The sequence below is a fragment of the Leopardus geoffroyi genome, chromosome D3 (assembly GCF_018350155.1).
Source record: "Leopardus geoffroyi isolate Oge1 chromosome D3, O.geoffroyi_Oge1_pat1.0, whole genome shotgun sequence".
Taxonomy (NCBI): Eukaryota; Metazoa; Chordata; class Mammalia; order Carnivora; family Felidae; genus Leopardus; species Leopardus geoffroyi.
The window spans coordinates 26,073,841-26,195,736 of NC_059339.1; the positions used below are offsets into that span (position 1 = coordinate 26,073,841).

Below are 121,896 nucleotides of genomic sequence, written 5' to 3' on the forward strand. Positions count from 1 at the left end.
GTCTGGAACCAGGGGCCATGCCAGAGGAGTGGGGAAGGCTGGGAAGGACCTGGGTTCCAGTTCGGACACAGTTACCATCTGTGTGACCTTGGGCTAGGCACCTCACCTCTCTGAGCCTCACCTTACCCCCCTCTATAAAACGGGGCTGGTAACAGCGTCTATCCCCACGGTTGTTGGTCAGGCAGAGTGTCCAGGAAAGCTCCAGACACACACAAAAGCTTCTCCCCCTGAGTCTTTATTTACTTGGCGACAGACCAGATGCCAGAGGATTCTGTGCACGTGCTTCATTTTTTTTTTAATGGACTATTTGCTCCCCTGAATTTTACGTTTTCCTCTCACCCACCAAAGGCTGGCCACCTGAGGCCTCCCCCGAAGGGGGGAGCCCAGGACCAGAATATACACCAGCTCCCGCTGGGGCTCACTGCATTCGCGTGTCCTGGGCTCGTCCAAGCCCTGCTGGGCGTGTGTGCTGCCTGTACCGTAACCTTGCCGTGTAGACCAGGGGGTTGGCACACTGTGGCCCGCGGGACAAATCTAGCTCAGTGCCTGGTTTTGTCCCTCAGAGCACAGCCACACGCCTTCCTTGCTGTGTTGTCTGGAGTTGCTCTCGCGAATGGCGTAGCTGCGTCTGAGACCGTCTGACCCACGTGGCCAAGGTCGTTGGCTTCCCGGCCCTTCACAGAGGTGATTTGCCGATCCCACCTCGCTGGGCCACTCGTTTTTTCAGATCTTTGTCCACGTGCCGTGAGGACAGTACTCATAATATTAAACGCGCCTAGTTTTGCATATTGACTCTGTGCCTGGCTTGGTAGGAGTTACGTCCAGTTCCTCAAGACTCTCTTTGGTCTGGGTGTTATTCCCATTTGTCAGGTGGGAACACCGAGGCTCAGAGAGCCACACCGGAGTGACCCAGGACACCCAGCCGCTGAGCGGGGGAGCCAGGATGTGACCCGCGGCCTCCCCAGTTCCCATCCCCATCTTGTGCCTTAACAGAGGGCTGAACTGGGCCTCTGAGGGGGAGGCCAGACCGCACGTGGGAGCCCCGCTTTGGTCACTTTGGGTAAAAACATCCAAAGATTTGTGTTTTCCTCCTGGCTCCCCTGCTTAGCAGCTGTGTGGCCTTGGGCAGGTGACACCGCCTCTCTGATCTCCAGTAAACAGGTGGTTAATAAGGGAGGGTCAAAAGAAATAATGGGGGTGGCCAGATAGTGAGGACAAAATTCAGTAATGTGTGTAAAACCCTTAGCTTAGTACCTGGCATACAGTAAGTGCTTAATAAGTAAGAGCTAATACTTTTATTTTTTAATTTTTTTCTTTTTTTTTTAATGTTTATTTATTTTTTAGACAGAGAGAGAGAGAGAGCACGAGTAGGGGAGAGGCAGAGAGAGGGGGAGACACAGAATCCAAAGCAGGCTCCAGGCTCCAAGCTATCCACACAGAGCCCGACGCGGGGCTCGAACTCATGAACCATAAGATCATAACCTGAGCCAAAGTCAGACACTCAACTGACTGAACCACCCAGGCACCCCAAGACCTAATGCTTTTAAAGCAGCACGCCAGCCTACCGTCTCTTCTTCCCTTTTTAAGCCCTGAGAATGCTTTCTATGCTCAAGCCTGGTCCAGAGCCCCAGAATTAATTCTGTTTCCTCTTCCTCTTGCCCCATTGGACTCTGGCCGGCTTGTCTCGGGAGTGGGTCTCCAGAGGTCTCTGATCGCCAGGGGCCCTACCCCAGAGATCACCTGTCTCCTGTCTCCCCAGCTTTGCCAGGGAAGGGTTGGGGCTTGGGGTGGTGAGATCAGCGGGGTAGGTAGTAGCCATGGTAATGGAATGTTTGGAAGCTGGTTCCCACTGGGAAAGTTTGCAGGGCCGGTGGCTGAGCCCGGGCACAGGGGTGCCAGGCACCCCTCCAAGGCCACTCTGTAAGTCCGGCGACCTGCCTCCCCGGCCTGGGGAACCTGTTGATCTGCTGAGCTTGGAGGAACCCTGCTGAGTTAGAAAGTTCAAATGAGTTCGACCCCAGATTGGTGTGGTCTCCGTGTAAATGTCCCCTCCCTCTGTGACACCATATGGCGTATCTCCCGGTCCCTGCTGTGGGCATTTCCTTCCGAGCATGTGTCACAGGCGTCATGATCCCACACACTGGTTTCCTTGCTCCCCGCCAGGATGTGAGCTCTATGCGGGCAGGGGTCTCTGTCTGCTGCCCTTGATGTGTCCCAGCATCTGATCAGTGCCTGGCGATAGTAGGCGCTCAATAAACATTTGTGGAATGAATGAATGTGGGTCTAAAGGGGTCTGGAAGACCGCACAGCCCTCTCCCTGCCCCTCCCTTCCAGCGGTCATTCAGGGAAACCCTTGGGCCAGTGCAGAGAGAGAGCAGAGTCCCTTCTGCCCTCCCCTGCTGCCACGGACCATGTGACATTGATGCCAGGGATCTGGGGACATAACCAGATTTGGAAACTGACTTTTCTTCTTACTAAACTGTGTGGTTTCTGCAAACCACTTCAACTCTCCCGAGTTTCAATCTCCTCAGCCTATCAAATGGGGATAAAAGGCCCCATCTTAGAAGGTTCTCCTGCAGCTGAAATGAGAAAGCGAAAGCCAGCCTGTGAACAGCTCCACGTTCTAACTGATTTACAGCTCCCCGCACCCCTACGAGGCGAGATCCTCGTTCACACTGGCTACATTTCAAGTGTCCAGGTGCCCCCCCCCCCCAGGAGCCTCCTTTCAGGTATTGCTGTCATCCCCATTTTAAAGATGCAGAAACAGGTTCAGAGAGGGTGAGTGACTTGGCAAGGCCACACAGCCAGTAGCTGGTGGAGCCGGGATCTGATCCCAAGCAGCCTGGCCCCCTACTATACCTGGCATATGATTAAAAACACACTAGTCGCTTTATTATTTTATTACAGAGAAAGAAAGACTGTGACAGTGTGTCTTGAGGAGAAAACTTATCACCAAGCACCACTCCTGTTGGCATTTTGAGTCGACGTATTTCCTTCTTGTCTTTTTTCTTCTTCTAGGGTTTGCGTTTGCCGTTCGGTTCGGCCGATTTGGCGGTTTTGCTTTTTGGCATAATTATGCACACGCCACACCCACGTGGGACTCTGTCATCCCTAAGCTGCAGAACCGGGGTGCCCCCTTGCCACCCCACCCTGCCATTGGGCTGTTGTAAGGATGAATTGAGGTGAAGCATGGAATGCCCTCGGTTTGGTGCCTGGCGCACAGTGGTGCTTAATAAATGCTGATGTTCCTCCCAGAAGGAAAGGAGGCTTCATGTCCACACTCTCCACAACCCCCTCCCGTGTACCTCATTTTTCTTCCAAGTCAGCGCTGTCCGGTAGAACCTTCTGCAAATAAGGGGAATGTTCCCGAGCAAGGGTCCATGAACTTGTTCTATAAGTATCCAAATGTTAACCATTTCAGGTTTTGCTGAGTGCGTAAGGTGGGTTTTGCTGCCTCTCCTTTTCCCCGCGGCCCCTCCCCCTCCTCTTTCCCTTAAAAAAAAAAAAAGTGCAAGCTATTCTTAAGTCAAGGGCTGAAGGTTGGATTTGGTCCGTGGTTCACTGACCCCATCCTAGATCTGCACTGTCCAGCACGGTAGCCACTGGCCACCACACGGCTGCTGGGCACTTGAAATACGGCCGGTGCACACAAGGAGCTGCATTTCACGTTTTCTTTCGTTTTCCTGAATTTCCTTTTCTGAAATTTATTTATTGTATTCTTTTAATGCTTATTTTTATTTTTGAGAGAGAGAGAGACAGACAGAGCAGGAGCAGGGTTAAGGGGGGGAGAGAGAGAATGAATAAGTGAATCCAAGCAGGCTCCAGGCTCCGATCCATCAGCACAGAGCCCGACGCGGGGCCCGAACTCACGAACCGCGAGACCATGACCTGAGCCGAAGTCGGACGCTTAACCGACTGAGCCACTGAGGTGCTCCCACCACTTTTTTTTGGTTTTATAGTTTTTTTTCATTTTACTTAATTTAAATTTAAATGCCTTCCAAGGGGTCCGTGCCCCACACTGGACTGCAGCTGTAAATAATGGGAGTCTGGGGCAGCTCTCATCCCCGGCAGGCCTCTGTGAGCACTGTGGCATTTCAAGGGCCACCCGAGGGCACCTGGGCCCCAGCCATCTCGACTCTGGAAGAGCTTCAAGTGCCCTGTCCCTAATTGTTTTTATTTGTTCCAAGAGGCAGGTCTCTGTTGTTGGCCGCCCATCCCCCAGGAGGCTCAGAGGCAGGGTGTGTGTGTGTGTGTGTGTGTGTGTGGCTGGTTGCTGTGGTTACATCTGGATACCCTTCTCCAGCTGTGTTTACGAGTCCTCATCAGCCTCCTTTTTTCCAGGACAGGCACAAACTACAGAGGCGAGGAGTAAGCGAGGAGAAAGGGAGAGAGGACAGAGAGACGCGGTAACAGTCTACACCCAGATAATTTACAACACGACACAGATACAGTAATAGCTAAAGGTTTCTGAGCGCTCACCGTAAATAGGCCATCGTGAGCTTTCAGCAGACAACAACCCATTTTACAGAACAGGAAAACTGAGGCTCCGAGGAACGGTGATTTATGGAGTCAGGGAGCCGTCCGGCTTCAGGGCTATGTTCGTAACCACTCCCACCTCCTGGAAAGAGACCAGGAGCTCCCCGGACTCCGTGTGTAAGTCTGTGGAATAATTTCCCTCGCGAGCCTCAGTCATCCCACCAGTAACATGGGGGAAGGTGAGAATCAGACTAAAACTCCTCACCCTGCCCCCAAATGGTAAGGACACAGCATGACAAGTACACCAGGAGCCCCTTGGTTCCACATTAGCCCGGCTTCCTGCCAGACCCCATCCTATCCATGGCCCCGTTCCTTTACCGCCGTGGTTAAGAGCTGGGCACCCAAGGCTCATGGATCTGGATGGGATCCTGGTTCCCGTGGTCCCCTGGGTGAGTTGCTCTTCCTCTTGAGGCCTTTTTCCTTTCTCGAAAATTGGGATTGGGGTGCCAGGGCGGCTCAGTCAGTTAAGCGTCTGACTCTTGATTTCAGCTCAGGGCATGATCTCAAGGTTTGTGAGATCAAGCCCTGTGTTGGGCTCAGTGCTGATGTCGCAGAGCCTGCTTGGGATGCTCTCTCTGTGTCTCTCTCTGCCCCTCCTCCCCCACACACTTGCATTCTCTCTCTCTCCAAGGAAGTAAATTAAGCATTTAGAAAAATAATAAAAATTAAGAGAAAATTGGGATCATCACACACTCCTCGTAGGGGGACTAAATGATACAAGGTCCTCACATAGTAGGCATTGGGTCAGTATTAGGTGGCAGTGGCAGGATGCTGTCCTACTCTGAGGGCGCCTTATTTATCATAGGCTAGGTATGCGGTGCCCTTTTGGAGTTGGGCAGTGCACAGCCTGTTCAACCGTACCCAGCAGCCCCAGATGGTGATTAGTGATGTAATGGTGGTAGTTGTTGCTTATCCTTATGTTTACTTTTCCTGATGTCCAACGTCCTTGGGCCAAGAGGAAGGGAGAACCCTGGTTCGCAGACACCCGACAGCTCCCTAAGGTGGCAGCACCTGAACCCAGATTCTCAGCTCATACCTCTCTGCCTGACCAGTAAGCCAGTTCGTTCCCTGTAGGACCAGGCGAGTTCAGACCCCAGCTGTTACATCTTGGGCTCAGATGGCCTCCCCCTGCACTCCAACTTGCCCCCCTAGAAAACTTCCCCCCAAATCACCACCGGATGCCCCTGGGGAGCCTGACACCCTCCTCTGCCCCTCTGAGGGGGCCGGGCCCCCTCCACAGCACCCACCCCTAACGCGGCATCTCCTTTGCCTCTGCAGGGGACAGCTGGCGAGCAGTCTCCGTGAGCGGCCACAAGGGCTAGAGCCCAGAGATGACAGTGCCCGGGGGAGGTAAGTGCCTCCAGAAGTCCCCCCGCCCCCGCCCCGCCCGAGCCCTTGAGCTACTCCACTCCCCCGACTTCCATTATGGGGCAGCCAGACTCCCCTGGCCAGTGTTCTCTCTGTTAGAAATGCAGCACTGGGTCCCAGCAGCATGTCGGGGACAGTCCTCTGCTATTTTTCATGTCTTAGAAAGACGATTCTCCTATAACAGGAGAAGGCCGGATCCCACAGCGGGCAGGGGATTTGGCCGGCATCGCTGAGCAGATTCGAGGCACGGCCAGAATCCAAAGCTCTCTGTGTCCCATCTGACTAGCGTTTCTGGTGTGCTCGCTCATCTCAGCACCTCGCACAGAGTCTCCCCGAATCTCAGAATAGCTCCCTGAGGAAGGGTTATTATTACCCTTCCCTTTCTTTGAGGGGAAAACAGAGGCTCAGAGAGGTGAAGTCCCTTGTCTCGGTCACCAGCTGGCAAGCAGCAGAGGCAGGATTTGAACCCAGGGCTTTAAGAAGCCACATCTGAGTCTCGTACCCGCTGTCCTCACTGCCAGGACGCTGGGACACTGCCCTTGGCGGGGTCCAGCAGGATAGTGGGGGGTAGAAGACTGGCCCGAATCCCCGGGCTGGGCGCTCTGGCCCCTGCAGAGTGGGGTCCTTGACCGCAGATGGCCAGGAAGTTGCCTTTGGTTTTGTGGGTCCCTGGCTGTCCTTTTTACCACATTGCCCTATTTTTCTTTTCAAGGCACCCCTTAGGCTTTGCTGTCTCCTGCTTAGGCCTGACCTGTCTGCTTTGAGCTGTTTTCTTCTGGCGACATAGAGGGGCCTGTCACTGTGTCCTGTCTGAGGACAGTGAACAGCTTGCCTCAGCCTGGTCAGATGCAGGCCTGTCTCTGGCCACACGACCCTAGGCCAGTGGCTTCTTCTCTCTGAGCTGCTGAGGGCGAGGCGTCCCTCCCCCAGGGGTGATAGAGGTGATCCCATTAAATGCTGCTAATGCATAGTAAAAGTTTTAGCTGAGCATGTGCGTCATAAATGTAAGAACCCAAAATTCGTGTGCTTTGGTTTAAACTGGACAGGAATGATCAATAGTAACCAAAACTGGTGTGTTGGTAACATTTTTCTTATTCTGTCCATTCTTCTAGTCCTTTCCCCCTGATATTTAGTATCCAAGTCACTTTCTGACCCCAAATATACACTAGAGAATACACACGGGCACAGACTTACCCTTTCTGGAAACAGCTTTCCTAAAGCTTACCCCTTTTCTTCCTTTCTGTGCATCTCCCATCACCTTCTGGTCCATTCTCTCGTTGCCCACCAAGTGTCAGGAGGAAAGGGTGATTGCTCTAATTTAAACTAAAGTGTTGGGGCGCCTGGGTGGCACAGTCGGTTAAGCGTCCGACTTCAGCCAGGTCACGATCTCGCGGTCCGTGAGTTCGAGCCCCGCGTCGGGCTCTGGGCTGATGGCTCAGAGCCTGGAGCCTGCTTCCGATTCTGTGTCTCCCTCTCTCTCTGACCCTCCCCCATTCATGCTCTGTCTCTCTCTGTCTCAAAAATAAATAAAAACATTAAAAAAAAATTTTTTTATAAAAAAAAAAAAAAAACAAAAAAAAACTAAAGTGTTATGGACTGGTCCCCAGGAGCACAGACACTGACATAATAACAGAATTCTAGTGTCAAGTCGAAGAGGAGAATTTCAGTGAGCACTTGAACAAGTTGGTAGGTCCTGGGAGGGATTTCCAAGTGGCTTTCTGTCCTGCCCAGCCTGCCTTCTCCCTGAAAGGAGCCCTGGCATTAGATTTCCCCATCCCCGACCCTGAATTCAGGGCACCAGTGAACCCCCGCCATTGTCAGCAGCATATGATAAGCACAGTTTCCTGGGGAGAGGGTCCTCAGCTATTTTCTGATGTCCACGGTGGCCAGTGACCCCAGGCTGAGATTCATCTTTGCTTTCTTAGTTGCTTCTAGAATGCTCTCAGCGTTTGAGGTCAGTGCACCCCACCCCTCTTTGCAGCTGAGGAAACTGTGGTTTAGATGGGGGAAGTGACTCTCCCAAAGCCACACAGCCAGGAAATGCCGAAGCTCTCGACAGCTTGGACCCTGGGGCCGAGATTGTGCATTCCCTCCGTTCTGATATTTACGTCCCGCTTGCTACAGCCCGTGGTGGGGATGCAGGCTGGGTCAGTCCTTCGGTGGTTCCGGCTGAAGCTCACATCCATCAAGGAACCTGCCTGTGGCCTTTGCACTGGGCATTCCCTTTGCCAGAACACCCTCCTCTCTCTTTCCTACCTGGCTGTTTGAAAACCACCTGTGCACTGTTCAGAACTTGGCTCTGGGGCTGCCTCCTACAGGAAGTCTTCCCTCACCTCCTCAGGTAGAAGCTGTCACCCCCTCCTCCCAGGTGTGGGGCCACCCTCTCCCATCTGGGGATCTTTGCATTCTCTGTTCCCTCTGCCTGGATCAGTCCTCCATGCATCTTCACATGGCCAGCTTCATCCAGGACTCCGCTTGGATGCCAACTTCCCCGAGGGGCCCCCCCTGCCCTCCCTCTTCCTTCCCCTCCAAGATCCCTCTCACAGCGGAAGCCCTTTTCACTGGGTGCCTATAGCTTCTGTGGTATCGCTCCCCCGCCCAGCTGTCTTACCCACTTTCCTGTCCCCAGCACTGAGCACGGTGCCCGGCACCTTTTTTGTACTTAATACCCATTCACCGAATGAAGACTGAGGGAGTGAGTAGTGATTCCAGAAGAAGCCCAGAACAGGACAACATATTCCACACCGTCTCCTGAAAAGCATCTCTCACCGAGGCGGTGTGGTCCTTCAGAGCAGGCATTGGAGCTGGCTGGCCCGGGCTAGAATGTTCTACCCCAGCCTGGCTGCTCCCCAGCTGGGCACCTGGGATCAGCCTCTCCATTTCTTGGTTTCCTTCTGTTTTTTCCTATCTTAGGGGGGGGTGGGGAGCACAAGGGAGAAAGGGGCAGAGAGAGAGAAGGGCGGGGGGGGGGGTTGGAGAGAGAATCCCCTGAGGGGCAGAGAGAAGGAGAGAGAGAGAGAGAGAAGCGGGGCTCACCCAAAGTGGGGCTCAAGCTTACCCAAAGCGGGGCGTCTGTTCACCTGAAGCAGGGCTCAAGCTTACCTGATGTGGGACTCGAACTCACGAACTGTGAGGTCATGAACTGAGCCGAGGTCCGATGCTAAGGCACTCAGGCGCCCTCGGTTTCCTTCTGTTTCTACGGCCGTCATGTCACAGCACTTGGAACCTTGTCCTGCTCATTCAACCAGGGCACATCCCCCAAATACTTACGAAGCACCTGCTAGGCACCAGGCTCTGTGCTAGACTCTGGAGAGCCCTCCGTGAACAGGACACACAGAAACCTTGTCCTTGCAAAGTGGGCGTGCTGCTGAATTCGGACATCCCAGGGCATTATTATTTTCCATACTTTAATAGTCAATTGAAAAATCATTCTTACGGGGCACCTGGGCAGCTCAGTCGGTTAAGCATCGAGCTTCCGCTCAGGTCACGATCTCGCCGGTCCGTGAGCTCGAGCCCCGTGTGGGGCTCTGTGCTGACAGCTCAGAGCCCGGAGCCTGCTTCAGATTATGTGTTTCCCTCTCTCTCCGCCCCTCCCCTACCCACCCTCTGTCTCTGTCTCTCTCTCTCTCAAAAATAAATAAACATTAAAAAAATTTTTTTTTTAATAATCATTATTCTCCCTCTGTCGGATGAGGAATACGATCGCAGCGTGTTTGGCTAGGGCCGGCAGCCCCCCCAGGCCTGCCTGACTCCTGACTCTCTCTCCCCAGATGCGAGTCCCGCCCGCCCTCCGCTGACCTGGCGCTAAGGCCCACCCGCCACTCCGGGCCCAGCATGCGCCTGTCGGTGCGGAGGGCGCTGCTGGCGGCCAGCTGCGCCCTGGCCCTGGTGCTGGCGGTCCAGGTGGGGCAGCAGGTGCTGGAGTGCCGCGCGGTGCTGGGGGGCCCGCGGGGGCCCCGGCGGGCCATGCGGCCGGAGCAGGAGGACCTGGTGATGGTGGGTGCAGACCGCGTGGAGTACCGCTACGGCAAGGCCATGCCGCTCATCTTCGTGGGCGGCGTGCCCCGCAGCGGCACCACGCTGATGCGCGCCATGCTGGACGCCCACCCCGAGGTGCGCTGCGGCGAGGAGACGCGCATCATCCCCCGCGTGCTGGCCATGCGCCAGGCCTGGTCCAAGTCGGGCCGCGAGAAGCTGCGGCTGGACGAGGCGGGCGTGACGGACGAGGTGCTGGACGCCGCCATGCAGGCCTTCATCCTGGAGGTGATCGCCAAGCACGGGGAGCCGGCGCGCGTGCTGTGCAACAAGGACCCTTTCACGCTCAAGTCCTCCGTCTACCTGTCGCGCCTGTTCCCCAACTCCAAGTTCCTGCTGATGGTGCGCGACGGCCGCGCGTCGGTGCACTCCATGATCACGCGCAAGGTCACGATCGCCGGCTTCGACCTCAGCAGCTACCGCGACTGCCTCACCAAGTGGAACAAGGCCATCGAGGTGATGTACGCCCAGTGCATGGAGGTGGGCAAGGACAAGTGCCTGCCCGTGTACTACGAGCAGCTGGTGCTGCACCCCAGGCGCTCCCTCAAGCTCATCCTGGACTTCCTGGGCATTGCCTGGAGCGACGCTGTTTTGCACCACGAGGACCTCATTGGCAAGCCGGGCGGCGTGTCCCTGTCCAAGTGAGTGGAGCCCTCGCCCTGCGCCCACGGCCCCCTGGCCCGAGTCAGAGGCAGTGGGTGGGCAGAGTGCCGCTGTCTCTCTGAGCCACAGCTTCAGCACCCGCAGAAGCAGGGCACTCACTCTTGCCCTGTTTCTGAGCCAACCAGCAGATGCGAATGTGCTTTGCAGTAAGTCGTAGTGGGCGAAGGTTACATTCAGAACACGGATCTGGAACCAGGTTGTCTGGGTTCCGATCCCGGCTCAGCCACCGCCTGACTGTGTGCCTCTGAATGAGTGACTCAGCCTCTCTGTGCCCCCCATTTCCTTACCTGTAGCGCAGGGATCTAATCGAGCAGCCTTCTAGCTACCTGTGAGCATCAAATAGGTCAAGACACGTTAGGTGCGATTATTCCTATTATTATTGTCACCATGGTAGCATAGAGACCGCTTTTATCGGCCCGCTCATTATCCTCACCCTCATGACCACGTAATGCGTGCCTGAGGTGTAGTAAGCACTGAGTTAAGCCCCCAACACACGTTATTCCTTTAATTCCCAACCTGAGGACAGGAGAACAGCTCTTATACCCATTTGACAGGCGGAGAAACTGAGTCGCAGCGAGACGTTACCTGAGGCCACACAGCTGGCAAAGGGTAGTGCCAGGATTTGAACCCAGGTCTGCTGGACTCCAGGGTGTGTGCTCGCAAGCTCTCCACACCCCTCCTCCTTCTCCCCTTCTGTCCCTTCCTCTCCGCCTTCCTCCTTTGGGGAGGCCGTCCCTCTCCTGAGACCCAGAGCGCTTGAACAACGCAGGATCGGAGGGTGCCGTCTGTCTGTCTCCATCCCGATCTGGCCCAAGCATCCCTGAGAGGCCAGTGAGAGAGCAGTCCTTCCCTCCTTTCCCTCATGGCTGGGCACATGTCAGACCCCATCCCCAAGAGCTCTTGAGCCCCGAGCAGAGCTGGGGACGTACAGCAACTCTCCCGGCAGTGACGTGCCCACGTGCCCGGTACCCCAGCCAGTCAGTGCTGGGGCTGGGATCTTTGTAAATTAGCCAAAAAAATCAGATAACTTAAGGAATATATCTTTACTGTCAGAGATTGAGACGATTCCCCCGGGGTAAGGAACAAGAACCTAAAATCCCACCTTCCAGATTTTGATCTGTGACCTACTGGTCCTTTGTCAGGGGCTGTTGATAAAACCGGAGTCCTCCTGAAACATGAACATGTTTCCCTGTAACCTTTCTTCGCTTTGTGTATGGGACCACCTGCCCGCCGGGCCCCAGCATGCCACCGTGACGTCATTTTGGACGGCTGTGTAATATTCCACCCCGCGGAGCACAGCATTCTGTCTCACGCCTCATATTTTGGAACATATTGGTTCTTTTTTTTTTTTTTTTTTAATGTTTATTTTTTTTTTTGAGAGAAAGAGAGCACAAGCAGGGGAGGAGGGGCAGATGGAGACAGGATTTCAAGCAGGCTCCGTGCCGACAGCAGCGACCCCGATGCAGGGGCTCCCACGAACCGTGAGATCGTGACCTGAGCCGAAGTCGGATGCTTAACCGACCGAACCACTCAGGCGCCCCAGGACACATTGGTTCTTTACTCAGATCAAGCATGTGTCCCATTCATGTTCTGGGATGCACCTGTGTCACTTTTGTCTCATAAAATCCTGGAGGTCCAAGGGCGTGGCAGAGGCCATGCATGTAGTTGAGACCTTAGACACAGGGGGCCGAGTTGAGATTTCCCTCCTGGTCTGCACACTCCAAACCCTTGCTCTTACCACCCGTCCCCACCCCCCCCAGCCTCCCCGCTCTCCTCACTCCTGGTCCCACCTTCCTTTTGCCACATCTTTTTGGGTTTTGGTCTTCTTCCCAATTTCTCTCTTCGTTGGGATGGAAGCATCTGGAGACAGGGCCTGGATCCTGGGAGTGCCCCACCCTCCGCCGTACAAGGCCCTCGGACAGCGACCGGTAGGGTCCTTGTGATTCAGACAGTGCGAGAAGCCCGTCCTAGGGGCGAGCGAGGACGCACGTCCCAGGTGGTGGTGGTTCCACGGTGACCGCAGAAGTGATAGCAACCTAAGTGGCCACCTTTAGGGGCTGGAAAAATACGCTCTGGAGGGATGCTACACAGCTGGAGAAATGGAGGAGGTATCGGGTGCGGAACGAAGTTATCAGCTGATACAGACAGCATATTATTGCTGTTTTAAAACTGCAGACCAACCATAGGTTTTCTGTGTGTGTGTGTGTGTGTGTGTGTGTGTGTGTGTGTGAAAGAGAGAGAGAGAGAGCGAGCGAGAGAGAGAAAGCTAGTGCTTACTGAGACCCTACAGCGTGCCATAGCCTCGTCTGTCTTTAACTCATTTACTCCCCAGGACAGCCCAGTGAGGTGGGCACGATCATTATTCCCATTGATAGATGAGGAAACGGAGGCTCAGAGAGGTGAAGTAACCCCCCCAAAGCCACGCAGCCAGTGTCGGTACAGCTGGCGTTTGAACCCAGGCGGCCTGGCCCCCGAGTCTGCCCTTGGCCACTCTCCCATTGAAAGCACAGAAGACAGTATTGAGCGGGTGGACCCCCAAATGCTAAGATTAGGTTTCGGTAGGGAGCTGATAGGCTGGGAGGGGGCGGTCCGTGTTTTATAATTATTTCTCCAGAACGAAATACCCATCTTAGTCACAGAAATAAAACGTTATTTTTAAAAAGTTGGAGACGTCAAGGGAGCAGGATTTTAAGTGCTCACCGCCTTCCACTGTCTTCCAGTTTCCAGTTTCTGGCCACAGAGGCTCTTATCGTACAGAGGAGGGCTGAGGAGGGCAAGTGACTTGCCCGCAGCCTCACAGCCGAGGCGGGCACAGGTCACCCGGGTGCCATCTGGGTCTCTCTGTGCCCCCTGCGGCCTGTTTTTTCTCCCCAGGATCGAGCGATCCACAGACCAGGTCATCAAGCCCGTGAACCTTGAAGCACTCTCCAAGTGGACCGGCCACATCCCTGGGGACGTGGTGAGGGACATGGCCCAGATCGCCCCCATGCTGGCGCGGCTCGGCTATGACCCCTACGCAAACCCACCCAACTACGGCAACCCCGACCCCATCGTGGTCAACAACACCCACCGGGTGAGTGCGTGTGCTCGCGTGGAGATGTGCTCCCGGCCTGGAGCGGGGGTGGTTTTATCTGTAGGACGGCCGTTTTTGCTTGGGCCACAGGGAAGCTCAAATCCAACTGCTGGCCTTTCTACCAGCAGGTCCATATGTCCTAATTTCATCCTATTTCTCTGTTCTCTTTTACCCTCTCTCCCCCCATTTCCCTGGCTATTTGTCTGTTTAGAAAGTACTTCAAGTCTTTGTTGAGGCTGAATAGAAATAAACTCTTGGTCACTTTATTGCCCCCTTAAATTTTTTTTTTTAATGTTTTTATTTATTTTTGAGACAGAGAGAGAGCATGAGCAGGGGAGGGACAGAGAGAGAGGGAGACACAGAATCCGAAGCAGGCTCCAGCCTCTGAGCCGTTAGCACAGAGCCCGACGCGGGGCTCGAACCCACGAACCGAGAGTTCATGACCCGAGCCGAGGTCAGACGCTCAAGTGACTGAGCCACCCAGGCGCCCCAAGAGTCTTAATTCCAGCTACGCTCAGCATTTCCAAACACGTGCTGAATAGAAAACAAAACAAAAAATATCTTTAAGTTTATTTCTTTATTTTGAGAGAGAGAGAACCAGAGAGGGGGACAGAGGATCTGAGGCGGGGCTCTGTGCTGAGAGCAGCGAGCCCGACGCAGGGCTCGAACTCTCAAACTGCAAGGTCATGACCTGAGCCATAGGCAGACGCTTAACCGACTGAGTCACCCAGGGCCCCTCACATGCTGATTTTAGGAAGTGAACAGTTCTTGTGTTGAACGGCAAAGGGAGAAAGTCCCATTTCTCCCTCTTCCCCTTTAATTGGTCAGTGACCGGAGGAGAAAGACCCCATTTGGTGCTAACAAGGCTTTCACACCTCTCTGACACATGCAGGCTCTGCCCTCGGGGAAGCGGGAAGGGTAGCGGGAAGGGTAGCGGGTCTCAGCACTTCCTCTCCCCCTTGACACCTATTGATTTTGCAAACATCTCTTTGTGGAAATACCCAGAGGTCCACTTCCATGATGCTCAGACTGCATCTGACAGTGTGACTATTCACAACCTCCATGTGGTCCATTTTATTTTTCCATTATTTTTATTCTAAGCCTTTGCTATTTATTATTCTTATGCTTTCATAAAGTACTCTTTAAGCTGTACTTAATGTGTTTCATACACTTTTCTGTACCTAGGCTATCTTATTGTATAATGTATTGCATATATTTTCATATGATGAGAAAACAATTAGATTAAAAAGAAGAAACGGCAGCTGGGAGCATGAACTTGAACTCCAGCACCCAGGATGCTTCTCAGGGGCAGTGGCTGGACCAGGATGAGGACCACATTGACAGAGGGCTCTCCTGACTCTGTGTTCTTAGCCAGGGGCCCCATGGAAACTTCTCTGAAGCCTCTTTAAAGGGTGAAGGCCCCTGGGGCGCCTGGGTGGCTCAGTCAGTTAAGCATCTGACTTCGACTGGCGGTCATGATCTCGCGGTTTGTGGGTTCAGGCCCGGAGTCAGGCTCTGTTCTGACAGCTCGGAGCCTGGAGCCTGCTTCAGATTTTGTGTCTCCCTCTCTCTCTGCCCCTCCCCCACCTCTCTCTCTCTTAAAAGTAAGCAAACATCAAAAAAAAAAAAAAAAAAAAAAATTAAAAGGCGAAGGCCCCTGATTTGTTCCAGAATGCAGGTCGGAAGCTCCCAGAATAAGGCCTGACCTTGTGTATCTTCTAAAAAATTCTGATGAGGAAGACCAACTCTTTGAAGCTCTGTAGTTTGTTTGTTTAAAACGGAAGCTGCTCCTGGTTTTCTTCCAAAGAGGTTTCTTCCCAGGGGTTGCCAGACGCTTGTTGAGTCTTCCTGGTAGTTTTGCTGTCACTGCAAAGATACGTTCCCTCACTGAAAACTGTGTGTGTGTGTTTCTATGCGGACACTGTGTGTTCCTGTAACAAATCCTGGGGTGCAGGACACTTGGGCACTGGAAGGACCCCAGTGCTAATGAAATTGTCTCTGCCTCCACTGTCCATTACAGCCTCTAGCCGTTAACCTTGTGTGGCCACTGAAATGTGCCTAGTGAAATCTGGTCCAAATTGAGGGTTGCTGTTAAGTGTTAAAGACGTATCTGATTTTGAAGTCCAGGTACGGGGAACAGTATGTGAAGTTTGTCATTAATCATTTTTATATTAATTACTTGTCGAAGAGTGAATATTTTAGATATATCAGGTTAAATAAAAGATCTAACGAAAATTAGTTCACTTGATTTACTTTTTTTTTTTGGTCACTTTGTTTTTTTAATGTATATTTTTTTAAGGTTTACTTATTTTTGAGAGAGAGAGACAGAGTGCGAGTATGGGAGGGGCCGAGAGAGAGGGAGACACAGAATCTGAAGCAGGCTCCAGGCTGTGAGCTGTTGGCACAGAGCCCTATGTGGGGCTCGAACTCATAGGCCACAAGATCATGACCTGAGCCTAAGTTGGCTGCTAACTGACGGAGCCACCCAGGCACCCCTTGGTCACTTTGTTTTTAATGTGACTACTAAAAAATTAGAAGTACATAGTTGGTTCATCCTATATTCTATTGGTCGATACTGGTCTATATGATGGCTTATATATGGAGAAGTTATGGAAAGGCCTAGAATTTTCTTTGCCCTGTGTGCTGTGCCTGGAACACTCTTCCTTCAGAGCTCGGCTTGGCTGGTTTTCTTTGTCATTGAAGGCTCAGCTTAAAGGTCACTTGTTCTGAGAACCATCTGCGCAAAAGAAGCCCCTTGGTCACTCCTGATCACATCCCTTTGTCTTATTTTTTTTTACTGTACTTCTCATGGTTTGATATGTTCTTGTTTATTTGTGTTTATTACTTATGGATCATCTAGCTCCTCCTCTAGAATGGTGGCTGCAGGAGAAAAGGAATTTTAATTGTCTGGTTAATTTTGTACCTCCAGAGCTTAGAATGATGCTTAGAAATAAGAGGAGCTCAATAAATGTTTGTTGGATGGATGGATGGATGGGATGGGTGGGTGGGTGGGTGGGTGGCTGGCTGGCTGGCTGGCTGGCTGGCTGGCTGGCTGGGAAGGAGAATGGATAGGTGGATGGGTGGATGGGTGGGTGGATGGATGGATGGATGGATGGATGATGAATGGGTAGATGAGTGGCTTGATGGGTGGATGGATAGGAGAGTGGGTGGATGGGTAGATGGGTGGGTGCAAGGGTAGGTGGATGGGAGGGTGGATGGGTGGATGGATGGATGGATGGATGAAAAGATAGGTGGATGGATGGGAGAATGGATGGATGGGTGGATGGGTAGGTGAATGGGTGGATGGGTGGGTGGATAGGTAGATGGATGAGTGGATAGATGGGTGGGTAGGAGGATGAATGTATATGGATGGACGTGTAGATGGATAAATAGGTGGGTGGATAAATGAGTAGATGGGAAGGTGGTGGTAACAGACTGAATTTTATTTTTGATAATTTCTATGATAGTGATACTTTGTTTCTCTCTTTCCTAGGTCTTGAAAGGGGACTATAAAACACCAGCCAATCTGAAAGGATATTTTCAGGTTAGAAACCCCAAGGGGAATTCTGAAATCGGTTTATTGGGCTGTCCCACCAGCTTGCGGACGCCCTCGGACACTTTGCTTCTCTAATCTGCTGATCATTTCCTCATCAGAAAATTTGGGGTGGGGAGCCGGGCCAGGGGCCCTCCAAGTATCTGCTCCAGCTAGGGTCAAATCTCAACAGCCCTTCTGCGTGAGCCCCTGGTGGGGACTTTCTGTCCAGCCCTCTGTCTCTAGCCTTAAATTCAGTTTTATTTAAAGTGGCAGTTCCCACATGTGACCCAGCCCAGAATTTTCATCAGTCAGCCAAAAAATGAGACCCGTAAGGCTTACATGGTGTGGGCGTCCCTGCGAATGTAGACGTACAGACATCCCTGCATCCTCACGCACATCTCCATGGCCCTGCCTCCCACACATCCTGGGCATGTCCGAGGGGCACAGTCCATGGATCATGTCGGGAAGGACCGCCCCCTTCACGGATGCGATAGCTCCCATTTAAATGAAGTGGTGATACCAAGCTTAGTACTCTTAGTCTGTGTGTGTTTAATTTGGGAGAGAGCGGGCCACCCTATGCCGATCCCCAGTTTGATAATCAAAATCACAGATGCTCGTTGTCCGGGGTCCCCGGCTTTTGCACACATCTCAGTTCTTCAGGGAGGGCTCCACGCTCCCTTTCTGGGAGTCAGAGACCCCATCGTCTTGCCGCCGTGAACAAATATTGCCAAGATTAGTCAGCGGTGATTTAGCGCCTGTTTTAACCCAAAAGATGATGTAACGAGCAGCAAACACAAGCCGGGGTGAGGGGAATTAGTCACCGTCCGGAACGCCCTTCAGTTTTGCGGATTATCCTTTCTCGGCCCACCTGACTACTTATCTTCTATTCCGTGCAATTCCATTGCATGGGCTGCTTGGTTTCGCGTTCTTCGTGTTTTCCCATCTTTTGGATTTTCCGTCTACTGCCCTTCCCGATGGTTTCATAGTATTCTCTGGAACGCATTATGGGCCACCAATTAACTGTTGCCCTAAGGTCCTGTCCAGTTTTCGCAGAAATGGTGGCACATGCCCATCATCCTGATTTTGCCTCCCTCCTGCTGGAGGGGGGGGCTCTCTTGGGCCATTCCCTTAGAATCCATTGTCACGGAATGTCATAGGTGGGTGCAAGGGTCCAGTTCTTTGGAAGACTCTTGAAGCATCAGACTAAATTGTTTCACAAAAACGTTGGACCGTACCCGAACGTGTTGGCCACACTCAAGATGTCTAGCTGGCTGGCCTGGGACTGTTTTCGTGCTCGCTTAGGAGCAAAATGTGAAAGCATGGCATGTGCCCTGTCATCGTGAACCTTGCCACCCAGGAGAGCTGCCCTGCAGACCGCATCCGACCCCTGCTTCCCTCCCCCCATCTCCCTCCTTGGCCTCTAGAGTGCACATGACTTCATTCAGGGCATCGCATAAATTGGATTCAGTCTTAACCGTTAGGTAAATGGTGGCTCAACCGTTAGGTAAATGGTGGCACAAAAAAAAGTCTTCCGGGTCCTCTACAGCCCTCTAAAATGATGATCCTGAACCCCAAAAAATGGAAGAATAGTAAGCAAGCAAACCAAAGCAGCTCGCACATTGCCATTGCTGCGAATACAAAAAGGGATATTCACTCGCTAGGCACCCAACACCCTCCCTGTTTGTTCCTGGCTGTTCCCTCTGCCAGGGATTGCTGTTCCAGCCAGATCTTTGTGTGCCTGGCCTCACTTACATCTTTTAGATCTCGGCTTAGGGGGCGTTTTCCAACCCCAACAACCGGTTTCTGATTCTCCAGACAGGCACCAAAGTGGGTGTTAAATTCAGTTCGGTTTGCACAGTGACACCCCCACAGTTAGTGGCAGACCCCGCAGGGTCAGGGCTCGGTCCCAGGAGACCGCGCCCACTTCAGACGCCAGCCACGGCGGGGTTCCCAGGCTACCCACATTTCTGCGCAGCCACCTACCATTTGGGGGTCCCTATGACCCCCTCCTCAGATTTGGGAATTTGCTAGAACAACTCACAGGGCTGAGGAAGGCACTTTACTTCCTAGATTACTGGTTTATTATAAAGGATGCGACTCAGGAACAGCCACGGAAGAGCTACCCCGGGCAGGGTGCGGGGTAAGAGATATAGCACTCCCACGCCCTCTTTGGGCTGTGTTCAGCAATCTGGAAGCTTCCTGAAGCTGTTATTTAGGGGTTTTATGGAGCTTTCATGAAGCAGGGATGATTGATTAAATCACTGGTTATTAACTCACCCTCCAGCCCCTCTCCCCTCCCCGGAGTCATGCCTCCGTCCTTCTAGCCACCAGCCTGCATCCTGAGGCCAGAGGCCAGTCACCTCATTAGCATACAAGACAGGCTTGTTCTCACTAGGGAGAGTCTAGGGTTTTCCGAGCTTTGTGCCAGGAGCCCAGGACACAGAGCACATATTTGTTTTTCAAACAGCTTTGTAGTGGCCTTTCCTGACACCCTTTGGGAAGTAGCTCCAAAGTCACTCGTATAGGCCCACGAGTGGGTGGATGCGATGTTATCTTGCAGATGTATTTGTTAAGGCTCTCCCTGTAGAAGAGTGGGACCAGGTCGGTCATGTTCACGGCATCCCCAGCACCTGGCCCGTCTGTAGTAGTGTGCAATAAATCCCCGATGAGGGAGAGTGTGCCTGCCTCAGTGAGGCTGAGGGCTGAACCTCAGGGCAGTGAGACCCTGGCCCCCCAGCCTGGCCGTGACCCCTTCCTCTGTGTGTTGTCTTCCTCCAGGTGAACCAGAACAGCACCTCCTCCCACTTAGGAAGTTCATGATTTCCAGGTAGGCCTGCAGACTTCCCGGGGGAGGGGGCTGGGGAGGAGGGGCTGCCCTTCCCAGCTCGAGAGCCCCTCCCTGAAAAGCTTGTCCTTCCAGAGCCTCCCTTGGGGGGGGGGGGAGTGTCCATCCAGGTGGACTGACCAGGGCCCTTGTGGGGGTTTCCATGGCGACGGGCCGTGGGAGCTATTTATAGAATCACAGACTAGTCACCCAGCTCTGGATCCCGTGGGGGCAGGGACCAGTGCCCAGTGCCGAACCAACTAGGAAAAGGTTTGTCTGCCTTTGGGGAGGGGGGGTGCCGGGGACCAATGTGATGGGGGGTGGGGTGGGGATTCCAGAACATTTTTGCACAGAACGCTGCCTGCTGATCCTGCTTCTATAAACAGTATCAGGTTGGCCCAGAGCAATTAATGTTCTAATAAAAGCTCCAAGCAAGTCTGGTCCAAGAATAACCCCCAGGGCATTGGACAGAGTGCTACTCCTGTGGGACTCATTTAACCCTCAGTATCCCTGGGAAGTCAGCGGACACAGCGGAGGAAACCAGAGAGGGCTTTGACTTGCCCAAGGTCACAGAGTCACCAAACGGCAGAATCCCTCCCGAGGTCACCTTCTTCCAGAGTTCGCTTTGGGGGACCGATTTGAAGGGCATATCCATCCACCCGTATTTTGCGAAGGGGGGAGAGGCGCAGGTTCTGACCTTGGGAAGTCAAAGACTCGGGCACTCACTTCACATTGGACTTCTCACGGCCTCCGCTTCTGACGTCTGGAGAACGGGGGTTCACGCGGGTCCGCACCGCGAGGGTGGCCGAGAGGTGAAGTGAGCTGGCCCAGGTGGGCGCGTGGGGAACCCAGGAAGCCTTGCCCCTCGCTGTGCTTGTGGGCACTGGCGTTAAGCCAGGAAGTTCACTTCCTCTGCCTCTCGGGTGACCCCACAGAGAGGTCACAACCCACTTGTTCTCCGTTGCTCTAGACTATGAAGACGCTCCCTGCCTGGCGTCTGTGTTTTGGTCTCCCGATCTTATTTTTAATTTTTTAAAGTTTTTAAAATGTATTTATTTATTTTGAGAGAGAGAGAGAGAATGGGGAGGAGCAGGCAGAGAGAGAGGGAGAGAGAGAGAGAGTCCCAAGCAGGCTCCACGCTGTCAGCACAGAGCCCGACCCGGGGTTCCAGCCTACGAACCGTGAGATCATGACCTGAGCCCAAATCAAGAGTCGGACCACGAGGACTCCTTCTCCACGTTTCTTCCCAACCCCTTCCCCTCGTGCTCCTTCCACAAAATTCATTCGTAGAATTTTGAACCTTCCTGTTGACAGAAGCCAGATATATTCCTCCCTTTGCTGTTTCAATGAGATACCATGTACAGGGTGGTTTTTTTTTTTTTTAGCTCATCCCTGGTGAACAGTTGGCGTTAAATGCTGATCCTTCCCTCACCTCCAAAAATCCCACTGGTGTCTTATCACGTCATTGCCACTGGTCTCTTCATAAGTAAAAAGAGATCTTTGAGGTCGGGTGGACCCAGGCTGAGATGTGGGTAAGAACCCAAGGAAAGCTTTTATTTATTTATTTATTTATTTATTTATTTTTATTTTTGTTTGTTTTTGAGAGAGAGAGAGAGAACAAGCAGGTAAGGGGCAGAGGGAGAAGGGGACTTCTAGAAATCCAAAGTAGGCTCCACGCCGACCGCAGCGAGCCCGAGGTGGGGCTCGAACCGGCACACTGTGAGATCGTGACCTCAACCGTTCAACCAGGTGCCCCCCGCCCCCGCCACCGGAGGGACGCTTTTCGATTTAAATTCTCTCTGGCCGTGGGGGGCGCGTAGAGGAAACTGCACCTGTTCGTGTGTGTGTGTGAACGTGGCGAGACCATCCCCTCCCCGATCACACGTACAAATACAAAAGGTCTGTCTCCGAATTCTTACTCCGCACCTAATGCCATTGTATCCTCTGTCCAGATCTCTGCAGATTGTTGCCCAGAGGAGAAGACACCTTGCATTTGAGTGGAAATCGGACCTCTAATCCAAGCATATTGCTTGCTCTTAATCGCCAAAACAGGACTGCTAACGAGGAATGTATTTGCATATGTTTGCAAAAAAGCTGAATCACCGAAAACTTAACCTGGAGACTCTCTACCTGTGGACACCCCCCCTCTCCCCCCAGGGTGGAGAAGAACGAAGAAGAGTGTGGGAAGTAGGCTGGCTTTTGAAACTTTGGTATTTTTTATCTTGCCCCTCAAGAACTTTTTTTTAAAGAAATGGATTTGCCATTTTTCTTAATTTGCAGGACTGCCTTGGCGGCTTTGTTGGCGGGGACAAGGCCCACACCTGTGCCTCTCTCCTATTGACTTACTTTTGAATTCAAAGAATCTATTTAAGAATTTAATATATGAGGTTTTCTTTGATTCCTCCTCAGTTCTTCTCAGATTTCAGAGGAAAAAAAAAATTATTTGAATAAAGTGACCAGGGACTCATTTGTCTGTGCCTTACTTTACAGAGCGAACAGATGTTTTTGTTTTTTGGGTGGGTTTTTTTTTTTCCCCATTTCAGATTTTGGCAGGTGGATTGATGACCGGCGAACAAGGCTCCCATCTTGGGGGCTCAGCAAGGCACAGCGGAGCTCCTGGGTTGGGTCCCCCGAGGCCACTCAGGATCGGTGATTTGCTAGAGGGACTCCCAGATTAGCTGGGAGACCCACAGTCACAGGGTTTTGTTTTTTTTAACTTTTTTTTCCCCTTAATGTTTATTTTTGAGAGAGACAGAGACAGAGTGCAAGCAGGGGGAGGGGCAGAGAGAGAGGGAGACACCGAACCCGAAGCAGGCTCCAGGCTCTGAGCTGTCGGCACGGAGCCCGACACGGGGCTCGAACTCACGAACGGTGAGATCGTGACCTGAGCCGAAGTCAGACGCTTAACCGACTGAGCCACCCAGGCGCCCCAGTCACAGCTGATTATGGCGAAAAGATGCGGATTAAAATCTGCAAAGGAAAAAAGTAGGCAGGACAGGCACAGAGAGACCAGGAGTGAGCTTCTAGTTACACTCACCCGGTGGAGGCTTACGGACGGGGCTCAAATCTACCAGCCACGGTGTGCACACGGTGTATTAAGTATGGCCGGCCAGGAAAGCTCGCCTGAGCATGGTGCGCAGCATTTTTATTGGGCATCAGCCGTAGGCATGGGGCACCCATCTGACTGACCTTAGTGACCCCGTCTCCAGCCCCTGCAGTCGTCAAATGATACAGCGTGCTCCCAGGCTCCCCCACAGATCCCATTGGGTCGTACCTGCTGTGGCCCAGAGTCTCTGCTAGGGAAAGACAACTTTTATTAGGATATTCCAAGGGCTGAGAGATAACCTCTCAAAAGCTGCTCAAGGGCCAGTCTTTTCTTCGGCACGTACAAGCCCGCTGAGTTAGGCCTTTGCTGCACGGCCCGCAGATGCTGAGGGACCGGCTGGGCCCAGAGCAGTTTCATACCTTATTAAGGGTGAAGGTATTCTATCCACACTCCCTTGCCTTCCAGGCTTTGGGCAGGCAATGGCTCACAGTGGTTTGGAGCGCAGATTTTGGGGAGTCAGGCCCCCTTACTGGCCTGATGAGGTTTTGGGGGTGATAGTGGGGTTTGTGGGGTCCGGAGCCGACGGCCAAGAAAGAATTCTTGGAGACGTCTTTGGTGCAAGAAGGTGATTTTTATCGAAGCAGGGGGACAGGACCCTTGGGCAGGAAGAGCTGCCCCAGGACCCTGAGGAGAGACTGCTTATATACCATGGAGTTGGGGGAAACTTTCAGGGGAAGTTTCCAGAGAGATTTTCATGTGCACAGGATGCCGGAGGCCTAGCTATTGTCAAACTCGGGTGGTTTTCCCTCTAGCGAAGCTTTAGCAGTAAGACAGTAGGGAGCCTCAAATATGTGTCAGTGGGCTGCAGGTTGTAAGGAAATTTAGTTCTATCTGCTGTTGCCTTCTGCCTGTGTCCCCCACATCACTGGCTGTGTGGCTTCGGCCTTCCTTTCTTCATCTACAAAATGGGGAAGTCAAAACTTCATGGGTTTCTCGGGAGAGGCCGGTGGTGGTTGTAGGCAGCGGTGGGGGGAGGGGGGCCGGGTGGTGAGCCCGTAGCGCGAGGCAACTCTTACCTCTCCCGGTCTTGGAACCGTGGTAGAGGGACAGCCGATGGTGCTTTGAACCGGGGAAGCTCCCGGTCGCCGCTCCCCGGGTCGCGGGACACACCCAGCCTCGTTCATTGGCCCCGGGCACCTGTCGGCTGCAAAACCAGCCGGCCCCACGCTCCGTGACTTACAGCGGCTTATTGTGAAATCTGACGGTCCCGGAAGTGGAAGTCAGCTGCAGTAGAGCTGGCTGCTTCCCGCAGTCGGGGGGCGGAGGGTACCGCTGTCGGCCGAAGGCTTCTTCGTTCACGTGTCTGGTGCGTGGGCCCGGGGCGGGGGCTGGAGCGTGGAGAGGCTTTTAGGGGCTTCTCTATCGTGTAGCCTGTCCACATGGCTGGCCTGGGCTTCCTCGCGACACAGTGATCTCAGGACAGCCAGATCTCTCTCTCTTTCTTTCTCTCCCTCTCTCTCCTTCCTTCCTTTCTTTCTCTCTCTCTCCCCTTCTTTCCTTCCTTCTTTTCTTTCTTTCCTTTCTTTCTCTCTCTCTCTTTCCTTTCTTTATCTCTTTCTTTTCTTTCTTTCTTCCTTCCTTTCTTTCTTTCTTTCTTTCTTCTCTCTCTTTCCTTCTTTCTTTATCTCTTTCTTTCCTTCCTTCCTTTCTTTTCTTTCTTTCTCTTTCTTTTTTCTTTCTTTCCTTTCTTCCTTTCTTTCTCTCCTTCCTTTCTTTTCTTTCTCTATTTCTCTTTCCTTTCTTTTTTCTTTCTTTCCTTGTTTCCTTCCTTCCTTTCTTTCCTTTCTTTCTTTCTCTCTCCCCTTCTTTCCTTCCTTCCTTCCTTTCTTTCCTTTCTCTCTCTCTCTTATTTCCTTTCTTTATCTCTCTTTCCTTCCTTCCTTCCTTCCTTTCTTTCTTTCCTTTCTTTTCTTTCTTTCTTTCTCTCTCTTTCCTTCTTTCCTTTCTTTATCTCTTTTTTCTTTCCTTCCTTCCTTTCTTTCTTTTCTTTCTTTCTCTCTTTCTCTTTCCTTTCTTTTCTTTCTTTCTCTCTTCCTTTCTTTCTCTCTCTCTCTTTCCTTCCTTCCTTTCTTTCTCTCTCTCTCTTTCCTTCCTTCCTTCCTTTCTTTCCTTTCTCTCTCTCTTTCCTTCTTTCCTTTCTGTATCTCTCTTTCTTTCCTTCCTTCCTTTCTTTCTTTTCTTTCTTTCTCTCTCTTTCTCTTTCCTTTCTTTTCTTTCTTTCTTTCTTTCTCTCTTCTTTCTTTCTTTCTTTCTTTCTTTCTTTCTTTCTTTCTTTCTAGAAACAGCATGATAGGGGGAGGGGCAGAGGGAGAGAGAGAATCCCAAGCAGGCTCTTGCACCGTCAGCGCAGAGCCCCATGCGGGGCTCCAACTCACAAAACCGTGAGATCATGACCTGAGCTGAAACCAAGAGTCAGACGCTTCACCAACTGAGCCACCCAGGCGCCCCAGGACACCCAGGCTTCTTACGTGGTGGCTGGCTTCCCCGATGTAGGTGTTGCAGAAAGAACAGCCAATCACTGCAGGGATGTGCCGCCCCAGGGTCACTTCCGCTCCGTTTGTCATAGTTGGAGGGTTGTCCCCCATTCAAAGGAATAGAGAAATCCCTCCTCTTGGTGCTGGAGTGGCAAGGTCACCACGCGGCGAGAGATACAATTGTGGCCTCTTGGGAAAATACAGCTGGCCACCGTCCTCATCAAAACTAATGTATCAGCCTCACCTGCAGGGGCGTCAAAGAACATACGACCTCATCAGATGGTGAAATTTCTCTTTGGTAAAATGTGATGTGGACAGAATGTTCCCCTTCTTCCATTAGGCTGCAGAAGAATGACATATCTTTCCTTTACTGTTTAAATCCCAGTGATTCTGCCCCCCGCAAAAGGCCTCGTCATTAAGAAACCCAGGCTTTTTGGTTTGCCCAGCTTCTGCCTTGGGAGCCTGGACAATTCTTCCCACTGATGGAGCTTCTCCACGCCTCCCCGAAACCCAAAGCTGGGCCTGGAACCAGGAAGACATCTCTCGCCCCCCGCCTGCATTCTCTCTTCTAAAGGAGCACTTTTCAGGACAGTTAACAAAGAAAGCCCATTCCTTTGGGTGAAAGCCCTCTCAGGCCACCCCCCCCTCCCCCCCGGGGCTGGCTCTTGACCAAGCGCCCTACACCAACTTAAATCCGTCCACAAGTCCTCATTGTTCTGACGTGACCTCATTTCCATTGTAACAGCTGGTGTTTTCCACGGGTTGCTGATGGACTGTTTTCTTTTGAAAGAACGATAAACTCTCATGAAGTTGCGAAGGTACCGACTACCAAGGGTCCTTCGGTGGCTTCTTGGCAGGGTCCCCCCCCACCTCCTGATGTTGACATCTTGTACCGGTGGGAGGGTACTATCAAAACCAAGAAACGAACAGTCCTATGCAGTGCTGTGAACTAGATTGCAGACCACAGACCTTGTTCCACTTCCACCATTGTGTGTGTGTGTATGTGTGTGTGTGTGTATTTTCAGAGTTTCGTTTCCTTTCAGTGGCAGAACCTTCCATATGCTCCCCCCGCTCCACACACACACACACACGCACGCACAAAATCATATGCAAAAGCTTAATCTAAGAAATGTAAAAATGGGGGCGCCTGGGTGGCTCAGTCGGTTGAGCGTCCAACCTCGGCTCAGGTCATGATCTCGCGGTTCGTGAGTTCGAGCCCCACGTCGGGCTCTGTGCTGGCATCCTGTCAGCGCAGAGCCCACTTTGGATCCTCTGTCTCCCTCTCCCTGCCCCTCCCTCACTTGCGCTCTCCCCAAAAACTAATAAGTATTTTTAAAATATATATATTTTTAATGTTTATTTATTTTTGAGAGAGACAGAGACGGAATGCGAGTGGGTTGGGACAGAGAGAGAGGGAGACGAATCTGAAAGAGGCTCCAGGCTCCGAGCTGTCAGCACAGAGCCCGACGCGGGGCTCGAACTCACAAGCTGCGAGATCATGACCTGAGCTGAAGTTGGACGCTCAACCGACTGAGCCACCCAGGTGCCCCAATATTTTTAAGTTTTTTTATGTTTAGTTTTTGGGAGAGACAGACATCATGAGTGGTGGAGGGGCAGAGAGAGAGGGAGACACAGAATCTGAAGCAGGCTCCAGGCTCTGAAGCAGGCTCCAGGCTCTGAGCGGTCAGCACGGAGCCTGACGCGGGGCTCGAACTCACAAGCTGTGAGATCATGACCTGAGCTGAAGTCGGACGCTCAACCGACTGAGCCACCCAGGCGCCCCTAAATAAATATTTTTTAAAAAAGAAACATAAAAGTGGCTCTTCTAGTGAGAACATCAGCCCCGTCCCAAGCTCCAACCCTTCCCTCTGAAGAGCTTGCTCATAGCGAAGAGGTTTGCATTGATTGGCCTGGTGGTTTGATTCAAACTGGTCTTACTAGACTGTAGACTGTATGAGTGTAGGAACAAATTTGAATTTCAGGTAAAACAATAAATTTTCAGTATTTTACAGTATTTCATGGGACATACTTCTACTAAAAACTTATTTGTTGTTTATGTGAAATCCAAATTCAAAACTGGGAATCCTGTATTTTTTGTTGTTAATTTATTGAGAGAGAGAGAGAGAGAGAGAGAGAGAGAGAGAGAATCCCAAGCAGACTCCACGCTGACAGCTCAAAATCACGAAACGTGAGATCATGACCTGAGCCGAAATCGAGAGTCCGATGCTTAACCCACGGAGCCCCCCGGGGGACCCCTTGGAATCCTGTATTTTTATTTGCTAAATCTGGCAGCCCTAAGTAGGGCTGGACGTGTAACCAGCACTAGGGAAATGGCGGTGGGTGACTTCCAGCTCCGTGATAAAATATGTCGTGGCAGCCACCTTGTTCTCAGTCACTCATTCCGGGGGCGTCTGGTCGCTATGTCATGAGGACACTCAGCAGCCACAGGTGGAAGTTCACGTGGCAAGTTCCCCAAGGCCTCCTGCCAGCCGGGTGAGTGGATCCCCCAGCCGTGGTCAAGCCCCGGGATGTCAAGCCAAGCAAGATGTCCCAGCTTGACTGCAACCCCAAGAGAGATCCCAAGTCACTACCAGGCAGCTGGGCTACCCTTGAATTCCTACCCAAAGAAATGGCGTGAGATAATATTCACTGTTGTTCCAAGCCGCTAAGTGTAGAGGGACTTGGGTCACGCCGCAATAGGAAATATGCCGCGATAAGAAATCCCTGGGAGCTTGTGAGACATCTGTGAATGAGTGAACGAGCTAGTGGATGAAGGAATGAATGAATGAATGACTGATGAAGGCTGCGGTTCCTCCCCTTCCCTGCGTGCTTGCGAGGGTGCTCGCTTTACAGAGAGCGCCCAGGCCTGCGTCACCTCATGTCCCAGCTCTCTGTGTGAGAAAAGAGTCTTCACAAACTCTTGAAAGGGAACCAAGGGACCAACCATCTGGGCAAAACATCTAAAGGGAGCCCAGGTTTGCTAATCACAGCTCATCTGGCTTTCCAATTCTCCCCAGCGCAGGGCACGCTGTATATTTTTGTGACCAAAGTCGAACTAAGAATAAGCCACAGGCGACTGTAGAATGTCACCGTCCTAGAAAAGGAACTTGTGCTAGACTTTAAATACATCAGCCTTGAAATGTCGCTTGCAGATTGTTTCTATGGAACCAACCTATTTAAAGTTGTCGCTGAGGAAGGACTTTTTTTTTTTTGGCCCCCAAATCTTTCGAAGGCAATGCGGAGAGAGCGCTGAGCATAGGCTGTGTGCAGGGGGGGGGGGGGGGGGGGTGGTGACGGCAAGCGTGGACTCAGGTAACAGAAACTATCGGGCAGGTTTGGGGAACCCAGGAGACGATGTAGGCAGAGAGTCTGCTCTTTGCAGTCACTCTCCACTGATCAGCTCGAGGACGTGGGCAGAAATGGTGTGGGGGCCCCAGGCAGGGCACAGGGGGGCGCGCACCCATCCGGACGTCTGGACTCCCGGGTCTCGCGGCTGGTTCTGTCCTTGAACTCGTTGAGCGGTCTGCGCACGCCCCTCGGGGCACGGCCTCTTCCGCGGCTTCCTCTGACGAGTGTCGAGGGCCCCGCCACCCCTTCCAGGATGGCGCCCTTTCTGAGCGCCTCGTGGGGAATGTAGACACGGGCCCGGGCGTCCCTGAGGCCCAAAGCAGGGGTTTTTGTGGGCGGTGGCTGGAGACCGTGATGTGCTGGCACGAAATCATCAATCTAAACCTCTGGTTGCCTCTCCCCTCGCTGTTCTGGAGACCGGGCATTTGAACTCAGGAATCCTGAAAAACGGGGGGCCTCCCAGGCCCAGGGGTGAGGTTGGGTCTTTCAAATGAAAATAGGCATAACCATTTGCCAAGCTTTTGCTACTCTTACGAAGGCCAGCGGCTTCGTGTGCATTAACCAGCCACCCTCCTCTGTTGGTCCTGAAGACAACCCTTTTAGTGCACTACCATCATTGTGCCCATTTTGCAGATGGGAAAACTGAGGTGCAGCGAGGCGAAGCTATCTTCCCCCGTCCCACATCTAGGAAGCAGCAAAGCGATTTGGATCCTTGAAGTTTTACTCCGGTAGTTCTATTTAAAAAGAAACTCTAGGGGTTCCCCGGGTGGCTCAGTTGGCTAAGTGTCTGACTCTTGGTTTCGGCTCGGGTCATGATCTCACGGTTCGTGAGTTCAAGCCCCACGTTGGGCTCTGTGCTGCCAGCACGGAGCCTGCCCGAGATTCTCTCTCTCCTCTCTCTCTGCCCCTCTCCTGTGCTCTCTCTCTCTCTCAAAATAAATAAATTAAAAAAACAATAATAGTAAAAAAAAAAAAAGTGTTAAAATTTGTTTAAATAAGAAAATTTTAAAAATCCTAAGTATAGAGAGGACTTTCTGTCCCCCTTAATAAGCGAGATGAAGCTCCCTACTTGAATGCCCTATCACTCCCCCAATACTTTAGTATCTCCAACAAGCAAGGACATTTTCCAGTGTAACCACAGGACAACTGTCAAAATCAGAAAATGAACACCAACACATCACGACCATGGAAACCTCAGACCCCATTCACATTTTGCCAGTTGACCCCGTAACTTCCTTTATGGCAAAACACGGTCCAGTGCAGAGTCTCAGGTTGCATTGAGCTGCCACACCTCTTTAGACCTACCCTTCAGTCTGGAGCAGTGCCAGGGGCTTGCTCTGGTTTTCACGACCCAGGCACTTTGCATGATCACAGGCCAGGTGCTTTGTAGAACGTCTCGTTACTTGGGTTCGTCTTAGGTGTCCCGATTCCATTCCAGTGACGCGTCTTTGGCAGGAACATCACAGATCTTCTCAGGGCATCCTATCAATGCGGTAAGTGACGTCCACTTGTCCCGCTGGGGGGGGGGGGCGCGGGGGGGGGGGGAGGAGGCACACTCTGATCATGTGATCAGAGAGCCTGTGCTCTTAGTGGCTCCGCCACAGTCCACGGAAGCCACATGGCAGGGTCCATTTGGTAAAGCCAATCTACGAGCATCACTCCCCTGCGGTCAGAGTGACGGCAGCTCAATAAAGTTGGCTGGAAACCTACAGAGGTAGCTACGGAGAAGCCGGGCTCTTCTGAATATAGTAATTCACGACAGCCACTCTTGGTTTCGTGGCAGAAAGCTTGATCAAGTATGGGGGAAAGGGAATATACAGAAATAAGCAACTAGAGTAAACACAGAAAGGAGTATAGAGAAGATCAGAGAAGGGTTAATACATCCAATCGGGTACGCACATCATCCAACCTTCTGGCTGGGGAAGCCCCCTCCCCCTTCCCTACCCCTCCATACAGCCAGGTAGGAGTCCCGATGGAGGCCCCCCCCCCCCCCCCCCCCCCCCCCCCCCGGGGCAGAGTATCCTCCCCTGAGGTGAGGCTTCCAACTAACTATTCCCTCCAGGGCAAGATACACACTACCCACTTGTGATCTACGGTCTGTCATTAAGTTTGCCGAAGGGCAGTCCTGAGCAAGCTGGCTTTTGTTCTGTTTCTCTTATCCCATCTCCCAATCTTAGGAGGATGCCATTCCGCATAGATCTCTTCCCTCCCTGGGCCCTTCTAGGGGGCCAGCTTGGTCTGGCTCAAGGCGATGAGGGAAGTTCATCCCTCTGGGCGTCAGGAACAGAGGGGCCAGTTCTGATCCCGAGGAACGCGAGGAACGTGAGCCAACTAAGCCCCCCACCATTGTGTACTTGTGGCTCTGGGCAGAAATGCCTGTCACACAAACACGTTCTATGCGGAACACAAGCTTACTTTTACCTTTGGCTTTGGCCTGTAAACAGACGCATACACATTTCCGGGCCCAGGCTCAAAACAGTCTATCTTGTCTCCCTGTTTTTCCTCCCTCTGCTGCCTGGTGGAACTTTTAGTCTGTTAGACTCTCACCACCCCCCATCCCCCACCCCCTTCTCTTGTACTAAAACTTCACTCTTGTTTTTTTCTTTTTTAAGTTTATGTATGTATGTATTTATTTTTAGAGCGCGAGAGAGCATGAGCAGGATAGGGGCAGAAAGAATCCCAAGCAGGTTCCATGCTGTCAGAGTGGAGCCTGACGCAGGACTTGAACCCATGAACTGTGAGGTTATGACCGGAGGTGAAATTGAGTCAGACGCTTAACCGATTGAGCTACCCAGGCGCCCCTCTTTTTTTTTTTTTTTTTTAAAGCACATGTGGGGGAGGGGCAGAGGGGAAGAGAATCCCCAGCAGGCTCCACGCTGTCAGCACAGAGCCCAATAAAGGGTTCGACCTCACCAACCATGAGATCATGACCTGAACTGAAATCAAGAGTCAGACTCCTCACCGACTGGGCTACCTGGGTGCCCCTTACCACCTCACTTTCTAATTTATTTCCTGAGTGCGTATCATGTGTCAGGCACAGTGACGCTACAGGTCAGTGGGGACACAGAGACCATGAAGTCCCAGAGCCCGTTCTCATGAAGCTGGCAGTTAATTGGCTTTCTGTAGGCTCTTCTTCCATTCATAACAAGGACGGGAAGTTAGACCCAAACCTCTGACCACAAGTCAGGTGCACTTTGTGTACTCTAAGTGCCTCTTGAATCTTTTCATCATATGGAGGAGAGAGAGTGAGAAAGAACGTATGCAAAAATTAACAGCGAACACTTCCTAAATACCTACAGCGTCGCAGGTACCGTTGGAGCTGCTTACGTATTTTAACGCATAGATCCTCAACCATTTTGCAGAAGAGGCAACAGGCTCCCAGAGGTGTGGGTGACTTTGCCTGAGGCCCACAGCTGGACGTGGCAGAGCTGAGATGGAAACTCCGGAGCCTGTGTGTTCATTGCATCCCTTGAGCCTAGCACAGGGTAGGCAACCAGTACATTTTTATTAGATCAGTGAATGGGTGAGTGTATTTAACAACTGGCTGGAGAGGAAGAGCTTGGGGAGGTCTCCTGGAGGGCATACTTGGGACCTCTAAGTGTTGGCCCATTCACTCCTGCACTCTCTCAAGCTTCTGTGGAAGGCAGCTGCTCTGCGCCCACGACGGTGCTTACACTAAAGGACTCTCAAGATACAGGAGGCAGTCTTTTTTTCTTTTTTTTCTAAACATAATTTATTGTCAAGTTAGCTATACGCTATACAGGGTGCTCTTGGTTTCCGGAGTAGATTCCCATGGTTCATCGCTTACGTACAACACCCAGTGCTCCTCCCAACAAGTGCCCTCTTTAATGCCCATCATCCATTTACACCTCCCTTCCTCCCCCCCCCCCATCAACCCTCAGTTTATTCTCCGTATTTAAGAATCTCTTAAGGTTTGCCTCCCTCTCTGTAGCTATTCCCCGCCCCCCCCCCCCCCCCCCCCCCGCCCCGGTCTTCTGGGACGTTTCTAAAATTCCACATATGAGTGAAAACATGTATCCGCCTTTCTCTGACTTATTTCCCTTAGCATTACGCCTTCCAGTTCCAGCCACCTTGTCGCAGATGGCAAGATTCCATTCTTTCTCATTGCCAAGTAGTATCAGGAGACAGTCTTGACCTTCATTACTCCCACTTGCAGGCAATGTGTCCCGGCCCCTCTACCGTCTCACGCTGTTCCTTACAACTACCTACCCAGCGAGCTAGGGCTGTATCGCCATTTTACAGATTTTTAATCTCAGGCTGGCAAAGGGAGTCCCCGTAGGCCAAGGTGGCTCGGCCCCGTTCACACCCAGCGGGCGCGGGAAGGAGGCCCGCGAGGCCAGGAAATAAGCCCTTAGCCATTCCAGGCCCTGGAAATCCCCGCCTTCTTTCTCGCATCTCAGCCCCGCCCCTCTAGAGCCCGAGACGCTCCAGCCTTCGGCTGCTGCCATGGCAACCAGCGCGCCGTTTCCGCTGCGACACGTCATTTCCGGCGCGCCGTCCGAGGGTGCATCCGGATTCCGGCTGCTGTAGTGGCGCGCAGCTCGCCCAGAGCCGGTATCTGGTTTTGGTCGGCGGGACCCGGGAGAGGTGCGTGGGGCCGGGGCGAGGGAAGGGACGGGGAGCGGGGGGGAGGGGGTCCCCGCCAGTGGGAGTGTGCGCGAGGGACCCACTGAGCAGGTTAGGGACCGAGCCCCGCCGGAAGCCTGGCTTCAAGCCCACCTGCTTTGGAGCCCTGCCAGCGTGGAACCTGGGGCAAGTTGTCCGACGTCCCTGCGTCTCCTTTCTCTTATCGGAAGGGTGGGGACGCCAACAATACGTGTCTCGTAGAGGTGACTTGATTGCTTACGTTAGATTATCGGCTCGAAGCGTCCGGCAAGTACTTGGTACCTGCCAAAGGCTCTGTAACTCCTAACAGTCCTTTGCTTCTTGCCCCGGGAAGCAGGGATATTACTGACTCCCGCGTGTCTGGGACCCCCTACCTCCCCTGACAACATTTCCCTTCTTTGCACTGCTGGCTGAGGTTGGGACCAGCTGCACCCAAGCAGTGTGCCAGTGAGTAGAGTAAGCAGGGAGAACTTTGTGGGTTTGTTTGTTTTTTTTTTTTTTTTAATCTTTGAATGTTTATTTTTGAGAGAGAGAGAGCGGGGGAGGGGCAGAGAGAGATGGAGACGCAAAATCCCAAGCAAGCTCTAGGCTCCCACCTGTCAGCACAGAGCCCGACCCGGGGCTCGAACCCATGAACGGTGAGATCATGATCTGAGCCAAAGTCGGAGGCTTAACCGACTGAGCCACCCAGGCACCCCAAGCAGGGAGAACTCTGTCACAGAAGCGACCAGAAGTAGTGAACTCCTTGTCCCTGAGGGCTGCTTGCAGCAAGCAACTGGTTGGTAAGAATCCCAGTTGCTGTCACAAATTGAATGTATACCATGCAGCGCACCATGCTTGGCACTTCGTGTGTATTTGATACTCACACACTCACTGAGTACCTGGCAGAGCTGGGATTTGAACTCAGGCTGTGATTTTAGCAGTTTGTTAGGTTCCTTCCCTAATCCCGTAATAGTAATGATGATGAAGCTAATCATGGAGCTACTGTAACAGCTATTGTTCTTGAGCGTTTTTTATTCTGAGCTAAGTGTTTTTTAAGCACCGTCTTGTTTAATCTGCCTTACAAGCCATTGTAAAGCTTGGTGCAGTAGTAATTAATGGAAGAGATGTGGGGCGCCTGGGTGGCTCAGTCGACTAAGGGTCCTAAGGGGTAAGGGTCCTAAGGGTCCAGCTCTTGAGTTCAGCTCAGATATTGACCTCACGGTTTCGGAGTTTGAACACCGCTTCCGGAGTTGCGAGCCCCCCGACAGGTTCTGGGGGGAGAGCTCAGAGCCTGCTTGGGATCCTCACTCTCTCCCTGTCTCTGTGTGCCCCTCCCTCCCCTCTCAGAATAAATAAATAAACTCCAAAGAAAATAATTTTCTGGGAAAGAGACAGCTGAATCTCATCATCCAGCTCTCAGGAGTTGAATTCTCTGTTGCAGTACACAGATGTCTGTTAAGGTAGTGTTTATAATTACTACTGCCTTCAGAAGAGGTTCATGTTTTGGGAGGAAATCTAAGTCTTAGGGTCTGACCAAGTAATATAGTTCAGAAAGCATGTTCTAAAAACAATCACTCCTGGGACCGCCAAGGGTCCGGATACAACTTTCCTCAACAGCAGCAACAACAAAATAATCTGGGATCCCGAAGATGTCCACTCAGGTTCTGAGGCAATAATAAATAGAGTAACATATGTAGGTATTTTTATGTGGTTTCTATATATGTGAATATGTTTTATGACATTGACTAGGACAGAGAAATAGATGCTTAAGAATCACATACATCGTTGGGACTGGTCTTTGAGGAGCCTTTTTTCCCGCCTGTTTAAATACGGATCATTTCCTAAAATACGTTTTTAATGTCTGCTTTATTGAATTGTAGCGACGATTTTAACAAGCTTTGTGTTTGGAGGACGTTCAAAGGGAGCAAGGAGCGGGGACTCAGGGAAGCCTGCTGCCGCTTCCAGAACTCACCACAAACTCCGCGTGCCTTTCTTACCCCTTCCTTCAGTGACCGGCCATGTCGCTGTCCCACTTGTACCGGGATGGCGAAGGCCACATGGATGATGACGAGGACGAGCGGGAGAACTTTGAGATCACCGACTGGGATCTCCAGAATGAATTCAACCCCAACCGGCAGCGCCACTGGCAGACCAAGGAAGAGGCCACGTACGGAGTGTGGGCAGAGCGAGACTCGGATGAAGAGAGGCCCAGCTTTGGAGGCAAACGGTACTGGGCGCGTGGGGCTGCTTTCCGTTGCTTTAGGGAAGTGGGGGAAGATGGAGAGGGAGTTGGGGGGATAACCACTAAACAGACTTCTCTCCTGGCCTTCCTGAGTCCTGGAGCTGCAGCATCAGCTGGGGAGGCCCAGCTTCCTCTTTGGGCTGGAGGGCGGCTCTCTGCTGACTGAACCATTGGCAGGTGTTCAGTGAGCAATTATAATGTAGCGGGTCTCGGGCCGCAGGTCCATTCCTTGCCTTCTGAGAGCTCAGACACCAGAGCATGGAGACAGGCGGTGACTGACGACTCACACAGTGCAAGTTTGTGACTGACTTCGGACCTGAGAGAGAGTACGTTTGAGAGGATGTTTGATCTGTTCTGGGAGGCGAGGGAAGAGGTCTCTAGAGGTGATCCTTGAGCATATATGACCACAGAGGGTGATGGCATGAGGATACAGAGGCCGTTGAGGGGAAGCACCAGGTGTCTACGAGGTATGGAAGCTTTTGCAGGTGGGAGCATAGCTTGAGAAGAGGCCCCTGGGTCTGAGACAGCGAGTGGCTGACGTGGGTGCGCTTATGTTTGGAGGAGACCTTTTGGTGTGCAAAGTTGGCCCGGGGCCCCGGTGGAAGAGGGAGATGTGTGGGGCCGAGACTGGGTCCCTGCAGGCGTGGTGGCGGGGAGATGAGGACTCAGGCTGACAGCGTGAAGTCACGTGGGCACTGGCCATGAGTCGCCTGACCGGCGTGTGTAGCCAGTATGGGTTTGTCTCTTTGGCCTCGACTGTGGCCTGTAGGCTCTGGCCCTTGTGCCTGTTTCACACGGTCTGGGGAGCCTGGGGGGAAAGAGTATGGAGATCGGTACAGCCCCTTCTCATCTGGCAAGAAATCTAAAAGTGGATGACAGATGGCTCAGAGGTCAAGGATTACATAACCATAAGATGATGGTAGCCAAATAGCCAACATCTGTTGGCGCTTTACTTGTTCTGTGCTTTTACATGGTTGGTATCATTTACCTGTGAGAAGGGTACCGTTGTTACTATCCCATTTTCCACATTAAGAAACTGAGGCCATGATCACACAGCCAGGCTTTGGGAATCTGGGCCTCCCTCCTGAGTTTGGGCTCTTACCTGACTGCATCTTCTAGAAAAGAATCCTCTCAGTTCTGTTACTGCCACGGGGTTGTGCAGTGACTAGGCTGGTCATCTTATAAAGGGAGCTGACGTTTATGACACTGTAAGTACTGTCCTTGTGACAGTCGTGGTCGGCGTTGATACTCGCCATCTCACGGAGTTCGTTTCTTCGTTATTACTTTAGTTTTCACATAGAAATGAATGTAATGAACGTGAACAACTTCTCAGAGTTGGATATAATTGTTAGTATACTTTCCATTCATAGAATTTCTTTTACTGTGTTTGATGATTTTTTATTAGAATTTTTCTTGTTTGGTTTTTGTATTTGAAATAGCCTCCAAGACACATGGTTTTTTTTTTTTTTTTTTTTCAACGTTTATTTATTTTTGGGACGGAGAGAGACAGAGCATGAACGGGGGAGGGGCAGAGAGAGAGGGAGACACAGAATCGGAAACAGGCTCCAGGCTCTGAGCCATCAGCCCAGAGCCCGACGCGGGGCTCGAACTCACGGACCGCGAGATCGTGACCTGGCTGAAGTCGGACGCTTAACCGACTGCGCCACCCAGGCACCCCATACACACATGGTTTTTAAAATAGCTTAATTTTTAAAAATGTAAAAGGAGGGGCGCCTGGGTGGCACAGTCGGTTAAGTTTCCGACTCACGACCTCGGCTCAGGTCACGATCTTACAGTTCATGAGTTCGGGCCCTGCATCAGGTTCTGTGCTGACAGAGCGGAGCCTGCTTGAGATTCTCTCTCTCACTCTCTCTCTCAAAAATAAGCATTTTAAAAAAATGTAGAAGAAAGTTGTGTTATATCATATTTTGCATTTTTTCCTTTCACTTTTACGAAGACGTAACTGATACACATGCTGTGTAAGATGATACTTTGCATTTTTAATCACCCTTACACTGACATCGATAACTGCAGCTGCAGAGTTGACTTGAACCCATCAGGTAATAATGTTATTGTGATTACAGGATCTGGGGCCCTTTGGGTATAAGTGAATGTATTGCTCTTCTAAAACGATCCCTGGAGGTCCACCCTAAGGGGTTCCCTGGCCAGCACAGTTTCTACAAGGGATGGCTACGGAAGGTTCTTGACAGCCCCCTGGGGGCCTTGTGTTTGCCCGCAGGGCCCGAGACTACTCCGCGCCAGTCAACTTCATCAGCGCCGGCCTCAAGAAAGGGGCAGCAGAGGAGGCGGAGCTGGAAGATTCCGACGACGAGGAGAAGCCTGTTAAGCAGGATGACTTTCCTAAGGATTTCGGACCCAAGAAGTTAAAGACGGTAGCATCTTTGCTTCAGGCTTGTGACCTTAGTAACGTCCTTGGAAGGTCATGCAGCCAGGCATCTGCGGGCGGGGGGCTTGTGTGGGTTTCTCCTCGTGGTGGCAGGTTTCTGCGAGGTGTGACGTGGGCAGCGCGGGCTCTTTGCTCTCCTGACGCACGTCATAGATCTGGTTTTGGTTTGTCTGACACTTTTTATAATGCTCTGACTGCCAGGCCATTTCCCCGTCATCCGAGTAAGCTTTCTTAGATTTTTCTTTATTTCCCTATCAACTAAGCTTTGGTTTTGTTTTTTTTTCCTCCTCAGGGTGGCAATTTTAAACCCAGCCAGAAAGGCTTTGCAGGAGGAACCAAGTCTTTCATGGATTTTGGCAGCTGGGAAAGACACACCAAGGGAATTGGACAGAAGCTGCTGCAGAAGATGGGCTACGTCCCTGGAAGGGGGCTCGGGAAGAATGCACAAGGTAGGGTGTGGGCACCCTGTAGTCTTGAGGGACGGAGGCGAGGTTTGCTTTTTCTCCTCTCCGAGTCCGTGGAGTCTGCAGCCTGGCCCGCTGGCACCTGACGGCTGTGCTCCCCGGCTGTCTGCTTTCTCAGACCCAAACGGAAGCTTGTCTGAGCAGGAGGAAGAGGCTCAGTCAGGCTGCAGACGAGAGGCTTCTTTGTGGCCTGACCGGTGCTTCTTTAAGACTGAGCCTGTTGCCAGCATTTACAAATAAGATAATTTTACCTGACATTTTTGACTTTGTCTGCCAGGAATTGGTTTTAGCTGCCACAGACAGTGCTCGTGGCCTCGGGGAAGCAGTCTCCACCCCCTGTGGTCTTTGGTCCCGATACCCCTTACTTTATGTCAGCTTTCCTGGGCCCTGGAGGCATAGGAGTTTGTAGTCCAGGAATATCCATGAAACATTGTGTGTAGCTTTTTTTTTTTTTTTAAGATAAAGAGTTTAGAGCATTGGGTTGTAGGCCCAAACTTTTTTGCTATTTTAAAGTTTATTTATTTTGAGAGCACGTGAGTGAGGGAGGGGCGGAGAGAGAGGGAGAGAGAATCCCAAGCAGGCACCGCACTATCAGCACAGAGCCTGATACAGGGCTTGAACTCATGAACCATGAGATCATGACCTGAACCAAAATCAAGAGTCAGACACTTAACCAGCTGAGCCACCCAGGTGCCCTTTCGTGTAGCTTTTTTATGCGCCCTTGTGTGGCTGTAAACTTGGCTGAGCAAATCCCACGTGGGGCCCTCTGTCTGTGCTCAGCAGCCCTGCCTCCTGTCCCGAGGCCCCAGCCCCGTCCAGACAGCTCCTCACATGTCCCTGTCTCCTTGACATCAAAGCCGCACAAGCCAAGCACTTGGGTTCTTCCTGCAGGAACCTGCTTTCTCTCTCCTTGTCCTGTTTCCTGTGAGCAGGCAGCAACTGGACGGAAACAGTAATCGTCTGTAAGAGTCCAGGCTCCCCTCCTGCGTAGTTGTTCAGGTTACACCCAGCGTTAGCTGGAGGAAAAGTCGTGAATCTCACGGAGCTGGCAGTGGTGACCCAGAAGGAGAACAAGGTCTGACTTGAGATTTCAGCAGTACTAGCTGAAGGGGAGGCTGGGCAGTTTTCACTGAAGTGCGGTAGTCCCGTCTGTTGACTCTTAGAGGAAAATGGTTATTTCCAAGGCTTACGCATGCTATAAAGCAAGCAAAGCCCAGGAGACAGGAGCTACCGAGGAAAACGGACGGGGTCTCCTACTGAACTGCTGCTTCACCTCACCTCATTCAGTCAGTATATTCTGCGAATAATTCACTCTTCTTACCGGAACCTTCTTCCAAGGAAAGTGTAGAATTTAGTACTCCAGAGTTCCCAGTTACATGTGAATAGTTCTTTTTTCTCCCAGTATCTCAAAAAGACAAATCCACAGCGGATACGAAAATCTGTATTTAGGACATCGATACGCTGATGTCTGCATCCTCTTGTACCATAAATGCTTAGAAATTTCACATCATAGGGGACTCGGACAGGGTTCCAGGGGCAGAGAAGAGCCCTCCCTCCTGGGCTGTGTTATTCTGTGTCAGGACTGAGGAAGGGCGGTTTCACTGAGTGCCTTGTTCGAATACAGGAATCGCTGTGACCATCTGAAATCTTTTTATCTTTTGCTGAAATCTGTCAGGTATCATTAACCCAATCGAAGCCAGACAGAGAAAGGGCAAAGGTGCCGTGGGCGCTTACGGCTCTGAGCGTACCACTCAGTCCCTGCAAGACTTCCCCGTGGTTGACTCAGAAGAAGAAGCGGAAGAGGTAACCAGAAGTCAGGGGTCACGGGCGGGGGGTGTCTGTGCTGTTTCCCACCGTCGCTCGCTCACTCGCTCGCTCATTCAGTCTGTCGGCCTTCAGATGTCTGTTGCACACGTGACGTGTCACGCTGTGCTGGAGGCCGGAGGTTCCTCCACGAGGAACGGCTTAGAGCCTGGCGCCCAGACACAGTCAACAAGCAGCTGTGGTGTGGTTGCTGAGAGCGGTAGGTGCTGAGAAGGGTCAGAGTAGGAGGTGAGGTGGGGAGTGGGGGGCTGTGGAGGGGTGACATACTTAGGTAGGGCGGTCAGGGAAGGCCTGTCAGGGAGGAGAGGCTTCAGTGGATTCCCGGCAGGAGAAGGCAGTGAGTGTGGGGCCAGTCGTGAGGCCAGAGGCCACCGAGCGCGTGTCTCCGAGCCTAGTGGCGGAGAGGCCGCGGAGGGGGCTGTGGTGGGAAGGCAGCACACGGAGCAAGGAGGGGACGAGGCATATCGACCAGGCGGGTCACGGCACTGGCCCCGAAGGCCACTTGTAGGTGCCGGGCTTTCGTCTCCAGTGTCGCGGGGAGCCAGCTGTGAGCTGGGGGCCGCTCTGCTCTGGCCCCCGAGGGGCCGGCTGTCTCAACACCGTTTTTCCCCTTTGCGTTTATGAGGGACAGCGGGATGCTGCAGAGCCTCGTATTGTCACTGCTCTTGTCACCGACCCTCTCCTTTTGCTGAGGCGGGAGACGTTGGATAGTGTGGGACGGCAGGTAGCAGGTGTGCAGCAGAAGCGAGTAGGCGAGCCGGGCGTGAGGCGGACGGGCCAGGGCCTGGCTGTCTAAAGAGGTAGTTAGTTTCTACTCAGGTCCGGGCGGTTGTTGCCATCGACCTGGCCCAGTAGTGCCTGATCTTTGGTTTTGCTGGAGTAGAGGTCCAGACATTTTTGGGAAAAAACGAGTACAAGTTTTAAAGCAGTGTAAGAAACAAAGAAGGACACGCACAAAACCCACTTCGGTGGGCTGGACTCTACTCGCCCCGACCGCGCTTCCTTCTCTATCTACCGTAGGCCTTCCTGTGGAAGAGGCTTGCAAACCTTGCTTACAGAAGGTGTCTCGGCCTTAAGATTTAGGGACCTGTTTATTTGCCCTCATCTTAGATTAGAACCAAGTTTCGTGTCCTTAAATCCGTATGTTGTTTTTTAAGTTTCACGTGAGGTGAATTTAAAAGTAGCGTAGTGCCTGCCCGCAGTGGGGGTGGCCGTTGCCTGGGTGTCTGGAGTACCTGCTTTCTGAACCTTCTCGTTTCTACGAGGGGCTGAGCATCAGGGGGGCGTCAGGAGATGGTTTTAGTGTCCCTCAGGCACGCCGCTTGGCGCAGAACCTTGCGTACGTCTGAGACCGTGCCTAGCGAGTGTCTGCGAACGGTCTCAGTCACCCCACCTGCTGTGAAAAGCGGCCTGCCTTGTGTCACTGGCCGCCTCCCCCTGCTTCAGGAGTTTCAGAAGGAGCTGAGCCAGTGGAGGAAAGACCCCAGCGGAAGCAAGAAGAAGCCCAAATACTCTTACAAGACGGTGGAGGAGCTGAAAGCCAAGGGCAGGATCAGCAAGAAGCTCGCCGCCCCCCAGAAGGAGCTTTCTCAGGTCAAGGTACGGGGCGGGGAGGGGGGCGCTGGGAAGCACTGCCACACCCGTGTCAAGTCAATCACCCAACGTTCTCTCGGATCCCGTGGGGTCTTCTGGGCTTGCTTTGTTCTGTTCGTTATCGCTTGGCGGCAGCATGTGCCCTGCGCTGGGCGCTCTTCGTTGCCCCGTGCTGCCCCGTGCTGGGCCCCCGCCCCATGCTGGGCGCTCTTCGTTATGCGGCAGTGGTGCAAAACCACTTCTCTCTGAAGCGCCCGATCCGTGAACTTAAAAACATTTCCATAATTTGGCTATTGTTGAGAGTGCTGCTATAAACATTGGGGTACAAGTGCCCCTATGCATCAGTACTCCTGTATCCCTTGGGTAAATTCCTAGCAGTGGTTTATATACACAATGGAGTACTACATGGTAATGAGAAAGAACAAAATATGGCCCTTTGTAGCAACGTGGGTGGAACTGGAGAGTGTGATGCTAAGTGAAATAAGCCATACAGAGAAAGACAGATACCATGTGGTTTCACTCTTATATGGATCCTGAGAAACTTAACAGAAACCCATGGGGGAGGGGAAGGAAAAAAAAAAAAAAGTTAGAGTGGGAGAGAGCCAAAGCATAAGAGACTCTTAAAAACTGAGAACAAACTGAGGGTTGATGGGGGGTGGGAGGGAGGGGAGGGTGGGGGATGGGTATTGAGGAGGGCACTTTTTGGGATGAGCACTGGGTGTTGTATGGAAACAAATTTGACAATAAATTTCATATATTGAAAAAAAAAAAATTTCCGTTATGGAAAACCTGGCATGAACGTCACGTTTAGTGAGTGTGGCCAGACAATGAAGTCCTAGGCCACTTGGTCCTACCTCTGTCCTAGATCTTCAGCTTTTTCCTGGCTTGGTTCGGGCTGGCCGGTTTGTGTCAAGTCTTGTCTTTGTTTCGGACATTTTGTAAGGATAGATCCTTAGAAGTACGGTCACCAGGTTAAACATAGGAAGCTTTCTAAGGCCCCCGACTACTGGAAAGGGTGCACAAGCCCGCTCTGACTGGGAGTGCAGGACAGAGTCCTCAGGGCATACCAGCACTGGAGTATTTTCAGTTGTGAAAAATGGATGGAATTTTCAGCCGCTGTTCCGTGCATCCAGTCCTGGGTTTCCTGTTACTCCCCTGAGTAGCCAGAGAACGAGGGTGGTGACAGTTGTCTGGTGCAGTTTGGCGTAGGACAGATTGTGTGTGTCACCGCGTGGGGTTCTCAAATGTCAGGGTGTCGTGCGCCAGCTGTGGGTGGGGAGGACTGGTAAGAAATGCCAATGTGTGGGTTCTCATCAGAGATTTGGAGTCCGTGGATCGAGGCAGGGCATGAGAACTCTGTTCATTTTTCTCCAGCTGATTCTAATGCACATGGTTCTTGGGTCGTACTGTTACTTCAAGTGCTGATGGGTCACTGTGTTTCAGTACGGTTTATATTCCAGTATAGACCAGTTTCCCCTGTTTTCTCAAAATGCTCACCTAGGTTGCCTTGGTCTGGTAACTTTTTTTGACGTTTTGTTTTCAAATCAAAATACAACTTTTGTATTATTACGGAGCAGTGTGTGGTACCTTCTAGACAATTAGAAAATACAGAGGCAAAACTATTCTTTTCTTTCCTTCCTATAGGCGACTAGTTTTAACATCTTGATGCATGTCCTTCTAGATCTGTCTGCCTAAATATGCATTTTTCTTACAGCAAGTGTGATATTTTGATCATACGTGTTTTATTACCCGCTTTGATCAGCACAGCCTCTACTATGCGTGGCAATAGATTTTCACCTCAGCTGAGTCGTCTGCACTCCAGTTTCACGGCTTTTCCTAGATGGAAAAGCCTTGTCCGTCTTGTCCAGAGGGACCGAGTCTGGAACTGCTGGTTGTGCGCGGTGCTTCCGTCCTTGACCCTCCTGTCTGTGTGGCAGGGGCTCCGCTGTGGGAAACACGGCCTTCCCGGCCGTGCCGTACTGTGTGGTTCGTGAGCACCTGCCCCGGCGCCCTGCCCTCGCCCGGCCTGGCGCGCACTGTCCCAGGGCAGCGATGGTGAGCCTTGACCCGGGTCCCCCCTGCCGCATTCCCCCAGGTCATCGACATGACCGGCCGGGAGCAGAAGGTCTACTACAGCTACAGCCAGATCAGCCACAAGCACAGCGTCCCCGACGACGGGCTGCCGCCGCAGTCCCAGCTGCCGCCGCTGCCCGGCAAAGAGGCCAAGGCGCCGGGCTTCGCGCTGCCCGAGCTGGAGCACAACCTGCAGCTGCTCATCGACCTTACAGAGCAGGAGATCATCCAGAGTGACCGGCAGCTGCAGTACGAGCGCGACATGGTGGTCAACCTGTCGCACGAGCTGGAGAAGATGTCGGAGGTCCTGGAGCACGAGGAGCGGGTCATCGCCAACCTCAGCAAGGTCCTGGAGATGGTGGAGGAGTGCGAGCGGCGCATGCAGCCCGCCTGCGGCGACCCCCTCACCCTGGACGAGTGCGCCCGAGTCTTCGAGACCCTGCAGGACAAGTACTACGAGGAGTACCGGATGTCCGACCGCGTGGACCTGGCTGTGGCCATCGTCTACCCGCTTGTGAAGGAGTACTTTAAGGAGTGGGACCCGCTCAAGGTGAGTGGCTGGCAGGATGGGCCCGGCCTGGAAGGGCTGCACGGGGCAGGGAGCTCGGCTCACAGCTGCGTCTCTCCCCAGGACTGCTCGTACGGCACGGAGGTCATCTCCAGGTGGAAGAGCCTCCTTGAGAACGACCAGCTCTTATCTCACGGTGGGCAGGACCTCTCGGCGGACGCCTTTCACAGGTACTGGGCACGGGCGGGGGGACGATCCCACTGGGGAAGGCGGGCACTGGCCTCTACCGCCTCCTCCGCGCGTGCCGGCCCCGTTCCAGGAGTCCACTCGCTCACACCGTGCTTGTCACGTGTCTGTCAGGGCCGTGCTGTGCCAGGTGGCGGCCAGCCTCGATGTGCGGGGAATGGGAGAGGTAGGTGGGGGTAAGGAAGCGGACAAATAAAGCCGGGACACATGCCTCCTGGGAGTAGTTGGAGGCGGAGGTCTCTGAGAGGAGGGACGTTGAAGCTGTGACCCAAGAGGTGAGGTGTCAGAGCGCCAGGTGGGAAGGCCTGCAGTCCCTGGAGAGGGGACCCTTGTGCCCCCGCAGTATCGCTGCCAAGCAGGTGAGCTCTGCCGGGGAGACAGGCCTGGGGGGTGAGCAGGCGGCTGGCAGGGTAAGGGGGAGGCAGGCACAGGTCCGGGCAGTCTGGGGGCTGGCCTGGTGGTTTGCTGTGCCTGGACGTCTGTGCCACTTTCTTTCTTACTCTGGAGGGCTGCTGGCGGTGGACTTTGTCTGCTTTGAAACCCCATCGGTGCCGCCATCCTGCCCTCGCCTGTCTCCTGCAGGCTGATATGGGAAGTCTGGATGCCATTTGTTCGAAATATCATCACTCAATGGCAGCCGAGGAACTGTGACCCGATGGTGGACTTCTTGGACAGCTGGGTGCACATTATTCCCGTGTGGATCTTAGATAACATACTGGACCAGCTCATCTTCCCCAAGCTGCAGAAGGAGGTAGGGCCCAGAGCTGCAGGGGGCAGCCATCGGCAGGAACCAGGGGCACCTCTCCAGTCCCTCGGTGCTGTCGGAGGGCCTGGGATTGACCGAATCTGCTGACACAGCTGCTGTCCTGTGGGCAACTTGGGCCCTTTTGTCGGCACTTCTCCCCCAGAGTCCCCTAGCAGGGAATTCATCTCTTTGGTTTCTCTAATTAGAATTTGTGCCATTTGTGAGACCTCCCGCAGTTGTGTGAGTGTTAGTTTGGTCGTGCAGAGGGGCCCGTGGGCCTTGGCCAGGGGAGCACTCGGCCTCCGTGCCACTGACCGCACAGTGCATCGTGAACTGCTCCCGCAGGTGGAAAACTGGAACCCGCTGACGGACACCGTGCCCATCCACTCGTGGGTCCACCCGTGGCTGCCCCTCATGCAGGCGCGCCTGGAGCCGCTCTACTCCCCCATCCGCAGCAAGCTGTCCAGCGCCCTGCAGAAGTGGCACCCCAGCGACTCCTCGGCCAAGCTCATCCTCCAGCCCTGGAAAGACGTCTTCACCCCCGGCTCCTGGGAGGCATTCATGGTCAAGAACATAGTGCCCAAGCTGGGTGAGCACACGGGGAAGGTGTGTTAGGTCCAGCGGCTGTGGCACCGTGTCTGTGGCCAGTGGCGACGTGACCCGTGCCCCATAAGACCCGCTCTTGGAGCTCCGTAGAAAGCCCGGCACATGGTGCTGCTCGCCACGAGTGCCGCTTCGTGCACAGAGCTGGGATATAAACGTGCCCAAAGGTTCTTATGGCATCAGGGACATCAGAGCCCCCGTGCCTCCTGGTTCCTAACTGGTCTTGTTTGGGCTTCTGGTAACATGAGAAACGTTGGCATTCTGCCTTTTTTTGTGGTGTTTGATTTTAAATATACAGTATTTCTGGGTTATAGAGGAAAGTGATTTTTAAGAGTTGCCCTATCAAGAGCTTGGGATTGATGTATAGAAATGGATTAACGACCAGTGTTGTCCGCTGGAGGGTTTGCCCTTTGTGCTTCTGTGGCTTTGCCTTAAAGACCGGGCTTCTTTTGCAGGGATGTGTCTTGGGGAATTAGTCATTAACCCTCACCAGCAGCACATGGATGCTTTTTACTGGGTCATCGACTGGGAAGGGATGATCTCCGTCTCCAGCCTGGTGGGGCTTCTCGAAAAGCACTTCTTCCCCAAGTGGCTTCAGGTACACCCTGCTTTGCTGTGTCTTCTGAGGGATGGGCTGGAGGCAGAGAGGCTTCGCTCAGTTTTCTGCCGAGGTCTGACTAGGAGCTTGATCCTTGGACAACTGTCGGATAACAGAGCTGTGATATGTAACAGAAATAAGCAGTAATAGTAAAACCAGCATTTACTGGACGCTTGCCATGTGCCAGGTGCAAAGCACTTGATGTGCGTCACCTCCACTCCTCACACAGAAACTCGGGGGTAGGGACTGGCGTCTTGTTTAGATGGGTGGATGCGGTTTAGGGAGTTTACGTTCAAAGCACTTAGCTGCCAAGCTGACTCCAAATTCCATGCTCTAAATGCCAGACTGTTCAGCCCCTAGAAACCCCTACAAGTGTCACTGGCTTGCAGGACCACAATCAGAACAAAAGTAAAAGGTCCCTTTGAAGTTCTGCCTAATGGATGCCTGGTTCCTGTTGTCTTTTTGGCAGGTGCTGTGCTCTTGGCTTAGTAACAGCCCAAATTATGAGGAGATCACCAAGTGGTACCTGGGCTGGAAGTCCATGTTCTCAGATCAAGTGCTGGCACACCCATCCGTCAAGGACAAATTCAATGAAGCGCTCGATATCATGAACAGGGCAGTGTCCTCCAACGTCGGTGAGTGGAGAGTCCGCTTTGGACATCCTGGCCCTGAGCGCCGTGCTTCTGATCACGTAAATGACACGGAATCCAGTCCCTGTGGGCGGCCCGCTCCAACGCGGACACTTGCCCAGCAGACCCGGTTACACGGTTAGCCAGCACACGCTGCCCAGCTCTCCCGGCACTGGGAGGGGCATCTGCCCCTGACCCGAGTCTGACTGTGGCTGGATTCACTGTAGGGGGCCTACCTCTGGGGCCCCCTTCGCGATCACTGCCGTGTGGCTTTTCACGTTCGCCGGCATGCCTCCATGAACAGCTGTGTGTGCTGTTCAGATGTGATGGCCCCCTGACCAGGAGCCGGAGCACAGCCTGACACATAGCAGTTGCTAAGCCCGCCTGGCCCATTTTCTTTCCTTGTGAAACAGTCCTAATGCGCACTTCCAGGGATCGAGTGAGCTACAGTGTGCGTGTCGCACTTTGCGGGCAGGGTCTCTGCTGTCTCCGCAGCAGGCAGGTGCCTGTCCACTTAATATCCGTCCCCAGCTCCCAACCAGGTGTGTCAGTCCTGTGTCAGTGTGCTCGAGTCTCCACGTGAAGGCCACCGGAGTACCCAGGCCAGCGCTGCCTCCCAGATAAGCTCCTCAGGGCCGAGAGCTTGTTCAAGGTTACCCAGCCAGAGTGACAGCTAGGGTTGTAGTTTCTATTTCCTGAGCCTTTAATCCTTTGAGTCTGCTCCATGAAAATCGAGTTCGTAGGTTATATGTTCTGTTTAATGAGGTGGGTGTACTTCTGTGCTCTCTACTTACCCAGGTCCTTCAGGGGGCTGTTCCCTTTTCCATGCTCTCTAGAAACTCTTCCTCAGCCACCCCGGGCCCAGGCCACCTCCCAGAGCTGTTCCCGTCCACACCCCTTGGCACTGGGCATTTGTGGCCCCATGCTGTCCTTCAACAGCTGTTTCGGCTCCCCAGTTGCATTCTGAATCCTTCCGGGGCCGGGCCTGTATGGAGACGTTAAAAATAGAACTAGGCTAGGCCGTGTGCTGTCAAGGTTTCCGGCCCTGGGAGGATGACTCTCTTGTGGTATTTTATGTTCAGCATCTCTCTGGTTATTACACATCATTCCAGTTTTTTTGTGGCGGCGGACAGCTGCCCGAGCTTCCCGGAAGGTGCTTAGTGTCCATCTCCGTTCTCTGTGCCCCCAAGGCCCCGCCGCCCTTCACGGAGTCACAGGCAGGTTTTGCCAAAGCAGTCTCTGTTTCCCTTGGGCCACAACACCTGTCCTCACTCCCCCCCTTCCCTCCCCTCCCCTGTCTCCCAGGTGCCTACATGCAGCCCGGGGCACGGGAGAACATCGCCTACCTCACCCACACGGAGCGGAGGAAGGACTTCCAGTACGAGGCCATGCAGGAGCGACGGGAGGCTGAGAACATGGCCCAGAGGGGCATCGGCGTGGCCGCCAGCTCTGTGCCCATGAACTTCAAGGACCTCATTGAGACCAAGGCCGAGGAGCACAACATCGTCTTCATGCCGGTCATCGGGAAGCGACATGAAGGGAAGCAGCTCTACACGTTTGGCCGCATCGTCATCTACATCGACCGGGGGGTGGTGTTCGTCCAGGGTGAGAAGACCTGGGTGCCCACCTCCCTGCAGAGCCTGATTGACATGGCCAAGTAGAGGGCAGCAGGCTGGACACGTGCACTGGAGACGGACGTGGTTATGAATAAACAGTGTTTGAAACCGGCCTTGAAAGAGTACTTACTCTCCATCTGGGAGTATTCCCTATTGGGTCAGGTTGCCAGCAAAGGACATAAGACACAAGGCTCAGGAGGTGCATCTTTATGCCGAGTCCTTCCACAGCACGTCCTCGTCTAAGGGGGAGAACCGAATGGAATATTCCCGGTGCTCTGCAATCTGGCCTGCTGCAAAGAAGGGGGCTGTCGGCACTCCCTCCACGGAGCCTCCCCCGTCCTCTCCGGGGGCAGCTGCTTCTGCCTCGGCTGGCACCGTGTCATGGCGACTTCAGGTCAGCAGCCGAAGGACCTCTTGTCTTGTTCCTGATGATTTCAAGGTCCTCACAGTCCCCATAGTCTGGTTCTTCCCGAAATGCCCATGTGTCCGTGGGGAGTTGTTCCAGCTTCTGTACAGGGAACCAGTGGACGGAGGTGTCGTTGAATACGTCCGCATACTGTGGCGTCTCCGGCAGCCCAAGCTCCTCCAGTCCCTGCAAAACCTGAGCAGCAACATTCAGATGTAAAATGTACAAACCGGACGGTCACAGTAAACCCCACGCTCCTGTGTGTGATGTTAGTCACCCCATGTTACCTTAAAAAAAATAAAAGGACTAGGATATTTTAACTCAAGTGCTTTTGGTGATGAACTGGAAGGTCCAAGGGCAGTGAGTATGTAGGGCTCGATACTGAGAACGAAGGGCAGGTCATCGCTTTCTGCGACACAGAGGGACGGAGAAACGCCCTCCGTGAGCCCCTCGTCAGCGTCCTCCCACGCACGTCCAGGCAGAGTTCTTCACGGGAAGGGAGAAGCGGTCTGGTCCCACACCCTTTCCCATCCCCGCCCCTTTGTTTAGATACCTTTGCGACATAGGGATAATTTTTCTGCAGAATCCTTGCCAGCAACCTAGAAATTAAAACAAAACCCGTCACGACTAGGAGGAATGAGAGCGTATTACAGAAAAGCAAGGCGGCTTAAAGGCAACAAACGTTTTAAAAAGGAGGGGAACTGTGGAACAGGTGCAGTAATCAGAGAAAGCGTGAGCCCCCCCCCCCCATTTCATCAAGGGAGACGTGGCGGTGGACACCCGGGTGTGTGTAGGTGTGAGCAGCTGTGGGAGAGGTCGGTTTCCCCCACTTTCGGAAACTTGTCCGTCATAAGGGAAGGGAGGGAATCTTGGCAAAAGACTCCTTAACTCGTGCCGCAGCCTGACTCGGGGTTCACGCCCCCCCTCTGAGCCCGCCCGGGTTCCTACGGGAAAGTGTCTCTGGGCACGAGAGTCATGGCAGCGTCTCCCGCTTGCGGGTCCGTCAGGAACGGGCATGTCCCCGTTCCCCACTCACCTTTCCTCAAGGCCCCTGAAGCTGTTCCCGATGACGACCATCTTGGAAAGGGCGTCTACCGACCAGTTGCTCCACAGGAGGTTGTTGTACAGGGCCGTCCCGCAGTGGGGCATGTAAAAGACGGTGGGCTCGCCCCACACGCTGCGTCTTCCCTCCTGGGGGCGCCACACACACAGTGTAAACCCCTCCGCTCTGAGCACGAGGGGAGGGGGAGGGGAGGACCGAGCTGAGCATTCTCACCACAAAGTAAATAAAAGCATACGAGTGTGAGGGGACACGTGTGTTAACGAACCTCGCTGGAGTCGCTTCACAACGGACACGTGTATCCGATCACCCCGGACGCCTTCAACCCGTATTCCAGGTTGTGTCAGCCTCGCCGGAAAGAACAGTGAGCTGCGGGGAAGGCAGGTGAACCTATCCCCTGGAAACAGATGCCCCCCTCTCTGGAACGCTTCTGTCCTAACGTAGCACGACTGAAACTTATACAGCGACATGGGGCTACAAGTCTGGAAATCGCGACGTCCAGAAAGAACCTGTGTCGATTGAATAAATGTGTGTCCTGTGAACGCAGCTCTGGGTCCGCAGAGGGGCCTTTGGGTCCGTGACAGCAAGGGCAGGATGGAGGGCAACGGTTACTGTGCCCGTGGACTGTGCTTGGTGAACTCCAGGCCTCCTGTGTCCCTTTCTGCAGACCCCTATCACAGTCGGTCCTTTCCAGCTGTCCCCTGGGGGATACAACTGTCCCCTCTTTGAGAACCGTGGCTCCATAGCCAGATCCGCGGCAGGGACACAGGCCCTCCCCCTGCTGCCTGGGCCTGCCTCCCCTGGGCCTCTGCGCTCCGTCCTCTTCTCCCTTGTGTTCACGAACGGGCAGTGGCTCCCCAACAACCGTTCTGCACAGGCGGCCTGTGCCCCTGCCTCGGTCCCTCCAGCAGACACCCGGTGGACCTCCGGTCCCGGCTCGGCTCTGACCCAGGACTCCCTCCAGCCGGCACGGGGTGCCTTCCCCTCTCAGCTCCAGCACGTGGTGGCTCCCCCTCACTGTTCTGCTCGCCGTTTACTGGTTACAGGCCACACGCCTTGATGGGACCACGGGCTCCCTGAAGACCGGGCGGGCATTTATCTTGGCCTCCCCCCAGATCTCGCCCAGCACGGGGCAGGCACTCAGAAAAGATGGGGTGAAGGGAGCGGCAGCGTTTCAGGGCCTCGCCAACACCGGCAAAGGATTCTCTTCTCTCAGCTGGGCCTAGCTTTTGAGTTTCGTAAAAAGCAAGGAGATGGCTGTTTTGGAACACAGGAATCAGAGGATTATTCTGTCTGCAATCCCCCAAACAAGGCAAAACTACTTGCAGAAGTCTGTGCCTGTACGCTGGCTTCTGCCCTCTGCCTAGGAAAGGACTGTCTTCCAGGGCTCAGAAATTTCACATGCCAACTATTTAGGGCATGCAGGGCACAGCATCTACCCGCCACCCAGCCAGACGCTATGGGTGTGATGGCTACAGGTTCAGAGAGAGCTGTTCCGTCCCCTTCCATACCCTCCCCTAGGACAGTAAATTCCAACCAGGAGGCCCTCATTGGAGGCACCGAGACTGTAGCCCTTCATTTTTTCATCCCACAGTAAATACCAATTTAGTAAATTACCATAAATTTAGTAAAAGTCCCTGGATACACAGTTCTCACAAGAATTTTGCAAACAGGGGCGCCTGGGTGGCTCAGTCAGTTAAGCCTCGACTGTTGCTTTCGGCTCAGGTACGATCCCACAATTCGTGGGTTCGAGCCCTAGCACTGGGCTCCATGCTGCTGGTGCAGAGCCTGCTTGGTTCTTGTTCGTTCTCTCTCTCTGCCCCTCCCCTTCTTACACTCCCTCAAAAGAAATAAAAGGAATTTTGCAAATATAACAGGTTTCAGTTCATGCCACTTGTACGATTTATTTTTCTGTGATGGGTACCACATAGGCCACAATGTGGGTGCTGACGGATCCCACGTTCCAGGCACTGGGAAGGCAAGTGTGTGGTGGGAAGGGATGACTGCTGTCTCGGAGCAAGGGTGTCCACATGGCACAGCCCAGGGTCCCGTCAGTTACACAGCCGCCCCCCTCCCCTTCCCCTCCCCCACTCACCTCGTTCTCACTGAGGACAATCACACCGAGGCTATTCAGAACTGCAATTTCTAGTTGGCTAAACACAGGGTCATATACCCAGCAGTGCCTTCTGGGAATCTGCGGGAGGGAAGAATGAGTCCCGTCAACCCGAAGATCCGTGTGCAAGACCAGCGGAGGGGCGATAAAGAAGAATCCAAAACTTTACCTGGCACTTTTCCAGGAAGAGAAGCAAAAACGTTAGCTGGTTTCTAGCAATGACGCAGGTGGCAAAGTTCCCAAGGCCATAGCATACACACTTCAGACGGCAGGTTCCCGGCACCAGGGTCTCTCCTGGGAGGCAGCCGGGGGCCGCATCCGACTCATCTGGCGAGGAGTCGAGATGCAGGTTTCCAAAGACTTCTGAGAGAGTCCCCACTGGGGCCTTCAGTTGTTCCAGATGTTTCGTCAGACAGCCGTTGATGGTTTCTGAAAGAGCAGGCCCGGAACACAGTCAGAGGGCATGCTCTGGCCCCGTGAACCCAACCATCCACGCGAGGCCACAGCCCCAGGGAGAAAAGGAGGCCAGTAAAGGCTTCAGCTCCTCAGAAAAGAAGGCTGCAGGCCTCACTCCCAAACATGCCTGGGGCATGCGGCCACGCCCGCCCACACAGACAGGCTGTCCTGGTCCCTGCATGCCCACGGCCTGCAACCCCACAGATGTCTCCAGCAAAAAATAGGTTTCATTTATGGGCACAGTTTCCACCTAAAGCTCTAATGGGAGCTCATTCTAATTTGGTGGGAGGTGCCTGGTAAGTGCGGGTTATGCTCTGAAGTACCTACGTTTTTGATGATAACAAAGAACCGAGGAGCAGAGCTCTCAACATCGTGTAAAAAGTTCAAAGAATAAAAAAGGTAGACTGGGGCTTTTGAGTCTAACAAAAAATAATCTGTTTACATCTTCTCCTACAGCAGCAGGTTCTCTGGTCTCTCCTTTCATTTCACTGGCACTGAACTTACTTGAACAAACCTGCACCTGAAAAACAAAAGGCCCTATGTTTCCACAGCAAGACGGCAGTTTTCACTTCTTAGCGAAGAGATCTGTGAATGAGACCCCCCGGCTGGGAAAGGGCACGTGAGGAACTGATTGGTAAAAGCAGTTCTGGAAAAACTTGACAACAGATATCAACTCAGTCACCGCCTTTTCACTGCATAATTCCTCTTCCGGGAATACGTCCGAAGAGAATCACCCTACATTTGGTAAAAGCTTTATGCGTAAAGGTGCTCCCTGCACCGTTATGTAGAATGACTGAAAAATGAAGGAAAAAATAACTAATTGTCCCTCCATACAGACTGTGACTGCTGGTATGTTTGCCGCACATGTTAATATTCAGATGGCCACAGATTCTGTCGAGGAGGAGGTTACAACTGCGTGGGGAAAAACAAGCCTCCACTGCAAAGTCGGGGAAAAGAGCTCGCGAAGTATACATTTCAACAATGACAGTGACAGCTGAACGTATGGTCTCCCATGCACAGGCAAACACTGTTCCAAGCACTTAACTGAATAGCCTCATTTAATCCTCAAAATTACACCACAGGGTGTGTACTCTGTTACCTCTCTTTCAAAGAAAAACTGAGGCTCAGAGTTAAGTGCCAAGGCACACAGTTATAAGTGGGAAGTCAGAATGAGAACCCAGCATGGACACCGCTCTGTGAAGACAATATCATCCAATGAGGACTGCGTTCCTTCCTTTGCCCACATTCAGGCTCTCCTCCCACACCTACCACCCCCAGCCTTCGCCAGGCGGTACCCACCTAGGGCCAGAGTCCAGAAATCAGAGAGAAGCAGGTCCTCCCTGTTAAGAAAAAAAAGGCATGGTCATCTCCCAACCTTCTCCAGGCCGCCCCCACCAGTGGCCCTCCTCCTGACCATGAGCCGGATGCGGGGATTCACAGTGTGTATGTCCAGAGCCAGACCAGCACTGCCGGCACTCCGAGAGGGCAGAAGGGTGGCTGGAGGACGACCCAATTCCCAGGGACTGGTCTGGGTCTGTTCTGTACCATCAGTCCACACCACCGCCTGGCACAGATGCAGAGCTCCATAAATAGTTGCTAGCTGCCCAGGTTTAAGCTCTCTGAGTTTGTTTCCTCACCCCTAAGATGGGGAAAAGAATCATACCTATCAAGCAGGATTATGAAAGGGATCAAATGAGTCAACACACAGCACTGTGCCTTGCATGCAGCAGGTACTCAATAAACAGTCTTTGCCTTATCACAACTAATTCCAAGGTGGAAGTAAAAGGAGAGACAAAAACAGTGTCTAGGCTTTCTTTATTCAGGTCAACCAGCTTATGCAAACCCAGAGCAAAACACTGTCAACAGTGATTTAAAACAAACTGATGAATTTGTCCAATCAAAAGATATACAATGACTGAAAACACCAGCCCATCCATGTGATGCCCACAAAAGACGCACTTTGGACACAAGGACAACACAGACTGAAAGTGAGGAGACAGAAAAGATGTTCTGTGCGAGTGGAAACCAAAAGAGAGCTGGGAGAGCTATACTTATATCAGACAAAATAGAATTTAACCTAGAGGCAGACCAACATTTTTGGGATGCTGCAAAAATGATTCTAAGTGGTAAGTTTATAGCAATACAGGCCTACCTCAAGAAGCTAGAAAAGTCTGAAATAAATAACCAAATGTTACACCTCACAAACTAGAAAAAGAACAAAGCCCAAAGTTAGTAGAAAGGAAATAACAAAGACCAGAACAAAAATAAATAAAATAGATTCCAAAAAAAGATAGGAAAAAAGATCAACAGAAGAGCAGATTTTTTGAAAGAGTAACAAAATCGACAAGCCTTTAGCTAGACACACCAAGAACAAAAGAGAGAGAGAGGGGACTCAAAATCAGAAATTATAGAGGAGATATTACAATGGACACCACAAAAAACCAAAAGATCAAAGGGACTACTGTGAAAATACACAGCAACAATTTGGACAACCCAAAAGAATCGGCAATTTCAAACTCCAAAAAGACAAAAGGCCAGAACTAGACGGCTTTAATGGTGAATTCTACCATTCAGAGAATGAATACTGATCCTTCCCAAGCTTCCCTCTAACCAAAATAAAAAACAAAAACAAAAACAAAAAACCCCAAAACAGAAGAGGGAATGTTTCCAAACTCATTTCTGGGGCCAGCATTACCCTGATGCCAAAACCAGACAAGGACACTACAAAAAAAATTACAGGCCACTGTCTTTGATAAATTTGGATGCAAAAATGCTCAACAAAATACTAGCAAACCAAATTCACCCACATGCTAAAAGAATCATACACTATGATCAAGCGGGATTTACTCCAGGGATGCAGGGATAGTTCACACATGCAAATTAATGAACATGAGACATCACATTAACAAAATGAAGAATAAAAATCATATGATCATGTTGAGAAATGCAGGGAAAGGATCTGACAAAATTTAATATCCATTTATGATGGATATTTCCCAACAAAGTGGGTATAGAGGGAACATACCTCAACATAATAAAGGCCACATGTGACAAGCCCAACGTAACATCACATTCAATGGCGAGAAGTTTCAGCTGTTATTATTTTCTCTAATATCAGGAATAAGATAAAGATACCCACTTTTGCTACTTCTATTCAATATAGAATTAGAATCCCAGCCAGAGCAATTACTAAGAAAAATAAATAAAAGCCATCGAAACAAGAAAGGAAAGAAGTAAAACTCGCTATTTGCAGATGACATATGTAGAAAACCTTAAAGACTCCTGTTGAAAGTAACAAATGAATTCAGTAAAGTTGCAGGATACAATATCAATACACAAAAGTCTGTTCCGTTTCTATACACTAATAATTAACTATCAGAAAAAGAAATTTAGAAGGTGATCCCATTTGAAATTGCATCAAAAAGAATAAAACACTGAGGAATAAACTTAACCAAGGAGGTGAAAGCCTATATACTGAAAACTATAAGACATTAAGGAAAGAAATTGAAAACACAGGTAAATGGAAAGATGTTCCGTGCTCATGCATTGGAAGAACAGTGTTAAAATGTCTATACTACCCAAAGCCACCTACAGACACAACGCAATTCCTATCAAAATTCTAATCGCAGTTTTCACAGAAATAGAAAAAAGGATCCCCAAATTGGTATGGAGTCATGAAAGACTGAATAGCCAGAGCCATCTTGAGAAAGGAAAACAGAGCTAAAGGCATCACACTTCCTGATTTCAGATTTCTACTACAAAGTTACAGTAATCAAAACAATATAGTATTGGCATTAAAACAGACACACAGATCAATGGAACAGAAGAGAAAGCCCAGAAATAAACCCAAATATATAGGGTCAAACACTTTATGACAAAGGGGCCAAGAATATACAAGAGGGAGAGAACAGCCTCTTTAATAAATGGTGTTGGGAAAACTGGACAGCCACATGCAAAGAATGAAACCACTATTTTACAACGTACACAAAAATTAACCCAAAATGGATTAAAGACTTGAATGTAAGACCAGGAACCATAAAACTCCTCATAGAAAACAGAGGGGAAAAGCTGCTTGACATAGGTCTTGGTAGTGATTTTCAAAATTTGATTACCAAAAGTAAAAACAAAAGCAAAAATAAACATGTGGGACTACATCAAACCAGAAAGCTTCTGCACAGCAAAGAAAACCATCAACAAAATAAAAAGGCAACCCACCGTATGGGAAAACGTTTGCAAATCATGGATCTGATAAGGGATTAATACCCAAGATATGAAGAACTCCTACAACTCAGTAACAAGAAAACCCAAGCAATCTAATTAAGAAATGGGCAGATCCAAATAGACATTTTTCCACAGAAGATATATAGATGGTCAACGAGTACGTGAAAAGATGCTCAACATCACGAATCACAAGGGAAGTGCAAATCGAAACCACAATGAGATACCACACCACATGTTAGGATGGCTATTTTCAAAAAAACAAGAAAGAACAAGTGTTGGCAAAGATGGAGAGAAAAGGAAAACCCTTATTCGCTGTTGGTGGGAATGTAAATTGGTGCAGCCAACCATGGAAAAGTGTAAGGAAGTTCCTCATAAAAATTAAAAATAGGGGCACCTGCGTGGCTCAGTTTAGCATCCAACTTTGGCTCTGGTCATGATCTCACAGTTCACGAGTTCGAGCCCCACATCGGGCTCTGCGCTGATGGCTCAGAGCCTGGAGCCTGCTTCGGATTCTGTGTCTCCCTCTCTCTCTGCCCCTCCCCCGTTCATGCTCTATCTGTCTCTCTCTCTCAAAAACAGATAAACATTAAAAAATAAAATAAAGATAGAACTACCATATGATCCAGCAATTCCCCTTCTATTTATCTGAAGAAAATGAAAACACTAACTGGAAAAGGTACATGCGCCCCTATGTTCACTGAAGCCTTATTTATGAATGAAAATATAGACACAGCCTAAGTGTCCATCAATGGATGAATGGACAAAGAAACTATGGTGTATATACACAATGGAATACTACTCAGCCATAATAAAGAATGAAATCTTTCCATCTGCAATATGGATGGACCTTGAGGTCATTGTGCTTAGTAAAACAGACCAAACAGAAAAAGAGAAATATTCTAAATGACTTACATGTGGAATCTTAAAAAACAAAAACAAAACACCGAAACAAAACAAAAAACAGAACCAAAAAAACCGAGCTCACAGATACAGAGGACGGATGAATGGTTGCCAGAGGTAGGGGGTTGGAGGTGGGAGAAATGCCTAAAGGGGTCAAAAGGAAAACAACTCCAATTATGGCATCTTCTTTTTTTTTTTTAATTAAGTAAACTCTACCCTGCAACCTGGGGCTCGAACTCAGGACCTGAGATCAAGAGCTGCATGCTCCACTGACTGGACCCGCTGGGTGCCCCCAATTATAGCATCTTTTGATGCTCAATTTTTTGTGAAAGGTTCAAATAATTTAATCTATGGGGGCACCTGGGTGGCTCAGTTGGTTAAGCGTCTGGTTCGCTTTCCACTCAGGTCATGATCTCATGGTTCATGGGACTGAGCCCCCCGTGTTGGGCTCTGTGCTGAATGTGGAGCCTGCTCGGGATTCTCTCTCCCCCTCTCTCTCTGCCCTCCCCCCCACTTGTGCATGCTTGCTCTCTCTCTCTCTCTCAAAAGAAATAAACATTAGAAAAATTAAAAAAAAAATCTTATCCTGAACATCTGGTTGTTGCATAATCATCATGAGCATTGTCACTTTTCGTATCTGGACAGCATCTCATAGTTCACAAAGCTCTTTTATACACACTCTCTTATTTGAGCCTGGGAGAAGAATTTGTTGTTTCTATTTTACAGAGAAAAAAACAGACTGAGAGAAGGGGTGTGCTTTGTTCCAGGTTGCACAGCTAACAAATCATCTTCTGATTCTCAGTCCAATGAAGGAGGGAAAAGAAAAATCCAAACATTGTAATTCGAGCCAAAGAAGAACATTATGTGATAAAGGAATCGATCTAACAAGAGGATGCAACATTTGTAAATATTTACGCACCCAATTTGAGGAGTAACTAGATATGTAGGGCAAATATGAGCAGACCTAAAAGGAGAAATCGACAGCAGTACAAGAATAGTAGGGGATTTTAACACCTCACTTACATCATTGGATAGACCATCCAGACAGGAGATCAGTAAGGAAACATCAGCCTCAGACAACAAGTTAGACCAGATGGGCTTAACAGGTATATTTAGAGCTCTCCATCCAAAAGCAGTACGTGGAACACATTCCTCTCAAGTGCACATGGAACATTCTCCAAGACAGATCACGTGCCAGGCCACGTGATTATAAGACAAGCCTTAATAAACTTGAGACTGGAACTTTCTAAAATGATCACTGAAATCATATCCAGCATCTTTTCTGACCCCAGTGGTATGGAACTAGAAATCAATTCTAAGAAGAAAACTGGAAATTCACAAACACGGAGCTTGCTGAGCAACCAATGGGTCAATGAGCAGATCAAAAGAAAAACCAAAAAATACCTCATGACAAATGAAAGTGGAATACAACTTAGCAAAATTTATAGAATGCAGCAAAAGTGGTTCTCAGAATGGCACACCTGGCTGGCTCACAGTGGAGCGTGTGACTCTTGATCTAATGTGGTAGTGAGTTCGAGCCCCACACTGGGTGTAGAGCTTACTTAAAAAAAAAAAAAAAAAAGTAGTTCTAAGAAGGAAGTTTATAGTGAAACAGGCCTATCTCAAGAAACAAGTAAAGTCCCGATAAGCAATCTACCTTTACACCTCAAGGAACTAGAAAAAGAACAAAGGAAGCCTAAAGTTAGCAGAAGGGAGGAAATAAGATTGGAATGGAAATAAGTGAAAATACAGACTAAAAAGACAATAGAAAGATCAACAAAAGAGCTGACAAACTTGTAGCTAGACTCGCCAAGGTTAAAAACAAAAAACAAAAAACAACGGAGGCCTCAAACAAATAGAATCAGAAAAGAAACAGATATTACTGCCAATACTATATACACAGGATCATAAGAAACTACTATGATCAGTTTCACCCCAAATAGTTGGGCAATCAAGAAGGGTAAATTCCCAGAAACATACAACCTTCCAAGACTGAATCACAAGGACAGAAATTCTGAACAGACCAATCACCAGTATGCAGACTAAATGAGTAATCAAAAACCTCCCAACAAACAAAAGTCCAGGACCAGATGGCTTCACTGGTGAATTCTACCAAATCTTCCAAGAAGAATGAATACCAATCCTTCTCAAACTTTTCCAGGAAAAACAAGAGGAAGGAATGCTTCCCAACTCATTTTATGAGGCCAGCATTGCCCTTGTCCAAACCAGCCAAGATGCCATAAGAAGAGAGGCCCACAGGCCAATATCTGTCATGAACATAGATGGAAAAGTCCTCAACAAAATATCAGCAAACTTAACCCAATACAGTAAGAGGACCATATGCTATGATCAAGTGGGATTTATTCCAGGGATGAATCAAAATAATATACCACATTAACAAAATTAAGGATAAAAAGCATGTGACTTCTCAACAGACACAGAAAAAATATGTGACAAAATTCAACATCCATTTTGATAAAAGCTCTCAACAAAGCAGGTATGGAGAGAACGTAATTCAACATAAGAAAAGCCATATATGACAAGCCACATCATACTCGATGGTGAACGCTGAAAGCTGAAAGCTTTTCCTCTATGACCAGCAACAAGACAAGGATACCTACTCTTGCCACTTTTATTCAACATACAATTGGCCCTTGAACAACGCAGGGGTTAGGGGTGCCAAACCCCTGTGCAGTCGAAAATCTGAGTATAACTTCTGACTCCTCCAAGATGTAACTACTAATAGCCTACTGTTGCCTGGAAGCCTTACCAATAACATAAAAAAGTCAATGAACACTACTTTGTATGTTAGATGGATTAAATACTGAGTTCATACAGCAAAGTAAGCTAGAAAAAAAATGTTATTAGGAAAATCCTAAAGGAAAATACATTTACAGCATTGTCTGTATTTATTGAAAAAAAATTCACGTATTAAGTGGACCACACAGTTCAAACCCATGTTGGCCAAGGGTCAACTGTAGTATTGGAAGTCCTTGCCAGAGCAATTACACAAGAAAAATAAATAAATAAAAGGCATCCAGATTGGAAAGGAAGAACTAAAACGGCCACTATTTTCAGATGACATGGTATTTTATAAAGAAAACCCTAAAGATGACACCAAAAACTACTAGAATAACAAATTCAGTATAAGTTGCAGGATAAAAAATACACAAAAATCTGTTGCATTTTGATACACTAATAATGAACTATCAGAAAAATAAGTTTAAAAAACAATCACATTTTGGGGTGCCTGGGTGGCTCAGTCAGTTAGGCATCCAACTCGACTTTGGCTCCGGTCATGATTCACAGTTCGTGGAACTGAGCCCTGTGTTGGGCTCTGCGCTGACGGCGTGGGAGCTGTGCTTGGGACTCTCTCCCTCTCTCTCTGTCCCTCCCCCGCTTGTGCGTGCGTGTGCGCTCACACACACACACACACACACACTCTCAAAATAAATAAACTTAAAAAACAAAACAACAATCACATTTACAATTGCATAAAAAAAAAAATACTTAGAGATAAATTTAACCAAGTAGGTGAAAGACCTGTATACAGAAAACTATAAGCCGTTAAGGAAAAAAAAATTGAAGACAACACAAATAAATGGAAAGACATTCGTGCTCAGGGGTTAGAAGAACAGTGGTAAAATGTCTACACTACCAAACCATCTACACATTCAATACAATTCCTATCAAAATTCCTATCACATTTTTCACGTAAGACAATCTTTAAAATTTGGAGTCACAAAAGGCTCTGAACAGCAAAGCAATCTTGATAAAGAACAAAGCTGGAGGCATCATGCTCCCTGGTTTCAAACTCTATTACAAAGCCATAATGATTATTGGCATCCTGGCATAAAAACAAACACACAGATCAACCGAACAGAAGAGAGAGCCCAGAAATAAACCCACACATAAGGTCCAGTACCTTATGACAAAGGAGCCAAGAATATCCTAGGCGGAAAGGACCATTTCTTTAATAAATGGTGTTGGGAAAACTGGACAGCCACATGCAAAAGAATGAAAGTGCACCACTATCTTATAACATACACAAAAAATGAACTCAAAATGGATTAAAGACGTGAATGGAAGACCTGGAACCATAAAACTCTTAGCAGAAAACGTAAGCGACAAGCTGCTTGACGTAGGTCCTGGCTTTGGATCTGACTCCAAAAGCAAAGGCAACAAAAGCAACAATAAAATAAGCAAAACTACACCGAACTAAACAGCCTCTGCCCAGCAAAGAAAACCACGACCAACAAAAAAAAACAGGCAACCTACTGCATGGGAGCAAAGATTTGCACATTACATACCTGATAAAAGGTTAATACCTAAAATATATAAAAAACACATACAACTGAATAACAAAACAACCAAACAATGTGATTAAAAAATGGAATTATCCAAATAGATATTTATCCAGAGAAGACATACCGAGAGCCAACAGGTACGTGAAAAGATGCTCAACATCAGTAACCATCAGGAAAGTACAAATCAAAACAGTGAGACCTCACCTCACAACAGTTTAGAAGGGCTCGTATCAAAAAGATGAGAAATAACAAACTTTGGCAAGAGTGTGGAGAAAATGGAACCCTGACGCACTGTTGGTAGGAACATAAGTTGGCAGAGCCACTATGGGAAACAGTATGGAGGTTACTCAAAAAATTAAAAATAGAACTACTCTATGACCCAGCAGTTTCTCTTCTGGCTATTTATCAACAAAACAAAACAACACAAAAAAACACCTATTTGAAAAGATATATGAACCCCCATATTCATTGCAGCATTATTTACAATAGCTAAGATATGAAAACAGCCTATGTGTCCAGGGAGGGATGATTCGATAAAAAAGATGTGGTGTATCTATATAAAATGAAATACTATTCACCCATAATAATGAAATCTTTCCACTTGCAAAAACAGGGATGGACCCTGAGGGCCTTATGTTTAGCGAAATAAGTCAGACAAATACTAGATGACATCACTTAAAAAAAAATTTTTTTTTAATATTTATTTATTTTTGAGAGACAGAGAGAGGAGGAGACACAGAATCCAAAGCAGGCTCCAGGCTCGGAGATGGCAGCACAGAGCCCAATGCGGGACTCGAATGCACAAACCGCGAGATCACGATCTGAGCCAAAGTCGGACGCTCAACCGAATGAGCCACCCAGGCGCCCCTATATGACATCACTTTTATACGGAATCTAAAAAACAAAAATACTGAGCTCCTAGATAGAGAACAGATTGGTGGTTGTGGAGGGGAGGATGGGTGTGAAATGGATAAAGGGGGTCAAAAGGTACAAACTTATACGTATAAAATAAATGAGTTATGGGAATGTAATATACAGCATGGCGCCTATAGGTAATAACACTTGGAAGCTGCTAAGAGAGTAGATCTTAAAAGTTCTCATAAGAAAAAAAAAATTTTGGGGGGGCGCCTGGGTGGCTCAGTCGGTTAAGTGTCTGACTTCGGCTCAGGTCATGATCTCACGGATCGTGAGTTTGAGTCCCGCTTCGGGCTCTGTGCCGACAGCTCAGAGCCTGGAGCCTGCTTTGGATTCTGTATCTCGCTCTCTCTCTGCCTCTCCCCTACTCGCACTCTGTCTCTCTCTGTCTCAAAAATAAATAAACACTAAAAAAAAAAGAAAAAAAATTTTTTAAACAAAATTGGATTTCAACAGACAAGCCACACACCAGCGTTTACCACACAGAATCGAAAACATCTGCCCGAGGCTGCCCTCATGTTCATCCCAGAGGGTACAGAAGAGCTCTAATGTACTGGGAGTGCTTTGGAAACTGGTGAGCTTGCGCACAGAACAGCATGTAAAGTGCTGGGCTCCTCTCAGAGCAGTGGGGTCTGCACCACATTTATGGGTACAAGAAGAAGCAGGGAGCTCCCAGGAAGGGAGGGGGGGATACCGGAGAAGTTGAGGAAGAATAACAATGCAAGGTGTAGGGAAAGTGCCTTAAGGGTTTTCCAAATCCCTGGGCACACTCCTTCTCAGAGACGTCTTCCAAGATCCTAGAAAAAGTCGCTGCTGTTTGTTTACTCAGGCTCAATCAACTGGTCAGCCAACTCCTTTCTATTCAGTGGTAACCTCGGAGTCATCAACTGTCTCTTGACCTTAATTCTGGGGGAGAGGAGCATATAAAATTAGTCTAATTTCCCCCAGTTGTTGATCTGAAGCGCTAACAAAAACTTTTACTGGGCCCCTAAAGGACTGCAAATAAATAATGGCAACAAAAATAAGTAACAAAAATAGGTAACATTTATTAAAGTGCTTCCTCTGTTAGGTGCTGTTCTAAACTCCAAGGTGCAGAGCAGGGCTAAGCCCGAATAATGGAGAACTTTGAAGCACAGGTGTTGGAGCTGCAAAGCCATGGGTTTGAAATCTGGTTCCATACATTACCGGTGTCTCTAAGACTCTGAGCCCTGACAGGATCCTAGCTGTCTGCGATGTTCAAATTGATAGAGATGTACTAAGTAGAATGCATAAGCCAGTGGCAGGCACACAGCAGCTCCTCAATTAACTAATGATGATCACCGTGAAGATGTCAATCACGTTCGTGTTGTTTCCCCGGCGTCAGCAATAACAATAACCAACACTCGTATGATATTAATACCAAACACTGTTTCTGCACTTACCCCGCTCCAGGCACCGTGGTTTACACTTACATACATTTACTAACTCACTGAATCCTCAAAACAAGCCTATACGGGTACTATTTTCAGGGCCATCTCTCAGATGAGAAAACTGAGGGACAGAGATTATGGAACTTGCCGAAGGTCGCGCAGCTGGAAGTGCAACAAGAGGAATGACGACCTTTACTCCGATTCAGTCTGTATTAAGCTCCTCACCTCCGTAAAATCCTCACAATAACCCTAAGGGTTTGCAGATATGCCCACTTTACAGGTGGCGAGACGGAGGCTCGGAGCGGTCCTCCCAAGGATGAAGACTCGGTCCCAGGGCCAACTCCGCACTCACCGGGCCTCCCGGATGCGACGAAGCACGACTCGGCCGTCCGTCTCTGGTTCGGCCTCCAGACCCCCCGCCGCCGCCTCCCTCCCTCGCGGACGCCGCGCCGCCGAGCGCCTTTTCCTGCGCGGGGCCGCAGCCTGCCAGGGCTCCAACGCCGCTGCCGCCATGGCCCTCTGACGTTAGCGGCGCGCCGCCTGACGTCATCACCGCGCGCCAGCTCTCCGGGAATCGTAGGGGGCGGCAGGCGCTGGCGGCGCGTGATCCTCGGGCCTGTCCGCCGCGCGAGTAGGTACCGGGCGGGAGTCGCTGGCGCCCCGCTGCTGCCCACCCTGCGGGGCCCGAGCCCTGAAACCCCGGGCTGCCCGGCTATGCCGGCGGGTGGGCGGTGCAGGGACACCGAGGGGCGGGACCCCGGCCGAGAGCGCCTCTTGGCGGCGTCTCCGCGCGGCAATCGGCCCCGCTTGACCTCCCCCCTCGCCTTTGCCCACCAATTCCCGGCCCCCTGGAGCTGAGGCCAGACACCGCTCAGTGCCCTTAACCCGTTCCTGATCGCAGTCGTTAGCGCCCCTTTTCCTGGCCCGCTGACTCACTGAGGCCACTTCCTACACCACACCTTCCTGCCTCCACTTCTTGGCTCCTCCGGGTCGTTACTGCAACTTCCCAGGCTGCTGGAGCCTTCTCTGGTCGCATCCCAACACCTGCCCTACCCCGGGGACATTACCGGCCTCCCCTGGATCTTTTAGAGATAGGAGGGTGGACCTTGGCAGCGTGGGGCTCGGTCCTAGGGGAACGAGGGATGGGGGTCTCAGGCTGCTGTCCTGGATTCCAAGAGCTGACATGCCCCAGATAATGCTTCAGAGAACACCATGACTATGGCCTGTGGAGGCCTACCTCAAGATGCCTAAAGCTGAGGAAAGATAAGAGATTTCACAGGCCTCAGAGAGTCAGTGGGGTCCTCTCTAGGTACTTCTAAGAAAAGAGCCTTAGGAAAACTACAGTATTCTCAGGAGGATGACAGATGGTGAGCAAGCAGTTGAAACCCTGTGGCTGAGACATCCAGCTTGGACAAAGTGACAATAGAAATAGAGTTCTGAAGGGACCACTCTAATTCTTGAGGAAGAATTAGAGACCCTGTTTTGTTTTCCTGGTGTGTTATCCAGACCGGCGTTGGGAGGTTCCTGGGAGGCCAGTTTTAGTTTGGTGGCAGGATAAAGTTAACACTATGAGCTGCCTGTGTCTCTGGAGGGAGTAGGCCAGGGACCAGCTAATTTGTGACAGTACGAAAGAGAAGCCTCAGGGTAAATGATGCCAGGGTCCCTTCTGATTCTGAAATTCCATGGTGCTCTGTTGCTTGTTCTCTTGGAGTTTGAAAGCCACTTGTTAAACTCTTTTTTGTTTTGAAAAACTTGCCCAGCTCTGGATTTAACGTTCAGATTACTTTTGAGCTGTCAAGGTGACAGTTCCTTAATTTGAGTTCCGTGATTACTGCAACAACCACCTTATTTGTATAGCTGTCCCTGGCATACAGAGTTATTTCACACTACTTGTGTAGTTTTGTCTTCTGTGTGGCAGAACTGTTTAAAAAAAACTGAAGAACTTACTCTAAAGTCCTGCCTCATTCTCTTTTTTTTGTTCTGAAACACAATTTTCAACTTTCTAGAAGACTCTTTGAAGTATACCGTTTGCCTAACCCTGCTGGGTCACATGCTGTCTCATGGGTTTCTGAAATAATCTATTCCTTGTGTTTATTTTAGGACCAAGGCACTGATGTTTGAACAGGCAGCTTCACAATGTTTAAAAGAATCTTCCAAGTGGCTTTGAATCAGACAAACTAGAAAATCGCTTCGGAACACCGCCTTCAGCATGCATCTCCCCCCTTGGGCTTTCCTGGCCAGGAGCTTTTTGAAGAGTCCATTCTGCAGGGAGCCAGAATGCTGATCCTCATGGAACCAGCTTAGTGGATTTGACTTTTCTGGTAGATTTCTCTCGCTTTATTAGATTCTCTTCCAGAGTTCTAAGAGGCATGGAGGTATTCATGGCACCGAAGAGCCTGCGAGGAAGGAAGTAGCACTTTCATGCTGCGTGAAAACCAAGCAGGTGACAGTTGTGGCTGAAAACACTTAAATCTCTCACGTCTGGATTTACTGCTGGGGCGCAAGAGGCGATACTGGACAAGAAAACCCAAATAAGTAGAATGAGGGCCACTGGCAAGTAAATGGCCACTTCTGCCTTGACGGAGCCGACGTCAGCCTCCTGGTGAGTAGCAAGGAGTAGTTGCCTCCTGCCCAGCTGCTGGACTGATGCCTTGGATGAACTGAAAATCCCCAGCCAGACCGTCTTGCTTTCACTAAGGGTTGGGGGGAAAAAAGAAGGCATTTTTCTCAGAGCAGCCCAGTCAGGCATGTGAGCCGATGGTCTCTCTCCAGAGCTCAAACCGTGCAGTGTTCGAGCGACTCGAGCATTACTGGTTGACTGCAGAAAAGCCGGCCGCGGCCGGGTCACGCAGTCAGCTTCGATGAGACCGTGGGCGTTGTAATCTTCATTTGTAAGAGACAAGAAACGGTTACAGTGCAGAATTACACCACGAGAAGAGGTCTGGCCCGTCTGCCTCTTGAAGGCTATTACACAACGTCTGCTTGAAACTCCGTTCCCTTCTCAGCCCCACACGGGTTAAGCCTCTCTCCCAATTTGGCTCAGCAAACGTTTCATTGAACAATGCAAACAAAAGGGCTGGTTTAACTAGGAGCAGGATTCAGTGACCAGTTATGTGTGTGGAAGGCACAAAGAGGGAGCCATCCATTATGACGCCCAGGGTGTCTTTTGCATGCCAGAAAGCATGAGGGTGCTTTTGCCCCGACGACGTAAGGAGAGGGTCAGTGGGGCCCGGCAGTGGGATTTCTGAATTGGGTTTGACACGTTTTTGAGGCTTTTTGATCTGGGCTTGCCCTGCAGGTGGTTCCACATCTGGTCCTACAACTTAGGAAAGCAGACTGCGGCTGGAAACAAGAGTTAGCCTTGTCATCAGGAAGAGAAGCTGGGAGCCAGGGAGGGTGGTAGGGGGAGGGTGTAGATCCAGGGAGAAGAGCGCAGGTGGCAAAAGAGTGGTCACAGTTCCTCCTGATGCTCTAGCCTGATGGGTGTGCTTTTGGAGAGGTAAAACCCAGGTTCAGCCTTTCGGGGGGTCTGCTTTGTGGTCTTAAAGAGGTAATTATACTGCAGAGGAGACTAGAAGAGTCCTTAGCAAAGAACACAGGGTTCTGGAAGGAAATCAGAAGTTTGATGACGGGTCGTGTTGGAGTTAACACACTGTGAGGGCAGAGAGGGGTTTGGGGTGCCTCTGTGAGCTCTCATAAGCCCCATTTTTCCTGTTATAGACTCACTGTCCTGCGTTGAAATGAAATGTTTACAGTCTCTCTTTTAGCGCCATGGCCCCAGGGTTGGCAAAGGGGAGAGCACACTGTCGCCCTCATTGTTTGTTAAATGAACGCGTGGATTTCTGGTCAGAGGGATATTTCCAGAGACTGTGGTGCCCAGCAGTTGCAGGGCGTGTGGCTAAGACGTCCCCAGCTAATTTGGTTATCAGAGCCTTAAATGACAGTGTTCCAAACCACGTGGTGGTATGGTTAAGGGTCAGTGTCTCAAACAAGAGATGTCCCTGGGCGCTCTGTCTCTCCCCCAGATACACTTTGGTCCTTTGGGCCAGACGGTCTGACGACGGGATAGAGGCATATTTTTAGTTGGACTCGACAGCACTTTCGAAGTGGTTTGTTATCTATTTGTAGCCACTGGATTTTTTTTTCCTCTGGGGCCACCAGAAGGCTCTTCAAATCCTGAGTAATGAGCCCTTCTCGCGCTGGGGCATAGGAAGCTGTGTTTTAAAATGCCTCGATCGCCGGATGAAGGGAAACATGGCTCCATTCTGTTCTCTTGCCAGGTGGAATTATTTTTTCCTTTATGATGGTTCAAAGGTGAAGGAAGAAGGCGATCCGACGAGGGCTGGCATTTGTTATTTCTATCCTCCTCAGGTGAGCGCCACAGCACGTTATTGTTCGGTGGGGATGCGGCTGCCTCAGCGTGGTGGCTTTTCAGAAGCAGAGCATTTACATCGGGACAGTTTGTAAGCCAGGCATTCTTTTTTTTTTTTTTTTTTTTTTTTTTTTAATTTTTTTTTCAACGTTTATTTCTTTTTGGGACAGAGAGAGAGCATGAACGGGGGAGGGGCAGAGAGAGAGGGAGACACAGAATCGGAAACAGGTTCCAGGCTCTGAGCCATCAGCCCAGAACCTGACGCGGGGCTCGAACTCACGGACCGCGAGATCGTGACCTGGCTGAAGTCGGACGCTTAACCGACTGCGCCACCCAGGCGCCCCTGTAAGCCAGGCATTCTTGACGTTCCCTTGACAGCTCCGTACTTCCGTCCTCTCTGGCTTTCTGCCACCGTCCTGATTTTCTTTTTGGTTTGTTTTTTTTAAAGTGTGTTTATTTATTTTGGGAGAGAGAGGAAGCGCGAGTGGCAGGAGGGCAGAGAGAGGAGACATCGAGAATCCCAAGCAGGACAGGCACAGAGCCGGACATGGGGCTTGAACTCAGGAACTACAAGATCGTGACCTGAGCCAAAGTTGGTGCTTAAACCAACTGAGCCGCCCAGGCCGTCCCACCGTCCTGATTTTCTGTCTGCCTCTCCTTGCTCCCAAGTTTTGATCGGCTCTTTTTTTTTAAGTTTATTTATTTTGAGAGAGGGAGAAAGAGAGCACAAGTGGGGGAGGGACAGAGAGAGGGAGAGAGAGAATCCCAAGCAGGCTTTGCACCCGCAGTACACAGCCCAATGTGGGGCTGGAACTCAGGAATACTGAGAACCGTGACATCATGACCTGACCAAAATCAAGAGTCAGACGCTTAACCAACTGAGTCACCCAGGCACCCCTTGATCGGCTCATCGAAAACACTTCCATGGGGCACCAGGGTGGCTCAGTCGGTTAACTGCCTAACTCTTGGTTTCGGCTCATCACAATCTCACGGTTCGTGAGTTCGAGCCTTGCATCAGGCTCTGTGCTGACAGCGTGGAGCCTGCTTGGAATTCTCGCTCTCTCTGTTGCTCTCTGCCCCTCCCCCGCTCGCTTACTCTCAAAAAAATGAATAAGCGTAAAAAAATTAAAAACAACGCCAACAACCACAAAACACTCTCATTCAAACGTATACAAAAGCAGAGAGGAGAGTGTCATGGACCCTCCTGTGACCGTCACCAGTTAATTGGTCACAATAATCCCTTAATATCATGTGATACTATATTCAAATTTTGCCTTCCTGTTTTGATCTCTGCCCGATCACTTCCTCGTGGTGGATGTCACTTCAGGTCTTATTTCCCCTGTGTCTCCTTTACGCTCTTAGTAAGACGTAGAGCCTCGAGTAGATTCAAGCTCTTTTAGGCAGGACTTCTTCCTAGGTGGCGTGTACATTTTCTGTTGCGTCACACAGCGTCTGGCTGTCCTGCAGTTTAGTTAACGCTCAGATGGCCTCTGCATTCGCTCATGTGATCGCGTTCCCGCTGGGGTAGTTGGGATTAGTCTAGGCTGCTCTGGCCACTCTGCAGGAGATCTGAATGGGGACAAACGGCTCCTGCTCCTACGTGTGCAAGTGCCCCGAGTCCTCGGAACAAGAATGAAGTTCTGCCCAGTCACCATATGCACGCAGCCGGGGATGTTCTGAGACAGCTCTGTTATCCCAGGCAGGGGTCAGCACACTTTGCCTGCAGAGGGCCAGAGAGTGAATATTGAGGCTTTGCAGGCCATGTGAGCCCTACATCACACGTTCTTTGTTGTTGTCCTGACAGCCTTAAAATATCAAAACCATGCTTAGCTCCTGGGCCATCTGAAACCAGCCAGCCCCCCAGATCTGGCCTGCAGGCTGCAGTCTGCTGTTGCCCCAGCCTCTGCTCTAAGAAATGACACACGAGTGGGGCCGCCTGGGTGGCTCAGTCGGTTAAGCATCTGACTTCAGCTCAGGTCTTGATCTCGCGGTTCGCGAGTTCGAGTCCGGCATCGGGCTGTGTGCTGACAGCTCAGAACCTGGAGCCTGCTTCAGATTCTGTGTGTGTGTGTGTGTCTCTCTCTCTCTCTCTCTCTGCCCGTCCCCTGCTTGTACTCTCTTTCTCTCTCAAAAATAAGTAAAATGTTAAAAATTTGTTTTTAAAATGAATGATACACGAGTTCAGCGGTTTCACCTTCCCCTCTGGAATTTGCTGCTTTCCCACAGACTCTGCTTGACCAGCAGGAGTTGCTCTGTGGACAGATTGCGGGCGTGGTGCGCTGTATTTCTGACCTGTCCGCCTCAGCTCCCACCCTCGTTCGTCTGCGGAAACTGAAGTTCGCCGTAAAGGTTGATGGAGAGTACCTTTGGGTAAGTTTGCCAGACGGAACCTGTGCCGACAGGGTGGCCATCTGCCTTGGTGATGAGTGTTGTGCTGGTAAGGTGTAGAAGGTAGTGCTTTCCGTGGCTCTGGAGCCTGGGACCCCCTCCACACCCCCAGATGCCCCATGCAGTACGTCCACGCTTCCTGTGTCACTCTCTGCAGGTGCCATCATAACTGAGCACTCTCCAGAACGTCTCTTTTTTATTTCTTTATTAGAGAGAGAGAGAGCACGGGCAGGGGAGAGGGGCAGAGGGAAAGAGAGAGAGAGAATCTTAAGCAGGCTCCACGCTAAGCGTAAAGCCCGACGTTGGGCTCGATCCCACGACCCTGGGATCATGAGCTGCGCCAAAATCAAGAGTCAGATACTCAACTGACTGAGCCACCCAGGCGCATACTAAACCATTGAAGGAATCTTACAGTGAACAGTCCTGTGTATTTCCAAGGTTCCGCAGTTACCATTTCATTATATGTATTATTTATAATTTATTATAGTCGCTTTATCACATCTCTCCATCCACGCCTTCATCTTCTGGCAATCCAGTTTTTACTTTAATGCTTGCCAAAGTTGCACACACTAGTATACTCCTCCCCACCCCTAGGACCTCATTATGCATGACGTTAATTAGAGCTCAGTAGTGGTTTGTGTTGGGTTTTTGTTTTGTTTTGGGGTAAGATTTACATACCCCGAAACTCACAAATATTGAGTGCGCCACTTAATACATTTGGACAGATGACACCCCGCATGTCACGAATCCCCATCAAGGTGCGGAATGTTAGCGTCACTCCGGGCAGCTCCCTTATGTCCAGCTAATTCTTACTCGTGCATCCCAGGCAACCATCGTTCTGATTTTTTCCCACCGCAGGTGAGCTGTGCCTGTTCTAGACTGTCAATAGGAGTGAAAGAGTACGTACAGTATTCCTCTCCGCAGGCTTCTGTCGTTCCTGTGACCTCGCTGGGCATCATCCACAGTTTGTTCTCTGTATCGTGGAACAGCATTGTCTGAATGTCCATTGTCTGAATATATCCCTCCACTCCCGCCCTTGCTTTTTTCTGGATACGTGAACCACCTCTAGTTAGGGACAGTCAAGAATAAGGCTGCTAGGAGCGCTCCTATACGAGTCTTTTTGTGGACATAACTTGTCATTTCTCGTGGGTAAATATTTAGGCAGAGATTCGCTAGGTCACGGGCTATGTGTAGGTTGATTTTATAAGAAACTTCCAGGCCTTTTCCCGAAGCGGTTGTTCCGTTTTACAGTCCTACCAACCGTGTGTGAGAATACCCGTTCGTGTACGTCCTTGTCAACTGTGCTGTCAGCCTGTTCGGTTTGAGCCACTCTGCTGGGGGTGTACTGCTATCTCATTTTGGTTTGGGTTTCCGTTTCCCTAATGACCAATGCTGTGAAGGCTTTTTCGTGTGCTTAATGGCCACTGGTATGTCTCCCTTCAAGAAGTATCTGCCCAAAGTTCGTTTGCCCATTTTTTATTTTTACTTTTTTAAATTATTTTTCCTTGATGTTTATTTTCTGAAGAGAGAGAGAGAGAGAGCACATGTGCACACAAGCAGGGAGGGGCAGAGAGCGAGGGAGATAGAGGATCCCAAGCAGGTTCTGTGCTGACAGCAGAGAGCCCGACGCGGGGCTCGAACTCACAAACCGTGAGATCATGACCTGAGCCGAAGACAGAGGCTTAACTGACTGAGCCACCCAGCCACCCGTTTGTCCATTTTTTAAATTGGGTTTTCTCTCTTTACAGAGTCCTAAGTCCTGTGAGTCTTTTATATATCCTGGATATCTGCTATTTGTCAGATATCTATTTTAAAGATATTTTCTCCCCCTTTGTGATGTGCCTGTCAATTTTTTTAATGATGTCTTTTGATGCGCAGAACATTGTAATTATTTTTAAAAGTTCACTTACTTATTTAATGTCTACACCCAACGTGGGGCTCAATCTCATAACCCAGAGATCAAGAGTCACACATGCTACAGACTGAGTCAGCCAGGCACCCCCAGAATGTCTCAATTTTAATTTAATTTTAATTCCTAACATACTAGTTTTATCTTTTGTGGTTAGTGCCTTCTGTATCCTGTGTAAAACCACTACCTATCCTACTGGAGAAGCTGTTTTCCAATTTTTTTCTTCTAAGCTTTATAGTTTTAGCTTTGATTTTTTTAAGTTTATTTTGAGAGAGAGCGAGCGCACATGTGCATTCACGAAAGCAGGGGAGGGAGAGAGAGGAGCCCAAGTAAGCTCCACACTGTCAAGGCGGAGCCAAACATGGGGCTCGATTTCATGACATGACCTGAGCCCAAATCAAGAACTGGACACTTAACCAACTGAGCCACCCAGGTGCCCCCATAGTTTTAGCTTTTAAACTTAAACTTAGGTCTGTAATCCATCTTGGGTTATTATTGGTGCGTGGTGTGAAATAGAGTCAAAGGTCCTCTTTTTCCATATGGATATCCAGTGGTTCCAGCACCACTCTTGACAAAACTCTCCCGCTTGGCTTCTTTTGGCTCCTTTGTTGACGATCAGGCGACCACGTCAGTGGGGGTCTGTTTCTGGGCTCTGTTCTTTTCCATTGATCGATTGGAAGATCCCGCACGAGCACTGCACCGTCCGGAAATCAGACAGTCCACGTCCTCCAGCCTTCTTCTTTTCCAGGGTGGCTTTAGCTATTTTATATTCTGGGTATCAGTATGTCAGTTTCTGGCGGTGGGATTGTTAGAGTTGCATTCGACAGGTTAATGGATCAATGAGGGAAGAAATAAGCACCGTGTGCCAGACCGTGGTAAGCCCTTGGGTTGCATCAGTGAACCAAGCAAAGATCGTGGCCTCAGTGGAGCTTACAGTCAGGAATTTGTTTGTCTTATGTCAGGGTTTGTTTGTTTCTTGGTTTCTGGTGATTCCCTTTGGAAAGATCCCTAGAGGTTGAATGACTGGGTCAAAGAATACAGACTCTTCTCAGGCTCTTTCAGTATGCAGCCGGATTGCTTTTTGACGGAGCACACGTTTCTCTTCTGCGGAACTGAGCACCGCGGCACTCTGGAAGTCTAGAACTGTGTGATGATCGGTTTGCTTCCTCTCCCGAAGCAGTTGGTCCAGCTCGGGAGACGAGAACGCCATTCACGAAACAGTCGGAGTCCCATCCAGTGTTTGTAACAGAACCCGCATTAAACACCCAGTGTGCGACTAACAGTCCTGATAATATAAGGGGTCAGCAAAGAGGTCTGCATTGGTCAGAGTGACCTGAACGGGCACCGTGAAGGTGCTGGAATCTGCAGTGGGCACAGAGGGGATGGGTGAGCCTTGGACAGACAGACAGAAGAAAGGAGGACATTCCAGATTGGACAACTTGAGTAGATTAAAACAGCACTTACTCTCTTGGAGACCAGTGGGGCTGGAGTGGACACGGTAGGCCTGGTGTAGACCCATCCATTTTCAGCGGGTCATACCTTCTAGCCCTGTGGAGCCCTGGATGCCGGGATTCCAGGTTTGGACTCAGAGCAAAGGAAGATGCCTGTCTCCTGGTTTCCCTCTTTCTAGGTGCTGGGCTGTGCTGTGGAGCTCCCCGACGTTAGCTGCAAGCAGTTTCTGGATCAGCTCATTGGTGTCTTTAATTTTTACAATGGGCCTGTCTCTCTGGCTTACCAGGTATGAGGATGGTGGTGAGGAGTCACGTGCGGACTTCTGCAGCAGGTCCGGGATCGCCAGTGCACAGCATTGCTCTAGGGTCTCTCGTACTTTTCATAAACATGTCACATCCTGCGGCAATGTCAAGGGCCCCGGGAGTCCCTCCTAGGTGCCTTTGCTCCCCAGTGGTGTAGGTCACATCCACTGCAAACGTCCGTCCCCATGTCCTCCTCCCTGGGAAGGCTGGAAGACCAGGTTGCCCCCCCCCCACCCCCCACCCCCAGCACGAGCGCTGGGTCTGTGGTGGGTGAGTTATGGGGGGGGAGGGGTCCCGTGTGCCTGGGAAGTTTAAAACAGGCCCTACCTTCTGGCCAGTTTCCTGTGTCAGGAACGATTTTTTTTTTTTTTTAAGTTTTTATTTATTTATTTTGAGAGAGAGCACGTGGGAGAGGGGCAGACAGAGAGGGAGAGAGAATCCCAAGCAGTCTGCGTGCCACCAGCACAGGGCCTGGCGTTGGGCTCGAACCCATGAACCGTGGGATTGTGACCTGAGCCGAAATCAAGAGTCGGACCCTCAACCGGCTGAGGCTTCCAGGCACCCCATGATTTTCGTAGTGGTAGGGATCCTTGCCAAAGGGGGTGTCTCTCCAAATCTCGGATGCTGACCTCCAGTGGTTTTCTGTTGTAGAACCGTTCTCCGGAAGACCTGCACGCTGCTTGGGACACCTTCATTGCTCAGGTCCTAAAGAACACCAGTGACCTGCACAAGATATTCAGCTCCCTCTGGAACCTGGACCGAACTAAAGTAACACCCTCCTCCCCCTTACCCATTCTGCCTAAAGGAACAGAGCTTCTGGACATTTTCTTCTTCCCTTTCTGTGACCTCTCTATCCAGAGAAGAGACTGGAACGTGTCATTTCTTGGTGGGGAGGGGGAGGGTTATTAAGACCCGTGCTCCGCTTCCACGCTGCCGCTCGCCAGCCGTGTAAACTTGGACAGCCCGGGTCTCCTCTCAGAGCCCCGGTTTCCCAACCTGCAAACTGCTGTCAGGATGCCCGCTCCCAGGACTGTTTTGAAAGTACAGCGAGACCATAGCTAAATTGGCACAAAGTAAATAGTAAAGGGTGGTGTTGTTTTGCTAGTGCCCTGGAAGTGTTGGACTCTGGCATCTGAAGGTCCCCACATCTTTTTTGATGTGAGTATGATACAGTTGACTTGTATTCTCACCATCAAAAATGCCCAGTGTGACTTTTAGTTTAGTTTAGTTTAGTTTAGTTTGAGAGAGGGAGTGCGTGAGCACACAGGGAAGGGGCAGAGAGAGAGAGGGAGAGAGAGAATCCCAAGCAGGCTCTGCACGGTCAGCACACAGGCAGATGTGGGGCTTGAACCCACAACCCATGGGATCTTGACCTGAGCCAAAGTTGGATGCTCAACCAACTGTGCCTCCCAGGCGCCGCCCCCCCCCCCCCCCCCCGCCCCCAGTGGTACCATTTTACAAACAAGGTGTCTCTGTCTGGGAGGGAGTCCTTGGGAGCGTTTCGTCCCGGAGCCGCTCCATTGGCCACTGGTGTTCAGTGACACATAGGCAGCTTGCGTGGTTGGCCTGACCACCGACGCTGCCTGTTGCTCAGTGGCCTTGATCTTGGTGAACATCACGTCCTCATTGTCAAGGCCAAAGGGAGACGCGAGGCTGTGCCCCCTGAAGAATGGTCCTCCTGCGCCCCAATACCTGAGGAGGCGTGTGGGCTGCATCTCACCACAGGAGTCAAGAGGGTCCCGTCAGCGGGCAGGTGGGGTCGTGGCTGTGCCTTCACAGAGCGTGACTCTGGCTGGAATCGGAGACGGGCTCTCCTGGCTCCGGTTGGAGGGATTTTCAGAGTTGGCCACAGAGCTTTGCGGAATGGCTGGCTGGGACCGGGCACTGTCTTGAGGCTTGAAAGAGCAAACTCAGCTCCAGAGCTTGCTCCCTTGGCACTGAACTCTGACCACTATGGTGCTTGCAGGTTCTAGCTGTCGGCAGGTAATGGGAAGAAGCTTTTAGCTACTGCTGGCGACTCTTGACCGGGTTCAGATCTTCTTCCGGTATTCTTAGGGACTTCTAGGCACGGACTCCTTGCAAGGAACGTCGAGTTGAGGATTATTTCCCTGAGTGAGAGACCTTGATGCTTTCATTTTATGTGACGGGACAGAGTTATGGGACTTGGTGGGATACAAAGCCAGCTCTGTGGCTTATGCTTGAGAGGGAGGGGAGAGGAGGGGGTGTGTGGCTTTACCTGGTGCCACGCCGTGTGTTTGAGGGGTGGGCTCCCCTCTCCCACTGCCTCCTGGTCTCAGCATCCGTAGTCCTTCTCCTGAGGGAGACCTACCTTGTCCCCACGAGTGGCCGTGTGCCGTATTCGCCGCACCTCCTCGCTTCTGCAGAAGCCTCCTCGTTCCAAGAATTGGGCATTTAGTGTTGGCCGGGGTTCCGGATATAGAGAGGTGGAACATAGACCCAAGGCGTGACACGGATTTTACCACGTGGCACATTGTCCTTTTCCCCAGTTTTGGGTTAGGACCTGTCCACGTGTTCTATGAAGCCCCCTGCTCTCTCCACCTTTGCCGATGGTGAGCACACTGATTTGTGGGTGTGCCTCTTGCCCTGCATAGGTGGAGCCCCTGTTGTTGCTGAAGGCAGCCCTCATTCTGCAGACGTGCCAGCGCTCGCCTCACATTCTGGCCGGCTGTATCCTCTACAAGGGACTGTGAGTAACGCCAGCGTCTCCCCCACACCCCAGCCCCCTGCCGCCGAACCATACCGGCCCGGCCTCCTCCAGATCACGGGCCGGGAGCCCCATCCCTGGCCCGTTCCAAGAGGGCTGCTTTGGCAAATGTCAGATAGTCGAGATTTGACTTAGGGCACATACCTGTCTTTTGGCCACACTGGGAAATTGGCCATCATGTCCAGAAAAGGGCTAGGAATGTAAAAGGCACATTTTAGAGAGATCCGCGTGAGTCTCGTGATGGGGCGTGCCTTTATAGTCATCAGTCTACAAAGTGCTGACTCGGGGCGCCCCAGCTTGCCGACAGCACTGGAGGTGAAGGGGTGTGGGAGCCTGCTGCAGCCCCCTCCCGCTGCCTGGGGCCCTGCTGCCCTTCCACGGCCGGTTCTGCACAGCACAGAGCGGCCTCACCTGCTTCTGCTTGGGCTCCTGCCTGCCGCCTGGCTGGGTCCGTCTCTTGCTGGCCTCTGAGATCTCCCCACACCTCTTCATGTGGTTGAGGGCATCAGAGTGAGCCCGAGTGCCTGAGGGCCCCTCCACGTGTGGTCTGAGGCCACTCTCCTCTTGGACGGCCGCTGCTTGCGTCCAGAGCTTTCTGATGCCTCGATGAATGTGTGACTGGAGAAGGTCTGGGGGCCTGACAGCCTGGTGGGTTTCCAGTCCTGGCCTCGGACAGGTTGCTTGCTGAATTTTCTCTACTGGGAAAGAACCTTTGTGGAGAATGAAAAGAGAGGGCAGATGTGGACAGACGGAGCACAGGCCCTGCTTTCCAATGGCCCTCGGCACGGCAGACCCTCATGCTTTCCCCGTTGTCTCATTATGATGGCTCTTTAAAAAAAATTTTTTTTTTTAATGTTTATTTTTGAGAGAGAGCCAGAGTGTGAGTGGAGGAGAGGCAGAGAGAGAGGGAGACACAAATTAGAAGCAGGCTCCAGCATATGACCTGTCAGTACAGAGCCTGATGCGGGGCTTGAACCCACAAACTGCAAGATCATGACTTGAGCTGAAGTCAGATGCTTAACCAACCGAGCCACCCAGGCGCCCCTCTCATTATGATGGTTCCGAACCTGCTTGTGGTGCCTCCAGGCTCACCAGTGGCCTTGCATCAAGAATGGTATTTTCCCCTTATGTTGCATTTCTGGTGTATTTTTAAATCAGACACCTAATGCACGAACGCATTTTTGCTGCTGCTAGCAGTTTGATCTGTATCCTTTGCTTTTCCATGTGGTTCCAGTACAACGTCACATATGTGGCTTCTGTTTATTTTTGCTGCCTCTGTCAACGGGCCCATACAGTTCCTCAACGTGTACAGTAGAGATTTATCAGTCCATGCTGATCCATTTCATTCTTGTAATTGCCGCACGGTTTTTGGTATTACAGCTGTGCCGTGATTCACTTCACTGCGTATTCTTTTCGATGGACATTTAGGTGTTCATCCATTTTGTGACTATTTTACCATTTTTTCTGTACACGTAACTCTTTTTTTTTAAGTTTATTTTTATTTATTTTGAGAGAGATTTAAATTTTTTAATGTTTATTTTTGTGTGTGTGTGAGAGAGAGAGAGAGAGAGAGCGTGAGCGTGGGAGGGGCAGAGAGAGAGGGAGACACAGAATCCGAAGCAGGCTCCAGGCTCTGAGCTGTCATCACAGAGCCCAATGCAGGGCTTGAACGCATGAACCATGAGATCTTGACCTTAGCCGAAGTCAGATACTTAACGGACTGAGCCACCTAGGCACCCCTATTTTGAGAGAGATTTAGAGAGCGAACAGGAGAGGGGCAGAGAGAGAGAGGGAGACAGAATATCAAGTAATCTGTAGAGTCTGATGTGGGGCTCGAACTCACGAACTGTGAGATCATGACGTGAACTGAAATCAAGAGTCAGATGCTTAACCGATTGAGCCACACAGGTGCCCCTGTAATGAATACTCTTAAGTATGCATCTTGGTACAAGGCAGGTCAAAGCGTTTGGACATTCTGAAGTTAGGTAGGAATGGCCAGAGTGCCCTCCATAAGGGCTTTGTCAGCTGAAACTCCCACTGGCTATGTCCCCAAGACCCTCGCCAACATGGGGTGTTAAGAATCCTGCAGTGTATTTTGTCTCATGGTGTCCTTGTTTTTGTTCTTGCTCCTGTGACCTAGGATTGTTAGCACCCAGCTCCCACCATCCCTCACGGCTAAGGTCCTGATCCATCCAGCTGCACCTCGGGACCAGGTATTGTAAAGTCCACCCACCTGGCTGGGATGCTTCATCCACAACCTTAGTCTCTTAAGCAGAAAAATAGAATTTTATGTGCTGTGATTTCAAGGCATTTAAAAAAATGCATAACCTTGAAGGAAAATATACCCAAGATTAACAGTATTAGCTTGTGGGTGAGGGAAGTCTATGTGATTGGGGAGCTGATTTTTGTCTCAAGTACGATTATATAACTTGAAACATGAGTTTTTTAAAAAGCCACTAAAAAAGAAAGAAAGCCACCGTTTCTTAGGAGCGAAAGTCATGCTGGCCGGAAGAGTTTTCGTTTTTTTTTTTTTTTTTTTTTTTTTTTTTTGTGGGTTGTTTGGGAACCTTCAGATGAATTGTCTGGAAAGCTCTTTTGAGAAAATTCCCAGTTTCAGAGAAAGTTAGGCTTGTCACCTCGACTGTGAATCAGAATAAACAAGAGAGATCTAGCACAGCATTTGGTTTAGGTCACATCCTTTATCATGAGGGTCCTGGACGTTTCTGTATTTGTTACGGTGGAATGTGTGTGCGTTCCACGCCGGGGCTGTGGCAGGCGTGGGAATACCACGGCAGGTGAGTTCTCCCGAGGTGGAAAAGACACCGGGAATCCTCGCCCTCATTCCCAGAGGAGGGAAATAGATCAGACCGTGAAGCCTGATGTGCGTTTGTGGGGAGCCGCGGCCTGGGGAGGCGCAGGTTCTCGCCTGACCCCGGCCGTGGTGGAGAGCAAGCAGCTTGGGGGAGCTTCTGTGCCGTCTGCTTCGCTGCTGGCATGTGGCCGGGGCAAGCGTTCTGGGCCTGGCTACATTTTACGAGCAGATGGCACCACACAGTGCCGATGATTCGGTCCGGAGGAGAAGGCGGAATCCGGAGCCAACTTCTGTGTGTGTTTATTTTCAGAGAATACCTGCAGGAGGGGGTGCCCTGCAGGAACATGGTAAGTAGCAAGGTGCATCGCTGCCTCTTGAGAACATAGCCTTTTATGCCACCTGTCCCTACACAAGTCACGGGAGAGACCCAGCGGTCCCGTGCGTTACTTCCTGTGCTCAGAGATTAGGGAAACAGACTAGAGCTTTAAGAACAAAGTTACCCTGGGCGCCTGGGTGGCTCAGTCAGTCAAACATCTGACGTCGGCTCAGGTCATGACCTCACGGTTCGTGGCTTCGAGCCCCACGTCAGGCTCTGTGCTGACAGCTCGGAGCCTGGGGCCTGTTTTGGATTCTGTGTTTCCCTCTCTCTGCCCCTCCCCTGCTTGCACTCTGTTTCTCTGTCTCCCAAAAGTAAGTAAATATTAAAAAAAATTTTTTTGTAACTTAAAAAAAAAGAACAAAGTTACCCATCAGAATCCTAGTTGTAAAGCTCCTGAGTCTACGTGTACCTTTCCAATCCCTGTTTTCAGATGCTCACCACCTCATTGTCAGAACTGCCCAAACGAGGTCCAGGGGATCATGGTTACAGGAGACCAAGAGAAACAGCAGTTGCCAGAAAGACCTTCTGCAGGATGTAGGGGCATCCCTGAGCGGGTGATTTTGTTTTAGTTTGAAGCATAAGTTAGGGCAGATCCCTTTTGTCAGTTGGAGGAGATTTTTCCAGCTTTTATTCTGTTTTTGCTCGTTTTTTAAGTGCCAGTAGCTTTTCTTCCCCCAAAAGTCACCTTTATCCACAGCGAGGAATAAAGCTGCCCACGAGCGCTCCCTCCCCACCGGGCACAGAACTCTAGCTGCGGTTTCGCGTCTTTTGTTCTGGGCTGAGGAGTGTGTCGGGGCGGCTCTCCCAAGTCGGCGTGTCGTTTGGATGGGTCACCCCAAGCATAGTTACTGTCCCTCCATCTTCCCGGCCCATGGCAGAGCCCTGTCTGTGTTTCTTTGTGATTCTAGGAGTGGCACTCCCCGCAAATGTCCAGATCATGCCTGTGTTCCTGACCGAAGAGGAAGCCATCAGTCTCCATGAGTTCCCAATGGAGCAGGAAACTAGGTACAAACAGGCCAGCCTTCCATCTTCCCCACGCTCTGCTATGGAAGGGGCACCTGGGGCGGCTGGCCTCGCGAGATGGGTGTGGGTTTCAGGTCCCAGCTCTGCTGCTTACCAGCTGTGTGACCTTGGGCAAGTCCATTCCCTGGCTGTAAATCGGACCCAGTAATAACCTACTTCATGGGCTCGGAGTCAAAATTGGAAATAGCGTACGTACAACATCTAGCGTAAGGCTCGACTCAGAGAAGACTTCCAGGCGGGGTGGCTCTCATTCAGCAGGGGCCCTGCCGTTGCCAGTACGCGGTCTCGTAGCACCGCATGAAGCCCTGAGGGCCAGACATCGCCTTACTTTTACTCCTGTGGATTGACCACGATGGCCTCTTGGGCTCTGTGGCCTTGAGCACCCACTTGTCACCGAGGGCCCTGCTCTTTAGAGAAGCGATGCTTCAGTCTCCCCCGGGGAAGGGCACCTGTCCTGCCCTCAGTCGGGCGCCCCTCCCTCACGTCTGTCTGGTTTGCTAGCTCGGCTGCCCCGCCGGCCCGACTCCAGGAGCACTCAGCCCAGCGTTGGAGCACATCTGCCCCCGCCGAAAACGCCACTGGCCATGTGGGATCTGCGGCCTGGACGTTGGCAACCACTCCCGAGCCTACGGGTCCTGACGTAGCATGGCCAGATGGCAAGAGGGAGAACAGGCGCTTGCCTGGCCGTGATCTGGAGAACGTCAAACCTGCAAGACAGCACAGCCTGGCCAGGGACAAGGGTCCTGGTCTCCTCGGCTCCCTGGCGAGGGAACCTCGTCTGCCCTGGGCGGAGGAGGAACCGGACTTGTCTGAGATCCACATTCCAGAAGCTCGGGAAACAGGAATGTGCCCGGGTTATTTTGCCCTCCCGAGTACGTGCGCCCCAGATGGTGGCAGTCCTTGCTTTGAGGAATGTGCCAGTGACTCTGGCAGCCAGGAACCCAAGCCGCCTGATGCCCTCAGCAGCTTCCTGTCTCTGTCCACTCCTGAGATCCCCCCCCAGAACGGAGCCCTGGAGCGACACAACGACCTTCCAGGGGACAGCAGCCCAGCCCCCTCTCCCAGGGAAGACCGCCTCCCCGGAAGGACGAGCAGGCCGTGGTCATGGCCTTGCTCAGACTCGAGGCAAGAAGGAACCATGCTTCCCGTGGGCGAACGAGGCACAGAGCAGCCTGTTCGGGTTCGTGACAGCCGCTCAACACCCGGCGGCTCTGACTTGGCAGAGTCTCAGGACGACGGTCCCTCTGCAGACAGAAATGACCCGAGGTCAGCCCCCACATCCCGTGAGGGGCTTGTGCCGATGAACCTCTACACCCACAATGTCAACGAGCTGGTGCTGTCCCTGCTGGCCGAGGAGCCACTGCTGGGCGACGACGCAGCCATCGAGGAGGTGGTGAGTGTGCACAGACCTGTCTGCTGGGAGGGGACAGGCAGGAAGGTGCTCCCCTCAGGGCGGCGCACAGGTGCCGCGTGACCTTGCGCCGAAGTCCCGCTCTACGCGGAGGGGATGAGGGTGGTACCTACGCCCTGGGTTCAGTGGGGACGAGTCGTCCAGCGCAGCGCACAGTGCCGGGGGCTGGGGTGTCCAACAGGAGTCCGTTCTCTGGCCCTTCCCTGCTTCCTCCAGTTTCCCAGAGCACAGGGCTGCGATGCTCTGGTTCCCCCTCGGCAGTGTGGGGGGTACTGGCAGGTGGAGACAGGGAGCACAGCCGTTGTCGTGCGTTCCCCCCCCCCCCCCCCACCTCCCTTCCCCCGGGGCCTCACTTCCCAGCCCGGGCACCTGCGGGTTCTGTGTTGGCTGGAGTCTGTCCTCTGCACGTGCCACAGCCTGGGTGGGGAGTGTTCTGGAGGCCGTAGACTCCCTGCACCGAACCGCGGTGATCTGTAGCTCCTTCCTAAAGGACCTTGGACATCTGAAATGCTGACTGGCTCCGGAAGGCTCCCCTTCGAGCATTCCAGCCCCTTCCCTGCTTGTAGCAGTGAACTGACCTGCTCCGAGCTTGGAGCTTAGGCCCACGCTGGAGATCCAGTTGCTATAGTAACAGTCTTGCCTTAGTTGGCAGAAGTTGCTGCAGGGCAGATGGTGTCCTGGGGCTTGCCTTGTTTTTGTTCTTAAATCTATATTATTCTAAGCTGATCTCATTAGCATGCAGGGCTGGTGACCCTCCATAAGTGAGCGGGTCACCTTGGAGCACAGAGCAGGGGAGGGAAGGCAGCTTCCTCTGCACAGAGCCCCGAGGCAAGCCGCTGCCCCTCTCCAGCCCTGGCTGGCTTATCTCCCCGCTCCACAGACCCCGCAGTACCCAGGGCGGCCCGTTCGCTTCCCACACCCTCCTTCCCCGCAGCTCTGAGTGACTTATCTGTCTCCTTCTGACACTGCACGGGGACGCATGGTGGTGGTTCTGTGGGCATCCTCTCCCCGATGCCTTGGTTTTCATGGCCTCTTCTGCTTCGTGCCAAGCCGTAGACAGGTTGTTTTGAAGGCCCAGCATTCGAGTGCAGTGAAGTGGATATGATACCTTTACTTTTCCCCCACCAAAAAAAAAAAAAGAAAAAAAGAAAAAGAAAAAATAGCACAGACTGCTCCTGAGGAAGGAAGTAGATTAAAATGTATTCTGCATTCACTGTATGCTGAAGCCTTTGCATCTGTTACTTCAGCCAAGCCTGAGAACAGCACTGGGGGTAGGCACTGCAATCCCTGTTCTACCAGGAAGAAAACAGCCTCATCGGGAGACCCGATGGGAGTGGAGGGTCCGGAATTTTTGTTCGTTCCTCGTCTCGCCACCCCCGCCTGTCTGTTCCCCCACTGATCTGACCCTCGAGGGGTCTGACTTGGTTTATCACGAGCAGGTCCTCCATATCAGGACAGTGGCCTCTGTGGGCTTTCATGCAAAGGAGAAACAGATGGGTGGGCCCCAGGAAAGAGAGGCAGCTTAATGAAGAAGAAAAACTTGTCTTTTCTAAAAAGGGTCAGGAATAACTTTGATCGGCTTGCCGTTTTGAGAGCAGGTTTTGTTGACCAAGCCCAGAGGTTGCCTGTTTTATAATTGGGAGAGATGTTTTATTGCCTTTTTGTCCTGGGCCTGCATCCAAAACACTTGACCTGATTTCCCTCCAGACCCTCTGTTGCTGTCTAGAAAAGCCAGTCCCCTGAAGAATGGTAAACTACAGTTCAGATGTGGCAGTGAGGACACCCCCTCCCCCGCCCTCTTTGAAAGGGCTCCTTGGTCACGTTACACACCACCAGGTCATCCTCGTGCCATTTGCCAACTCGTCTTTCAGCAGATGATCTGCCACCTCTTCGTGTTTGCCTCGGCCGGGGGTGGGGAGCAGGTGGAAAGAGGTGTGGGGGGAGCCGCCAAGAGAGGTGGGGAATGGTTCAGAGAAAACGGAGTACGCTCACACCAGGGGGCAGCATAGAGCCACCGATAGTTTCCTTCTCAAAACCCAAGATAATCTCACCGACCTTCAAGTACAGTGATCAGATCAGTTATTCATCGCTACAGTAGGACTTTGAGTTGTCTGTGCACAGTAGGTGAGGCTTGAGGTTAGTGCCACGGTGTTAGCACAAAATACCTCATGAAAATGCACCTGTCCCCCGTGAAACTAGTGCTTTGGGTGAGTGCATGTTATTGCATCATTTCTTCAGCACATTTTGGCACACGCTGACATTCAGGCCCCTTGCTTTACCGTGGATTAGAAGCTGGAGGGTCCAGGAATCAGCCCAGCTTCATATATCCTGGGGCCGTCATGGGGATCACATGTGTGTTAGCATATATCAGGGCTTGGCGAACTTGGAATGTAAAGCAAGACCTAGCACATATTTTCAGCTTTGTACAATTATTCGGCTTTGCTCTTATAAGACGATAACAATCACAGACAATATGTAAATAAACGTAGTGGCTGTGTTCCAATAATACGTTACTCATGGATACGGAAATTGGAACTTCGTATGATATTCATATGTCACAATATTATTCTTTTGATTTTTTTTTTCCTAGCCATATAAATTTGTAAAAACCATGCTTAGCTCTCAGGCTCTATGAAAACAGGCAATTGGCTGGATTTGGCATCCGGGCCATGGTTTGCTGACCCCTCATATAGATGACAGCATTGGTTCCCAGTAAAAACTCGTCTGCATATCATTTGACGCAACATCGTGTGAATGTGTGTTTTTGCTTAAGTGATTTTACCTTGACTACAAGTTGGGCAGAAAATTCCAGAAGCAGAGTTCAGTACCCACAGGAAAAACTCGGGTTTTAGCACACCTCACTTTCTGTCCCCATTATCCCCTCCTTTGGGCACCAGCTCAGGATGGAAGGGATGACGGTTACGAGGTTCCTGAGGTCCAGAAACTTCCAGCGAGGCTGTAGTCTGATTTCCTGGTGACGGGTTGTGCGGGTGTGTGCGCCCATCTATTCAGATAGGCTCGTTAGCATCGGTGAAGGGCTGTGTCTGTTATGCTATAGCGATGATCGGACCAGGAGATCCCTGAGCATGGGTCCTTTGACTTTTTTACCACCCACCTCAGTTTAAATGCAATATCCCATAAGTGGGATGTGCTTGCATTGGCTCTGCCCCTTTATCTGCTCACTGTGTTGATGTTTATCGCGTACCTACTAGGGGCCTGGCACTGTGCTAGGCGCTGCGGATATAAAGGTTGAACCCTTGTGTGCAGATGTATTGCCGTTGAAAATCACTTCTTTTTTTTTTAATTTTTTTTTTTTAACATTCATTTTTGAGAGACAGAGCACAAGCGGGGGAGGGGCAGAGAGAGACGGAGACACGGAATCTGAAGCAGGCTCCAGGCTCCCAGCTATCAGCACAGAGCCTGAAGCGGGGCTCGAACTCACAAACCACGAGATCGTGACCTGAGCTGAAGTCAGATGATCAACCAACTGAGCCACCCAGGTGCCCCGCAAATCACTTCTAAGACACTCAGAGAGAAGAACTAACATGAGCCCAGTACACTTCCAACTCTGTACTTTTCACGTGTGCTTATTTTTCTACACGGCTGTTGAGTAACAGTCCACAGACGAGTGGTGGTTAAAAGTGCCCGCTAAAAAGATCCCTCTTATTTGACGACAACTTTCGCTTTCTTGACTCTGTAAAAATGCCTTTCCCCCAGGGTAGCACTTTCAGAGCTTACAGTGGACTTTTATGTGTGTTATTTTCACTTACTGCACTCAACAGCCCTGTCATCATCCCATTTTGCAGATGGAAAAAAAAAGTGAGACACAGAAAATTCAGTTAACTTGCCCCTGATCATCTGGCCAGGATGAGCCACCTGCTTCCCCGGGGCGGCGGCGGCCTTCTCGTGGCCAAAGCAGCCTCAGGACAGGGGCGGGAGGGGGCCCTGCTTCAGACCGAGTCCCTCAGGCTGTGACCGATGTATTTGGTCAAGTCCAAAGCGGAACTCAAAGACTACCAGACAGCCGTTGGAGAATGATATTTGACGTTGCAAGAGAATAGTTTTAAGGACGGAGAGCATAGTTCATGCTGTATCGTTAAGCTATAAAACTCAATCGTTATTTATGGTTTGATCCCATTTTTATTCTATAAAGAAAGAATCCTACGGGGTGCCTGGGTGGCTCAGTTGGTTGAACATCCGACTTCAGCTCAGGTCATGATCTCACGGTCCGTGGGTTCGAGCCCCACGTCGGGCTCTGTGCTGACAGCTCAGAGCCTGGAGCCTGCGTCGGATTCTGTGTCTCCCTCTCTCTCTGTCCCTCCCCTGTTCATGCTCTGCCTCTCTCTGTCTCAAAAATAAATAAACGTTAAAAAAAACAACAACAACAACAAGAAAGAATCCTACAAAATGGTGTAGTTCTGTGTTCTCAGCTGTACCTGCACGTGACTCGTCCTGGGAGGTTGTTTTAAAATACAGGTGGTCGGGCCTCCCCTCCCAGACATCTTTCCTCAACCAGATTCCTCCTCTGAACCACAGAGCACAGAAGTCCATCTGACCCCTGTTTGGGGTGTGGTTGGTATTATTCTAGATGCCCAGAGAGAGGCAAACTCACTGCAGACGGTCGGCGGGGGGGGTGGGGGGGGGTGGGGGGGCTTCTCAGCCCAGGCTCCTGGCGAGAAGCACTGGGGGTGGGACCGGCCACCCGTGCTGTGAAAATGTGTGCCCGGGCGGGAAAGTCACGGTCAGAAGATGTACCAAGATGCCGGCAGTGGCGACGACTATGTGGTCAGGTTATGGACCATTTTTCTCTGCTTCCTTTTCAGCTTTTCCGTTCACCTGTCTTCTGATTTTTCTGCCATTTTAGGAAAACGTCAAAACATAAGGGCAAGAGTTAGTACTTCCCTGAAAACGGGTAAAAACGCCGGTCAGAGTCCTTTCTTTTTAAGTTTACTTATTTATTTTGAGAGACAGTGTGTGTGCACACACGTGTACCAGTGGGGGAGGATCAGAGAGAGAGGGAGAGAGGGAATCCCAAGCAGGTTCCGCACTCTCCACGTGGCGCCTGACTCAGGGCTTGAACTCCTGAACCATGAGATCACGACCTGAGCCGAAACCGAGCGTCGCGTGCTTAGCCGACTGAGCCGCCCAGGCGCCGCCCCAAGGGTCGTTTTTGCTCAATCGGATGGCCACGGGGATATTCCTAAGTCTCCGCTGCCCGTCCGCAGTACCACAGCAGCCTGGCGTCCCTGAATGGACTGGAGGTCCACCTGAAGGAGACGCTGCCCAAAGACGCCGCTGCCTTCCCCAGCAGGACGTACAACTTCACGCATTATGACCGCATCCAGAATGTGCTGACCAGTAAGGAGAGGCGTGCGGGGCCAGGGTGTCTCCTCACGGTGGGGGGTCGGGGGGTTGGTGGGGGGGGGTGGGTTCATACTCGGGGCCGGCGCCCCGTTGTTGGTGCTCCGCCCGGAGTTGTGGACCGCGGTTAAGAGGCTGCTTTCTCGCTTGGAGCCAGCTCCCACTGAGTTTAGAATCTGCTTGGCAAACACTCCCTTACTCATTTGTCTTTTTTTGGTTGTTTCTCCAACATTTGGAGAGAAGCACACACATGTTCAAATATCTGTGATAAGGTCTGCCTCAAAGCGGTGGGATCCATGGGTGGAAACCCGGCGTTGCTCATTCACAGGGATAGCACGTGCTGCGTCGCATGGTGGCAGCTGTAGGTGGCCAGCACCCTGGGCCCCTGCACCCGTGGCCGCAAGCCACACGCTCTCCCAGCCTACAGTGCCGGGGGTGGGCCAGTCGGCCGGGGGAGTCCCCTGCCACAACCTCTGTGTCCTCTTCCACAAGCGAACCTGCCACAGGTGGCCACCGCCCAGGACCGCCGCTTTCTCCGGGCCGTCGGCCTCATGCACTCGGACTTTGCCCGGCTGCCTGCGCTGTATGAGATGACCATCAGGTGAGCGTCCCCCAGGGTCCCTCTTGAAGTCCTGCACCCAGAGTGGCCTTCCCAGGGGTCCGGGCCACACCCTTACGCATCATGAAATGAAGAACATTCCAGTGCTTCTCCTTGGGTCCGCCCCTGCCCGCCGTCGCCTCCTGTCATGCTTTCCCACATCCTGTATTTTCTGGGGACTTGCCTGGGGCTCGGACCTGCTTTAGACGATAAGCTGCAACAGTGAGGAAAGCTGAGGTCCCCACCGCCTTGCGGGGACAGGGGGCCTCTGTCCCTTGCCTGGAGCGATGCCTGAGTGCTGTTGCTGCCATCTGACCTGAGTCATGTGCTTACAGCAAAACAGACTGACCCGAATCTGTGAAGTAAAACGTTCGCCTCCCCTCACCCGCCACACACCCAAAAGATCCCCACAGATAATCGTTTGGTGTCTCGTACTCCAGGTTTTGTTATTTGGGGTTTGCTTTTTTGCTTATAAAACATAGACGGTAAGTATTTTCATTATGCTAATAGCTTTTCTTCTAGAAAACAGGATCACACTAACGTGCTGTTTTTACAAGTTTCTTTTTTCATTTTATGACGTATCCTACCCATCGCCATGTCGGTAGGTATAGCTCCATAAATTAGCATTGTAATTTATAGTATTTAACCAACTGAGTTCTCCTTTCTCTCCCTACATGCTTCTCTAATGAAACTGGTAGGAGAACATAAGGCAAGTTAGAGGGCAGAAGGGGAGGGCCCACTGTATGTCTGTGATTCCACCGAATCCTGGCAACGATTTGGGAAAGTGCGTTTTTTCCTCTTCATTGTATAGATGCGGATACCGAAGCACAAAAAGGATCAGCAACTTGTCCCAGGGTCACATTCTGATTAAGGGGCAGAGCCAGGATTTGAACCCACGTCTCTCTGACTCTGAAGTGCCCATTGTGTCCCCATATTTCCAGTTCAGGGGCGAGCAGGGTGGTCGAGAGGGAGGGGTGCGGGCGCTGGACTCCCACAGACGCACACGGGGGCCTCGGCCATCATGGTGACGTGGTGCTAATGCCCTGTACCCGGGGGTCAGTATTTCAGGATATTTTCCCATAAAAAATGTGCCTCCTCTGGCTTTAAGTCAGAGCTGCCCCAAGCTGGCATCCTAGAGGGACATTTACAGTCACTGGTTTGGGAACTGGTTGTGTCAGGGTGTGTGTGGGGTGGGGGTGGGGGGGTGTTTAGAGAGGGATGGAAATGAGTCAAATGTCAGCTCGGGATGTATTAACCACCTTGTGGCCCTGTGGTATTTTGGAGCCAAGTGGGGTTTTGTGTTGGCATCCATGGCTTATTTTAATAGTAACAGAAACAGCGGCCACCATTTCTTAACCACTCACCATGTACTAAGCAGTTGCTGTGTGTTTTCCTCATTTAGTCTCAAGAAAAATCTCAGCGATGGGATTCACTGTTGTCATATCCATTTTGCAGATCTGGGACTTAGAGCTGGGACTCAGGAGGAGTAACTTAGCAGGGGGCACCCAGCTAGGAAGCCACGGGGCTGGGATCATGCGTGCGTGAGCCCAGCTCCAGGCCTGTAGCCACCAGGCCGCGGTGCTCCCTCCGGGTGCCTGTGAGGACTCGTCCGTGCCTCATCCCGCTGTCTAGCAAGTGCCACAAAACACGTAGGCCAGGTGGACCCTTCTGGCCCCTTGAGGTCCCAGAGGGGGAAGCTGGAGGAAGACGGGAGTCTCCTCCTACCTCCCCTGGAAGCAGCAATCCCAGTGCGCTGGGCCCAGGGTCCCTGACTCCACTCCCTTTTACTAGACTTGGAGAAACTGAGGCCCAGCGGGGAAATAGTCCGAGACAGGCAGGATCAGGGAACCAGGTGGTTGCCTGGCCCCGGAGTCACTTCCTCCCTAGCGGGTCCTCCTTTGCCCGGGCCCCTCACCCCTCCCTCCGCTTCTGTGACAGGTTTCCTGTCACTTGATGTCGCAGCCCTCTCCTCTGCCCTCACTGCCCCCACTCATCCAGCCGCCTTCCGTGGACACCGTCCGTGCTCGTCAGCCTGGCGGCATCGCCCAGCCCTGCGCCTCCGGGTGCCCTCGCCACTGCTGCGTAAGGCTGGGCGAGGACCGAGCCAGGCTGCCCGAGAGCACTTGGCGGAGCCGCCAGCGCAGTCCTGCACTTACCCTAACCTCGGGCTCTGTGGCCAGGGCCGCCACGGATGGCGCCAGCCTCCAGAGAGTCGAAAAGAAGGAAGACGGCTCTTGGCACCGAAGCCTGGAACTCGAGTGCGCAAGTCGAACCCCGAACCGTGGCAGCTGCCCTCCCCCCCCCCCCCCCGCCAGCATTTGGCGTCGCTGGGCCCCTGCCGAGCACCTCCCGAGGTCTCTGTGTGGTCAGAGGCCTGCCCAGGCAGCCTGGGACCGTTGTCTTCTTTCTTCCCCCTCAGAAACGCCTCCACGGCCGTGTACGCCTGTTGCAGCCCCGTCCAGGAGACCTATTTCCAGCAGCTGGCGGTGGCGGCGCGGAGCTCCGGCTTCCCGAGCCCGCAGGACGGCGCCTTCAGCCTCCCCGGCAAAGCCAAGCAGAAGCTGCTGAAGCACGGGGTGAACTTGCTCTGAACCGGGTCGCGGCAGGAAGTTCATCACCCCAGGAGAGGATGAGCAAGTCGAATAGCAAAGAAGTTGCACCTTCTTGAAAGTCCCTCTGTTCTAGTTTCCTCGGCACATTCCCCTTGTAGGAACATGATGATACGTGCGTGCGTGTCACTCCTTTTGTAGGTTGGGGCTTGAGCGGGTAGTTCTTCGGGTCAGCGGACCTGGAGCACTCGATAAAGGGCTCTGTTACGCTGGCCAGGTTGCGGCCGGGCCGGGTGCTTTTGGCTCCCAACCACAGAGGGCAGGGCCAGGTAGTTGTCCCATCACACGCGGTCTTGGGCACCTGTCACTTTTCGCTGCTATTGCATCTGGACCCTAACTAGTACCACGAGCATTTTCTCTGCAACCCTGTTGTCCTGAGTCCAGGGGGCAGTGTGAGGCAGGGCTGCAGGGGGTGGGATTTGTCAGCCAGCAGACCGAACCCCCACACCTCAGGTAGGTGTTCTTTGGAGTGGCCCCCCCGGGAGGTCTGGACGAGCAACGCAGGGAGGCAGGCAGGGATGCCAGAAGCACCTCGTTTGCATGCTTCTAGAACTATATTCAAAACCAGGAGTTTTGTTCTGTTCTTTGGAACACCCACGGTGGGGGCAAGTCTTGATAACATGGGAGGGAGCCTGGGGTTCTAAGGTAGCCGTGAGCCCCGGGAACTGGGTGATGGCACACCGGGCCGTGCGCCTTTGGTGCGACGTGGGCCATGCAGCTGGCCCCTCTCCAGGGAAGGTCCTCAAACAGGAGTTCTCAAAACGGGGCAAAAGCCAAGCTGTGCTTTCCAGCGGTGGCTGCATGAAAGGGAGCAGCGTTCATCCGTGTTCCTGGGCCCATGCTCCAGGCAGAAAGTTTACAGTAATGTGATACAGAACACAGGATGACATCTTTACCAGGGTCTGAACTGTTTACTGGGAGTACTTGAGACTTCCGTTTGGAAACTGCAATGTTAATAGTTTCATGTCGGTGAACAGTGCCTAATGTTTGTGACTGTGTCTTGTCTTGAAAGGACTTGCCCAGGGCTAAAAATAAAACAGCCCAAAATGCTATTGAGTTGTGAGTCATGGTGACCTCTCTAGTGAGAAAGTTAAGGTAAAGATATTTTGTGTGTGTGTGTGTGTGCGCACGTACATGCGCCCATTTGGCACGGACGCGGTTTGCCATGCCTGAACCGACGCAGGCAGGTGAGTGCGGGCGCACTTCAGGACGGTCTGTCCGTGAGGGTGACCGGCCGCAGCTGCTGTGCCAGGTCAGTGTGGCTGGCCCAGCACACCAGGCCCAGCCACCCTTCCTTCCGCCTCTCCCTGGAGTCCCTGCTGCCACTGGCCGGCCTACAAGGGTCCTGTTCCCAGACGGAGGAGGACCATTCCCCAAGCTAGGGCAGACATGTACTGTCCTACTGCTCCGCTAAATTTTCCAAGAAGAAATTCGCTATGAGCCTCTGTGCCAGCCTGCCAAGGAACCTTCCCATGACTGACGGACACACCACACAGTCCTTTCCTGCTGTGGGGTGTTTTCAAATAGCCATGCTTTGCCTCTTGCCCGCTGGGACACCAGAATTCCGAGGGCCCCAGCTCTGAGCTCAGGGGCATCACAACCTGTCACATATTGAAACGGGGACAGAATTTGGAGCCTGGAACCCATGGTCATCTGCTTCCTCACAGCTCAGCTAACTGCCCGAGTTCAAGGACTCTTCCAGACCGGATCTGTTTCACAAGCAAGTTGCTTGGCTTTCCTAGATGTCATGCCATCTGCAGACCTGAATCTTGCTGGGTTTGCTTTCAGGAACCTCTCTCTCCTACATTCTCAGGGCTGCCATTGAGCCTCAAAAAAAAAAAAAAAAAAACCACTCTTAATACAAAATGTCTCTGTTTCTGAGAATCCATGCTCAAGGCAGCAGCCAGATGCTCCCCCTTTATTCCTTCCCCCCCAAATTAAGTCTTAACAGTTACATGGACAGCCGCACGCAACGGTCATTTCAAAACACATCCACAGATGCTTTGCTAAAAGTGAGGGATCTGCTCCTCCTCCCCTGAGCGTGGGCTGTACTTAGTGATTCGTTTCTAATGAATAGAACATGGTAACGACGGCAGTATGACTTCTGGGAGCAGGTTACACAACGCACGGCAGCTTCCGTCTCACGGGTCACCTCACTTGGGGCAAGCTGACGTTCAAGCAGCCCACGGAGGAGCCCTCGTGGTGAGGGTCTCCTGCCCACGGCCGTGTGAGGGAGCCGTCTTGCTTCAGCCCCGGTCAAGCCTTCAGATGAGTGCAGCCTCTGGAGAAATTGAACCAGAACCAGCAAGCTAAGCTGCTTCTGGATTCCCAGCCTTCCGAAAGCATGTGACCTAATAAACGTATGTGGTCCCGAGCCACCGTTTGGGGGTCATTTGTTACGCGGTGGTAGATGATCAAGACAACTTTTATGCCAATACCCCATCCACCAAACTAGGTTCCGTACTTCTTCGGCACTGCTTTTTAGCCCGATGCTAGACAAAGCTGCAGTTTCTCAGACGCCGGGTACCCCCTTTCCCACCTTGGAGAGCCGGGCTGGACAACTGAGGAACATACTGTGATCACTCCCTCAGCTTTCTCCCTACGGCTCCCAGAGCCTGACACTGATAGTCAGCCGGGTCCCCGCTTCCTCTCGTCTGGGCCCTGCCCTGGCCCCTCTTCTTACTCCAGCCACCCAGGTGCCCCCATGCAGGCTACCCTCTCCTGAAAGTGAATGTCCACCCAAATGGCCCCAAGCCCCCAGCCTTCCGGGCCCCACCTGTCCTGCTTTTCTGGGAGGCCTGTGATGGAGGTGTGTGGGCACCAGTGAGGCCTTCCCCTGCAGTTTGAGGAAACCCATCAGCTGCAGCTGGAGCATGGGTAGCACGATGGAGGAAGCTGGGAAGGTCCCTGGACGATCATTACTTGGTCCTAGAATGCGTGCCTTGGAGCTGAGAAGGGGGAGTTGGCAGGAGGCAGCAAGAGGAGGGGGTGAGGGCCAGCCCCTCACCTTTTTTCTTGTCCAGGAGCTGGGGTCAGTCTGGAGGGTGGCCTCCCACTGCTGACGCCTTGAACGGCTCACCGTCACCCTGGCCCAGCCCTCTGGGCTCCCAGCTGCAGCTGCTTTGGCACACGGTCCTCTGGCTCCAACTTGCCCTCAGCCAGTGCCCCCCGGCACCTCCACCCCCAGCACCAGACCGAAGAAGACAGCTTTATAATTTGTGCTGAGAACCTTCTTCCACTCTCCACCAAGATGGGACTGTCCAATACCTACCCATTGTGTATGGAAAAGGACCACCACCACCCCCCCGCCCCCCGCCACCGAGTCTCATCCACCCGGGATTAATCCAGAAAAGGTGAAGTCCGTAAACGTTGTACACCCCTTCCCTTTGCTTCTGTGGTCCCGTTTACTTTCTGCAGTGGAGCCTGGCTCAGGGACCTCAGCAGCAGCCTTGATTGTGACTGTGGCCCCAAGGCTGCTAGAAGAGGAACGCTTAACCCCTCGTCTTCCTGTGTGATACTGCAGAGCTTCCGGTGGCTATGAGGACATCACTTAATGACAGCCCGGGGCCCCTACCCTCAAAATTAGCCTCTAGACTCGAGGCTTCCCAGAGCAGGGGCCCTTCTGTTGGAGCGGACCCCGTGCCCCCAGGGAGGTGCTCCCTGGTGGCATCTGCAGGACAGATCCTGTCCTGCCTTGGTTTACAGGTGACACCTGAATGCCCCGGTCATCCTGGACGACAGCCTTATGCAAGCGGGGAACACAGGATGGGCAGGGAGTGAAAGGGTCTGTTTGGGGTCAGTCTGCACCTGCTGCCCAGCATTTACAGCTCGTGAACCTTAAGGATCAAGTTCCCCTGGAGTGATTAATAGGAACAACCAGATTCCTGCTGGGAAAGGACCTCCAGTCCCTAGGGGGGCGGCTGAGCCTCATCAAACTGGCTCCCTGCTGGAGGGAAACATCTAGGATCACTGGTTCCCATCACCTTGACAGTGGTAGCACGGGAGGCCTGGCTGCAGTGACTGGCTCCGGGGTCTCTTGAGTGCCAACCCCATGGCGGTCCTTTCGGCGGCTGACAAGCCCTTCGCACCCCGCACACCCCACAGCAAGGGGGTGTGACGTGCTCTGTGCTGTGCTGTGTGTGGTGGCCCCCAAAGGTACCATGTGCTCATCCCTGGCACCTGTGTTACCTCGTACAGTAACTGCTCTGCTGGTGTGATTAAGAATCTGGAGATGCAGAGAACGTTCTGGATTATCTCAGTGCTACCACAAGTGTCCTCATCTGACAGGCAGAGGAAGACGATCCACACCGAGAAGGGGAGACGTGGAGGCAGAGACTGGAGCGCCACAGTCACAAGTCAAGGAATGCCGGGGGCCGCTGGATGCCCGGAGAGGTGAGGGACGGGTTGTGCCCTAGAGCCTCCGGAAGGGGGGCCACTCTGGTGACGCGCTGATTCGGGCCCAGTGAAACGGATTGCGGACGTGGGCCCCCAGAAGTGCGTGAGAATGCAGTTCTGTTGTTTTGGTGGTTACAGAGGCCACAGGAGACTAACGCGCCCCGCCGCCCTGCCAGCATTCCCCCATGCAAACATCCTGGGGCAAAGGGGAGTGGGTCCATCGGCTCCTGAATGGACGAGGAGCAGGACAACGGGAGGGGCAAGTCCCCTGGGGCCCCTGCGAGGACACTGGGGAGGACACGTGTACAGCCGACACTTGTCGACGAGGCCGAGGAGGAAAAAAAGAGACTCTGGATCTTTTTTCAGTGCGTTTGTTGAATCTGGGAAGCTGAAGGGGAAGGTTCCGAGGGCTTCAAGGCTAACGAAAAAAAAAAAGGACATTTCCCCTCTGTTTACTTTAAGTGTCGGAACCTGAAATCAGCTGTCTTTCTCCTGGGAATGAAATGCACGGAGCTTCTGGATCCTGTTAGAGCCAAGAAGCTGGCTGCCCGTGTGCCCTCGGGTCCGAGCAGAGAGCCGGTGGTGTTCTTGGCCCTGCTTTCCCGCTCAGCTGGGCCCCGCACTCCCAGGGGAGGGCCGGGGGACCTGAACACCAGACCCCACAAGGCCCTGTGGCTGGAGAGAGGAGGAGACAAGCCAGCCCCCACCTCCCACGCACTGGTGACAAGGCACTGCGTATGTCCTTTGCTCCATCCAGCCCAAAGGGGTTCCTGCTGCAGTTGAGGGACGCGGGCTTTGGTGACAGGGCCCGGAGCTCAGATCACACCCCTTTAACTTTACTGCTGTGGAAACGGGGCCAAGTTACTTCATTTCCCGGAACCTCAGTGTCGTCTTCTTGGGAACGGAGAGGAAAGGGTAATTATGTAAAGGGGTGGCATATTGTGTGGACCCTCAGAAAGTGGGGGGTTCGGTGAGTGTCCCAAGAGGGCAAATGGCATCTCCAGGGGGGACCCTGTGCCAGCGATGAAGATGAGAACTGAAGGTATGGGTGGGGTTCCAAAGGCTGCCAGACCGTGCATTTGGTACCTTTCTTCTAATTCCGGCTCCTCTTCCAGCTGGCCACATGACCTTGTTCCCGGCAACTGCTGCTCTGAGCCCACATCTTCTGTGTTAAATGCACACAACTGTCTCAGCTTTACCCCAGTGTTGGCCCTCAGTACTCGTGGGATGATAACACCTGCAAAGGAATCTCTTAAGAGTGCACGGTGCTCTCTGTGCCCGAGGAAGAAACGGACTCTCCCCTCGGATCCGGGGTGGCTAACACATCAGAAGCAGGGAGACAGGGGGAAGGGGAGGCGATCAGAAGTCAGGACCAAGGCGGGTGCCTGGGAAGGAGGCAGAAAGTAAATCAGTCTCTGTGTGTGTCGCCTCCTGCCACGTAATGCTCCAATCTGCTTGAGTATTTTCACTGCCATCTGTCAGCAGCTCGAAAATATATGGCCTTATTCTGTCCCATTCCCTGTGTTTACATCTGGTTTGCAAGATTTAGCTGGGAGGTAAATCATAGGGGGAGGTTGCGAGCAGCAGCGCGCGATGGTCCTCACAAACAGCATTTTGTGCTCAGCTTTCGCTTCTCATATTTCCATTTAAAAAATGCGAACAGAGCCCTTCCCATCCACCCAGAACTTGACAGTGTTATCTTATTCGAACCTCACTTTATGCCTATGAAAGTAGGCATTAGGCCCGTTTGACAGGTGAACCTCACAGAGTGGATCAGGACTTCCTGGTGGCAAAGGACAGCAACCACAACTCACCCAGCGCCTGAGTGCCAGGGGTTTGGAAGGCTCTGACTGGCCGGGTGTGGATGGTGAGCCCAGTCCTACAGCTGGGGCTGGTTGGATCCTAGAAACCCAAGAGCTGAGAATGGGGGTGTTACATCTTACAAGAGGCTCAACAAGGTACTGCTGGAAGAGAGTCTTAAAAATAGCGGCCATCTGGGGCGCCTGGGTGGCTCAGTTGGTTAATTGTCTGACTCTCGATTTCCACTCAGGTCATGATCTCGCGGTCCGGGAGTTCACGTCGGCTCTGTGCTGACAGCTCAGAGCCTGGAATCTGCTTTGGATTCTGTGTCTCCCTCTCTCTCTGCCCCTTTCCTGCTCACACTCTCTCTCTCAAAAATAAACAAACATTAAAAAAAAAAAAAAAAAAAACAGCGGCCATCTGGGGCGCCTGGGTGGCTCAGTTGGTTAAGCATCTGACTCTCGATTTCGGTTCAGGTCATGATCTCACAGTTCGTGAGTTCAAATCCTGCATTGGGCTCTGCGGTGACAGGAACCTGCTTGGGATTCCACCGCAGTGTGGAACCTGCTTGGGATTCTCTCTCTGCCCCTGCCCTGCCTGCTGTCTCAAAATAAAAAAAAAAATTTCAAATAAAAAATAAAAATAAATAGGGGCCATCTGTTAGAGACCCAGGTTAAGTAGCCTGCCCAGCGTTGCACAGGGGCACAGTCCAGACTTTCACCTAGAGCTGGCTGGTTTCAAAGGCCTTGCCATTCTTGAGTGGGACCCTCGGCCCCAGCTACATGTTAGAATCAGGGCAGGAAGTGAGTTAAAACAAACACTGAGGCCTGGGCCCCACCCCTTGAACAAAGAAATGAGTGGCTTTGGGGTGGGGGCGGGGCATCAGTGTTTCTCAAAAGCCGGTGACTGTATCAGGCATCACGCAAAGTCAAGGACTGGCAGATTAGGATCCCCCTTCCCCTCCCAGACCATATGCTGTAGGGCATTCGATGTTACAAGTGTGGTCACTGTACCCAGAACCCAGACAAGCCGGGTGACTTTGGGGGATAATGAGCAGGTGCCTGGGTGACCTAGTGCAGTCTGGCCTTGAAGCCGATGCAGGCTTCTCATCCGAAGCTGGGCGGGCACACGGGCTCCCTCTTCTCACCTTGAGCATCCTTAGCTGTAGCGTGTAAATTACTTTAGCAATTGCCTAGTTGGCAATGCACACTTCAGGAGAGTGAGAGATGTCTCGGCCCCGGGGCGAGTGGTGCTCCTCCCTCCCGCCTGCTGAGGGAGCCCAGCCAGGACTGCGGCGCTGGGAAGACACCAGGCAGCTGGGCTGCTCTTGGGGCTCCAGGCCATCCGCGTCACCCACCCCTCTTTAAAAGGAAAAAAAAAAATCAAGATGAGGGACCTGCTTCCTCCCCTGTGCATCCGCCTCTTCCTTACAAACCCTTCTTCCTCACCTGCCACCGCCCCCCCCCCCCCCCGCCCCCACCACAACAGACTTGACCACTTCACTCTGGTTTTCGGCAAGATCCTTTATTTATCTCCTGTTCCCCAACCATGTGACATGAGTTCAGGTAGCCGGGTACCTGCGTGGGCTGTTGGCTTTGTAAACGTAGAGCAGTCAGTATGTATAGAAATCATGCACCTCGGTGATTCCGGAACAAGATACTTAATGAGTAAAAAGACTTCAGGTGTGTTCGAAATGTCTGCCCTGTCCCGCGTTCTGATCACTGAAAAATGTCTGTATAGAAAGTTTACCCAAATAGAGACAGGCTTTCTTCGCTCGCGTGCCAGTAACGGCTACTGCGTTTCGGATCACGGTTCCTCCTGATGGCTGTTCCTCGCAGGCGCTGCCGGTTTCCGTTCAGACACGGCCCCGGCCCTGTCCGCGGGACAAACTGCATGTTCCACACGGCCCCACGGCTTTATAAATCGGACACTGCTCATAACGCACTATTCAAAAAAGGCGTCTCGAGTATGGCCGCAGGCTACTCTTGCACACGTCGGCTAACAGGAGGACGTTTCTAGAATCAGTGCCTCAAACTGGCCATGCCCTTCACAGGCGACCAAGAGGCCAGCACCGTGACTGTGGGTCTTTCGGGTTCGTGGGTCTTCCCAGTGGCCTCTCTCTCACACACACACACTGGCCTGGGTCGCTGTCGCTCGGCATGCACCCGTGCGGTGACAGGGACACGGGGCCGATGCCTCCACCGTCTCGGAGTCCGGCGCTGGAACATTTATGTACAGACGGATAAATGGAAACACTCAGAGGCAACAGAACTCCAAAGCAGAACGGACACTTTTTGGTCGGATCTACGATTCCAGTTTTGCCAGAGGAAGGTGGTTCCTGGAATGTCACTTGCACGAGCGAGGTCTCACCGCACACCCCCCAGCTCCTACCAGCCAACCTGGCCGGTTGACATCTTGACGTTCGTCACCGTGGACTCAAAACAGCTGCACAGGGAATTTTCCAGGCCCGGTTTGGCAGTAGGGCTTCGGTAGGCAGTGAGGTAAGTGGATCACACGACCCGCAGCTGATCCGTGGGAGCCCCGACTTGGCTGCCGGGGACACTAGCCCCAGCTCTGCGGGGAAGCCGTGTTTATGGAAAAGCCGCCAGTCCCACCAGCCGGATGCTCCCTGCCGTCAGGGGCCTGACAGGGTTCAGAGTGAGGTGAGCGACAGCAACAGGGTCCCGCTGGGGCCCGGCCGCCACGCGCCGCCCCTGACCGGGTCCACCCTGCCCAGGAAGCCGGCCGGGCGTGGGGGCTGCACACTCTCCCGGCCGCCGGCCTGGCGTGGCTGAAGGATCCCCTGTGTGGCCATGACAGCAACAGAGGCCAAGGTCTCTAGCGCTCTGGTGTGCAGTTTTTTGGTCGAGTTTTGTTTTTGTTTTTCTCTTAAGATGACCACAAGAAGTTTCACGTTATTACATTCAGACAGATAACCGTTTGCTTACGCTGTTTCAGAGCACTGGGAAAACCGAGCAGCGATACGGCAAGGACAGGGGCACTGAGCCTCCGGCCCCGGAGCAAAGTAATGCGCTATTAGGCAGGAAGGAGTTGCGGGAGCAAATGACTGGAAGGAAAAAAAAAAAAAAAAACAAATCTAAGGAAATACAAGCCAAAAATTTCCCATTTACAATAATCAAAGGAAAGAGGGACCCAACGTGATCTCAAAATCCCAAGTAAGGACTTTCCGTCGAGGCAGGCTTCTGAGCATGGAATCCCAGCACGGGTTGGGGGCTGGACCGGACCCCAGCCTGCCCAGGCTGACCCGTGGCCGCTCTCGCCGACTCCAGCACGGGGACTGTTCTCATCGTCCTGGAGCAAAGATGAAATCCAGAGCCTGCCGTTCGGCCGCTGCCACGTTGGGGTGCCACAAATCCACCATGAAAACCACCCGCGGGCCATCCTCTGCCGAACCTGGGGAGGGGAGGGCACGAGAGAGGAGAGGTCTGAACTGTCCCGGAGCCAGGAGCCGCGCAGCGCGGGACCGCACACAGTGAGCTTGCGGGCAGGGACCCATCCTGTCCCTTGGCATAGGCGGGAAGATCACCTCCTTTCTCAACAAGGACTCTAGCACGGCTCCATAAGGCTCTGGGCAGAGCGTATAAAGGGAAGCGGGCACAGGGAGGTAGGGGTGAGTACGAGGTAGGTGGAGCACAGAGGACTTTTAGGGCAGCGAGGCTATTCTGTGGGATCCTGTCACGGTGGATACATGTCACCATACATCTGGCAGAACCCACAGGACGTGTGACAGGAAGAGCGAACCCTAACGGAGACTGGAGAGTCTGATTAATAACAATGTGTCGGGGCGCCTGGGTGGCTCAGTCGGCTGAGCCTCCGAGGTTGGCTCAGGTCATGATCTCGCGGTCTGTGAGTTCAAACCCCTCATCAGGCTCTGTGCTGACAGCTCAGAGCCTGGAGCCTGCTTCGGATCCTGTGTCTCCCTTGCTCTCTGCCCCTCCCCCGCTCATGCTTTGTCTCTCTCTCTCTCTCTGTCAAAAATATCCATTAAAAAGATAATAATAATAACGTGTCAATATTGGCTCATCAGTTAGGACACACGTGCCACACTGATGCAAGAGGGTAACAAGAGGGGACACTGTGCGTGGGGATGGTGTGCGCTTTCTGCTTAGTTCTTCTGGAAACCTAAAACCGTGCTAAAAACACGCGCCTCTAACTAAAACCACCCCCACCACCACCGCGGGCACTCACCCTCGTGGAATGCAGTGTGCAGGAAAGAATCATCAAAGAGGAGGCAGCGTCCTTCCGCCCAACACTGGGGCTCTCCCCCCACCACCAGCTCGCAGCCACTGGGAGTTTTGAGACCTTTGGGGCAAAAGGAGAGAAGAGACAATGAAGGCGGGTAGGATCGGGGACGGCTTGTTCTGGGGTGAGCTCTCCATTCCAAAGCACCGGGCCTTCTGCCTCACCCCTCGGGGCCCTCTTTGGGGGCATGGGGGGAGGGGGTACTTCGACCGGGCAAATACAGTCTGCGTACCCTGAGCGTCACTCCCTGGAGGCACGCATTCCTCCACTGGCTTAATGGGTCTGGGGTCATGGGCTTCTCGGTCAAGGCTCTGCACCGCACTTGTGAGACCCACGAAGCCCATCTGTGGGTCCCCCCGTTAATCGAGGGAGGCCAGGTTCACAGCCCGCCGTGTCCCGGAACTCTGTTTACGACAGCCCTGTCTCTAGGGCTGTTTTGGCAGAGTTGAAACAGTGTCCTCCTCTTTGGGTTCCGAGCTTTAGATGCACTTTGGGGCCTGAGGATAGCACGTTCTTCGTCTCAGTTCCTCCGGCCTCCCTCCGAGAAACTGGAGGTCGCCCCTAAGGAAACACCTGAGCTCCAAGAAGAAAGAGGCCCACACCTTCGTAAGGGGCCATATGCGCCCAACTGCACGCGGCCAGTGCCCAGCTCGGTGCGTAACCCCAGAAAGGGGGCCTGGCTGAAATGCCGCCGTGCACGCACTTTCACATGCGAGGGTCTCAGGAAACACTTGGCCCCTGTCGGTGCACAGACGATTCACGAGAGGCGGCGCCGGCCCTACGGCTCTCAAGAAGGATGATTTGGGAGGAAACCGGCAGAGGGGGTGGGATCGTGGTGCTCCGGTCTGTCTTCGGTGACTACCGGGACAGCCGTGGCCCAGAACCAATTGGCACCCCCTCCAATTCAGTCTTCAGGACAAGCATGAAACAGAGTTCTCTCTAACGGAGCATTTTAACTCACCCCTTGAACCAGGAATGGATGGCTGGAAACACAGGTAGAGTAGGAAGTCACACAAAGAGGCTGCACGGGGGAGTGACAAGGACATGGGACCTGAGGCCAGATGACTGGCTCTGACCCCTATGTGCTGTAGGACTTCGGGCAAGTCACTGAACCTCTCTGAGCCAGGGCCTCGTCATCTGTGAAGGGGAACGTCAACACACTTGCCTTCAGGGCCGCGTGACCAACAACGTAATGCCTAGCTGGGCGCAGGTCCGGGCTAAGTCAGCACTTACAGACATCACCTCACCCATTTTCCAGATGGAGCCACCGAGGTTCAGAGAAGGTCAGTGACCTGCTGGAAGTTGCAATGCAGTCCTTGCGGGACCTGGGATTTCAATCCAGATCCTCCTGGCTCCGAAGAACGGGCTCTTGTAACACTGGACTCTGTGGCATAAATACTAGTCACCCATCAGGAGTTGTGGTATGAACGGGACCCTTCTTGTAGTTACCGTTTTGACTATGGATGGGACATTTCATTGAGTGACGGACTCCGGAACCAGGCTCTCCCATCTCCCGCTACTGTTAATGGCTAGGGAGGGGGCGTTAGGGTTGTGATGGGCCCAGATGGAGAGGGCCCTCCAAGCCACATCTCTCCACGGGTGCCCCTCACTGAGGGGACTGGCCGCTCTCTGCAGAGACAGTCCACCCCAGGCCTTCGGAAAGCAGCCCTCCTTCCTCTGGGCCACCGAATGATTCATCAGCAGTCACCACGGTACAAGAGAAAAATGGCCTGGCTTGCCAGCCCCCTGCTCACTTTCTTCGGCTTCTCCCCTTCACTCTGGCCCCGCCTTCCAGCGGCCCACCATTCCTGCCTCCTGCCCACAAACCAGCTCGGTTGGCAGAAACGATTGATACTCCCAAGACAGAGTGTTCAGGTGGCTCTCGGGGACAGAGACAGGCCCCGCGTCCTCCGGCGCAGGGCTTGCTGCTTTGTCCCCAGCCACTCAGCGAGGCAGGTCAAGGGCAGAGAGAGGGCTCTGTTCACCACCGGCCCCCACTTGAGGATGCTGAACAGGTGGGCAAGGCGAACACCAGCTGGTTCCACCCAGTCGGCCGGCCGAGAGATCCAACAGCGTGCACACGGGAGGCGACGAGAGTCTAACTGCTTATTTGCTAGTGTGAATGGGCTGAACACCCTCGTGCGTTTTCACCTGCCCTTTCCTGAGGGTTGGCCACGTGCAAGGACAGCAGCCTCCCCAGTAAATCTGCCTAGTTGGCATCAGACGCTGTTTACTGGAGGTCTGCGGCGGTGCGGTCGGGACGTCCCAGCCCTGTGCTATGTGCTGTGTGACACGCTCGGTGACAGCTCGTCCCAGGGCTCTACGTGGGGTCCAGACGGAGTGACGCCACCTCTAGAGGCGGCTCCACGCCGTCCTTGGCAAATGAAGAGACTGGGCGAAGGCGGGGCAGTGGCTGGGGTTTCAGCTGTCGGCGGGGACAGCTCCCCTCACCCGACCCACACGGAAGGCAGGAAAAGGGGACAAAGGTTGGCGAGTCAGGAGCTTGGTTCAGGGACTCCAGGTGCTTCCTGCACTTTAGCCAGGGAAGCTGGCAGAGGCGTGACTGCCAGGGACGTACCCGCCACTCTGCTTCCGACCCTCTTCTCCGGACTCCCTCTCTGGCCACCGACAAGGTCACGTGAGCCTAACACACCTCTGTTTCCTTCCGGGGTGGATGTGAACGTGGGCATGACAGTGGAAAGAAGGAAATGCTGAGCAAACTCGACCGCGGAGCCTGCCCCGGCCGTGGGGGAGCAGCCACAATCCAGCGGGACCTCTTCCAAGGCTGCTGGCTGTCCAAGGGAACATGACACGGCCCAGTTTTGCTGGTGGCGAGAACGAGCTGAGCTGAGGAGGGAACGACAGGTCCTAACGAGGGCCCGCGTGGGCACGGCTTACACACGCGCATCTACTGCGCGGACGCACGAGAGGCATTGGGGCCCCCGGCCCTTGCTACTCAACGCACCTGCCTGGATTCTGTATCAATCCACAAACGCCCCTCCCTACGTGTCACTCGGAAGCTCTTTAAAAACCTACAAAGGCAACCTTCAAACAAGAAGCCAGCACCGCTCCCCACAGCCCACAGCCTCAATTCCGAAGCCCCACACGGGGGCCCTCTGCGGTTTGCTCCCATCCAAGCGGTCTAACCTCAGCCCGACTGTGGACTCCACAGCAAGCCACGTGCGGGGGGAGTGGGGGAAGGGGGGTGGCTCCTCCACTCCACCCTGGTGGCCCCGTGAGCTCTGACCCGAGTGTGCCCCGGTGTCTTGCACAGTGATTTTACTGAGATGGCTTAGGTGACCGCCTCACCTCCTGGATCAGGGTGCCCTTTACCTGACTGCCCTCCACCTGCCAATACCTCACACGTGCCACTTCTAACCCCCAGGGAGCCCCCAGGCAGGTATTTTTACCTCCGTTTTCTCCTTGAAAACGGAGGTTCGGAGTTTCGGGGTCCCGGCCAAGATCACTTGGCAGGTGGGGCCCACAGAGCGGAGTCCAAGTGTGCGTGCTTCCAAAACCCGATCATTTCCCACGGTTTCCTGAGGCCCCAGGTCTTAGGCAGCCTTTCTTACACTGCCCAACACGTGTTTCGTCACAAAAGGTAGAGCTGCCTCTTCTGCAGCCGCAGAAGAGACTATTTAACCCGGTCAACGATCCTGGGAAGGTAAGTGCTGCCTCCCCATTTTACGGAGGAGGAGACTGAGGCACGGAGGGACTCAGTTACTTGCCCAGAGTCCCACAGCTGCCCACGGAGCCAGGACACCTCCTGGCGCACCTCGGCCCCACCCTTTGCTCTTGAAATATTCAAGGAGTCAACTGTTCGAATCTAGCTGTTTTTCGAAGCGGCAAAGCCCTCTGTCCAAGTCACCTCTTCCTTGGGATCCCCACATGGGGGCAGGGGAAGCAGAGGGCTCTGGGGGAAGAAGGGCTGGAGGGCCAGGCGTCTGGCTCAGGTGCCCCCGGGCAGCCCAGGGCTTCCTCTGCGGGACTCTCATGAACCCCCTGCTCCAGCCTAGGTCGCCCCCCCCACCCCTCACATGTGCTCTCTCTTCCTCCATTCTGGAGCCAAGGCAGCCCGCGCCGCAGACTTCCTGAAGCTGGACCCTGCGCAGGCTCTGGGCGCGCTCCCCCAGTCTGGGATGCTAACTGGTGGCGCCTTTGCCCTGGTAACCGTCCCATTAGAGACTCGCTAGGAACGGGGCACCCTGGGGAAGTGACAACAAGGAGTTGTTGTGAAACCCCCCTAAAGGGTGAGTCCTCGCTCCACATGACTAAAGGCCCTCTTAGCAGACCCTCAAGACAACTCTGCAGGGGACGATCTTTTCCCCTCCTCTTTTCTAAATGAGGAAACTGAGGCCCAGAGAGGTGAAGTGACTTGTCCAAAGTAACACAGCTAGCTGCTGGTGGGGCCGGGATGCAAACACACGGCCACGCGGACTCTGACCTTGTTCTCGAAACCACCGCCACACAAGTTACCGATTTCCCCAGAAGCGGAACAAAATCAGTGTTAACACCAAGCGTGACTTCGCCCTCCATTCGGGAGGCGCTAAGGCATCGTTCGCGGCCTCCTGGATGTCATCATGAACCTCAGCGACTGTTACGACCGCCTTTGGCTCTAGAGATACGCTGTCCAATACGGTAGCCGCTAGCCACGCGGGCCGATTTAAATTCAGATTAAGTGACAAATTCTGCTCCTCGCCTGCACTGGCCACATTTCCAGCCCTCAACGGTCACCCGCTGCTAGTGGCTTCTGTACTTGGACAGCGCAGATGGAGACCATTGCCATCACCACTTCCGTCCCCCGGACAGAGCTTTCTCTGTATTACCTGTCGGGTAATACCGATCTCAAGTCCCCTTCTCGGCTCAATCTGTGCTGTGAGACACGTTTGCATGCAACTCATCAATCTTTGATGGGACAGTGAAGAATGCGAAAAGGCGCAATTCTGGCTACCGAGCTTCTCACGCCGCCTGGGCCGCCGTGAGTCAGGAGACCCCCGTCCCTGCGACATACCTAAATGGCATCGGATGCGTATGTTGGTGGGTCCGTAATGCTCCGTTATCACAGTCCCGGGGCTCAGCACGGAGATGCACGCGTTCCCAAAAACATTGTTCCCAATACAGGTCCGAAGGCTTCCGAGCAAGCGGTACGTCCGTGGGCACTTCCTGCAGTTCCTGGGAACGCAAACCCCCTGATTGACCAAGTAAAAGGTGACCCACTCCCCGCTGGGGGTGCTGTTCATTTTCCACCCTTGTGGGAGGCTGCAGTTTGAGAAAGCCTTGTAGAGCGTCTCAAACTCGCACAGGATGGTCTGGAAGTTCCGTTCCAGCAGCTCCACGTCGTGCTTCTGCGCGTCCCGGGCGAAGTATGGCGTGGTGGGGAGGTCGGGCAGGAAGAAGACCTCGGGCTTCTGGATGGAGGGCCGGCTGTTGAGGTAGCGGCCCTGCTCGCGGATGCCCTTGTGGATGCGGCCCATGCCGGACCACGAGTACCGCTTGGCGTACTCCTGCAGATTGTGGTAGAGCTTCTGGTTGAGGCCCTCGTTGTGGGCGCAGCGCACGCACTCGGGCGACTGGCAGTACACGTACCCGTTCTGCAGCCCGTTGGCGTCCGCACCCTGCATCAGGGAGTTGACGGACACGTAGGGCCGGGGCTGCTCCCGGCCCACGTGGTAGCAGTACCACACGAACAGGACCAGCAGGCAGGCCACGGTGACCACGGCGGTGGTGTCGCAGTCCCGCACCGACTGGATGCCCGTGGCAATGCAGTCTCGCAGGCCGTCCAGCGACCAGCTCCAGGCCACCAGCCACTCGAGAGACATCTTGGGGGGAGCGGGTTGTCGGTGGGGGTGCGAAGCAAGGTCAGGCAGTCAGTCCTCGGGGGTCCCGGGGGCACCCACACCATGCAGCTTAGCGCGGGGGGGACGGGGCAGCTGGGGCGGGGGGAGGCATGGCGGCCGCTGTTCCTCGGAGCCCGCCAAGGGCGGCATCGACAGACGTCTGGGCTCGCCACTCCACTCCCGGCACAAGTCACTGCACGGAGGCTGGAAGGAGCCGCTTCACGTCACCCTGGCAGGCGGGGTCGGTCACCGTGGAAGGATTTTTTTTTAGGACGTCCAAACCTGAGACGGGAAAAGGAAAGTAAACCAGCGTCAATTTTTTGTACCTGGGCAAATCCTCTGAAGTGCACAGTCCCGGAGCATCCTGTCAGGTCCCCGCTGGCAGGGGGCACACTTCTCAATCTTGTGTGTCCCCTCCCACTTTACCACAGCCCCCCGGGTCCCAAAGGGCCGGTGGCGCTTAATCTGCATCTAGTGCTGTCTGAGAAGTACAGATGCCCGGCCTGTTCTGTGTCATCCTTAGGGGGTGTGATTAGCTCCATTTTACAGATGGGGAAGCTGAGGCCCAGAGAGGTTCACGCAGCCAGGACAGGGACCTCGACCGCTGGCTTCAGCATCAGGTCCATCCATTTTGCTCTGCTCTTTCACAGGAGCTATGTCATAAATGCCTCTTTTCCTTTGGTCTCTGTACCTTTACAGAGCGGCCTGGGATCGAAAGCATCTTTAAAATGGCAAAAGAGGGGGCGCCCGGCTGGCTCAGTCGGTGGAGCACGTGACGCTTGATGTTGTGGTCAGGGAGTTCAAGCCCCACGTTGGGCGGAGAGATCACTTAAATAAATAAAGAATCCTTAAAAATGGCAAAGGAGCCGTAAATCCGGGCATTCTTTCTAAATCTCTCTTGCCCTTCGGACACGGGCTGGCCTGGGCTTACACCGAGCTGGAAGAGGATGCCATCCCCATGGCAGACACAGGGCGTTTCTGTCTACCTGCTTGGGAGGCTCCTCGCTGGTCTCACTCACAGGTTATGAGAGAAGGGATGGGGGAGAAGGAAACAGAAGCCCTCTCGGGTCTCTTTGCCACATATCCCACCAATGGTTAAGGGCCGGTGCCTAGCACCATGATTATCCTAATAGCCCAAGAGTATGATCAGAGCCCAGCAGTCAGGTTGCCCGTGTCTATCAAACCCCAGCCGTGTCTCCCAGCTGAAACCCTCCATCCAGGCTGCTTTTTTTCTAACCCAAGAACAGCCAGGTCTGTGAGCTCCTCCAGGCCTAATATATTCCCTCGGCGCCAGGGGCCGAATAAATTCAGAAAAATCGTTTTGTGCTCTACCTTCTCTCTTCTGTCTCTTGGGAATACAAGGCAACTAAAACAACTCCTTACAAACTCTAAAAGCCCTCCCCTTTCTCTGGGGATGACATTTGGCTGGAAAATTCTTGCAAGGCTGGCAGAGAGGCCAAGAACCCAAACTGGGGGTGGGCTGGACCCTGGGCGGGTCATTTGCCCTCCTGCTCAGTTTCCTCATCACTGAGACCAGGTCATGCTCATCCCCCTGGTGAATGATGACAGCTGTAAGCACTTAGGATGTCACGGCAGGCGTTTAATATGTGCTGACGACTGCTTACACATGTGGCACCCCCATGCTGATCAGCAAGCAAGGCGAAGGTGGGGCACTGGGGAAAGGTATCTCAGGACTAGCAATCCTGAAGGCCAATTCTGGACATTCTCACCGCCACACATCTGATTTTTTTTTTTTTTTTTCGGTCCCAGGCTTGCAAAACTAAAAATGAAAAAGAACAAACCTCAGGTGCTCATATAACTGCCTACTTGCACTTTCCCTGCCTAGGTCGAATTAAGGATCACTTGACTATAAGGTTTCCTAAGTCAAAAAACACACATGCTAAATATTCGGGGCCATTGGTATGTTTCTAGGAAAAATACAAGAGTGGGGAGGCTAGCAGCTCAATTTTCTTTGGCACCCGTTCTCAATTTCTTCCCAGGTCTGGGCCCCACGGGATGAAAACAGACCCCTCCGTGCCCCTGCTTCCGTCCCAGCCATAACTGGCACGTTTCCTCTCAAGGAAAAGGGAAAGAAAATCTGGATGGTTTTCCTCTGTTTTGTTTGCAAGCCTGTCTCCCAAACAGAACCCCGGGGTTCCTGCAATTCAGCAGGAAACTGTCATCTGCGTGATAAACTAGCACTTTTACTAAAAGGATTTCCCCCTTCACTGAGCTAAATCTCTAATTGGAACTTTTAAACTGAGTCTCTCAGGAGAAGAGGCTTTTCTTAAATGAGAAGTGAGATGGTGATAATTTAACAAACACCTGTTACGTGTCAGTTCCCATCAGCCCTGCTAATCACTTAACCCAAGCACAGCGAAGACTTGGAAGACAGGGCGGGTGATGAGGGGATCTCTCCACTGGACATACGGGGCGCTTACCCTCTCCAGCGTCATTCTACACAACATCAGCCATGAGCGCTCCCTGGGCTGAGCTATAAACAAAAGGCAGCAAAAGATCCAGATACCCCGAACCCAGCTTCGGACTCTGTCCTCATAGACAGCACTGAGAGCCAAAGTTAGGACTTGTCTTACCTGCTGCCAGTTACTTTTAGCCAAATTATGCTGGCAGGCCCCTGAGCCCAAAGATGGATTAAAAAGCTCACCGCTGAAATGTGACACTAAAAAAAAAAACAAAAAAAAAAAAACAAAAAAAACAACCTTACATTTGCAGGGTGACTGACAGCGTATTAAGCACTGGTTCAAACGTTTGACACTCAACAGGACGCAGGAACAACCCCCAAGGCTCCAGTGGGAAGGGCACGGATTCCCCCTCCCCAGTTCCCAGCTCAGCGACCACAGTGACTTTCAGTTTCCTCACACATCTGTTTCATGTCTGTCCTCGTTAGGGACGGGGACCCGTACTGCAGTCCTGCACTTTAAGAACTCCAGATCTTAAAGGTCAGTCAGCTCTGGGGAACAGGGTCCAAATTCATTGCCAGCTGGTGAGCGAGTCCAATGGAATATAACTTCTGATATGATGAACATCTGGGGGACAGACTCAGCTCTAACCTGGCTAACGCAGTTTACCTTACAACCTAAGTGGCTGCCCTGTGCTAAAGGGCTTCTGGTCACTCCCGGGGTGTGGCCAGGCCACCCCAGAAGCCCCCCAAGGAGGAGAGCAACCCCAAGCAATGTGTGCCATGCAGGTCACTCTCTCTCCACCCAGGACCCACTGAGCTGCCCAGGACCAGCCCTTCCCCATGGGCAACCGGAGACCTCTCCTCCTCACTTTCCGGGCCACCTTTTTCAGCATCCACCCACTCTGGAGAGTGGGGGCAAACGGGGGAGCAGCGGATGGGTTAACACAGATGGTGACCACCAGGAGGTCAGGGCAGGAGGGGGATGGGGCCACGGAAAGGTGACTATTGACTGGAAAAGTGGGCAATCAACTAAAGATTAGGTAAAGTGGCTTATGGTGATAGCTCATGGGACAGGGGAGGAGGGTCACCGTGGGAAATCTGGGAAGTGGGTGACGCTCAGGGCTGGGGGGAGGGGGGAGAGCAGGCTGGGAAAGAGACCGGGGAGGAGGGTCACAAGGAGGAGGGTTGTGGTGGTGGGGGGGGGGGCGCGGGTAACACCGGGGAGGGTGCCGCTACGGGGCAGGGGCTTCGAGGAGGGTGATGCCCGGCACGCCGCAAACACAGCCAGCCCCGGCGGCGGCGCTAAGCACGTAGCGAACGCGGGGCGGCGGGGCCCCTCGGCCCGGCCGGGATGCGGGGCGCGGGAGGGCGCCGGCGTCCGCTAGCATCCCCAGCCGCCGCGCCGCCGCCGGGCGTGGGGACCGCGGGCCTGCAGCCGCCCGTCCCCCGCCTCCTCCCCCTCTCCCCGGGGGGAGGGCGGTGGGCGCCGCGCCGTCCCCCCCGCCTCCCCGCAGCCCCCCGGAGACGCCGCTTACCTGCGCGCGGGCGGCGGGGGCGGACGCTGGGGCCGGGGCGACGCTGTCGCCCGAGGGCGCGGACGCGCAGACGCCCCCTGCCCGCGCCGCGGGGCCACCGCCCGGCCCACGCCGCGGGAGCCCGAGCCGGAGGCGAGCCGGTGCCCCCGCCGGTGCCGACGCCGCGCTGCGCTCCGCGGGGCCGCGCGGACCACAACTCCCACAATGCCGTGCGCGGCCGGGCCGGCGCGGGGAGGGGGCGCGGGCGCGGGCGGGGCGGGGCCGGCGCGGGGGCGGGGCGGGCGGGGCCTAGCCCGGACCCCCCGGCGCGGGGAGCGCTGGCCGCGCGCGGGGCTGCTCGCGCGGCTTTGCGGGGGCCGGGCGCGCAGGACGCACTGGCCCGCGGGGCCGGGGGGTGGTGCGCGCGGCCGGGCGGGCGTTCATTCATTCGCTGTGCGTTTCTCCCTCTGTGCCCCAATCTGTTCCCCCTCCCCCGGGCTCCGTCCCTGCCCCGGCTTCCCCTCCTACACTTCCTCCTTACAGTCTCTTTCACTTTCCCTCCCTCTTCTTTCCTCCCTCACTTCCTCTCGCCCGACACCCTTCTTTCCTTTATTTGTTGATTCGCCGCGCACTTAGAAGGCCGCTCAGGCACTTGGAAAGAAACCGTAAATCACACAGGATCCCTAGTGTCATGGAAGACTCCTTCGTTCGATGCAAGCGACTGTTGGGCAGCCTCTCTGTGCCTGGCCCTGTGCTCCGTGGGGAGCGGGGCACACGCGGCGCCTGCCCGTGAGAAGTCACAGTCTGGCCAGGAGTCAAGGGTACCCAAGGAATCACAGGTGTAAATGCACCATTACCTGGCCCGCAGAGTAGCAGAAGAGAAAGTACAGGGAGAATGAGCATGTGAAGCAAAAGGGCAACGTGATGGCGGGGAGGTTCCCCGCGGAGGACTCCATGAGGAAGTGATGTTTGAGCTCGGGCCTGTGGGAGACGGATGAGCTAACAAAGGCCATGGGACATGTTCGGGGCTCCAGGGGGACTATGCATGGGTAGGTTCTGGGAACTCGGGAGTGGGATGGCTGGCCCACAGTCCACGGGTCCTGACCCAGATTCTCCTGGTGGCGGTCCCAGCATCCACTTTGTACTTGTCCCGGAACCCACCTCTCACACATGTCCTACAACCCATCTGATCCCTGACCTAAGAACTTCCCGTTACCACATCCCAGAATCCACCTTACCCTTGTCCCGAACCAACATCTACCATGTCCCAGAATCCACCTCGTCCCCGTCAGGAACCCACTTCTCATCCCTGACCTAACAACCCACCTCCACCATGTTCCAGAATGCACCTCATCCCTGTCCCAGAACATATCTCTCTCATCCTTGTCCCAGAACCCACTGGGTCCCTGACCTGACAACTCACCTCTACCATGTCCCAGAGTCCATCTTGTCTCTTCCCCGGAGCCCACCTCGACTGTGGCTCAGAATCCACATCTGCTGTGGCCCCGAACCCTTTTCTACCACATCTTAGAATCCATTTCATCCCTGTCATCTCTTCCCTTGTCTTTACTCCAAAGGAGGAAGAACCTTTTTCCCCTTCTCTTATTCTACTAAAATAACCAGAATGCATACATTGGGAAACCATAAAATACATCCAGATTTGTTCAACGTGTGGGTAATCAACACAGTCATCCGATTTAGAAACATTAAACAAGATGTCTCTTTTCACTGCCAGCCTCAGAGTAGTTGAACCTGGGTAGGGAAGAGAAAGGGGGAGGGAATTTGGTCCATCTCACTTTCAGGAAGTTGCTCAAACGAAGACTTCTCCAAAGGTGCTTATACATTGAGTCAGAGCATCACCCCGACAGGGTTGAAAAGGAAAGCATTTTTCATAGACTTGTAAATGTGTGTTCCATTCCTGGATCACGCCATCTGTAGCGCATTACGAATTAATATCATCTATAAATCCTGTAATTATCTGTGACTGGCGCAATTATATTGCTCCGTATTTGTTAAAAGTATTTATTTGTTCAATGGTAGTGTTACCATTTATACATTTTGCTAACCCTGCTTGCCATTTCTGCCTGTAGGAGATACTGGGATGTGGGGAGGGGAGGGGAGTTCTCCCAGAGAAAAACGGTATTCAGGCCTTCCGGGGGGGCTTTTGGATGAGAACTCCACATAAATTGTCATTGCACTAATGGAGGAGCCACGATAAGGGCCAAGTGAGTCTAAATTGCCTGCCTCCAGCTTGGCTGCCGCCCGCGCCCTCCTCCTCCGGCTGTCTCCTCAGGGCAGTCCTTCCCGACCCACTCTGAGGTTGCACAACCTATCATTATGCCATCTCATACACTCATGGAGTCCACCCAGCTCCCTCCTCCTGCAGATGGAGTCACTGGGGGTCCAGAGAGAAAACATGCCTTGCTCATTCGAGCTCACTCAAGAAAATGCTTGCTTGGTGCATTAAAGAAACGAATATAGTCCCTTTAGAGAGAAATTGAGTAGTATTTGTTAAAAACAAACAAACAAACAAACAAACAAACAAACAAAGAAACAAGAAATGTGTATACCTTAAAAACCAACAATTTCACTGCTCTATATCCATCCTGGAGAGACTCTAGAATAGATTACAAAGTAGTGATGGTTTTCTATTATATAATCCTGTACAACTGTTTAAAAGGAGGAGCTTAGATGTATATGTAACAACGTAAAGCTCCTGGGGTGCCTGGCTGGCTCTGTCGGTAGAGCACTTTTTTTTTTTTAAGTTTATTTATTTATTTTGAGAGAGAGCAAGAGAGCACAAGTGGGGTAGGGGGAGAGAGAGGGGGGAGAGAGAGAATCCTAAGCAGGCTACACACTGCCAGCATGGAGCCTGATGCGGGGCTTGAACTCATGAACCGGGAGATCATGACCTGTTTGGAAAGCGAGTTGGTGGCTTCACCGACTGAGCCATAAAGGCACCCCATAGAGCATGTGACTCTTGATCATGGGGCTGTGGTTTCGAGCCCCATGTTGGGTGTAGAGATTCCTCAAAAAAATAAAATCTTAAAAAAATATATGTACACATATATACATATACATATACACACATACATATATACACATATATATACATGTGTGTATATACATGTATATATACACATATATACATGTATATATATACATATATACATGTATATATATATATATATATATATATATATATATATATAGTGCTCCTCAACAAATAATAAAGCAAAAAAATTCTGAATTATGCTTGCAGTATGATTACATCTACATAACACATACACACAACATAAAACATTACTCTACTTTATATAAATATACATATATTTATACAAAAGCAGGAGAAAAGCACTAGAGGAATACACTAGCATGTTCTCCTTTTTAAAACTTAAAACATTACAATGTTGGCAAATGTGAAGAATATCCTGCAGAGGAAGCACCCCAAATTCATGAGTTGTAACTTCGGGAGGAGGTCAAGAAGGAAAAAACATTAGGCACAGAGGACACAAGGAACTCCAGCATTTTCTGGAATGTTGTGATTTGATTCAAAAGGATTTAAATGCCCCTGGAACAAAATGCAAAAAGGATAAATAAATAAATTAAATAAATAAATAAATAAACAAACAAATAAATAAATGGTTAGTAGGAGTACCTCTCTCTCTTATCCCACAACCACCCGGTTCCCTTTCCTTGAGACAATCATTATAACCAATTTTTCATGCATTCTCTAGGAAAATGCTATGTGTTTGCAAATACTATACAGAAACACTTTAGCTTTCGAAAAGGAAATATTAGTATGTTGTTGGCGGTCTTAAAAATGGATTTTAAAAATACATTTCAAGATTACATTAAAAATTATTTTTCAGGAACAAACAAGTGCTCAACACCAGAAAAATCTTTTGATACAATTCATCAGATTAACAAATTAAAGTAAAATACTACAAAATAGGTGCAGAAAAAGCATTTGACAAAACTTAACATCCATTCGTGAGGAAAGACTCTCAGCAAAGTAGGAAGAGAAGGGAACTCTGTCAGTCTGATAAAGACCATTTATGAGGAGCACCTGGGTAGCTCAGTTGGCTAAGCATCCCACTCTCGATTTCAGCTCAGGTTACGATCTCACAGTTTGTGAGTTTGAGCCCCACATTGGGCTCTGTGCTGTGTCAGTGTGGATCCTGCTTGGGATTCTTTCTCCTCTCTCTGACCCTACCCCACTCATCCTTGCTGTCTCCCAAAATAAATAAACAGACTTAAAAAATTAAAAAAATATTTTTAAAGAGCATTGATGAAAAACTTGCAACCGATATTATATTGACGGTTAGAGATTAAATGCTTTCCCTCAAAGATCAGACCCAAGACAAGGATGTTCACTCTTGCCACTCCTATCCAACACTGTATTGGATTTTCTGCCAAGGCAATAAGGCAAGAAAAAGAAATACGAGGCATTTGAAAGAGGTGCAGAAAAAAACTCTTCCTAATAGCAACAAAATTGTAAAGAACTCAGGAAAGAATTTAACTAAAATGGGGAAGATGGAAAAAGTGAAATAAAAATATTGAGGGGCCCAGAATAAATCGTGAATAATGACAACGTATGCAAAATTCATGGATGTGAAGAGACAACATCATAAAGATGACAGATTCCCCTAGTGATCTTTAAAATTGAAGCAATTTTTAATGAAAATCCCAGTGTTTTCAGTGCAACAAGATACATTGGTCACCAAGGTTATATAGAAAAGCAAAGGGCCAAGAAGGCTGGAGATCAAATGAAGCTACCTAATAAAAATTGAGCGAAAGGTACAAGCAGGCAAGGCGTGCAAGAGGGAACAAAATGGCCAAGAAACCCAGGGCAAGGTGCTGTGATGCCCATTCATCAGGGGAATACAGAGTAAGTCCCGGGGGATGCCATCTTGCATTCATCATGCTGGCACATGTTAAAACGCCAACTGATGCCAAGTGTCAGAGAGACTGTGGGGTCCTAGGTGCTCTTGCACACTGGGCAAGTATAAATGAGCACAACAGGTGAGCGCACACACTCGTCCCTGCCATCCAGCTTCCTGGCATGGGTTCTAGGGCACGGATTTTCAGACTGGGGGGTCTCATTGACGGGTCTAAAATGAATAAAGTAAGTCGTGACCACGATTGAAGACAATGAAACAGAATGAATGACAATAGAAATGATGAGAGTATTTCTTTCTTTTGAAGTTTGTTTCATTTAAAAAAATGTTGATTTGTTTATTTTTGCGAGAGAGAGGGCACACACATGCATGCACGAGCTGGGGAGGAGCAGAAAGAGAGAGAGGGAGAGAGAATCCCAAGCAGCCTCCACGGTCAGCACAGAGCCCAGCATGGGGCTTGAACTCATGAACTGTGAGATCATGACCTGAGCCGAAATCAAGAGTCAGATGCTTAACTGACTGAGCCACCCAGGTGTCTCTTAAGTTTATTTCTTATGTGTTGTTTTTTTTTTTCCCAAGTAAACTCTGTGCCCAGTGTGGGGCTCAAACTCATGACCCTGAGAACAAGAATCACATGCCTCACCAAACTGAGCCAGCCAGGCACCCCTATGAGAGTATTTCTGACAGTGTCTTATACTGTATGTTTGTGTGCATGTGTGTGCTGCACAGCTGCCTCTGTAAAATCCATTTCTGATAGTGGGTGGCAGGCAGGTAAGTCTATAAGCCTTTGCCCTAGAGACGTTTTCAGAGTGGGAAAAGAAGGCACATTGGGACATGTGCAAAATTGGAGGCGACAAACATTCAAGAGGAAAATGCAGACAAAAATTCGAACAAAGCAAAATGTGACAGCAGTTACGGTATGAGGCAGAGCTAAATGTATCAACGTGGATGAATCTCCAAGATACAATATTGAGCTGGAAAAGCAAACTGCAGATTGGCATGTGAAACATAACATAAAGTGTGAACTCGTGCAAATAATACGGTATACCGTTGAGGGAATATTGTGTGTGTGTGTGTGTGTGTGTATACATATATATATATATATATATATATATATAATATAGAACTATATTCCATATGCATGCATATATACATATATATTTGGGGGAAATATATACATTAACGTGTGTTAATAAATGTATTGATACTGAAGTCTTGTGTGGCAATGATTAATACAAATTCAGGGTAGTGGTTATTTTGGGGGAAGGAGGCAAGAGGGGAGGGGAATGGAATTAGGGAGGGGCACATTGTGATATTTTATTCCTTTATAAAGATAAAAGGAAAAAAGCAAAATGTTAAGATTAGCTGAAGGTGGGTGGCAGGCACATAAATGTGTGTGCTATTATTCTCTATGAATGTCTGAATTATGACACATTTATACATTAGAAAAGGCAATTTGAGGGGCACCTGGGTGGCTCAGTTGGTTAAGTGTCCAACTTCAGTTCAGGTCACGATCTCGCAGTTTGTGAGTTTGAGCCCCGCGTCGGGTTCTGTACTGACAGCTCAGAGCCTGGAGCTTGCTTCAGATTCTGTCTCCCTCTCTCTCTGACCCTCCCCTGCTCACACTCTGTCTCTGTCTGTTTTTCTCTCAAGAATAAATAAACATTAAAAAAATTATAGGGGCGCCTGGGTGGCGCAGTCGGTTAAGCGTCCGACTTCAGCCAGGTCACGATCTCGCGGTCCGTGAGTTCGAGCCCCGCGTCAGGCTCTGGGTCAGGCTTTGAGCTGATGGCTCAGAGCCTGGAGCCTGCTTCTGATTCTGTGTCTCCCTCTCTCTCTCTCTGCCCCTCCCCCGTTCATGCTCTGTCTCTCTCTGTCCCCAAAAAAATAAACGTTGAAAAAAAAAATTTTAAAAATTATTAAAAAAAAAGAAAAGGCAATTTGATCAGGTAAGATGAACTTTGGCTTTGAAAGTTTGGGTTGTGGGTTTCCAACATGACTTGAGCTATTTGAAGATTTGCAAGAACACAGCTGTTTCAACTGTGTTCCAACTAACTGTGAGGCTCCCAGTAGCCCCTGTAGGGCAAATAAAAGTTGGGAAGCTTTGCTCTGGTAAATATCAGGATAAGCCTGCATCAGAAATTGTAGGGAATGAGTTTATAGATTGAAATAGATTTATCACACTGGATGGTGCACTTTGCTTGGTTAGAAAATACAATGAGTGATTCTATCTGTCCAGAAAGCAGAACCACCCTTGCATGTTATCAAATGTTGAATGTGTTTCGGAACAAATCTAAATCACCTTGAGCTGATCCAATAAAGGGCCGAGCTAACACCTATTTAGCCTTTGAACAGACGGTGAACTTCCTGCTTATCGTGCAAATAGCTAGAACCAGGCTTGAGCCTGCTGCTTGTGAAGCCTGGGGAGAGCTTGCTCTGTAGAGTGGAGTAAGTGAATTAATTAAAACTTCTTCCCCAAACCATCACCTGTTTCTGCCACTGCCTGCCACTGGGTCACCTGGCATTGGATCTGGCTCATTACCTACCTCTGGAGTACTCCATTCATTCCATGTTCTCTGGAAGCTTTGGAATAGCTTTGGCTGGGCGTGGAAGGTAGGTAGGTGTGAGAACCGAGAATTCTCCGAGATGGGAAGACAGACATAAGAAGCATGGCCAGGTTCATAAGGCCAGCCCTCTACATAAGAATCAGCCCTCTACAAAACCTGGAATAGAATGCAACCACTAAATGAATTAGTTCATGTCGTGACAGCATGCTTCCTGTCCCAACTCTAAGAGCCTTTCTTGGCGGTAAGAGATTATGATCATTATATGTTTCCTTTTTTTATTTTATTTTATTTTATTTGAGAGAAAGAGAGAGAGTGAGAGAGAGAGAGAGAACGAGCAGGGGAGGGGGGCAGAGGGAGAGAGAGAATCTCAAGCAGACTCCATGGCCAGTGCAGAGCCTGACGTGGGGCTCAGTCCCACGACCATGAGAACATGACCTGTGCCAAAACCAAGAGTTGGATGCTCAACGAACTGAGCCATCTAGGCAGCCCTAGGCTTCTATTTTTTGCACCTAGATTGTTTAGCAACCAGTACACCATGGTGAGAATCATCAGAATGGATGGGGACTACAAGGTGGGCATGACCCTATCAACGAACGCTAAGCCACATCAGCCCCAGACCAAGTGGTATAGAAACGTAATCTTCATGAAATTTCATGTAGGTTGCATCCTAGCCCGAGAGCAGCCATATCCTGAAGTTCCAGGATATGGAGAAACTTCCTCCCTTCTGAACCCACCTTTTCTACCTTTTCACCTTTTCAACTTCCCCATGGAGGGAAGTTGTACTGCTCGTCAACTAGTTCTAAACTCTGCAAAGCCAACTGGGAAGACAATTCATTTATCGAACGCCTAATTGTGGAACATGTACTATGTGCTATACTCATTGCGTATATGGAAATGGTTGAGTGCTGGCAGCCCATGCAGAAAATCCGGCACAAAAATGTGTTCGGCGTGGAACTTCGTGGGTTTTAAAATTGCCCACATTTAAAAATTAGGAGACAGTACGTAAAATTCTGGTTTCCCAGCTTCTCTTGAAAAATGGCAACGTCTGGTCACCACGGGGGCCAGATGACTGCAAAACAGCAAACTGGCTGGCAGGTGGTTTGCTCTAGTCTCCTCCCACTCCCTATTGTTCCCCAACACCAAGGACAACTGTCACTTGCCACCATCATTGACTCTGCACCGTGTGTGTGTGTGTGTGTGTGTATAAAAAAGTGAAGAAATTATTCTCTGTGTGTGTGTATAAAAAAGTGAAGAAATTTTTCTCTGTGTGTGTGTGTGTGTGTATAAAAAAGTGAAGAAATTTTTCTCTGTGTGTGTGTGTGTGTGTGTGTATAAAAAAGTGAAGAAATTATTCTCTGTGTGTGTGTATAAAAAAGTGAAGAAATCTTTCTCTGCTTCCGTGTCTCTGTCAAAAGTGGGAAAACAAAAGCCAGACCAAGAGGGCTGAATGGTTTTTATTAGCCTTGGCCCCTTGCCTTGTTTATGTTACCTGACATGTTCTGTAGGCACTCCCAGAACACAATGATGCCGAAAGATAAAATAAATAAAAAATAAAAGTAAAATGAATGTCTGCCTCAGGGAACTTGCAGGAGTTAGATTAAACTTGACAACTCTGAGAATCCACCCCTGCCCTGTGCCACCACCGCCCCCAAGACCTGGTAGCAGGTGGAGGGAAAGAAGGAAGGGTGAATGCAAAGGGAAGGAACAAGCTTGGCACATTTCGAAGGTGCTAAGAAGCCCACGTGACTGGGGCAGAGAAGAGGGAGCATGGGGTGGGGGGACGAGTTTGGAGAGCAGGCTCAGGCCTCTTCAGCCACGGGAAGGAGCTCAAGTTTTGTTCTAAGCGGCCCGCCATGGGTCCTGCTTGACACTTGCAAGGGCTCTTGAACAAGTCTTTGCTGTCGACGAGCCCCGTGTCAGTTGGGGTAGGTGGGGATGGCAGCAACATCAG

General features: G+C 51.8%; 5 protein-coding genes across 15 annotated transcripts in view; 3 read left to right on the forward strand and 2 right to left on the reverse strand.

Annotated features, from left to right (window-relative positions):
- TPST2 (tyrosylprotein sulfotransferase 2) overlaps nt 1–22,501 on the forward strand; it is a 52,202-nt gene extending 29,701 nt beyond the window's left edge. For both annotated transcript variants that reach the window (XM_045459797.1, XM_045459796.1), the window contains 6 exons: nt 5,815–5,886; nt 9,675–10,580; nt 13,477–13,675; nt 17,169–17,219; nt 19,989–20,037; nt 21,987–22,501. In XM_045459797.1, coding sequence (XP_045315753.1) covers nt 9,739–10,580; nt 13,477–13,675; nt 17,169–17,219; nt 19,989–20,030 — 1,134 coding nt within the window. In that variant the 5' untranslated portion in view covers nt 5,815–5,886; nt 9,675–9,738 and the 3' untranslated portion in view covers nt 20,031–20,037; nt 21,987–22,501. The remainder of the gene's footprint in view (nt 1–5,814; nt 5,887–9,674; nt 10,581–13,476; nt 13,676–17,168; nt 17,220–19,988; nt 20,038–21,986) is intronic.
- Nucleotides 22,502–33,460: 10,959 nt separating this feature from the next.
- Nucleotides 33,461–49,844, forward strand: TFIP11 (tuftelin interacting protein 11). Of its 4 annotated transcripts, none has more exons than XM_045458448.1 (14): nt 33,493–33,570; nt 34,918–35,030; nt 35,580–35,797; nt 38,052–38,205; nt 38,512–38,668; nt 40,359–40,486; nt 41,954–42,100; nt 44,196–44,723; nt 44,805–44,911; nt 45,510–45,678; nt 46,018–46,261; nt 46,731–46,873; nt 47,343–47,508; nt 48,808–49,844. In XM_045458448.1, exons 3-14 carry the CDS (start codon nt 35,589–35,591, stop codon nt 49,161–49,163), a joined length of 2,508 nt encoding a protein of 835 aa, XP_045314404.1. In that variant the 5' UTR covers nt 33,493–33,570; nt 34,918–35,030; nt 35,580–35,588; the 3' UTR covers nt 49,164–49,844. The 4 variants fall into 4 exon arrangements, with proteins under 4 accessions (XP_045314403.1, XP_045314405.1, XP_045314404.1 ...); XM_045458446.1 differs by having other exon boundaries at nt 33,495–33,570; nt 41,954–42,106; XM_045458447.1 differs by lacking the exon at nt 34,918–35,030 and having other exon boundaries at nt 33,461–33,570; nt 41,954–42,106.
- SRRD (SRR1 domain containing) lies at nt 38,466–65,418 on the reverse strand. Its single transcript, XM_045458458.1, has 8 exons — nt 65,258–65,418; nt 54,453–54,493; nt 52,867–53,126; nt 52,680–52,778; nt 50,561–50,715; nt 50,078–50,123; nt 42,955–49,719; nt 38,466–41,381 (listed from the first exon to the last, which is right to left on the reverse strand). The coding sequence occupies exons 1-7, from the start codon at nt 65,416–65,418 to the stop codon at nt 49,498–49,500; spliced, it is 984 nt and encodes a 327-aa protein (XP_045314414.1). The 3' UTR covers nt 38,466–41,381; nt 42,955–49,497.
- Nucleotides 65,419–65,437: 19 nt separating this feature from the next.
- HPS4 (HPS4 biogenesis of lysosomal organelles complex 3 subunit 2) lies at nt 65,438–93,298 on the forward strand. 7 transcript variants are annotated; one of them, XM_045458456.1, is made up of 15 exons: nt 65,438–65,540; nt 67,006–67,507; nt 69,186–69,276; nt 71,504–71,647; nt 75,205–75,312; nt 75,980–76,096; nt 77,941–78,035; nt 80,194–80,266; nt 81,176–81,212; nt 82,153–82,249; nt 82,769–83,660; nt 88,904–89,036; nt 89,532–89,640; nt 90,336–90,346; nt 92,057–92,159. In XM_045458456.1, exons 2-14 carry the CDS (start codon nt 67,467–67,469, stop codon nt 90,343–90,345), a joined length of 1,947 nt encoding a protein of 648 aa, XP_045314412.1. In that variant the 5' UTR covers nt 65,438–65,540; nt 67,006–67,466; the 3' UTR covers nt 90,346; nt 92,057–92,159. The 7 variants fall into 7 exon arrangements, with proteins under 7 accessions (XP_045314412.1, XP_045314411.1, XP_045314406.1 ...); XM_045458455.1 differs by lacking the exon at nt 92,057–92,159 and adding an exon at nt 91,576–91,943; XM_045458450.1 differs by lacking the exon at nt 90,336–90,346 and having other exon boundaries at nt 91,818–93,298.
- A 6,646-nt stretch (nt 93,299–99,944) lies between these two features.
- On the reverse strand, nt 99,945–112,701 carry ASPHD2 (aspartate beta-hydroxylase domain containing 2). Its single transcript, XM_045457589.1, is given in 5 exon segments — nt 99,945–101,855; nt 102,651–102,764; nt 107,716–108,532; nt 108,535–108,823; nt 112,499–112,701. Coding segments are annotated over 4 exon segments (1,113 nt in total). The 5' UTR covers nt 108,607–108,823; nt 112,499–112,701; the 3' UTR covers nt 99,945–101,745.
- Nucleotides 112,702–121,896: the final 9,195 nt, after the last annotated feature.

What these genes read in the sequence shown, in the direction of transcription:
- SRRD (XM_045458458.1), bottom strand. Translation starts at nt 65,418, where the DNA reads ATGGCGGCAGCGGCGTTGGAGCCCTGGCAGGCTGCGGCCCCGCGCAGG. An exon ending in TTTCTGGACTCTGGCCCTAG is followed by an intron (nt 53,127 to 54,452) that starts GTGGGTACCGCC and finishes CTGCTCTTTCAG; the next exon opens with AAACCATCAACGGCTGTCTG. An exon ending in TTCAGGGGCCTTGAGGAAAG is followed by an intron (nt 50,124 to 50,560) that starts GTGAGTGGGGAA and finishes TTTAATTTCTAG; the next exon opens with GTTGCTGGCAAGGATTCTGC.
- TFIP11 (XM_045458447.1), top strand. Translation starts at nt 35,589, where the DNA reads ATGTCGCTGTCCCACTTGTACCGGGATGGCGAAGGCCACATGGATGAT. An exon ending in GACCCAAGAAGTTAAAGACG is followed by an intron (nt 38,206 to 38,511) that starts GTAGCATCTTTG and finishes TTTCCTCCTCAG; the next exon opens with GGTGGCAATTTTAAACCCAG. An exon ending in AGGAGTGGGACCCGCTCAAG is followed by an intron (nt 44,724 to 44,804) that starts GTGAGTGGCTGG and finishes GTCTCTCCCCAG; the next exon opens with GACTGCTCGTACGGCACGGA.
- HPS4 (XM_045458450.1), top strand. Translation starts at nt 67,467, where the DNA reads ATGGCCACTTCTGCCTTGACGGAGCCGACGTCAGCCTCCTG. An exon ending in GTTATTTCTATCCTCCTCAG is followed by an intron (nt 69,277 to 71,503) that starts GTGAGCGCCACA and finishes GCTTTCCCACAG; the next exon opens with ACTCTGCTTGACCAGCAGGA. An exon ending in CAGCTGCACCTCGGGACCAG is followed by an intron (nt 80,267 to 81,175) that starts GTATTGTAAAGT and finishes GTTTATTTTCAG; the next exon opens with AGAATACCTGCAGGAGGGGG.